The sequence below is a fragment of the Archocentrus centrarchus genome, chromosome 14 (assembly GCF_007364275.1).
Source record: "Archocentrus centrarchus isolate MPI-CPG fArcCen1 chromosome 14, fArcCen1, whole genome shotgun sequence".
Lineage (NCBI taxonomy): Eukaryota > Metazoa > Chordata > Actinopteri > Cichliformes > Cichlidae > Archocentrus > Archocentrus centrarchus.
This window is the reverse complement of record NC_044359.1, coordinates 25,401,684-25,507,766: the sequence shown is the minus strand read 5'-3', so window position 1 is coordinate 25,507,766 and position 106,083 is coordinate 25,401,684. Positions and strand designations below refer to the sequence as shown.

Below are 106,083 nucleotides of genomic sequence, written 5' to 3'. Positions count from 1 at the left end.
AACTCCACACAGCAAGAGACCCGGGCCAAGGTGGAATCAAACCCAGATTATAGTTAATCTAGCTGTGAGGCAGCAATGCTAACCACCACGCCACCGTGCTGCCTGTAGCAAAAATATTTTTTACAATGTTCAACTGTGTCTGTTTAAATTTGGTAAATAAATAAACAAACATGATAAAAGTCAGCCCTGCTGAACACTGGTACATTATCATTTACAAACAACATTTGTCCATGGAACAATGAAAAACTGAACAAGTAGAGAACCAGAGGGTCAACAAAAAATAAACACAAAGACCAAATATGTACTCTTTCACACTCCACACAGGAAGAGGCCTGAGCCAAGGTGGAATCAAACCCAGACCTTTTAGGTGTCATTCTAGCTGTGAGGCAGCACTGCGAACCACAAACACCACCACGCTGCTGCTCGTCAACCCAGTCTGTTAAAATCAGTAAACTGGATTTTTAGCAGGTGCAAAACCTGATGATATTGTTTGAATTCCAACATATAATTACAATAAAATAGACCATTAAAAAGTACAGTCTACTCAGAATTAATAAGTAATGTTGCGAAATGACAGATGTTATAAGTAATATAAACTCGGTTTATTTCAGTGGGACCTGTTGATTGGACTTAAAAACACGATGAAAAAGGACATGAAACAGTTCAGCTTACTCAGAATCAACAAGTAATGTTCACATTCCAGGCAATTTTAAGTAATATGAACTCAATATTTTTAAGTCGAATCAAAATCTGGGTTTACAGTGTACTTGTGTGTTAAATCTACTGTATGCCATAGGTACATCATAACTGCAAACCCTTATGAAACCTTATAACCTGGCATGTTCCTCCCTAGAGGGGAGGAAATGTACTTACACATGCCCATAAACACAGCCCCAAAGGTATAAATGCCGGCAACGGTGTTAGCCTCTTGTATAAGCTGGGTCATAGGCTCTGCAGAGGTAAAAGGTTAGTGTTATTTGGCATCGTGATGATTTTTAAGGTCATCAGATGTCTCGTTTTTCCCAAATGTGACACCAGCACTTTGACTCTGTGTGAAACTGTCAACATTTAGGATGAGGATAAATCTCACAACTGGTTGCTCACAAAATTCTTTCACATGTTAATTTGTAAACTGTTTGTATGTCTCTACTCTGACACCACCCCTTGGCCGATTTATACATTTACCCAATTTAAAATGATTTTTTTTTTCCCTCACAATAAACAGTGCAGCCTCACAGAGCTGTAATTGGGACTCTCCTATGCCTGTAACTATTATTGCCTGTCCGCTGCTGCTGCTGCTGCACTTTTTCTGTTTTTGTTATTTTGTCTCAACCCTCCTCACTCCAGTAGTCAGGCAGTGCTGACATATGTACACAGAAACACACACACACAACTTTATTTCTATGCCCCTGTGTTAGTGTAACCTTAAATGTCATATCTGAGTGCCCAACTCTGACCTTTAACCTAAAGCCAAATCTTTGTCAACATGTTGGCACGAGTCTCCATGGGTCATGATGCAGTCTGACTAAAGTCCCACTGGGATCATGAAACACCACAATAACTTTTCACCAAGCTGTGGCCGCACAGCTTTTAGAGGTTTTAGAGCCTCCACCTCCCACTCTTTAGGTTTCCATTTTTCACCCTGACAGTGACTAAAGTAGAAAGGGCAGTTGCTGTTAGCAGCGGCACCTGAATGGCTTTATGATTACTATGTGACCAAATTATTGTGGAACAAATTAGCACTGATCAGATGAGATGTGGCTCTCCACAGAGAACAAAAACAGCTGCAAGACAGTCTTTGGTCACATAACAGAAAAGTAGATTATGTCACACACACACACACAAAAAAAAAAGGATCATGTCATCTGCTTCATTCAGTCTTCATCCAACAAACACATGTAGCAAGCAAATAATAGGATTACGTGTTATTTTTACTGAGCTCAGTCTGCAAGTAGCCACTGTTTTTCAGGTGTTCACTTGTTTATTTGGCCTGTGAGTCAGCTGGTGGGAGCACTGTGCTGATGCCGGGTTTATTTTTTGACAGAGAGAGGATAACAGATTAATCAACGCGGAGTGTTTGCAGAGCTTAAAAGAAAAAAACAAACAGACAAAGACAGCCTGACTCACCAAGAACATAATCTGATGGGTTGTATGGGGATACGGAGTGAGCACAGCAGCTCTGCAAACTTCTGGCTCCATTCAGTTTTTCACACACTGAAAAACTGCAGACAACAAAGATATTTAAAGATATTTATCTCAGTTTTCCCTGCAGTGTGTCTATATATACCAAGAAAAAGCAGTATCATAAAAATACAGCTAAAGACATAAATGCAACACTTGGCTGTGTTAAATCCCATTTTCTCCATGGAGAGGGGCTGCTTTCTGCTTTGGTTTCCATCAGCTTAAATTCAATGACATAAAGTCTTAGAGGCACACAACAAAACACAAAGTTGATTAGGCAGCAGTGTCTAAAAATAAGTGAGTTATTTAGCAGTTTATTAATCGAGAACCATATTCGGTTTTATATTATCATTTCCTCGTGATAAAAACAAATGAGAAGAAAGCGGCTGTTAATTAGTTGAGGGAACAGCCTGGAATATAACTCTAATCCAAGCAAAGAAAAGTCGACATCTCTTTGTGTTAACATTTGGATATAGTGTGATGGACAAATTTCATTATTCAGCCATGTAGTGAATCTACATCATTGCTTTGTCCTCAATGTGAGTGCGCTGTAATTATCTTGGATTTCATTAACATCCAATCAAGTTTTTAAAATGTAATCAGTGTGATGATTTAAGCCGATAACCATTCTGTTAATGAATGTGCTAAATCTACATCCTAATCCTACAGAGGAGACATTCATTTAAGAGATTCTGGCACTGTAACCCACTGTCACACATTTACCCGTAAGAACCATTTCAAAGTGCACGCTTTGGTTTTCCGAGAGTGCCCCAGTCCTCGGTCTTGCTCCCAGGTCATTAAGTTTTCAACAAGAGAGGGCAGTGAGATGCCTTCTAGACACAGTGTCACATTAGAAGCAGAACCATAACTGGTTTTAATGTCATCACCTCAGGCTTGATACGTACCCAGTGGTAAAAAAAAAAAGGGGGGGGGGGGGCTTTAATTGCTGTTTAAGGTCTGAGCAAAATGCTCCAGAGTAGTTTACAGTACAACAAGACAGCAGTGTTTAATGTTTAACTGTCTAATGTTATTGTGGAAACAACACCTGCACATAATTAAGGGGCAAATGCAGCACCTTGACCTGTGATGCAGGTGCTACAAGTGATACAGGTTCAACTTCTCCAGGCTGCCAGGTGTGTGTGTGTGTGTGTGTGTGTGTGTGTGTGTGTTCCTTCCATCAATAAACACAGAGGGAGGACAGTTAGTGAATCAGGAAGTGCAGATGAATAGTAAGGGGGAAGTAAGGACAGAAGGACAGCTATGAAGAGAATGAAGAGTGGAAAAGCCAGATGACGTTCCTGTGGAGATATGGAACGTCTAAGACAAAGGGCAACTGACTTTTTAACCAGACTGTTTAACACAGTCTTGGGGAGTGAGAGGATGCCTGAGGAATGGAGTAGGAATGTGCTGGTCTGGATTTTCAGGAACAAGGGTGATGTGCGGAGCCATAGTAACTACAGCAGGATAAAGTTGATGAGCCATACCAGGAATTTTTGGGATTGTTTTTCCCCTTTAAAGCAGAAAAATCGCCTTTTTAAAAAAAAAAAATACCTGCGTACATGCAAATGTAGCCTTATTTTTCTTTCATGTTTTGCATTAGTGTTGCTTCCTCCTTCATGACTGTCTATGTCTGTCCTAATTTTCTCAAATGTGCCTCATTCCCCTCCTGTTGGTCACTCCCCAGTCAGCCCTGAGTGTATAAATAGTCCCACTTTCTCCTTGTCAAAGCATCAGCGCATGTTCTTAAATGTGGTGCCCTGTAATATTTATGCTCTGTGTCCCCCAGTTTCCTCTGGTTCCCATTGTCATTAGACTCTTCTTTAACTTTTCAACAGTTAGTGAAGCTCACTTATTGTCTCCTGTGCCTGGATTCTCTGACAGATGACAAGCCATCTAAAAATTGTTGAGATATTTCACTGAAAACCACAAATTTGAATCTATAAGTAACGCTTCAGGTGGTCACGCAAATCACAAGTTCATCATCTGTCCCATGATGACTGCGGCATGTGGTATTACGGTATGGCCTTCAGTTTTCAGATCTCTACATGACGCAATGCTTTTTTTGTTTTCTTTTTCTCCGCTACACCGGCTACAAGGAAAACACAGTTTGTGCGCATTGTTCACATAATCACAGAGAAATACATTTCTTCACTTGTGTTCTCACGGCCAAAATGCCAATATTGTTTCATACAAAAGGCTCAGGCACACACAGGGAGAAAAGATGATTCACTCGACACAACCACGAGTGCGGGATGACAAATTCAGTTTCACAAGAACTCAACATTTGTGTCACCGCCTACTCCATCGTTGGCAACACTTTCTCCGCTTAAAAACAAAGGGACATGCCAGCACACATGCTGCTGTCTTTCACAAACGAAGACAAGTGTATACACACACGAAGGTGTTTGTTTTGTGTTTACTTTGAGGATAAGAGCAGTACCGACAGACTTGTCTCCCACCAAGAAAATGCTTCACATACTCAGTTCTTTTCTGAGGAAAGCCACACGTTTTAAACAGCCTTATCTTGAGCTCAACTATAGAAATAAACAAACTGAAACATTTGTTTGCAAAATTAATGGCTGCGCTTTTCTTTTTCTGGAAGCCCTTGTGCAAAACAATTAAAGAAAGTATGATAAAAGTTTTTAATGGCATTCTAAATTTAAAATATTTGTAACAAAGAGTTGGCTGCACTGTTAAAATGTTGCGTGGCTTTAATGATGGCTGGGACCTCACACTGTGTATCCACATTTATTCACTGGATCATTTTAGATAAAAGTCTGGGGCGCAGAGGTGTCTGGGAGGTGCTTTGGTTTTCTCATTTTGTGGAGGCAATGCAGGGATGTGAAGTAGGGGGTTTTGTGGGATAGATGTGAAACTAACAGTGTGTACCCTACAGTGGCAAAGGATTCAGAGGGGAAAGAAGACAGAAACAGAAATAAAAAAAATATTTTATTCTTCTGATGTGCCATTTACAGAAATAAAGGAGGATTGAGTCCATGGGAAACTTTAATTTGCAAACCTTTGCAATAGCACCACCAAGTGGAGATAGAGTTTATAACATGATCGAGTTTGAGTGACAAGATTATGTCAGAATTGAGGTTAAACCTCAATTATGTCACAAACTAATAGTTCCTATAGAGCAGTCCAGTATAAATATACTGGAATGTACAGTGCTGTGCAAAAGTCTTGAGCCACCTCTCTTTTCTTTCTTTAATTTTTTTAAATGGTCTTGAGCAATAGTTCTCCAGGCTTTTTGAAGGTCTTCCAAAAGTTGTTCTTTGGACATTGGCTGCTTTTTCACTCATTTTCAGTCCAGTCCTTGCACCATTTTTAGAGGAATGGGGGTTTTTTTGTTTGTTTGTTTGTTAAACCACTTAACACTGACCTATGAATCATTCAAGCAAAAAAAAAAAGACACCTAACTCAAGAGATGAACCAGTGTTGTGTCAATACATAACAGACAACTTAGCAAAGAACCAATTTGGAATTTTATAATTAGGCACTTTGTTACTAGCAGCCTGTCACAAAAACACATCATTTGTTTGCATTTCTTTAGCTGAATCTTTGAAAAATGGCAAAGTGAACACAATTTTAATTGGCATAAAGTTGTATTTTTGCACCAACAAGGTGATTCCTAAAGAGATATTTACTGAAGACTTGGCATTTATTGGCATCATGCACTTGTGTCCTTAAAAATTTGAGGAAACTAGACAAGTAGAAGATAAAAGAAGTGGCATCTGGCCCTTCAGTTGATCCATCTGCTGTTCACTGAAGCCTCATCAGCAGTGGTCTCAGTGGAAGGGTGGCTGTCAAGAAGCCGTTCTTAAGGAAGGGAAACAGGGAGAAAAGGCTGAGGTACGACACATTACACAAGAACTGGACTGAAAATCAGTGTCAACAGGTGTGATGTGATGATCGAGATGCCCTGCTGAAGTTCAAACTGAGCATCAGAATGGGGAAGAAAGGTGATTTATGTGGCTTTGAATGCGATATGCTCGTTGGTGCCTGACAGGCTGGTCTGAGTATTTCACTAACTGCTGATCTTCCGGGATTTTACCACACAACCATCTCTGGGTTTACAGAGAATTGTCTGGAAAAGAAAAAAATATTAAGTGAGATGTTTTTCTCTGGGTGAAAATTACTTACTGATGATGGAGGTCAAAGGAGAATTGTCTTCCTATTGAGCTAATAGGAAAGGCAACAGTAACTCAAAAATTAATAGTTACAACCAAAGTATGCAGATACTACACAGGTATATCTAATAAAGCAGCTGGTGGGTGTATATAAACGGTTATTTGTGCTCACTGTTGTGCTCCTGGCCTCAGAAAATAAACTCTTATATGTACACAGAAACTAAAGCTAATATATGCAAAACTGGTTTCTAAGGAAACATCAATGAATGCATGAATGCTGCCTTGGCAGTGTACACCTATAAAATTTCCACTCAGTCACATTCTGAACTTTACTCAGTGATAATAACAATAATTCTAATAACACAGACGTTCGCCTTTTAATTTACACTCATAACATAACCTAATCTAACATCCACAGCATTTTATGATACTAAAAAGTACACATTGTTACAAGAACATCCCAACCATAGAAAAGAAAAATAATTACATTCCTTTTTTAAGGCAGCAAGAAAAACAAACTTAATTGCAGTATTTGGGATGTGTCCTCTCTTACCCAAAGGAAAAAGCAATTATTCAACCTGCCGTGCCAATCTTCTGCAGAGTCCTGTATGCAAACTTCAGTGAACACAGATTCAATAGCTGCTCAGTTATGATGCGCTGCAGGTTTGAGGCCATGCAAGTGCCTTTAGAGAACATTTTTCCTGTTGAAAAGAAATTATAATCAGGACCGGATCATCGGGGGGATGACTGAGCGTCATAACCCGGTCTGTGTTCAGACTCTCTGTTAGAAGTGATGCCTTAGTGCTTTTTGGTGCCACATTCCTCAGCTTTGGAAGCCTGAGTGATATTTAATGCACATCCATTAGACAGATGAAAGAGAGCCTTGTATTGCAACACACTGTCAAAGCAGCACTTCAGTGATGGAGCTGTCAGGCATGAAAGAACCACAGGCTCTGCGAGAGGTGAACGAATCGAAGTCGCAACGACCTGAGAAAACTACATTTGCAATTGATTTTGTAATCTCTTTGCAGCTGCCCGTGTTATTCCCCCAAGTTCCTTTATGTTAATACTCGCCTTTTTCCACACTTACCAACAGGATTTTTCATTTGTGGGTTTAAACAAGATTTGAATGCACTGGAGTTAAAATGAGACAAGCAAAATGTTTTAAACACACAAAAAAGGATTTTTTTTTTTTAATGAAGTAATGCAAATAATTCATAATTCATTATGCCGTCTTTTTTTTTTTAACTTCAGCTCTGTAGTCTGATGTAATAGCTACATTTGACCCTATAACTGGATCCATTAACCTGAAATGAAATGTTTTACTAGATTGTTGCATTGTAGGTCATAATAATAGAATATATATCTGGTATTTAGGACATCCCTACTGTGTCAATTTCAATCCCAAATGGTTTCCCTCCAAATTGTTCCCTTATACCTGCAAGTACTCGTATGCACCGTGCACAGCCATTACAAAGACATTTATTATAAATTTGGATTTAAAATAATTTTAATTACACTGGATATTACAGACCACTTCATTAGGTGCACCTGTTCAACTGCTTGTTAGCACAAATATATAATCAGCCAGTCCCATGGCAGCAAACCAGTGCTTTAGGGCACGTAGACACAGTCAAGACGAGCTGATGAAGTGCAAACCGAGCATCAGAATGAGGAAGAAAGGTGATTTATGTGCCTTTGAATGTGGCATGGTTGTTGGTGCCAGACAGGCTGGTGTGAGTATTTCAGAAACTGCTGATCTGCTGGGATTTTCCCACAAAAGCATCTTGAGGGTTTACAGAGAATGGTTCGAAAAAGAGAAAATATCCAGTGAGTGGGCCACACTGCTTTAAGCTCACAGGAAGGCAACAGTAACTCAAATAACCACTCACATGCACAATGTGGCATAAACAACATGAAAGTATGGATCCATCCTGCTTTGAATCCAGGACTCAGGCTGCTGCTGGAGGAGGTGGTTTAATAGTGTGAGGGATATTTTTCTGGCACACTTTGGGCCCTTTAGTACTAACTGAGCACTGTTCAAACACCACAGCATACCTGAGTATTGTTGCTGACCATGTCCATCCCTTTATGACCACAGTGTACTTACCTGGCATGACCAAAATCTCGCAGGAGTGTCTCCAGCACCTTGTTGAATCTGGGGAGTTCTGAAGGTAAAAGGGGGTGCAACCCAGTACTAGCAAGCTGCACCTAATACAGTACCCAGCAACTGTATAATTTACAGATTGCTAAAATAGAGTTTTGCTCAAGACGTGGCCCTGTGATACCAATAAAATGTGACAGGCAGACAGAATAAGAGGTGTACTGGTTTTAATGTTGGTGGCTAATGTAGAGTAGATCCTGCCAGTCAGCAACATGCTGATAATCAGTCAGTCCCATAACCAGTGATTACTTAATGATTAAATTAGTGCCTGAGGGCAGAGCTCTGGGACTGAAATTTAAATGTAAACTCACTGTAGATAAAAATGATGACTGTGAAAAATCCTTTAGGAAATAAAAGCAGCCTTAAGGCAAAATGATCTTTTTAAAACAAACCAGCCATAGTGCTACTAATTTATGGATATAAAAAATAATGAGAGTTATCCACTTGTCTATAAAACCAAACTATTCCCCTCCCAAAGCTGCGATAAGCAACATTTGTGGCGTCACTGAGCATAATGACCTTTCTGCATTTAGTCTGACATGAACTTCCTAGACTCCTGCACCCCTCTGAGCTGTGATTTCAAGCTTCAGAAAATGTTGCCCCTGATGGGAAAGCAGCCTCTTCTGGGTTTTTTTCCACATGACAGTACATAGATACTGTACTGTGCAAAAGTCTTTAGCCACCCCTCATCTCTTTATTTCTTACTAGGAAAATGGAAAGGGGTGCAGTGATTTATTGAAACATGTGTGAGCATACATGGAAATACATCATTCATGGCAAAAACAGGAATTCTAACAAGGCTGAGAGTCAATATTTGGTATGATCACCTTTACTGTTCAACACAGTCTGAACTCTTTTAGGCACTCTCTGGCTCTGGGGGAGGCCAATCCATGAGTGGACTAAAAATGAGTTAAAAAAGTTTAAGACCTTCAGAAAGCCTGGAGAATTACTGCTCAAGACCTTCTTCTTCTTTTTCTTTCAACTGCTCCCTTCAGGGGTCACCACAGCGGATAATCTCCCTCCATCTCACCCTATCTCACCCTAGCATCCTCCTCTGTCACACCTGCATCTGCATGTCCTCCAGCACTACATTCATGACCCTACTCTGTGGTCTTCCTCTTTTGCTCCTGCCTGGCAAGACCATATTCAACACTCTTTGTCCAATAATATCCACTATGCCTCCTCTGCACATGTCCAAATCATCTCAGCTTTGCCTCTCTAACTTTGTCTCCAAACTGCTCAACCTTAGCTCAGCTCGAGCTGTCCCTCTGATGTACTCGTTCCTAATCTTTTCCATCCTGGTCACCCCCAACAAAGATGTCAGCATCATCACCTCTTCCACCTCCAGCTCCACCTCCTGTCTTTTTGTCAGTATCACTCTCTCCAAACCATACATCACAGCAGGTCTCTCTAACATCTTGGAAAACTTCCCTATCATTCGTGCTGCTTTCCTTCTGTCCCAAATCACCCCTGGCACTCGTCTCCACCCACTCCACCTCGCCTGTACTCTCCTCTTCACCTCTCTCGCGCACTGTCCATTGCTTTGGATGGTTGACCCCAGGCATCTGCCTCCACTGCTTTTGCTCCTTGCATCTTCACTGTTGCACCTAATTACTGCTCAAGACCATTAAAAAATAGGAGACGGGGGTGCAGATGAATTAATATGAATTCTGAAGTGTCTGTCAGGTAAGTATGATGAGAACCACTTGAAAGCTGTACCAGGGATGCCAACCCAGTTGCGTAAACTGTCATGATCAACACCATTAGAGAACCTAAGGAAGACATGAGCTTTTCTAGATTTTTCTTCTACACGAGTTTATATACTTATACTATTAAAATGCACATTAACCTTGAACGAACAGATTTCTACCTTAAATCAATATTTAAACGGAAGACTTTTAATTTTAATGATTTAAACTGCAATCATGGACGTCATCACTAGTCTGGATGCAAGCGCACAATCTGTCCACTAGGTGTCGCCCGGAGACCGCAGATGGAGCGCGGTGTGCCCAGAGAAGACCAGGTGGCTGAGATTAGCGGGGCTTTTAGATCCAGCAGTGGCGCTGTGTGGCTAAAGCCTGCTATACTGTATGCGCACTCCTGGCCTGAAGAAAAAAAAAAAAAAAAGAAAGAAAGAAAAGGCCCACACAGAAACTGATCAACAGCTGAGCGCAGCCACGAGGCAACTGCAACTGTTTCTGCATAGTTTCCCTCTTCCTGCCACTCACCAACACAATCCAACTCCAGCTGGCCCGTACAGTGGATGTGAGTGTAAACATTCACCATTTTAACCGCTTCCACAGTCTGCTGTAAACTGCGAGCAGACCATATTGGCACAGTGAGCACAGAAACAGCAGGGAAATACCCAGCGCTGAGAGGAGCGCGCAGCTGTCAAATATTTGGTAAGCGAGGTCTGCCTCAAGTTCGCATTGTGCGCAGCTTTTGTAATTTTGAGGAACAATGGGAGATATCGACCCCCACCCACCCCACCCCACCCCACCCCACCCCACCCCACCCAACACACACACACACACACCCAGGGCCAGCAGGAAGCCGTTACCTTTAGGGGCTGGCTGGGCTTTTATCAAAGCAGTGCAGAGGTCAGCTGCTGTCCTGTGTCTGTCTGTCCTCTGGCCCACTTGATACCAAAAGCTCACACAGTAGGCCAAAGCTGACTTTACTGCAGAGACTGAAGACTGATATAGCACAGTGGAAGGTGCATCCTAGTAATTTACACCCCAGCCCAGCTCCTGATCTGTGCAGACTTGCATATGCTCAGGCTGGGAGTTGGTAAGCCCCTTCCTCAATGAGCCCTCTCCCAGGGGGGAGTGGACTGTGCCGCTGAGGCCATGATGTACAGTACAAGTGTGGCTTTTAGGTTTGACTGCACCAGCCATATTCTTATGTCACAGCGTTTTCAAATCACATAATCCTTCTTACATAAATGTCCCTTTTTTTTATACCCTAGACGGGACCAAGAGAACACGGGAGATGAAGCAGCTGTATCTAAATAAAACAGGAAGAGTCACTGATGCATGTTGGCATGCGGAGCAGGCAGGAAAGCTACAACTTTCAATGTACCTCCACTGTGGCACGGAGCCTAACACAGCTTGTTTGCACAGTAGACTGAAAAACACACAGGATACAAACAGTTGTGATGAGTCATACTTCATAAAAACAACTCATGGAGGGCAGAGTCGTCTCTGGGCATCATAATGTCCAGTCAGTTTCACTTAACAGCGATGCAAGTTAATATACATCTCACCTCCAGAAAGACAGAAACTAGTGATCCTCAGGCTCTCGAAACAGAATGGTCTGTTAGATCAGTATATTTCCAAGTGGCGCTAGTTTAAATTACATTTATCTGCTGCTCACATTGATTTTGGTAGAGCTGATAAGCAGAAAACAAGATTGTTCACAGACAGCTGCCATGTATCCAACCTCTAATCTTACCTTTACTTTACCAGTTTAACCACACACACACACAAATAAAGCAACCCTTTTTTTTTGTTTTAAAGATTTACCCTATACACAGTACAAAACCAATTTATTAAAAAAAAAGTTTATTGACATCAGAAGCAATTTAATTTCCAACAATAAACAAGGCGTTTTTTTTTTTGTTTTTGTTTTTTTTTGTTTTTGCTATTACAGTGGTACATAAAGATCAGTAAAACTGTGATACGTCATGTAATTTAAAAGAAAAACACACAGGTAAAGGGAAAAAAAAAAGAAGCACTCAGATCTAACTCCGAACATTTTTATGTGCTGTGCACCTCTAGCTAGGGTAAATACTGTAAGCCCACCCCTTTACACTGTACCAGGCAGGATAGTGGTCTAGGAACTACCACTGGAAAAATAAGACTGGCAGAAAGATACAGACACGATACTTGTGTAGTGTTAACTATACAAAAAGGAGAAAAAAAAAAAACTGTACAGCATAAAAACAACTGATATACACAGCCTTTTTTGTTGATTTTTTTTACCCCTTGGATACTAATGTATTTTCTTTCAATAAGTGAAGTGTGTACAAGGGGGTTAAATGCTTTATAAACAAGAAAATGACCACTTTATTTCACCTGCCATCTACTCATCATCATCCTCATCATCATCTTCATCCTCCTCCTCCTCGTCTTCGTCCTCATCCTCGTCGTCCTCGTCTTTTTTCTCCGCCTTGGCGGGAGCTTTCGCCGGCGCTCCGCTGCCTGGTTTGCCCTTTGCGCGATACGCCGCGATGTCCTGCAAAGGAGGAGCGAAAACACGGTGAACCAATGTTGGGACACAAGCGGCGAGCCACTCGTCACACAGAGCTCCGTGTGCGTTCAGCTTCCTCCGGCTGGCTGCTTTCTTTTTACCTTCTCGTACTTCTCCTTCAGTTTGGCTGCCTTCTTCTCATAGGGCTGCTTGTCCTCTGATGAGGTGCTGTTCCACAGCTCGCCCAGTTTCTTGGCGACATCTCCGATTGACAGACCGGGGCTCTCGCTTTTCACCTTAGGGCGGAACTCTGAGCAAAAGATGAAGAAGGCAGATCTGGGGGAAAAGACAGGAAGAAAGAAATGTTTATTTACATGCCTCACACTTTTGTTCTTTAAAAAGAGGTTTTCTCTCACCAGTCTTAAAAAAAAAAATCCTAAAATGTGGTTTTGCAATACTTACGGAGGTCTCTTGGGGGCATTAGGGTCCTTGTACTTCTTCTTCTTCTTCCCTCCCCTCGCTGGGACGTAGTTCATCATCTCCCTCTCGTAGCGCACCTTGTCCTGCCTGGCCATGTCCTCAAATTTGCCCTTCTCCTTGGCAGACATTGTCTGAAAACAAAGAGGCATCTCGCTAATTGCACCTTCTGAGGAACCACCCTCTTTTCGCAAGTTTACTTATTTGTTTATTTTTGGTTTCAGATAGTGTTACTCATTACACAACGCCTGCACCTGTTCAACTGTAGCCAAGAGGTGCAACCAACAACATCCTGCATCTGATATATCCTTGACCTGTCCTGTCAGCAGGAATACAACTTTCAGTTAAGAAAAAAAAAAAAAAAAAAAAAACCTCAACTACCTTCCATCGCTCGGAGCACTTCTTGGAAAACTCGGCAAAGTTAACCGAAGCCTCGGGGTGTTTCTTCTTGTGCTCCTCCCGACAGGTCTGGACAAAATATGCATAGGAGGACATTTTCCCCCTCGGCTTGGTTGGATCCTTCCCCATCCTGGTGGCAGAATCTAAAAATAAATAAAATAATTTTTTTTTAATTTATTTATTTTTAATGTAGATAGGCTGTTTAACTGCACAGGTATTTAAAATTGTGTTACTATTAGCCAGAATATAACATTAAAGACTGCGTATTTCTTAATGGGTATAATTTAAATAATTCAATATAATAATTTATAAGTATCCTGTAAGATAAGTAATGGGCTTGTCATTCCTAGTTACCTACAATACTCCACCAACCCGCACAATGAGGACATGTTTCATGTCTCTCTATTGACCACACGCACTACTAAGTCACCCCCCACCCCCCTCCTCCTGCTGTCAAACTGTACTAAGTTAGGATCAGTTAAAGCTGTCCTCTAAAATAAAACCGCCCAGCACGGACGGAGCTGACGCGGTGAACATTATTTTATTTATCGGTGCCATTTCACCGTGCCCTTAACATAAAAGTCGCTGATCCGCGGTCAGCTCCCATTATGGTGCTTTACAAAATGCCTATAAACACCGCTGCGCATTAAAAGAAGGAAATCCCATCACAGCAGCGCCCATTAATGTGCGTTTTGTTTGCAGCGATAAACGTCCCGGTATCACTCCGAAACGCCACACTGCAAAAGTTCAGCTGCACGGCATAAACCTTAACCACCCGTGGGACTGCAAGAGTGGATTTGGTGTTAAACAACAACAAAAAAAATGTTTTTCCGATTTTTGCAACAAACCTAATCTGCAGCAATAACAGATAGTCCGAAACCCCTTCGTTTTTATATGTACTCGTGTTTTTAATCAAAGAAATAACTTTGACACAAAAAGACACAAATTTGAGAAAAACACGTATTTATTGGAAATACAACACTCAAAACTGCATTTGGATGTGATAAACACTCATTTCCCATTAGTCTCCTTTGTCTCTCATTCGGCAAATTGTCTGACAGGCTTTCGAAAAATGTTTAAAAACTGATATTTTCCCCCTTTACATTTCCCTATTAAATGCTACTGTAAGTCCAAGTAAGCTGCGTCGAGCGAAGTAGTAATGGCGCAAAGGCTCTCGTTGAGGAAAAGGAGGTCAACAACGACGGCAATATTTCTTCTTCCATTTTGTGAGAATGCCTTCTTCATGAAAGAAAGTCCCCCTCAAATGTCTCCTCCCGCCTCCCAGTTCGTTTTGCTACACGACAAATATGTCTAGAAAGCCGGCGATCTTGACAAAATATTTCCCCGATTGATTCCTATTGCACTAGCCGCCTTGTATAGTAATACATTGGGTCTGTACTGTGTCTATGAGCGGGCTGTGCTACTGACTTGGTTTCTATGAGCTCCTAATGGCCGCTCGTCTTCATCCACTAACATGGAGAATATGGCTCCTTCTCTTTGTGTCAACGCTCAGCCATTGCACTGCACGCAATAGAGGGCAGAGCGACCGCGGCGACCACTTCATTTCAAGCCCCGATTTAAACGTTTTCCGAGCATCGGAAAAATCTCTCCTTGGTGTCGTTCGAATCACGAAAGATTGAATTTTCTTTTGCCGTCGTCGCATCTTATAGTTACGAGTTTGTTTCTCGAGAAAACACGGTTAGAAAAAGTTGAACCGAACTGCGCCTCTGTCACTGGCTTCCCATTTGCCTCGCTGCCTTGTTTCCTATGCGAATACAGTCAGCCATTACAGTAAAGCGCAGATCGTGAGGTAATTTTTTTCACCGTCTTCTCGGGTGAAGTGTGGCAAACAAACATGTGTCCGGGTGTATTTCGAGATGTTCTCTCTTTTTCTTATGTTTTTATAAATTTTGATGCTCGTCTCCGGACTCCGCACGCTCCCCCAGTCTTCGCATGACAGGCGGTTCAGCTTTGCAATGCACTGCAATGCCAATGGCTAGCTAACGGTGAGTCTTCTACCATTGTCGCTAACCGTGTTGTCCGCTAGACATTCCTGATTTTTTTCGCGATAACTACCACTTGATTCGACTCCATTTTGCGAAAACGACACCATTGTATTATACAAAATTATTCGTATTTAATGAAATCGACGTTTTGCGTCGAATTTCGTCAAGGTTAATTTTCATTTCTTCCTTTTTCCAGAGCGTCTGGTCCTCACTCCCAGGCAGAGTAATGTAACGTTACCTGCTTAGCGCCGGCAATTTTGTTGTTTTTAAAGGTTTCCCACAACAAAATTATCTGCAAGCAGTAAAAGGCTTCGCATTCAACCGCGGCAGACGTATAAGTAAGATATTTTTGAATGTTACCGTCATTTTCATCCTTACGGACACTTAAAATGTTCGTGTGTGCAATACTTACCCAGTGACTATCGCTGGATCTCAATGGTCTGCAATGGCTGTGTATGAGGGAGCACAGGCGATACGCAGTGTCTTCAGTCTTCAGCTCTCTAACATTACTCTCGGCGGGGCTCGCACGCCATTGGACAGCGCCCAGTCTGGCGCTCCTGCGATTGGTTGAAGGCTTTTCATTGTCCTAATAGAAGACGAGGTCCCATTGGTTGCCTTTTGTGAAACGTCACTGAAGTTTTGTGAGGCGCGTGGATACAAAAATATTTCTGTCCGAGCATGCTGGAGCTGGTAGTAGTGTAGTGTGTTTGCCATAGTATTGAATTCACTACGTTGAGCTCAGTGTACAGTAGCCAAGCTAAATGAATGAGACATCGAGGAGCGCTTGTAGCCAGCGAACGAGGCGGCCGTAAAATGTTGTCGGATTGTGTTGGATGGGTTGTAGCTCTCCTCATCAACAGGCTCCATTGTGCATTCCCCACAATACACGTGAGCTTATTTGCAAATTATATCTTTAAAAATGCATAGGAAGAACATCGCGTATTCACGTGTAAAAGACATAAGAAACCATAACTCGTCCCGTACGTAATAGTTAAGGTAAGATATGAGATTTTTAAAAAGGATTTAGGTCTTCGTGTGAATGAAAGTCATAGGAATTCAATTAATTGACTCTCTTGTGATCAGTGTATTAACTATGATTTTCATTTAAACCCATTATCGACAGAAAGTCACTGCACTGACTATACCAGCAGTGTTTTCTTATTCTAGTATCTATGATAATTCAGTTTAGTAAGCACTCAGTGCTTTTTGACTATGTTTGCTTATGACCCTGCATTAATATTAAGATAAAAACGGAGCTGAAGATATCAAATTATAATATATATATACATTTAATGGGGAAATAGTATGCAGATTTCTCTATTACTGTTTTTCTGCACAGTATGATATCTACAGGCCTCATATACATTACCTTTTTTGGAATATGGTCAAGAGCTTATTCCTAATTAAGACTTAAGAAGATCAAAGGGCAGCTGTTCAGTTTGAAGCAAAGGCAGCAAATAAGATTTTTGATAGGCAGCAACTGACGTTCTTCATTTATTTATTTGTTAATTTTGCACTGAGACATAGTGAGCTATTAGATTAGATTAGATTAGATTAAACTTTATTGTTGGTTTGTATGATAACATCATAGCAGAGGGCTTCTTACTTTCAACACCAGGCACATTGTTATAAAATATGTATTACAATCATTATATACTCAAAGTCCAATATACCCAAAAAAAGAGAGTAAAACAGCAGCCAGGAGTCTATTCATTTTGTCCATTCATGAATCCTTTCCGGTGCAGCTCACTATATATAAGCAGATATAGCACATATGCAGGTACAGTATATATTTTTATATTAATTTTACAAGCTGTGTTGTTCCCGATTAACCAATATTGTTTATAACAGTACCTTCTCCGTTGATCATTTATTATAATGTTTTAAACGTTTTTGCCACTTTTCCCTTTATAACATGCATTTGTTCCACGTTTCATTGTGTTACTGTTATTCAGTTTAGTAATCTGGCTCGAGTTCAGCCAAGAGGTGACAAACTTGTATGTCTTATTAACAGATCGGGAAAACTTATGTTCTAGACGTGGCATTTGCTGTGCACATTTGTGCAACTGAGAACAACCTAATGGGTTTTAGTGCCAAGTGGCCTTATTCTAGCACTACCATCAGGCAAGGAGAATTCATTTATTGTGTCTCTGTGGTGTGCCTTACCTTGTATCATATGAAGACATTAAGAAAAATGCTATTACACCAGTATAATTGATTATAACTCAAGGTTATAAATAATTATTTATTACTACATAGAATAACTGTGCAGATAAATGTGCTGTATAGAATCAGACTTTCACCATATAAAATGCACATTTTCAGCTTCAGCGCCACCAATAGGCAAAAAAAGTTAGATGGAAATAGAGGCAAAATGAGCCTCCACAGCACAGAAAAGGAAATTTTAGACTGTGACGGAGGCCCTTCCTAAAATGACTTATTCTGCACAAAGTGGATTTAAGCCAATAATTTAATTTGACTTGAAAGGGTTGTCTACGTGTTTAAATGTGACTGGTGGGGGTGGAGTGTGGTGCTTAAATAAAGAACGTGCCCACAGTCTATTATGATTTCAAATATAATCATTTTTCCTATAGTAAATATTCTTTTTAATTGTGCCTGTTTACAAAGAATGAATTGTTTCTTTATATGTTGTCTTTATATGAGTATAAATAAAGACCCTTCTTCTTAGCAGCTAATGTAGAAACAAAGAAAAATGGCTGACAGAGTTTATTCTTATCCTTGAATTAAGAACGGGAACGGTGAAGTGATTCCAAATGCCAATCACAACCCAGACTCAGGCCACATGTCTGCCAGTGATGCTGCCTGTCTGTGTCTCATTTTGCATCAGGAGATGCCACAGCGGAAAGCTATAGCCTGCTTGTGAGGCTAGGAGGCGGCCGGTTTATGCATTCTAATGAACGCTCCCTGGGAAAAATATGCAAATTCATTTTGTCATCAAGAGGAAAATAGAGGACAGGAGAGCAGCAGATACAGGAGGGGCTTAAGGGGTGGGGGGTGGGGGTGGGGGGACATGCCATGCAAGAGGCGGGATTGGGTTGAGGGAGGTGTGTGTGCATGTGTGTGTATGGGAGGAGTACACGAGCAGGAGGTGCTGAAGCTGCAAGGGTTTGTATTATGGACTGAAATTGGGGACATATGTAAAACCCATCCCACCACCACCCAGTCGGCCAAAATTCAGCATACAGTGGGCTGACAAGTACAGATCAATAGGTAAGATATAGTTGTCCTTATCATCCTTTGAAATAAGATAAGATAAAACTCTAGTGATCCCATGACGGGGAAATTTGCGCATTACAGCAGCTCAAGTACAGAGAAGAAGGATAAAATAAAATAAAAAACACTATATACATAAAATACAATAGCAGATATCAAAACACTACAATAAAGAGGGGGAGAATACAGGCCATTGCATTTGTCAAATCAAGTTTTTTTTTTTTTTTTTTTTTTATGTTTTAGCTACTTTCCCTTTCTTTTATATCTGTTTAAAATACATCAGTTATGTCAGTTGTGGTTAACTCAGGTGAAAAAAAACCCACTCTGCAGACAGAGGGAAGAGGAAGCACAGAAATATGACAAACAATTCATTAATAAATACATTAAAAAAAATAAAAACAGAAAAAGTGCTGTTTTTTAGCAACTCATGCGTGGACCAGGAGGCCCAACTGGTGGATGGGATATGGTACACACACTCCCCCTCCTTGCTCTCAGTGATATCTCTTGCTGTGGGAGGTCGCTGGCCTGTCACAGGTAGAAACCAGTGACGTGCAGTCAGGGGAGGCAGGTGAGGCACGGCCTCACCTGTCATCGTGGAAATATAAAATTAAAAAATAAATTAAATGGTTATATTCATTCAGTGATTTGTATTTTAAAGTTCTTTTCCATTTAACTACACCATTTTTAGATTAGTTTTTTCAAAATCGCTGAATTTTCGCATTTGCCGGTCAAATACTAAGAGACGAACGGTGAGGCACCAGCCCGGCGAGCCGCACCACGGATTGCGCAATCCGTGGTGCGGCTCAGTATAGTCATTGCCAATGACTACTAACTGTGCTGGCATGCTATGCAGTGAGACCGGATTACTTTCCCTTTGCATGTGGCTATTAAAATGTTCTAACACTTTTACTATATGAACTAAATTTCCATATTTTAGCTGATGTATATAATGCACAGTTTTTTTTTTTGTTTTTTTCATTAACAACTGTATGTGTGTGTGTAATGCATTCTTGTGTTGAGCGATCATGAAACTGCTGCGAAGAGACACTAGGTGAGGCACGCAGTTCTCGTGCCTCATGGTAGGGGGCGCTGGTGATCCCAGGGACTCTACGACTCCTCGGTGGCAAGCTACCATAAACAGTTTAGCAAGGCCAGTTAGTTTTTCCTGTTGCTTGGCCTTATGTTCAACATGGAAGATTACATAACTCAACTGAAAGAATTTTCTAAACTGGACTTTCAATCGAAGCAGAAGATAATAATTAAAGGAAGACCAGCACCGGAGCTAAAAGGTTTGCTTCAGACTATGTTAATGTTAAACAAAACAACTGTTGCCAATCAAATGGTGAATAAGCTATATGTTTGTAAATCTGATGTGATGACGTCAGTGCCTCACCAGTCACGACCCTCACCGCACGTCACTGGTAGAAACCCTCTAGAACCCCTCCCCTACAAATGGCAACTTTCTGTTTGGAGGTGGGCAAGTGGGGATGAGGCCCTCTGACATCAGTCTGTCCAGATCATATCCTGGATATTCCCGGCTGCTGGGGGTCTGGTCCGAGGTGGGTCTGTCCTTCCAACTTATTCAATTCAATTTTATTTATATAGTGCCAAATCACAACAGTTGCCTCAAGGTGCTTTATATTGTAAGGTAAAGACCCTACAATAATTACAGAGAAAACCCAACAGTCAAAACGACCCTCTATGAGCAAGCACTTGGTGACAGTGGGAATAAAAAAAACCCTTTTAACAGAAAGAAACCTCCAGCAGAACCAGGCTCAGGGAGGGGCAGTCATCTGCTGCGACCAGTTGGGGCTGAGGGGAGGGAGACAGGACAAAAGACATGTTGTGGAAGAGCAGTAAATCAGAAGGATTTTGTTGGGTAGAAAATAAAAAGAAATGTGTACAGATTTGCATAAATAATAGTAACAAACAAGTTACAATAACAGAAAAGAAGGCAAAAAAGAGGAAATCACTGTCATCCAATTACTTAGATAAGAGATAAGATAAGATAAGATAAAACTTTAATGATCCCACGACGGGGAAATTTGCGCATTACAGCAGCTCAGTACAGAAAACTAAAAATAGAATATTATTATAATAATAACTGTAAAAGTATTATTAGTTAAAAAAAAAAAGTGCAATATAATTATCATTACTATGTTAGACATCCTCAATATTATCCTACCAGTAATAATCTTAATCTTACAATAATATTAGTATCCTACTATTACTGGTGATAATATTGTGTCAGTATGAACAATAACTTCAGCCCAGATTACTGCAGTTCACATGAACTGCCGAGTGGGGGCCAGCGGAACCTTCAGTGATAGAGTGGGGGAAGGAAAAGGCCGCTGCACAAACCGGCGGTAGGGAAAACGTTTGTGATACGAAGCCATAGAAAGATGCACATGGACTCATTCCACCGGCGGGACTCAGAAAATACGGCTCTCTGTGCACGGATTTCACCTTCCAGCGGTGTAATAGCAAATACTATTTAACGTCGGTTTGGGTACGTATTTTTCTTTCTTTCTTTCTTTCTTTCTTTCTTTTTTCTTTTCTTTTTTCCGTAGAATCAAATGTAGCAGTGAGTTAAGCGGTCGCCCGGCCTTAGGCTAAGGGTTTAGCATGCTAGCTTCCAGGGTCAGGGTCTGATAGTTCAGTCAGAGCATGCAGGCTGGTTAACAGATGTGATCCACCCCCCCAAAAAAAATAAAATTAGTATGCCCACTACATTAGCAAGCTAATGAGAAATAAGCGTTTTATTACATAAGTGTGCTCCTGATTGATGAGTTATTTGGGGTGTTTACCTTCGTCTGTGTCCATTCACTCACTATATGGTTATATTATCCAGGAAAACGTGTGTTTTGCATGTTCAGTTGATTAAAATACTTAATTGTGAATCACGGATAGATATTTGCCATTGTTACTGTTAAATAGCTTTTACTTGGTCAGGTTTACTGGGAAACTTTACTAGTTCCTGTTTTCTGTCCTGGGGCATTCCTGATGGATTTAAATGAAATATGGAGAAATCCTGCAAATCTGGACAAGATGTGGGCAACTTCGTTTGGAGGAATGTTCTAGAAACTTGCATATATATATATATATATATATATATATATATATATATATATATATATATATATATATATATATATATATACACACCCAGCCCCTCTGTAAGAAACAATAGGGAAAAGGCAGCTGGGTGATCTGTTTAAAAGACATGTTCTACATTAGGATAAATTGCACTCAGATAGTGATCATCATCTGTGCTTAGGAGTCCATTATTCTGCCTTCAGGCTCGCTGTAGATTAAGAGTAAACAGGCCAGTGAAAGGATTAAGCAGCCACTTGGGAACATTTTGATTGCTTGGGGTTTTGATGCATTTATTGTATGTATTTATTCCTTTAGTAGGGACCCACTGATATCATGGCTGAACATCGTTATCTGCTAATATCATCCTTGTTGGCTGTCACCCTCCTTTCGGTAAACACAGATGACATTTACAGATGGCAGTAGTTGATGTATAAAGACGACTGAAAGGATTTAAAATAATTGAGGTATTTTTTTCTGATAGAGACTTGTTTATGTCCCTTGCATAAAAGGAGAAATAAATAAAGCATACTGATGTTGAGCAAATGTTTTAAACATTGTTATGAACCTAGAATTTCACAACTGATGTATCCTCAATAATGTGGGTTATCACTGTTTCAAGCCTATGAGTTATAAAGTGATTTTGCAACATTGTTTGCGACACAACCAAATATGTTAAAGGGAATGTTAGCACTTTCAAAGTAACAGAAAATATATTTACACAGTACTGAAGCGTTTTTCCATGTAACTTCAAAACTTTATAACGTACCTCTTCTTCTTCCTTAGCTCCCTCGGAGGTGAGACAGTTTGCAGTGACATGGTTATATATTGTGGATGGCACCGGACAGCCATGGACCCGAATAGCAGCAGCCGCTGTTTGCCAGTTTCTGGTGAAGACACTGGTTTGGAGGCTTTGTCCTCACCAATGGTGGGGTATTTGGGAAAAGTCAGTAGACCTCTTGTTTTCCTCTTTGTTGTCACTTGCGCAAAGCTGAATTGTATTTGAAAACGACTGTGACTGGACAGTACCAAAGCAAATTCAAAACAAAACAAAAACGGAAATCTTTGGTTGTAAAAGGCGAAAGTTGGTACATTACTTATTTGGACAGGCTTGAGATTGGTAGATCTGTCATATTGTAACATGAGAAACTGTGTACTACATATGATTTTATTACAAGTATGCATCTGCTTTCAAGTACTTCACTCCGCCTGTCCTGCCTCACTTGAACTGCTCCTCACTACGAGCATTAAAACATAAATCTTGTTTGGTGTTGCAAGGTAAATCAAGTAAACTCTTTCAAGGTTTGATTCATGTGCACATGTTATTTAAATATGTTTTTAAAGATATAAAAAGATGACAGATAATAGAAATGATGGTTAAAAAAAAGTCATTCATCTGCAGTCTAAAATTCTAAAATGATCATGAATATCAACAATCGGATCTTTTTATAGCTTCCTGTTTTCTTTTAAGCTGTTTACTGTCTTAGGTTTACAACTTTTGAAATAGCGAAACAACACCTTGTAGAAGTTTGGGCCTTTAACATGTACTGTGTTTTGTTCGTAGGTTCAGGGAAGAGCAGCTTCACTGGACTATTGTCCTTGGTGTACTTCAAAGGGGCTGACCTATGCTTTGCGCTTGTACCGCATCAGCCTCCAGGATTCGATCACACTCTGCACAAACCCACAGGTAAGTCCGAGCACTGCTGTCACAGTTTCATGTATTTGTTTTGTCAGCATGTTCGGTAACCTCTTTATATCCATTCCCTCGTAGTGTCTTTTCCCTTTGGTCAGCCGCTCCTTGGAGGATGTTTTGGCTAGCTTGGATCCCATGGAGCCGGCTGTTGGGCACAAAAGAAAAAATGTTACCACGGAGGGAAAGGAAGAGCTGATTAAACCTTCATTCAAGCGTCTTCGATCAAGTGAAATTGATGGTCCCGAGCCACAGGGTGTAACTGGCACACCCGTTAGCCCAGCAGAGCATGGTGCTGTAAACGCCATCAGAAATGGCCAGCATGCAGAACTCAAGATGGATGTTGAAAAGCTGAATGGATACCACAAGGATTGTCGAGTTGCAAAGGCAACAAATTGGGAATTGGTACAAGAAAAGGATGCGGACAGTGCTGTTTATGCCGATGGTCTTGCCTCCTCTATGTGCTCAGCCTCAGCTGGACATTCATTGGAAGTTTTGTTGACCACTGATGGTGATGAACCTGCGCTGTCTTCTCATTGTGGTGCTCGTGGTATATCAAAGACTGAGTTAAACCATGAAATGAGTCTTCCTGGGGTGCAAAACATATGCAACAGTCTGGACTTCAAACAGAACATTAATTCAAATAAAATCTATGTTTCATCGAGTCGTCAAAGTGAGCAGACAGTGAGTACAGAAATATCATGGACTGAAGACTGTAAGGACCCAGGGGGCGTTAAGTCGGGAAGTGAGGATTTGTCTGGTTCTTCATTAAGAGGGTCCGAAGAACTTGTACCCGTTCCAAACCAGCTTCTCTGGAGAAACAGTGACAACCTGTGTTGGCTGGACTCGCTGCTTGCTGCTCTGTTCAACTGCAAGAGTTTGCAAAAGTGTAAACCTAAAGATGATCCTCAGCGGCCATCTCTGTGGCAGCTACTAAAAGGATATGAAGACATTTGTGGGGCCATCCAAGTCCACCAAAAGACCGGGAGTGGTAAGTTAAAGTGATTTTCAGTATATGCATGAGTGTGGTGTAGAACTATTCTTTAATCCCTGTTTGCACCTGTTGAGTGTTACCTGCTAATAAGATACATTAGTAGTTATAGTTGTTGTCTAAGAAAAATAAAGACCTTAGGACACTGGCTTTCACTTTAGGCCCACAGACCTCCATAAATAGACTGGCGTAAACCCAGCATCGTATTTGATTTGCTTATCTGAAATTGTTTCTGACTAGATGGCATTGTGCGGGTTCCAAGTCACATGCTGCAAAAGGTCACTGCAGATCTTCAGAGTCTCCGGATGTCAGTCTTCAAGCTACTGCAACCCAAGCTGCGCTGCAAACTGGGTAAGTGAAGAGTATTACAATTATCAACCTAATTAATTATCATGAATTTACAGTGACTTGGAATGTTTTCAGGCTTCTTACTAGCCAGTCTTGAGAAGGCAAAATAAAGTTATGTTTTCAATGAGTACTATTTTAAAAATGTAAGCAGTATATTATTGTCCTGTTTAAGTGTGTGTCAGCATCTGTGTGAATTAAATAGTTCAATAAGAACATTCACAATGAAGGTGCAGCTGTGCTGAGAGCCCCATGAGGCATTTCTGTCTCTAAGGAATGTTGTACTGTCTCTGTGTGTCACTGCTACTGGTTTAATCCAGGCACAGTGTCTGCCCAGTCACACTAAAACCAGTCAGCCAATGCCGTATTTAAAAGGCGACTAGTGCTGGAGGGGTCGCGTTTGCATGCAGTACAGGAAGTAGGGTGGGGCAGCTAACCAGATTTTATTTTAACTTGTGAGTTTGACATTCAGTGATCATGGAAACAAGATATTAGAGGTAAAATGATTATTTTACTTCTTTCCAGTTCACAGCTTGTTTTGTCTGCTGTTATAAAATCCAGCTTTTGTTAACAGTGGTGGCTTTCCCCTTTCTTTAGTAGCCCATCTTCTGCCATGCTGTGACACATGTGGTTCAGTTCATGTTTATTTTTATTTCTTCTGGTGAACTATATTTGAAGGTCAATTTAATCCATTTAATAAAAAAAAAAACATTGATGATAAAAGACACTGATGTAAATACATCACGTCTCTGAGATCAAAGTTGCAGAACTTTTTAATATTGACTAAAATAGTCATTGTAATAATTTGTGCTGTAATCAAGCGGCCTGACATGAGGGTCATTCCATGAAAAATCAGTGAGTGCCTCCCACCTGACCTGACCTCCCCGGGCCTTCTATTTTTTCAAACAATAACTTCAGTACATTTAATGAATACATACAAAAATGCACTTCAATAATATGAAAACTGTCCCAGTTACAGTCCTTCAAAGTTTTAATTTGCATTGTTTTCACCATAATCTTTTATCCCGCATAACTTCATAAGTACAGAAGATACCCGCATTAAACTTCCCGGGCTGATGAAAAACATTAAAGCTTTGTAAAAATAAATTGCAACTAAATCTTTTGCACCAACTCAAATGCTGCAATCTAAAGCCAAAATCTGTGATCAGCTTTGAGCACCAATGTGTGTCATTGCTTCAGTAGCAGCACTGTCCAAACTTACTGCCTGTCATGTAGAGTAAGAGAAAAAAGCACTGGATGTTTTATCATTCAAACATTCAAAAAATGCGTTTTGGGTAAACTTACAAAGGTCGTCTCACCAAGTGGGGGAAAAGGCCTCCAAGATCCACAATGTAGGAAGACAGTTAAATTAAAATTTTGTGCAACTTTCATAAGTAATTTCTTGCCATTGCATAACAAAAGCATGCTATCTGAAGGTAAATGCATGCGTATTTGATTGGTAATGTTGCTTCCTTTAATGCAGTAACGAGTTTGCAGTGGAGTCAGATGATCAGCTGACTCTACTGCACTGAGGTATGGGAGTGTATTTTTTTACCCTGTGACCCTGTGCAATTTGATAACTTCAAAGTAAACATCTGAAAACTGAATCCTGCCAACACATCAGAATTAAGTTATTGAACCTACAGCTCACTAGTGGCTGTTCAAAACAAGTTGTAGCATCTGAAAGGTCTACTTTTTACCTGCTTATTGACGACTTCTTCGGAAGTTCACATTTCCCATTGCTTTCTTAATTCATTACAAAATTAGTGGTACCAAAATAGCTTTGTTTGTTTTGGTTGAAATTGCAGTTTTTGTATTTTTTTTTTTTCCTTTTTAATGGCGTGAGCCACGAGATGGACATGTTCTTTATTTTTAGGTGACTGTCTACATCTAATATTGTTGTTAATTAATGAAAGTATTTCACAGAGCCAGCTCTTCCTCATTTTGCAGTATTGCAACAACCTTATTCTTTTTGGGATTTTTTAAAATATTATTTATTTATGGTGATGGTAGGAATAAATGCACAGAAAGTGACCCAAACACACATTTTCAATGTCAAATGAAGATTTTATAGAAAGTAACATCAGACTGTGATTTCAGGTATTTGTCAAAAACAACATAATTACAATAAATCCGTGTGTGTGTTTGTGTGTGTTTGTGTGTGTGTGTGTGTGTGTGTGTGTGTGTGTGTGTGTGTGTGTGTGTGTGTGTGTGTGTGTGTGTGTGTGTGTGTGTGTATGTGTGTGTGTGTCCCTAAACTCCTCGTAGACCATCAGGCGTTGAACAGCCAAACCTGGCCACATCTTGGGCCCCTGAAGGTTCTTATCTGTATCAGATATTATGATGTCATTATTTTTGCCTTGCAGCCACCTAGCAACAGGCTAAAATGACAACTATTTTTTTAGCATATAAACATCATAAACCAACCCTCTCTTTGTATTTTTAATGTCTCTGTGTGGTTAAGTGTGTGAGTTTGCCATCAGAATCAACAGGCCAAACAGCACTGGAGCACGGCAGTGTTCTGGTTATTTTAGTTGACAAATGATGATCTTTTGATAATGATGATGATCTGTTTTTAATAGACTTAAAGTTTAAAGAGAGAGTTATCCATACCCAATTAGTCATTCTGTATTTGCTCAGCCTTCACCAGGTTTCATATCATTTGGCTTGAACCTTTGCATGATCTTGCTGACAGACAAACTCATGGCACTGAACATACTTGGGCCTGAACACTGGCGGAGGAAAAACATGCAATATAGATGTGCGACTTTCCAGCTGCATGTTTGTTTCTAAATAGATTGGATGACCATGGGTGTTTTCTTTAAGTGTAGTTTTAAATTGAAATTCAACTCAAAGTGTGAATTAAGGTAATGGAGATGTGCTGTATTTTAACCCTGTATCTGACTGCCAGCCTGTCCAGAATACCTTCCCTTTACCATTATTATCTGAGAAAATTACATTCATTAGTCTCTTCAGTGCTGCAGGTAAAGTCCTCAGCATGACTCAGACTTGAGTCTTTAATAGGTTTCATGCCAGACAGGTTTTGCTACCCAGTCTTCAGGTCTGGTTCTTGCTTGTTTAGAATTTAGTTTAGCAACTAGACTTGGCACAAAAAGTAAGGAAATTTGTTTTTGGTTGATTATTTGTTTGTAACAAAAAATGTGGTGTGACAGTCTAAATGTTTGCATTAGGTAACGACAGAATCGCTCAGATTTACATTTTAAAAACAAACCAGAAACTCTGTTATACTCCAAAGGCAAGCTTTAAAAACAACAACAGTTGATAAGCACTAGTTCCTCAGTCCTCTGCTGACCATCTTTGCCTTTAGCTCGATCTGGACATTTTGCCGAGTGTCGGGGACATCATTCCTCTCCACATTCGTATACTTTAGCTGAACAACATGCAGGGAAATAAAGATGCATCCAGTGGTGTTCTGACATAATTTTAACATATTTATTGAAAAACATTAATAAAAAAACAAAACTCAAGTGTTTTCTGTGCTGCCTTTTTGAATCCACCAGCACTGATAGAAAACCAGTGTTAGATCAGGAACAATATGCAAATCGTGCCACGCTACTGTGAGCAAGGGAGAGATGTCTAAGCGAATGCAAACTCAACAGCACAAGGCTCCTGGGGCCCCCCAAGCCTTCTGTTCTTGAATATTAATTTTCATATAGTCTACTGCTACAATTTTTCCAACAATTCAGTGACAACAGAAGTATTTATAAAAGCAGTCTTGTTCTAACAGGCTCCTTCTGTAAAATGTAAACACATACAGTACTTTATACACTATGTGAAACGCCCCATCAGAGATCTTCAAAAAAATAAAACGCTTGCTTACTTTAAATATTTTCATTTTTGCGTACTGTTGTGTGTACCATCCTTTATATACTTGGCACCTCACTAAAAAAAATACCACAAAACTGCACTGAGTCATCAGTCTGTCTTTTGTATAGACGAGACTTAATCTTGATCCTTGAAAACAGCCATTATCACCTGATACTATCACAAAGACGCGGGTCCGGGCAGGCAAACCTTGGATTTTGCTCGACTTGTTGCAGCCAAATTTATTACATTTATATACAACCTGGAAAATGTGATCTAAACACACGTGGATGGAGGTGAATGATGCAAACATAAACCAAGAAGACACTATTGATCCTCATGTGATATCTCAACACACCTTGTGCACAGGTTATGTTTTTAAAAAAATGACCTGGAACTGGAGCATGCAGCTGAAGCTGTAACCGTGCTCTAACTCTGGCATGTTTTTACTTCTCAGGTCAGAGGGAAGCTCCGGTATTTGCTATGCCACTTCTGCTCCGGATGGACTCGTGGATAGAACGTCTCTTCAAGGCAACATTTTCCTGGGAGTTCAAGTGCAGTGAGTGTAAAACCGCTATGAAAGAAAGGTAGGGTAACTTATTTTTAACCAATTAAAGTTTAGAAAATACTGTGCTTTACTTTATTCCATAAAACATGAGTTTAGTGTAAGCACTGCATAGAGTAACTATGTTGAAAGTAATCGTGCTGGGAGCAAATGCATTGAATATTATAAGAATTGGAAGAGGCCCCACTCTGCTTTGAGCATCCCTCAAGAGGACAAAGGAGAAATATAAATAAATAATTTCCGTAGCTGCTGCATCTGATAACTTTTCTGGCAGAAATGCAGACAAGTTTTTAAAGCGCATATTAAAGAGCATCTCAAATGAATGATGCCAGCAATACATGACTAAAAATCTTGGTTGGGGCATTTTCACCCCTTTGTTGCATTTATCTTCATTACTGTGTTGGTAAATGGATGTCTTTTGGCAGCAGTCTGAATCCTAAATGCATTTTATTTTGTGCTTTTTCAGGGTTATGGAAACTCTCCCCACCTTCACAAATATTGTGCCTGATTGGCACCCACTCAAAGCAACACACTTGGGCCCCTGTAATGCGTGCTGCAAGGAGAATCAGATGAGGACTATGGTGCTGGAAAAGTAAGTACTAAACTGCTTTTATTTGGGGGGGGTTGTACGTATCATGTTGAATCATTGTGTTCATGTGAACATTTCCAAAACTGTACATTTGGAAATTAAGACCACTTTTTTTACAGTGTGGTTTTAGTCCAGTGTCTTCAAACCACAAAGGCCATAGGAAATGATTGTACCCAGTTGTTTAAGGGATTAATATCTACTTGATAAACACATCATAGAGGGGCAGTGTGTCTGTATCACACTCTCCTGATTGTCCGCAGTAAAGTTGGAAGAAAATAAAATAGACGATCACAGTTAAAGTGGAAATCCACAGGTTAGTAGAAAAAGCTAAAGCTGGAGAAACTGTGACTGCACAGCTAATTCTAAACTTAATTCTTTATGTGGTCAATAAAATTTAATTATTACCACTTACAATCACTGGACACTTTATTAGGTACATCTTATCAGTGCCAGGTTGGACCCCGTTTTGCTTTCAGAACTGCCTTAATTCTTAAATCACCACAGCATTACACCATCAGCAGCCTGAACTGATGCAGGATGGAGCCATGCGTTTGTGGTGGTCTCGTGTTGTTACTATCTGAATGTCACAGCAGAATCGAGCCTTATCAGGGCAGCCAGTATTTATCTCATCTTCTGTTGTACGGTTTTGGTGAGCATGTGTAGATTGTAGCCTAATTTTCCTGGTCTTAGCTGACAGGAGTGGTGTCTGGTGTGGTCTCGTGCTGCTGTAGCCCATCTGCATCAAGGTTCAACCTCTTGTGCTTTAAGAGATTCTCTTCTGCATACTTTGCAACAATTGGGTTACTGTTGCCTTCCTATCAGGTTGAAGCTGTCTGGCCATTCTCTTCTGAATACTGAAATACTCAGACTAACCTATCTGACACCAACAGCCATGCCACGTCCAAAGTCACTTAAATCACCTTTCTTCCACATTCTGATGCTCAGTTTGAAGTTTAGCAGATCCTCAGTTGGAAAAAACAACAACAATTTTTAAAAGTCGTGTCTAGTTTTTCACTTTTTCATACCTTTAACCAGTTTTGCTTTATTTTTTGTTTGTTTGTTTTGAATAGTGTGCCTCCAGTGTTCGCACTGCACTTTGTGGAGGGGCTGCCAAACAATGATGTCAGTATGTATACCTTCAACTTCAAGGGGAAAAACTACTCCATCACCACCATCATACAGTACAACAGTCAACTGAAGCACTTTGTCACCTGGACTTGCAATACTGATGGTAAGTATTTGTGTGTAAATGTAAATGGAACACAGAATTATTTAACACAGTCCAAAGACTGTCAGATGTTGAAAATGAAAAAAATATCATTTAATTATTCATTTATTTATTTTAAAATGTGTCAATTTTAAAATTAATGCATGAATCATTTCAAAAAAGTTACCACTGTGTTGCATCAGCTCTTCTTTTAACGACACTGCGTTTGGAAGCTGACGATCCCGGCTCCTGTAGATCAAAAAGCAAGTTGCTTTTTGCTTGATAATAGGATTTTTAGATGTTCAGCAGTTGCTGTGTACAGAAATGTGTTCTTGAACATCATCTCTCTTTATGTCTGAAATACTTACAGTCTTTGGGATGGTCTTGTTACAACTAAATTGTTTTTAGTATTACACAACCTTTTCAGCCTGTTTTGAAATGTATAGTTTGCATAAAACGTCTAAGTTTCTGTCATTTAGTCCAGTATCTTTACACAGATACTGAGGTCAAATGAGGTCGTTTTTCTTTTCTATTTATCTCCAAGTTACATTTGAAGACTTCTCTGCATGGCTGAATCTCTTTATGGTTGGTGTCTAATTTGACTGCATTGAAGTTTGCCAACAGCACATTCTGCTGGACAGAGGTGGGAAGTAACAAAGTACAAATACTTCGTTACTGTACTTAAGTAGAATATTCAAGTATATGTACTTTACTTGAGCATTTATTTTTCTGACAGCTTGTTACTTTCACTCCCTACATTTTTACACAAATATCGGTACATTCTACTCCTTACATTTTCAAACCAGATTTGTTACTTTAGGTTTAACATCTGCGCCTTCAAACCTCAAACCGATCTGAGCCTCAACGGCGGAATAATTGCACATAAGAGTCAATCCTGCTGGCTTATCCTCCATCACCAGGGCTTATCGCATACAAAGAAATTAAAGAGGCAAAACCATATAAATTATGTATAATTTGTAGCGCTGTAATCAGGGCTTAAAGTGGGCTGGACTGAGTCTGTAAGTTGTGCTTGCGATACTTCCAGCATCTTAGCTAGTGCTAGTGTTGTAGTACTCGAGATTGGTCTTGGTCTCGAGACCGCTTTTTGATGGTCTCAGTCTTGTCATGGACTCGACCGCATTTGGTCTCGGTCTTGTCATGGACTCGGACATTGCGGACTCGGGATTTTATTTCAAGACCAGTCAAGACCACAGCTGTGGAAATATCACTAAATTGCCAGAATACTGTCCAATTTATTTGTTAACATCTTTGCTTTTATTGGATGCAAAACGTACTGATTCAAATCCAACAAAGATTGCGCTCCTCTGCCTCTCAAAGGAGCGCAGCCTCACAGACTCCGCCCCGGCTAGGTCGCTGCTATTATCGCTGCTTACGCCTGTATCATTTCACCGCAGTTTGCAATCTACCACAGAGCACGGACAGTTTCATTCACAGTGTGTACGTTTGATCTCACTATGGTCACGCGTGTGCTGCATAAATCGAAATAACCGCATGAACACGAAGAGAAGTAAGAGGGAAAATGAAGATCAAAGGAAAATTTCAGGCTTCCGATTCAACAAAAAAATCCCAGCATGAAAGGTAAATACAAACCTTCATGTATTTTGATACACAAACTAAAAATTTAATGCAAGTTTTAGGGCTGCAACGATTCTTGGAATAACGCAATTTGATTATTAAAAATCCTCGACACAAATTTGTTGCTTTGATGTTTCGTTTCGGCTCTGCAGCTCAGGTGTCTCCGTGTAAGCGGAGCATTTCCAAAAAAAACAAAAACGACCCTTTAACACGAGTGGATCGCTGAGATGTTTTTTCACGCCCCTACTTCTCTGTGCTGTGAGTGCGCATGTTTGAATGTGCGCGTGTTGTGCAGAGGATGTCAGCTGTTATTTTTTTCTTTACGTCAGCTGTAGCCACCAGAACAGATCTATAACCACAGTGTACTGGGGAAAGGGGGGCTGCCATTAGCACTAGCAATCGTTCGGTGCCCCCCCACCCCCTTCAGTACAGAGGGGCTCCGTCAAATTGTTTTTTATCAACCACCTGATCAGCAACATGAAGAACAGAGAACTTTGTAGCTGCTCCATCCACCCTGTTTGTTTCACACACAGAAACATCTGCAGTACGGAAGTTAAAATATGCTGATGAATTGTTAAAATGAAAAATTATTTCTTATCCAATTACTTGATTAATTGACGGAGTAATCAATTGAATACTTGATTACTAAAATAATTGATAGTTGCAGCCCTACTTGTATTCAGAAAGCCATAGTCAAACATTAGTTTTCAGCACTAGTAGAGCTATGAGAGGCCTTCAAGAATAAAATACTACAGTTCCCAGCAAGATGATGTCACTTCCTATTGTTGCATTAAAAACGTGATAGTTTATGCTCACAATATGGTGGCTGATATTCAAATGTAGGAAATACTTTTAGCAGCTGAGGAATCTGGATTATGTTTTTGTTGTGTATTTTTTTATGTGATTTCTGCAAACACAGTGGAAGGAAACGGCACTCTGGGACACATTAAATGCTTGATGTATAAATGTAACTTTTCTGGATTATATGCAAAAATGATCATTCTATCGATCTGATAAGGCCTGATTTAGAGTTCTGCATTGATCCTTTGTGTATAACTGAAAATCCTCTCTGAAGAAAACCTGACATGCACCTCGAGAAATGTAACTACACGTCCAAAAAAACTGATTACTGCTTTCTGGTTATGTCTTAGGCCCCATCATTCAATTAACAAGTGGGAGCAGCATTTAGTGGTTAGTATTAGCTTACTAATTAGCATTAGTGCTGGAGTGAGAAATATTTCTTGCTAGAACCCGGAAGTTACCATGGCCACCACCAATGGTAACAGCAGAGAAGTAAGTAAGTTGTTTCTCCGCCATTAGTACACTGAGCTAGTGGTGGGCAGATTGATCCTAATATCGATAATATGGATGCCAACGTTGTATTGGTATTGATCAATATCAGTGTACTGAGATCGATACTTTGGCTTCAGTTTCTCTCCTGTATGCAGTGCTGCGGTTTCATCAAAGATGCGAGCTGACTGTCTAAGTGTCGCTCCTGTCACAGCACAGAGCACTTTGCTCCTCCCCTCCCCACAGTGTTTTGTTATACTGTCATGTGATGCATAACATATTTTATTTGGGAAAAAAAAGGATTTTGCTATGAAACATTTAAATCAAATTTAAATTTAAATTTGTAGAAAATTAGTGAATGAAGGAACATTTTTTATTAAATTTATGAAATTTATGAAAAAAAAATCCAGACATCAATGTATGGGGAAAATTGTTTTGTTCTATTGTTTCAGAACAATAACTTTTATTTTGATAAAGTATTTTCTACTTGCATATAAACTTTGCCCAATTCTATCCTGGGTTTTAACTAATTAATGATCCAAAGGAAAAAAATCTCAAACCAGTTAAACGTCATGGAAATTCTTCATAATTATTAAAAAGTATTGGTATCAGTATCGGTGATAATGGCCCTGTGGCATAGGATCGATACCAAATTATGAAGTGTTGCACACAACTACATTGAGCAGCATACACGAGGAGTGATTGACAGTGCTAAGACCCTCCTCCTGGCTCTGACTGGTTGTTTTTGACTGGGAGCGGTTCAGGGAGGAGGTGGAGGAGCTCCATTTTTTTCGCAGATTATCGGTCTCATACTGTCTGACATGGTGACAGTTTTAACAAATATGTAAAAACCAGATTTTTTATAAAAGTTACATCCTGCAGCTTTAATCTGTATAAGATTAAAGGCTTTAGTTCTTACTGTTGATGAGTGTTTGCCATTTTTTCAGTTTTACACATTTAGCTATGTGGTTTTGAAAAAGCACCCATTTTTACAAAGGTTGTTGGTTTAAAAACAACACAACTTTATGCATAGTTTATGAAAGGCAGAGAAAAGTTAAGACTATTGTGATGAACTATGAATAATTGTTTTACATTCTGTGATAAATGATGGAAGTCACCCAGGAGTATTAAATAAAGATGGTTATATTTATTTGAGCTGTGAGTGTTTAATATCAAGATGATTTTATGGGAATGCGGATCTTTCAGATCAGTTTGAGAAGTGATTTTGATCATGTTTCACATTTTATTGTGTCATGTAGTGTCAGGCACTGGTATTGGTCTTGTCTCGGTCTCGACTGGTCTCGGACCCTAAAAGTCTTGGTCTTGTCTCGGTCTCGATACCCTCTGGTCTTGGTCTTGTCTCGGTCTCGGGTTAGGTGGTCTTGACTACAACACTAGCTAGTGCTGCTGAAGAGGAGTGAAAATAAAGAGTTTGTTGCAGGTAATTTTAATGCAAAGTTTCTAAATGCTCAATTAATATCAGCAAACACACAAACTGTGTGCAGTTTGTCACACGGTGTGTCTGCTAGCTAAAGGTCCAGCTGCTGTATTTCCAGGGAGAGAAAAGAAAGAGAGAGAAGTTCACTCAGGGAACGAGAAAGATGTAAGAAAGAGGAAGGAGAGAAGTTAAATTTAAAGGTAAGGACCGCAAAACTGAGGTATACTAACTGTTATTTAAAGATTGTATGAAAATACTGCAGTTTAGTGCAGGATAAATAGGTCAGCTTGCTGTACTGTGCTTACAGTAAAGCTCTGTGTTGGTGCACAGAGGCTGTGTTCATGGTCAGAGTTACAGGTTACATCAGTGTAGTAGAGATGAGTTTGAATCAAAGTAGGGGTGGGACTTTAACGGGTTAATTTCGATTAATTAATTACGGGGAAAATAACGAATTAAAATTTTTAACGCATTTTAATCGCATTTTGCACTGTGGATCGTTTCTCACTGCATGAATTCCAGGCATACAGATTTTATCGATGCACAATTAGCTGTGTCCAAATTCAGGGGCCGCATCCGTCGAAGGGCCCGTCTTACGTAGACCGGGTCCTTCGCAGCTCACGAAGACCGCAAAGGCGGGAAGTGAACGGCTGTGAAATTGGACGGTCTAGACTTCATATCAGTGTAAGCACAGCTTTAATCCTCCTGTATTAGACTTTATCAGATTACAAAACGCATTGCCCCGAGAATTTGTGTCTCTTATGAAAAATTTAATGACCTATCAAAAATTACAACCACAATTGCCCTCGCTGTCAATCCAGGGAACTCCAATTCTGGACAGGAAGTGCAAAAACCTTTTTATGAGAAAATGTTTTACAGAAAAGTTATTCCCTGGTCACCAAAATAAAAATGGTATTTTAAATAAATTTGATATGTTATCAATTGCCAAAATAAGAACTGTGTCTTTCTTTCCCCATACCCCCAAAAGCAAAAGAGACACACTTTAAAATTATGAATAACATCTACCCATCTAAAGAATTACTCAGGTTACGCTTTAATATTGAAGATAATATTTGCACATTTTGCGAGAAAGATATCGAAACCACTGACCATATATTCTTCTCATGTGATAAAGTTAATTGTTTTTGGATGGAAGTTCAAGCATTGCTAAAAGGAAAATTTCCATCATCACCAGCCTCTCTGTCAAGAGATGATAAAACATTTGGTTTAAGCTTAGGAAACAAAAAAGAAGAAATTTGTGTCAATGTAACTTTATGTTTGGCCAAGTTCTTCATACACAAACAGAATGCAAGAGTGTCTTCCATTTTTTCATTTTTTTAAGAACGAATTTGATTTATATAAGAAGTCATTAAAACTTACAAAATTCCCCAAAAGCCAACAATTGTATTCTTTTATGAATGATACTTACAGTGATTCATTGAGTTAACTGCATATTGTACACCCCTTGCTATGAATCCAAGACTCAGAGCAGAAATTCCATCTTGAACGGCAATTTAAAATAATAATGGATTAAAGAACAGGACGAACACGGTTACACCTACGTTATGCTAACGTAGCACATTCAGCTACATGACGCACAACGAACACGTGTTCGGTATTGTAACGTTGTAAACACACTTCCAAAGTCGGCGATATTCACAACAAAGGTCGTCTTTATTAACAGAAAAACGGCTGCTGTAGGCCACAGCCACGCCAACCACAACTACAACAGCGGAACAGCAACACACACACAGGCAAGCTCTCGGTCTTTTCTCTCTCTCCATGCTGCCTTCACGAACCTCCCGAACAGTCCGAAATCCCACAACATCAACACGCTCTCTAAGAGAATCGCTACAGTATGTTAACGTAACATTAAGTTATTCAGATAACCATAGCATAAAGAACATACTAACAAGTTAACCAAACCATCAATCCATTGAATTCTTCATCCTCGGTGTCACTTCTAAACAATTCCGTACACTCCGTAGACGAAGCGCCGCTTCCTCTTCTGTGTCGCGTTAGTCAGACTCGTCGTCAGCTGCAGTTCCAATTATTCCAGCCTTTCTGAATCCCAACAGGATGGTTTGTCACTGAAGCCCATGTTTTCTTGATCCATCCAATGACTTCCAGGAAAGTTGGGTGGCACATTCTCCCAGTTGCCGTTAAGCTGTGCTCTCCATCCATCATCCACTGCGCCCACAGGTTACGCAAGACTGCCTTAAAGCTGCAGTTCACGGAGATGTCAAGTGGCTGGAGTATTTTGGTTCATGTGTTATAAATGTCACATATACGTCGCTCCGGAGTATAGGTCGCACCCCCAGCCAAACTATGAAAAAAAGTGCGACTTATACTCCGGAAAATACGGTAATATTTCTCATGTTAAATATTGAAGTGTGATTAAAATGGATTAATTAATTACAAAGCTTCTGATTAATTAGATTAATTTTTTTAACAAAGTCCCACCCCTAAATCAAAGCTGTTGATGCTGAGATTCATTGACTGAATCCAACATTTCTACAGCCTGTATGCTGTCAGTGTAGGAGATGGAGATCAGCTCAGATAGCTGTGAAATACTGGGTTACAGATTTTTGAATTCAGTTCATCCACACAGAGCAGCAGCAGCAGGTCAGCTGATCACAGCCTGCACACCAAGATAACTTACTGGAGGTCACAATAGAAAGTTGTGATTCTTCTCCCCATGCAGAGCCACTACAGCTGATCTTAGTGTTCCTCTTGAATCCCACTGTAACCCCAGAGTATGTTTGTGTTTAGGTGGAGGCACAGTCACCCTCTACTATGGAGGACACAGAGAATAGAGCTGTGTTTAAATTCCCTTTCACAGTTTGTGTCCTACAGAACAGATTCAAGCTGAGTGCATTCATTAGGATTAAAATTTAGATTGGAATAACATTTTTATTCTCATGTATTATTTTATATTATTACATTAATATAACAGGTTCAGTTAGCTTTAGACAAAAATAGCAGGTAGAAACGTCCTCCAAAGAGCTACTTTTACTTTATTACTTTGAGTACAATTCAGAGCCTGTACTTTTTCACTTTTACCTTGAGTAAAGAAGTTGAACCAGTACTTCAACTTTTACCAACGTATTTTTTTAACACAAGTATTTGTACTTCTACTTAAGTACAGAATGTCTACTTTTGCCACCTCTGCTCCTGGACACTTGATGTAGTGTTAAATCAGAGAAGATCCCATTTACTGTCTGTTTCACTGTCATTTAACAATTATATTAACTAATTTGTGAGTCAGCAGTATGGTTTGAATTGAGTAGACTAGTACAGTACATTGCAGACTGTGTTTTTACAAGAGCAACTTTGCTCTTGTAAAAAAGATTATTAGTTTTGAAGACTTCCTTTTTTTTATTTATTTATTTTTTTTAAGTTTTCTTCTTAATATGAATTTTTCATGTAAAATGAACCCTCACTGTAGACACCAATGTTGAACCTGCTGTGTTTTGTTGTAACTGTTTGTTGTGCTTGCTTTCCTGCAGGCTCATGGCTGGAATATGACGATTTAAAATACCCAGACTGCAAGACCCATCAGAAGCTGCTGGTCCCTGCTAATGAGATGCATATTGTCTTCTGGGAGGAGGAAGTCTGTTCTCCCTCCACCACATGTGTCATATCTCCCCTATCTGAAAATGAGAGGAACCCCAGTTTAAATGAAGATTCAGTAGCTGATGAAGTGTCGATTTGCACTCCAGATCAGTCTCTTCTTGTTCTTCTTGACACTGACATCATCTGTGCTCTTACTGAAGACACCAGCAGCATCATGGACACAACAGTTACAGCAGGAGTGGATACATCCATAGGTACCACCACTTTGCTCGATACCTTTGAGGGCCTTACCCATAGTGACATCATTACACTCACTCTGGTTGAAGTAAAACCTGATACGGAAATGCAGTCTTTAACTAATGCTCAGAAAACTGAGGACCTTAGCGCCGCCAGTAGGAATGAAACGCTCGACTCCACACCAGACAGCGCTTCTGCTGCTCAAGCTAGTAAACTCTATCACGGGCACGATGTTGAACTTCCGTCCACTTCAAGTGACCCTGAATCAGAGAATGGGTCGTCCAGTGATCCGACATTTGTGCCTGGTCCCAGGAGAGGACGAAGGAAAGGAATTGGCAAAGGAAAAACCGTCAGGAGAGGAAAAGGTAAAAAGACTGTTAAGTCAAAAGGAAGTCCACATATGTCACCACATCCATCTTCAGAGCCCGGTGACGTAAACTGTGACCAGCCTGTGGTCCCGGTTACTCAGGATAAGAGTCCAGCTGTTGAAATTACACAACAGGCATCCCCCATGTCTTCTACTGATAACCCACCACTTTTCATGAATCAGAAAGATCCCACAACGCCATCACCACTAGATCAGAGTGCTCGCTGGTCCTTCCTGCTTAGCAAACACCCACTAAACCAAGTTCAGACATCCATTGCTAATTTTGCCCCTACCTCGCTCACACAAGTAAAGTCCCCTCCTCCTATTCACTCTACCCCCAATCCTGTGAAAAGACAGCAGCTTCCTGTGGTGCTCTACCCCAAACCACAACTCAGGACGGAGGAGAGTGAGGAGCTTCCAATGAAAGCTGCAGACATGTACAGGGCATTTGGCACAAAGAGTTTAAACACCCAGAAACCCTTCCTGTGCCCTGCAGTGCAGTCACAGCCAGTCACATCTAACCACCTATCAAACACTACAGTGATATCTGGTACGTCACTTACTATGCCTGGAGCAAAGGGAATCCCTAAAATCACCCCTCTAAAGACACTTGGCAGCCGTTCCTCAGAGGTTCCCCTAGGCCTCAGCACCACCGAAGCTCTGAGATACAAGCTGATAAAGAAACTCAAAGCAAAGAAGAAGAAGCTCGCTAGGCTGAATAAGGTGTTGGGTAATCGAGGGGAAATGCACCGCCCACCGGACAGCACTGACTTGGACTCTCCCAGCACTGTTACCTCCAGCACATACGACGGCTCCACCTGTGATGACTTCCTGTCAGACCTGCTCTCGCCGGCAACAACAGCGAGCAACCTTTCGCCAGACAGCACCGGCTTCCTCGAGATGCTTGCCAACGGGCAAGATGGAACCGAGCAGCCCGAGTGTGCGGTCAGAGCTGCAGGGACAGCATCGGAGACAAACGGCTCGAACGGGCAGAACAACAAAGACTTCTTCGATGAGTTTCTCTCACAGGCCGTACCTCACACACCAACTGACATGGAGGCCGAGACACTCAGGGAGCTTGAACTTTTCATTTAAGTTGTGGTGTTTGACCTTTGGCTGCAGGCCACCACCATGTAATACGTTTACCATTATGCTGAGTTAACAAACTACACCTCATCTGTTTTAGTTAAAAAGTGAAAGTGAAAATCTCTTTAGTGTATTTATGTTTCTGTTATTGATGAAAGTTTCACGAACTTTGTAGGTGTGGCAACAATGTTGGAAACATGTTAAACGTGAAATCTGTAAACCGCATCAGGGTTTGTTTGTTTTTTCTGCAATTTCGGCACTTTGAAGTTTTTATATGTTGTACACGTGTATAACTGGCTGTTTTGAAGCCACTGAAGCTGTGTGTTTTTGTTGTTTGATATATTACTTGAAATTATGACTGTCTTTTAGTGGTAATAATAAATTCTTTATATGGTTCTTTTACTAGTCAGAATGTCAGCATCATGATGTAAAAAGAAAGGGAGAGGGAGTCTATTAACCTCCAACCAGCTTACTGTTTGAGAAGTAAAATGTTTATACTCCCAGGTTTTTCAACATTAAAATCACAGTTTTAATATTAAATATAAAAACGGTCTTGTTTCAAGTCATTCAGGTATTTATTTGTGGATCAGTGTTGCACATTTCTTTTGTTTGCAATGCTAAATAATTTACTGATACGCCACATTTACAAGAGAATCTCAGGAAATGTCAGGTGGAAGCAGGCGAGCTTGTCAGCTCATATTAAACCACAAATTATGAATTTACATTTTGGTTGTGGCAACACTGCTTCACTACTTTTTGTTGAGTCCACGTTTTTTCCACAGCCAAGTGATTAAACTGGAAAAAAAATAAATAAATACCTAATCCAGCATCCACAGCCAACCTAGTGGTTTATGTGTGAAAGTGTACCTCATTACATTTTGTCCTTTATTTCTGAGGGTGAGACTCAAACCTGTCCTGCGACCCTGAGTTGGATAAGTGGAAAAAGGTGGATGGAAATTTACATATGTTGTAAATTTTGACCTCAGCAATATAACCAACCATGATCTAAATATTGTGAACAGTCGGTATTTAATCCATCCACTTCCGCTTATCAGGGTCGCGATCCCAGCTGACATAGTGCGAGAGGGAGGATACACCCTGTACAGGTCGCCAGCCTGTCGCAGGGCGAACACAGAGGCAGACAACTGTGGACTGTGGGAGGAAACCCACGCAGACACGGGGAGAACATGCAAACTCCATCAACAGAGAGGCCTGAGCCAAGGTGGACTCGAACCCGGACCTGTGACGCAGCAGTGCTAACCACCACGCCACACCAAAAAAAAAAAAAAAAAGCGTCGTTCCCATACCGGGAGTCGAACCCGGGCCGCCTGGGTGAAAACCAGGAATCCTAACCGCTAGACCATATGGGAGTTACGGCTTCACCTTATCATAGCAGTGTTTAAATACAAGTGTGTGCCGCACGAAAACGTAAGAGTGTAGCGCCACTAAAATAACACTAGCCATTCGTTCCCCGAAAGCTTAAATACAACATGTTTTAAGCTAGCTCCTCAGTCTCAGCTCCTCTGCATTTGCATGTGTGGCAAACAAAGGTGTTAGAGCCATGTTCGCAGCTACAGAGCTATACTGTAGGTCTTAGGAAAGAGGCTCTAAAATAACCTAAAAAAGCATTTACAGCTGCATTTTTCCTATAATGCCATTCATTTCAAGAGATTTTATTCGTTCAGCCCTTTATAAAGTGGAGGACGTGTTCATTTAGATTCAATCGATACGAGAGGGTATCAGGTTCATTCAATATAAGACTTGAAAAAATGAAAAAAACAAGGAAGTTGCATTTCCTTTGAAAAGCGCATGCAGGTGCTGTTTGACTGTAAGTGGGCTAAGTCAGCATAAACCAGCCAATGAGGCATCTTAACAGCACCTATAGCTTATTATACTTAACCCCTATTCACAGCAGACTGGTGAAGAGTACATAGCTACAAGTAGGCTAACGATAACTATGCACATGAAAATGGTCAACACACTTAGAGCAACTATTTTTGTACTTGTATTCTTGTGTATATTGAACAATTATTGGGGTTTTTCTACATACAAGTTAAAATGTCTGTAGGAAAAAATATATATTATGGGTCTGTTATGGCATACATGTTTTGCTAGAAAAATGAAAAATAGGTGCAATGATTTATTGAATCAGTTGCAAACATACATGGAAAAAACTGAGTTTGTATAATTCTAACGCTGCTGAAAGACAATATTTGGCATGTCCACCTTTATTCTTCAGCACAGCCTGAACTCTCTGAGGCAGCTTCCTTGTAATTTCTGTAAGTAGTCTTCAGGAATAGTTGTCCAGGCTTCTTGAAGGCTGGCTGCTTTTTGCTCCACTCTTTGTCCAGATGATCCCCACTGCTTAAATAATGTTAAGGCTCTGGGGAGGCCAATCCATGACATGATAGTGTTCTACTGTGTGTTTTTCTATCCAGGTATGCTTTTACTGCGTTTTAAGTGTGTTTGGGATCATTGTCATGCTGAAAAATGAAGCTGTTGCCACTTTCCAGACACTTTTCAGATGGTATTGCATGGTGGATTGAGATCTGATGGTACTTTTTTGCCAACAGTTTTGACAAGTTCCCCGACACCACTGGCTGAAATCCAGCCTCAAACATGACAGATCCTCCACTGTATTTGTGAAGTTCTGTTTTGTTTTATTTCTGGTTGTGTTTAGGATTTTAGTTTGCCTTTGTTTTCTGTTTAGTTTTCCATATTAGTTCTGGTCTTCCCTGTGTTCCTGTGTGCGTTGTCTGTGTCTTGGCCCTTCTGTGTTTAGTTTCCCTTCCCGTTGTTTCCTTGTGTGGTGTTTGGGTTTCCCTGTGTGTTACATTTAGCTTTCTGTTTTGGTCAGTTTTCCTCTGTGTGTCAGTCTCCCTGTGTTGAGTCTCCATGTATTTGGTTAGGTTACCTCCTGTTTTATTTTGACAGTCCTTTGTCCTGTGTGCTTGTATTTAGGTTGCTTTCCCGTGTCCTTTGCAAAATTATGTTCAGCCATGCTCACCACCTGTGGCCCATTCCCTCATCATCCCTTTGTGTATTTAGTGCCATGTGCTTCGTGTTTATGCTCCACGTTGCTGGTTCAAGTTTATGCTCCAAGTTATGTTTAAGTCAAGACTCTTTATTAAAGTTTACTCTAAGCTCCTCATCTTGTGAAGTCCTGCACTGGGGTCCTCCACTATGTCAGCCACAGCAGCAAACGTGACAGTCTTTTGCACCGTGTTGCATATGGTCACACATTTTTTCATGCATGGTCTTGATTATTTACCAGAAGTACGTCAAGTGTCTGGCTTTTTCATAATTTTACTCAACGCTACTCGTGTTAAGTAAAATTACTGACATTAATGTTAATGTTTTTAATTTTGCAAAGCATGTGTTTACATGCAATCTCATCTTACATAAGCGCACAGAGGAAGTAGCAGAAAAGTTATTTGCAGTCCTCTGTATTGAGCCAGAGCATCATTTACATAAAGGGGAAGCTACAAACGGGTGCGTTGTGGGATGGAGGTGGTACGAGGACAACATGATAACATGGAGGGAAAGATCAGGATTATGATCTGCTACACAGTAAAAATGCCAGTGTTAAAATCTTAGGTGTAGTGTTAAATAAAAAGTGTTGGTGTTGTATTAACAACACACAGCTGTAAAATAACACTGCCGGTGTAAGTTCTTACATATTTAAGTTGTTAAATTCAAGCGTTAATTAGTTGGTGTTGCTTAAGCCACGCCTTCGCTTTACGGCTGCAAAGTGCCGTCTGCTTTCTGTCGGTTTCCAGCAGTCGCTCGGTCGGACATTACCGTTTCTTTTAACCCGCAGAAGACAAAATTACTTCCTAAAGGTAAGCTAAATGTCCAGACTTGATGTTTTGATAGAAATGTGCTTTTTAGTTTGTGACATCAAAAAATATACTATATTTAACCTATTTTGAATGGAAAGTTCACCAAATTCAAGGTCCCGCCATTTTACCAAATCTAGGGAGCGGTAAATTTGAATTCTAATATTATATTTGGTCAGTTCTAGTAGTCATTTTACAGCGTAAATATGACACGTCTGGCGGTATGGCCTTAAATATTGTCGATGTGTGCATTTACAAAGCTAGCAATACAAACTGCTAATGAGCCTTCAAGAGGACGTGGGGGACGTTCCCTCCAAAAACCATGCTAGCTAGCCATTGATCGCCAGGCTCTGAACCTTGCTGAGGCGCCCTCGCGCACGGCTGAGGATTTCATAGTTTTACTTTTGGACCTCTGCTGTCATTGCATTTAACAAACAGGAGCTGACTCCGCCTGGGATAGCTCGCTATCATCGCCGTTTGCGCTTATATCATTTAAACAAAATTTGCCATCTACCACAGAGCAGGGGCAGTTTCATTCACAACGGGTGTGCGCACACTTGATTTCGTGGGCTACAGAAATCAAAATGACAACCGGCATAAACGGGAGAAGTTAGAGGAAAAGGGAAGAGCAAAGGAAAATTTCAGGCTTTCTATTTAAAAAAAAAAAAAATCAAAGCATGAAAGGTAAATACCAACCTTCATGTATTTTGATACACAAATTGAACATTTAATGCAAAATTTAGGGCTGCAACAATTCCTCGAGTAACTCAAATAATCCTAAAAATCTTCGATACAAATTTGTTGCTTCGATGTTTCCTTTTAATGCTGCAGCTTAGGTGTCTCCGTGTAAGCGGAGCATTTCATTCACATTAGGGACCCTTTAACTGGAGTGGATATTCGCTGACAGGTTTTTCCACGCCCCCACTGCGCTGTGCTGTGGGTGTGCGCATGTGCGTTGTACTTGCTGTGCAGAGAATGTTAGTTTCTTTTTTTTTCTTTTTTTTTTTTTTCTTTTCAGCAGCTGTTTTAAGTGATGTCTGCACTTGCGCAGCCATTACTGAGATGGTGAGCTCAGGTGGCCTGAAAGGAAACGTTTTTCTAGTCCAAAACAGCAGGGCTTGTTCCTGTAAACACAGTTACAGACTTACAGAGACAGAGAAAAATGAGCAGTATGGAAGTTAAAATATGCAGATGAACTGTTAATATGAAAAATAATTTCTTATCCGATTACTTGATTAATGGATGAAGTAATCAATAAAATACTTGATTACAAAAATAATCCATAGTTGCAGCGCTACTTGTGTTCAGAAAGCTATAGTCAAACATTAGTTTTCAGCACCAGTGCTTCTTTAAAATATCTGTAATGTGTTGTCAAAGCTTGGAATGTGTCCATTTTTGTTCTGGAGAAATGCTGGTGCAGGTGGAGCATCAGGCAGTCCAGAAATGGGTTCGGGTTCCAGTGACAGATGACTGCTATGATTACTTGAAATTCATTCAAGAGGGTAAGTTCAGTGCTAATTATGTTGATATGGAAGCTGCCATTAAATAAAGCAAGCTTAGTTTTTCTAACTCAAATGTCTTTCCCCATCATAAAGATAGTTTTTGGCCTTTAGGAATCTGCATTTTAATCAGCACCAGTGCCGTGCCTTTGCCAACAGTCTGGGACATAAACTCTGGGAAGTCATGTAATGGAGTTGAAAAATGAACAACTCTTAACCAATTTCAAAATATGTTGGTGGGTTCTGCTAAGTGTAATTGCATGTTGGACCTAAAGGATAAAATGTGGTCACTGCATAAATAATTATTGGTTTGGAGGATGGCATGTCAAAACTTGGACAGGGGTAATTTATGTTGCCCAAAAAAGAAGATGTGGATTTGTCTAACAATTCTTAGTAGAAAGATTTAGGCCCATCTATGTGTTCCTCATGTCCAGCCTGTTTATTAATTCCCCTCTCTTTATTGAAGTAATGAGCTTTGTTGGAGTAATAATTCATTCATTATTGTTCATAAAAATGGTTATGTAAAATTTTGGTGAACTGTGTTCAACAATAGAGGCAACACTTCATGATAAAATTTACTATTTTAACCAGCAGCTCATTGTCTGAAAATGTTATTTGAAATATATTTTAATTATAAATGTGATTGTCCCTTTACAGTTCTAACCATGTTTTAAATTAGCAGGTTAAGATGAGTATTTTTGTTCCCTTCCAGTTCATGCTAAATTCAACTTGGCAAGTGGAGTCTCTGTAGACCTGAAGGACTCATCTGGAGTCGATGTGGATGCTGATATTTTTGATGAACTCCTGAGGTCTGCTACAGTATCTTTCAAAGTAGTCACTGAGCGCTTTGGTAAGACATAAAAGCATTAAAACAAGTGTTACTTCTAATGCATTTAAAAATATATATAAAGCGAAAGTTATTTTAATTTGTTTACTAATGAAGTTTCTAAATTTTATACAGTGGCCCCTGTTGATCAGAGTGAGGTCACAGATGCTTCCTTCAGTTCTGAAGATGGCTCATTCTCGTCAGTCGAGTCTCCAAGCTCAGCAAGCTCATCTTCTACAGTGATTACAGAGAACACCAAAGCACAGAGAAGACGACTGGTTGAAGGACCACCTGACAGTGAGATGGCAAAAAATGTGAGTTGGTTCAAGGTTGGAAATAGAACGTTGATCCATTTTTAAAATTCATAGCAGGATGACATGTGAAATCTGTTGCAGATTGTCTATGTAGCTCTGCACCAAAAACCAGGAGGAGAAGATGTAATAAAAGAGTACAACAAGACCAGAAGTCTCTCTGATCCAACAAGAAAGAAACTTGTCAACATTTTAGTGGCGGATATGATTGAAAGTCATGGGTATGTAATCAATAAGTCTCAGCCATCTGTATGGGGGCGGAATTTAACCTTTATTTTTTCAACTGGTTGCACTGTAATTTCATCTTAGTTAAACACATACATGTATGAAATCCACAGAAATGTCAGAATTATTTGAAAAACAATTAACATAATGATTATTCAAATAGTTTGTAATTGCTGAGAAGGGGCTTAAGAGGTTTTAAGTTTACTTATTGAATACATTAAATATATAATTTCTATTCATAACCCTTTGCACAGTTGGTGTGTTTGTTTAATCCCTATGTGAAATGGCAATATTTTTATTGAATTGTTTTTTAGGAGAGTCCCTCCTGTCAACATTCGCATTACCTACGCCCTGGGAATTGTCACCCTCTTCCCCAGTTTGAAAGATAATGGCTCACCGACTGGCTATGTGAGTATTAATTTGCAGGAACCCTGAATGTTCTCTTCTTGGGTCAAAATCTGTTTGGACTTTTATTAATTTTGGGGGGGGGGGGGTGTCGATTAACCGTTGCAGCCCAGCTGTAATTGTCCTTTTGAATGGAATGTAATAGACAGTTTGTCTTGTCTGTTCTGTTCTGTGATAGGAGCATTACTATGATCCTCTCAGTGGACAGGGCTATCTGGCCTATCGATTGAAAACAGTTCAGCGTAACACTGCAAGTGACTTCAAGAGGAGCTCCAAGTCTGCTCATCAAGGCGGTCCGAGAACTCTGAGGGAGACCTTAACATCTGAACAGCTGTTTGGTGATGGATGCAAAGAAGCAATGTCCATGATGAAACATTCATCAGACCAGGAAGTTGTCAGGGAGAAAATGAAGGCAACATTTAAGCATAGACAGAATATGCTTCATGATCTGGACCAGTCATCACTCATCTTGGATCACTTCCCAAGATTCTTGGATACACCAGGCTTAGTAAGAAACTCAGACAGATTTAATTAACTGATTGATTTGTTGAATTGGATTGTGATGGCATTTTTTTTCTCTGTGCTAGATTGAGCAGGACTTCATCATGCTCTTTGGAGAAGACATCTCGGGGAAGTTCATCGCAAGATGGCCAACATTCTATAAACCGAGGGTCACCACTGTCAGCAAAAGCCTTCGACAGAGTGCTCATCTGGATGACCTTCTGTCCACTCAGGAGGAATCAAGTGATTATGGTAGGTATTAATAGATCTCTCTACATATGCATTTGCATGCTGTGATTCTTAAGATGGTGTGTGTTATTTCATTAGAATGGGATAGTGACCTGGCAGCTATTCTCCTGCTGGTTCATCTCTTGCCTCCAACCGCGAAGGGGAAAAGACAGGGAAAAATTAGTGCACCTCAGGCTGCTGACCGTGTTATCAAGTTCATGAAGGTATGTTTTTGGCATGAATTACTTTGCTTCACTTACAGTAAATAGGTCTCACTTTTCTAAAACTAAATTTAAAAAGTGAAATATCCACCCATCCATTCACTTCTGCTTATCCTATTCAGGGTTGCGGGGGGGGGAGGGGCTGGAGTCTATCCCAGCTGACATAGGGCGAGCGGCAGGGTACACCCTGTACAGGTCGCCAGCCTGTTGCAGGGCCAAAACAGGGAGACAGACAACATCCACACTCACATTCACACCTATGGGTAATTTAGAGTTTCCAATTAACCTAACCCCAGTAAGTGCATGTGTTTGGACTGTGGGAGGAAACCGGAGTACCCGGAGGAAACCCACGCAGACACGGGGAGAACATGCAAACTCCACACAGGGAGAGAGGGAGGGGCCTGGGCCAAGGTGGAATCAAACCCAGGCCTTCCAGATGGTATTCTAACTGAGGCAGCAGTGCTAACCACTGTGCCCCCCCCCCCCCCCCCAAAAAAAAAAAAACAAATAATAAAATGTCCTTAATTTGTTGCTTGTGAGGGAATAAGAGCAATCATTTCTAACATGCTGTCTCTCAATCTTAGGTGGGGACAAGCATGGCGACCTTCCTTGCCAAAGTTGGATCTGCACAGCCCTTCCTCCTCTGCGTTGGAGAAAAGAAGAGCAGGATACAGAAATTCTACATCATCCTGGATCAGAAGCCCATTCCCTGTGTGGCACAGACTGCAGTGGCTGCCTTCGATGAACTGTTTAAGGCACACTTTGTGTTTGCTGTGTCCTATGATGCAACCCTCCTCAACTTCTACACATTCATCCAAACAACGGTTTATGGCATTGATGTTGCAACAACAAAAGAGAGCCCCAGAGTCAAGAAAATTAGAGTGAGGATTAACAACACTTGAATATGCTAACATGTTACATTTGTAAGGTTCAGCACAGAAATTGTTCAACTCTTTTCCAGCATTTGAAATTTAGTCATGCTTTGTATCCAGGGCACAAATTGCGTTTGAAATGTGGGGAACATGGCTGTTCATCTGTTTTTTACACGTATTCTGGGTTCAAGAAGCACTTGCTGAAAGCACATGGAGACACATTTGCCACAGATTCTGTTTATAAGGGCAATGTTGGTACAGATAGTGTTGAGACAGATGATGTTTCTGCTCATGACCCATTGAGTAGCTCTTCTGATGGTCAACAAAGTCATGCTAAAAAGAAGCAGTTAATGGATATGTGTAGCTCTGTTATTGCCCAAGTTCAAGCAGCTGGAGTTTCTGAAAATATTGTGCAGTCTTTAACTTGTTCAATGGAGGAGGTTGTTAATGATGTTCATATTCAAGCACAAGATGCCGTTCTTAAGTGTCTTTCATCTGAGGTGAATGAACAAACCTTAAACAAAGTCAGAGAATGTTTTGAGAACATAGAAAATCCATTCACACACCTTAACACTGAAAGAAAGAGGCAAAAGTATTTTGAAAAAAAATGGAAAATTGTTGAACCAGTAGAGCATGTTCTTGGAGTACGTTATGATACACGTTTGGATAAAACCACAGGTGTATACAGTCAAATTCCTGTTAATGACAAATTTATGTATGTACCTATTTTAGGAACTCTTGATTCATTGTTCACCAACCAAGAACTCAGTACCTGCTTTCAACAGGTAAAGTGTCATGAAGATGGGATATATAGAGACATCAATGATGGTTCCTATCTCAGAAATCACTCATTATTTTCAGAGCAAGAACATGCACTCCAAATACAGCTGTATTACGATGATTTTGAAACGGCAAATCCACTGGGACCCAAAAGGGGTTCACATAAACTTGGCTGTATTTATTTTATTTTAAGAAATTTGCCAGCTAAACTCAATTCAGTTTTGATGAACATTCATCTAGTTTCTCTTTTCCATGCCGAGGACTTAAAGAAGTACGGTTTTGGTCCAGTCTTGCAGCCTCTTGTTAATGACTTGAAATGTCTCGAGACAGAAGGTATTAAGGTCCCATTTTCTGATACACCATTAAGGGGTTCAATTGTTCAGGTTACTGGTGATAATTTGGCATTGCATAGCCTTTTTGGCTTGGTTGAATCGTTCAGTGCAACTTACTGTTGTCGATTTTGTTTAACTGATAAAACAAAGCTTCAGTCAGTATTCAGTGAGGATGACCAAGACCTAATTTTTCGCACAAAAGAGCTCTATTCAGAACATTTCAATGCTGTGGCACAAAATCCCATTCTTGTCCATTCTTTTGGTGTAAAAAGAGAATGTCCTCTTAATGCACTGCAGTATTTTCATTGTTCAAACAATTACGCAGTTGATATTATGCATGACCTTTTGGAAGGTGTTGTGCAGTATGAACTTCAGCTTCTTTTTCAGTACATGGTTAGGACTTCCATAGATTTAAACACCCTTTCAGAAAGGATACAGAGCTTTAACTATGGATACCTTGAGAGAAACAACAGACCTAGTGCAGTCAAAATTGATGGTAGCAATGACCTTGGCCTCAATGCTATTCAGTCATGGTGCCTCTTACGCAATACACCCTTGATTTTTGGAGATATAATTAATAGGAATAACAGCTACTGGAGGGTAATTCTTCTCTTGATTCAAATTGTCAATATTGTGTTCTCACCAAAAATCACAGATGGTATGACTTATTTCTTAAAGCATTTGATTTCTGACCATCATAAACTCTTTAAGTCTGTATTTACAGACAAGAAGCTGATTCCAAAACATCATCTGATGATTCATTACCCCAGATGCATCAGAAAAATAGGACCACTCATCCATGTGTGGTGTATGAGATTTGAAGGTAAACACAATTTCTTCAAGAAATCTGTGAAGAACTTTAAGAACATAACCAAAACACTGGTAAAGAAGCACCAGAGGCAGCTGGCTTTTCATTGGGAGAATTTTTACTTTCAAAGGTTTCAGTTTGGTCCTCTTAAAGATTACCCAATAAGTGAACTAGATTTCAGTGAGGTCTTAAGGTCTTGCCCCAGGTTGAATGTGCCTTGTGTATCCACAGCTTCATGGGTGAAAAACTTTGGAACAGAATACCATATTGGAATGATTGTCTGTACAAGTACTGAAAATGAAATGCCTGTTTTTCAAAAAATTGTTAACATCATAGTCAAGGATGATGAAGCATTTCTTTTGACTGCTAAAGTCATTACAGAGTATTTTGATGATCATCTGAATGCTTTCAGAATAGAGATTGTGGATGATGTGTTTGCTGTTATCTGTATCTCTGATCTGATATATTATCAGCCTTACGACAGGCAGTTTTCAGCTGACAGTGATGAAATAACATATATTGTGCCCCGCTGCTGTTTTATATGAGCTGTGCATTGAAGGTCTTTAATATTTAAATGGGTTTAATAAAAGTTAAACTTTCCATTTCTGTGTAATGTTTTGAATATTTATTATATATTTTTCCACTGGATTTGGTTTGTATTGACACCTTGTGGTGTGCATAATTTACCTTTTTAACACCACATTTTGTTTTGTGAGTAACACTATACTGGTGTTACTTTTAACATTACGTTTTAACACCAACACCACTGTAATGTTAATGTGACACCTGGTATTGTTGAATAGTAAACAATGTCTGGTGTTAATTTAACAAAAAAATGGGTGTCAATCTTTTAACACTTTCACAAATGTTATTTTAACACCAGGTAGTGTGGACACATATAGACACTTTGTCGGTGTTGAAATTAACACTGTGGGTGTGAAATTAACACTGGAATTTTTACTGTGTAGTGACTTTAAATACGCCCATTTTAATGTGAAAGAGAAGCTCTGTCTCCCTCAGCCCCAGCAGCCACCTGTTCCTACAGCTCACGCGATAATCATGGACTCCAGCAAAGTGGTGGAAAACATCTACCTCCTGGTCATCGTCACCCTCATCAGCGTGCTTCAGAATGGTGAGAAACTCAAAGAGAAACTTAAATATTGTAGATGTGGTAGATGTTGAACCTCGGCTCTCTGGTTTTAAGTTTCTTTTGCACAGAAGGTAGAGAGGGAATGCAAGAACCAAAATATCCGCACATCGGCTTTTGAGAGAGTGTCTTGTGCCAAGTAAGTGCCCTTTCTTCAACACTTTGTTCACTATTGTAACATCAACACCAGTGCAATGAAACAATATTATATTTGTTTCCTAATAAGCTTTCCATTCGCCCTTATGAGCCACTGAATATTAATTCTATTCAGAGGTGGTCCTCATTTGCCTGATCCTCATTTCCCAGGCAGGGGAAAAAGCTGTCTGGCACTGACCTTATTTGAATAGCTGCCGGTGAAACAAATGTTCAGTGTATTTATTTGTCTGCTGTATCTGTTGCTGTAAACTGGCACTTTATAAGTGAATTGAAAATGCATTCGCATTTAATATATAAATCAGAATCAGATGATATGAAAATGGCACCTTGATAGCATCAGATGTGGTTGGTGAAAAGCTTTTTTTTATATATATATATCTATAAACTGTATGTTGTGATACTCTGATTCTGATATAAATATTCTCGGACCAAAATTTGAAGCCTGTAAGAGAGCAGGAATAAATCTTTAATTAACATACTCGTCAGTTGGAGCCAGTTAATGATGCTTGATGTTCCACTCAGTTCATCACTTAAATGAGTTTTGACAAGTACGCTCCAGCCAGAAATACCAACTCTAATATCTGTAACTGAAAAAATGCCTCAGTCTGAAGCAACAGCTCATTTCCCGCGTTTAAAAGGAAATATCTGAGCCACTTCTGTCTTTAAGGTGATCTGAACCTCTAAAATAGAATTGCTGTTGTTGCTATTCATGAATGTTCAAATTTAATGTTTTACAAAAAAGCAGAAATAAATACTAAAGTGCTTTTTTTTTTTTTCTTCAAAATTAAGACACCAGATTACAATTATTTACTTGCATTCCTGAATGTTATGCTTGATTAATTTCTGAATTCTGGGAGAAGTCTCATGTGCCAGCTCGATTTTCAGTTTATTATCCTAATAAATAACATCATTTTCAGTTTTAAACACATCTTTTGACAGATTTCTAAAAAGTCTGTGGTCCTTGTTTTTATGACAGGTGATCTAATTGATTTGTTAAGCACTCTACATAGTCAAACCCCCCCACCACCACCACCACCACCACCACCCTTTTTTTTTTGTAAAGTAGTGTTAAACTACATTTTCTAAGCAGCTTTAGTTTAGCAAACTGAACTTCCCAGTAAGGTCGTTTTGATGTGTTTCAGCCTCTCTTCCATTGTGAAGTACTTGGGAACTATAATTTCAGTGTGTTTTCCCCAACACTGCCCATAACGGCATTTTTTTTTCCAACTTTGCACCTCAAACACTCAAGAAAAGAAAAGAACCAATCTGCCGTTGCTTCATAGTTCCTCGTTGCAGGCGGTTTCCTTGAAATGTGCTAATAACAGCCTTTGTTTACACTTCTTCTAGTCGCAACTGCATGGATGCTTACCCCACTTTCTTGGCAGTGATGTGGTGTGCTGGTCTGTGTCTCAGTCAAGGTAATCATTCATGAATGCAAAAGCAGGCTGTACACAGTACACTCCCCCCACAGAGCAAACGTAACCGAGGAAGCAAAGGCAAACATTTAGAAGAGTGTTTCCTCTCTCTTTATTGAATACAATATGCTTGAAACACAGGTATTTTCAGATCTGCGCCTTACGTGACTTTACGGACATTAGCGTTCTGTGGCCAAAGGGTTGTGGATTCTCCAGTGTTGCATTTCTATGTAATTGTTACACATTTCATGATGTTGCTGCAATTAAGTGGCAACCTGCAGGCCTAAAAATAAAAGCCAAAGCCTGAGTGAAGAAAACACTGCAGTTCCTCTAGTGGCCACTTGAGGCTGGATACAAAAGCAAGTCTCTGCAACAACATGCAAAATCTGGTTGCAATCAGTTTGGATCCAGATGTCGAAAGAGGCACGCTATTGACTGAACTACCGCTGTTTCTGCTGCAGAGCAAAGATGGAAAAAAAAATAGACCGAAACCATTTAAGACCCACGGCTGACATGGCTGTCCGTATAGACCAGGGCTCTTCAACTCCAGGCCTCGAGACCCCCTGTCCTGCAGGTTTTAGATGTGTCTCTGCTTCAACACATCTGAGTCAAATACAGAAGTCATTAGCAGGTCTCTGGAGAACTTGACTGCATACTGAGGAGGTAATTCAGCCATTTGATTCAGGTGTGTTGGATCAGGGACACATCTAAAAACCTGCAGGACAGGGGCTCTCGAGGCCTGGAGTTGAAGAGCCCTGGTATAAACTGTATAATGTATTATGAATCCACATACAGGATCTTTTTTTTTCTTTTCTGTCCTGTTTGAAGCTCCTGCTGCTTTTGCTGGGATCATCTATCTTGTCATCAGGCAGAAGTACTTTGTTGGATACTTGGGACAAACCTCTCAAAGGTAAATTCCTACAAACATGATGGTATGCTCTCCATGTGTTTAGAATCAGTATCTTACTAATTCTTAATATTTGTGCAGCACCCCGGGGTACTTGTTTGGAAAACGGGTCATCACCTTCCTCTTTCTGATGTGCATTGTGGGCATCGCCAACTACCTGCTGGTGCGATTCTACGGCAGCGACTACAAGGAGCACGTGGAAACCATCACTAATGCTGCATCTGCTCTTCTACTTATCCCTTAGATCAGTTTGTGTAATTTAACCTTTCCTCAATCCACATTCACCATTCAGCTCCTGAATTTTTGTTGCATTAAAACACTGTATTCTTTGTTTTTAAAGCATTTATTGCATTTGATTGAAAAAAAAATAAAGTAATTCTCATGAAGAAATAATTACCAAGTACAAAAGTTTACAAACATTTCATTTTGCAGCAGCACAGATTTGACCCCTTTAAAACCTTCATACAGTACAACAGCTGAAAATCATGTTAGGAAAATAAATATTTACACACACAAAATGTGTTTATACACTTATTTTGTCAAAACAATCTTTGTGCCATTCAGAATTTCCTTTTCAGTCCCTGTCAGTGGTTTCCACCCACTCAACAGAAGAAAAATCTGGGCCCAGCAGCAAATAGAGACCAGATCCTGCAATCTCCAGAGGTAGGAGAGTCCTTCACCTGGCAGCCTGGTATTTTAACCATTCATCTACTTTACCGAAGAACCAGAGAGGCTCCAGTTTAACTCAACTTTGCCTTGTTTGTGATCCTCAGCTGGCTCATGTCATTCTCAGCTGTAGTTGGAAAAGATGCAAGAACAGAGCCAGTTAGACAAATGTTTTCACCTAAAGAGACTCAAATGTAGGAAGAATAAGAAACCTACCTTAAATTTTCTTCTGCTGAAGCCAAGCCAGTGTGGGAAGTCAAACAGGGCGTCAGAATAATATTTGAGGGTGAAGGAGGCGTCTCTCCACACAGGCCTGACTTTCATGAGGTTGTCTGATGGCAGGTTTGTTGCTGCCCAGCTCTCCATTTCTTCAGTCAAGTCAATCTGTATGAAGGGAAAGGTAGCATTTAATCTATAAGCCTTGAGTGAGTCTAAACAAAGGGGGCTCATGCAACAGAAGTGCCACAAAGCCCTGCTTACATCCACCCTGTAGCTTTCTCCGGCAACAGAGGAGATCGTCCCATCCATGCCTCTCTCCAACTGCCACTTGATGAACGGGTCGCTGCCATCAATGCACACCACAAACTGCTTGAGCACTGAAAAATTCACGAGGAAAACAGTAAGAAAGACATGAGAGGAGAAAATCATGGTGTAATGTGACTTAAGAAGCATGCTGCCACTGTAATGTGTACTCCACCCAAGTCTGGAGGCCTGCATGAGTCAGCTGTCCCAATAAGGCTGCATGCAGAGAGCAGCCCACGTACTGCAACATACTGACTGCTATATGTGCACTAACAATACAAGCCGTGTTTGCACCACCACACCTCTTTTTACTGCGGGATTGTTTCAGTGTGATCACTGTGAATGACAGCTGATGTGCAGGGAGACCGTTACCTCTGATTTCTCTGGCAGCCTTTTTGTTGCTCTCAGAGATTTTGTTTTCGCAGGCAGAAGTCAGCAGGTAGAATTTCTTGGACAGCAGACTCGTCCTCATGCTGCTATAATCCCACAAGTTGTGCATTTTAACTTTTCTGTGGTGAAAAATAAAACAAAGACTTTCTTATCCATTGCATACGCATCTCAGTGAAATATATGTGTGTTTCCTCACCTTCCCAGTGAGTTCTGGAAAACTATCTTCTTCCCACGGTACTCGAAGTCGTCGATGAGCACCAGGCTCTTCTCCTCGTTGCTGCGGACTCGGTAACCCGATCCGAGAGTCTCCACGGAGAAACCTGGCGGCGGCTTTCTCAGAAACTCCTCCACTTCTGTCACTCTCATCCTGCTGTCCGACTGCCTGTTTATCGGCATACTGTCACCAGCGGCTCCTGGTGTTTATAATCTAGTCCACGGACTTGTGAGTCTTTGGTTACGCCTGCCTAATGTCAAGTTTGACTTGTGCAATTTCCGCTCTCTTCGAGACACAATAAAAGCCTTTAGCAACCGCACTGAGGCAGTGATTCATAGCTGCCTGATCTATGATTCAGCTTTTTAAACTCATCCTTCATGTGTTCAAAGACTGAAAGAAAACACCAGCGGCTGTTTCCAGCTGCTCTAAAGGAAAGATTTGTTTGCGCTTTCCTGATTGGTGACATCACAGCCGAAATATAAGACAAATATGACTAGTTTGTCTATCTGTAAATTGTTATAGAGGGAATAACTTTGGATTTTGAACTGTTGGCTGAATACTTAGACATCCTGAAGACGTCATCTTTAATTTTTTTTTTTTTAATTTAGTTTAATAGGTCATGCGCAGTCCTCAAGCCATCTGAGAAAATCATGTGATCATGCTTTTATTTTGAAGGCACATATATTTACTTTCTATCACTTTGTGCCTGACATGACCTATCAGGATGGATTCAACGTCTCGCTAAAGGTCTTAACAGATGACTTACATATACATGCACACGTATAGGCCTACATAGCAAAGAGAGACTCGAGGATACGGCAGAGCTAAATTTGCCGTGATCGTGGAAAGCAGCATTCAGTCTTGTGTTTGGAAATAGGAAAAATCTAACAGTGCGTTCAGTGAGTCACCTGCAAGACTCTGTAGTACACAACACGATTAACGTGTTTGCGTTTCATTCCAACGGCCTGACCCGCGTAGGGAAATTTTTGATCACGTGACAGTGTTTTCCCCCTAAGCAGGCCTGATGTGTGCTCGAGCTCCGTGTGCCTCTGTGAATACACGGGTTTGTTGATGCTTTAGTTAACCCACAAGTTACATATTACACACGTTTTGGAGTTCTGTAATGTAACGGGGTGCACCGTGGACAGGCTCTATATTCATATGAAAACTGTGGAAGTTTAGAAGGTAATCTAACACGCGCCCACCGTGCATGACCCGCACCGGGGACAGCGGCGGGCGGGCGGGCGGGCAGTTTGTTGCGGTACACCTGACCAACTGTAACGCAGGTGTCCTAAGGCGAGCCCAGGCGGGACAGAAACTTTCCATGGAGTAGAAAGGCAAACGCTCGCTTGATCTCGATGGATTCGTGTATGACCACAAGAAAAACAACACAAATATATGATTTCAGAAAAACAAAAGTAAAAACACTGCAGTGCTGAAAGAAAAGATACTAAGTACGTTCCATCATCATGAAGAAAATCTGAAGTCTGTAAGACAGCAGGTATACTAATCAAATCAACCTGTAATGAATACAGTGAATAGTTGCAGTATGAAAAAAAATAATATCTGATACTCTACACATCATCCCTTAGAGGAGTGTGGACAGGTACGCTGCAGCCAGAAAGTCAGAGCTAATATTTGTAACTTAGATAATGACTGAGTCTGAAGTCCTGTTAATGAAAAGACGAAAAGCAGGGAAAAGACCGTCTGTCATCATCACTGTCTCATTTGTCAGAGCAACTACTCAACATTTTCTATCATATATGACAGAAAAACAAACTGATCTCATGTTTGACAAGCAAGAAATGTATCATTGCTTCCTGAAACTGATTGCAACTATCGACTGATTCACAATAATGGTTGATAATTTCCCTAAATGCTGCAACACCATTTGTGGACCCTTTCAAAGATTATGGATCAGGATTACTTGGTTAAAAAAAATGCTTAGGGTGCATTATCACAGGCTACAGTGTGCCTATATTGTTGGGGAGCAGTGAACTGCATTTGCAATTATTTGCTTGTACTTCAACTAAATTCATATTTTCAGGCACTTCCATTAGTTGTCATTTTCCCAACACTGCCAATAGCAGCTCCTCCCTGGCCGTCCCTTTGCTGCGTGTCATTTCCTGCTCTGTCCCCACGTTTCCTGTCGGTCTCTGGTGAGCTAAGGCAAATGTGAAATAAAGGTTTTTGACATTCTTTGAAGTACAGAATCAGCCATAGAGTAATGGGTTATTCTCTGATTGTATATCCTTTTATTTTTTATTAAAAGAAAACTGGAGGAAACTTTAAGTAACACATCGAAAATATAAACAGCTCATCTGTGAAGTATGTTGTGTTTTTTAATATCTGTCCTGTCATGCGAGACTGGCTTTGTCAAATGTACCGTACAGCCACTTCAGCTCTGCTGTCTGTAACTGCTCTGTGATTGCTTCATAGCTTCTCATTGCAGGTGACTTTGAAATGTGCTAATAACAGCTTTTGTTTACACTTGTTCTGGCTGCAACTGCATGGATGTTTATCTCACTTTCTTGGCAGTGATATGGTGTCTCACTCAAGCTAATGAATGTAAAAGAGACGGTAAACATCACACACCCACACAGAGCATTTCACAGACGCAAAGGTAAACATTCAAGAGAAGTGTTTGTGCTCTCCTTATAGAATACAATATGTTTCTGAGAGGCACAAACTCAGATCTGCTTCTGAACTTAGTGACATTTGTGGACACTTGAATATTACAGCTCTGTGTAAAAAGGTTACACATTTCATTCCAAAATGATAGGTAAGAATAATATAGTCCTACAACTAAGCTGCAGGATCTGTGGCTGAAATATAAAGCCAACAAAGAAGTGCCAAAAACAGCAGTTCAGCAGAGTGGCCACTTAGGGTTGGATCCAAAATTGAGTCAATCCCCCCAGGCTCCTATGTTGAAATGTTACTTTTTATAGTGGATATTTTTCCTGACACAGCCTGAAAGGGATTTTGGTCTCCTGATGTATGTGTAAACCACTACACTACAGATGTTAAAATCCCCAACTAAAAAGCCTTTAAGCACAATTTACACATGATACAAAAAGTGGTTCTGCTCTCTAAGGATAGTTTCCCGCTTTTGATATGATGGTGGGTCATCCATCCATCCATCCATCCATCCATCCATCCATCCATCCATCTTCTTCTACTTCTGCATGTTTGCGCTGTATGATAAGCAGCTGTAGCCTCACCTCCACAAACTAGAGGCAGTAAGGTGGTCCTCTCACCCACTCTGTTGTTGCCCTTTGGAGCATTTCTTTTTTTTTTTTTTTTTTTTTTTTTTTTTAGCCTGTCATGTCTGGTAGATCTTGCAAGCAGAACTGTGATCTGAATGCGTTGTTGTGCCAAACATATTTGCTATTTCAAGATGAGCTCTATAGGTTCTCAATAGGCTCTTCTTGTTGATGTTTTAACCCTTTATTTTATTTATCTGAGTTATTTTTCCACATACTATGTAACAGCCAGAGCTGACAGGCTGAAGAAGAGGAAAATAAAGAGAAGAAAAAGGGAGAGAGAAAGGGAGCAAAAAAAAAAAAAAAAAAAGGGGAAAGAGCACAAGTCTATTAATCAGATACTTCATCACTTTAACATATAAAAAAATACTATCAGTACTTGCAAAAATAAATTTGTGTGTGAAAAACAAAACTAACAAAGCATGTTACGCACACCAACAATTTTGTTGAGTTGTGATTGAGTGGGCGTTTGTGTCTGTGTCATGTTTGTGTCTGTGTCATGGAACGTACTTACCAATGAGGGCAAAACGCTGCAGCTCCACCCATCAGAAGCCAGAGGCAGGTACGGAAAGCCCCCGGAACCCCAGGCCACCAGCAGCCCACCAAGAGCCAGGAAGACCCCCGGCCACTCAGTCCAAAGACAACCGCACACCTGCCCCAGCAGACGGGAGAGGGTGGTCTCAGACGGAGCCCCCCCAGTCGAGGAGCGAGGGCTCCAGGGAACCCAAGGCGATGAGAAGCCAGCCCCCCCCCAGCGGCCAGCCCCCTGCACTGGCCGGCGGCAGGGCTCCCGGGCCCACGGCACCCAAGGACCGCCCGACCCTCCACAGAGCCCCCCCCCACGCCGAAGAAGCCAACGCAGCCCCGCACCGCACCCCCAAGGGGGGCAGGCCAGTACCCACGCCAGAACACCCAGCCCCACCCAGGAACCCCGAGGCACCCCCATCCCAGGGGGGTAGGGGGGAGGAGGCAACCAGCAAGGAGCGGCCAGGAGGCAAGGCACAAGGCCCAGACCCAGGTCCAGCCATACATACAAACACACCCAGACACCCGTGTACACATTTATACACAGATACTCATACATGCCCATACATACTTACCCACACACAGATATGCCATACATACACATTCACTCACCCACCCATACTCACGGAGACGGTGACAAATACACAAAGACACACATTCATCCATAGCTACCCTTTGGAGCATTTCTGATTAAATTAATTGACTACTATGTCCCATTTTGTGGTACAGAAGGCCCAAGAAGTTTGTGCATTAGTTTAAGTGAGTTAAACTATAGTTTTGTTTTTTGTCAGTTGTAATATTTAATTAGTCTGTGTGCTCACCATACAATTTATAGATGTAGCTGACAAACCATCTTTGTGAGCATGAATTCTTAAAAGAGCGCACCACCTTCTTGTGCAAATAGGGCCACTCTGGGTGTAAAAAAAGAAACCTAGCATGCCACTTAGTGTTGAGGCTGCAAAATATGGAGTCCAGAAAACAAACGGATGCTGTACATCTTTTATATACAGTCTGTGGCTAAATCTTGAGCCTCTCTCAAAATGTTGCAGTTGCAGGTCCGAAGTGGCAGAGCAGGGTTCAGGTCAATGTCAGCAGAATTTACTGACATAAAACATTCATTTTCAGATTCACTGGCATGTCCTTCAGCTGCAACATGACATCTCTTAACTAAAACATATCAACTCAGAGTCCTTTGATTTTACATTGTACTAGTATTGCACAAGACACACTTACCAGTTCCAGTGGCATCTAAATGTTGGTACACATGCTGTACTGATATTAGAGGGGGTGATTATAAACTGTTCTCCCACTTCACTTTAATCTATAAGCCTTGAGTGAGTCTAAACAAAGGGGGCTCATGCAACAGAAGTGCCACAAAGCCCTGCTTACATCCACCCTGTAGCTTTCTCCGGCAACAGAGGAGATCGTCCCATCCATGCCTCTCTACAACTGCCACTTGATGAACGGGTCGCTGCCATCAATGCACACCACAAACTGCTTGAGCACTGAAAAATTCACGAGGAAAACAGTAAGAAAGACATGAGAGGAGAAAATCATGGTGTAATGTGACTTAAGAAGCATGCTGCCACTGTAATGTGTACTCCACCCAAGTCTGGAGGCCTGCATGAGTCAGCTGTCCCAATAAGGCTGCATGCAGAGAGCAGCCCACATACTGTAACATACTGACTGCTATATGTGCACTAACAATACAAGCCGTGTTTGCACCACCACACCTCTTTTTACTGCGGGATTGTTTCAGTGTGATCACTGTGAATGACAGCTGATGTGCAGGGAGACCGTTACCTCTGATTTCTCTGGCAGCCTTTTTGTTGCTCTCAGAGATTTTGTTTTCGCAGGCAGAAGTCAGCAGGTAGAATTTCTTGGACAGCAGACTCGTCCTCATGCTGCTATAATCCCACAAGTTGTGCATTTTAACTTTTCTGTGGTGAAAAATAAAACAAAGACTTTCTTATCCATTACGTACGCATCTCGGTGAAATATATGTGTGTTTCCATGTTTTCTTACCTTCCCTGACACCTCTGCTGTTCAGCAGTCCACCCCACTCCTCCTTCCTCCTCCTGTGATAGCCCACCTCAGACCTCCACCCCTCCCCCACCTGTCACCTGACAGTTAGTCTCACTGCTGACCAGGTGAGAAGACAACTGAGACTCCTCACAAGACCCCCTACAGTTCACAGTTTGCCTATCAGCCCCACCTGGACGCCATCATCTACCTGCTAAACTGAGTCTATGCTCGCCTGGACAAGCCAGCCAACACTGTGAGGTTCATGTTTATTGACTTCTTGAGTGCATTCAGCAGCGTTTGGTCTGCTCTTCTGGGCGACAAGTTGACAGTGATGCAAGTAGACGCCCCCCTTGTGTCCTGGATTGTTGACTACCTGACTGGCAGACCACAGTATTCAGCCTGCAGCAATGTGTGTCTGGCAGAGTAGTTAGCAACATCGGAGCCCCACAGGGAACAGTCCTCTCTCCCTTCCTCTTCACCCTCTACACCACAGACTTCAGTTACTGCACAGAGACCTGCCATCTTCAGAAGTTTTCTGATGACTGCAATAGTTGGATGTATCAGCAGGGGTGATGAGGATGAGTACAGGGCAACGGTGAAGGACTTTGTCACTTGCTGCGAGCGGAACCGTCTAGGGCTCAACATGACAAAGACAAAGGAACTGGTGGTGGACCTGAGGAGGGACAAGGCACCAGTGACTGGGCTAAGAACACTGATGTCCTATACAGGAAGGGCCAAAGTTGTCTCTATTTTATGAGGCACCTGAGGTCCTTCACCATCTTATGGACTATGCTCAGGATCTTCTATGAGTCTGTAGAGGTGAGTGCTATCCTCTATGCTGTTGCATGCTGGGGCAGCAGGTTGAGGGCGGCAGATGCCAACAGACTCAATAAACCGAACCACAAGCCCAGTAATGTTGCGGGAGTGGAGCTGGACTCGCTGATGGCAGTGTCGGAGAGGAGGATGCTGCGTAAGCTGCAGGCCATTACAGCCAATGGCTCCCACCCACTCTACGACACAGCGATGAGACACAGGAGCACATTCAGTGCAAGGCTCATCCCTTCAAAATGCACTACAGGAAGTCATTCCTCCCTGTCGCCATCAAACTCTATAACTCCTCCTTTAGTAGGTGACACTGTGGTTCATCAGTGCAACTTATTATGTGTGCAATAACTCAGAGGTGCAATAATCTGAACTGCTTACACAGTATGTTCCAGATTTATTATCACAGCCACTGCCTTTATTGTATTCATAAGAATGCTCATGTACACATTACAAATGTAACTTTTTGTTTTTTAAATTATTAGCGTGTTTTATTATTTTTAATATGTGAAATGGTTGCAGCTGTACCAACTGAAATTTCCCTCTGAGATCAATAAAGTATTCCTGATTCTGACTTCTGGAAAACGATCTTTTGACTCAAAGTCATCGTTGATGAGCACCAGGCTCTTCTCCAAGTTGCCGAGTACTCGGTAACCCGATCTGAGTCTCCACGGAGAAACCTGGCGGTGGTTTTCTCCTCCACTTCTGTCGCTCTCATCCTGCTGTCCGGCTGCTTGTTGTTACTGCACTACAAACTTCTAAAGTACATTTGAAAAGAACAAAGAAAACAAAATGAATACACACCAGAAAAATATCCCAGAAGTTTAACTGACGTGATGCTTTAATTGGATTACAAAGTGTTCCTTTCATTTTTTTCATATAAAGAAATGAGGGATGGCCCAAGACGTTTTCACAGTCCTGTTCTTGGGTCAATTGCACAGCATTTTGAGTTTTTTTTAAATTAGAAGTTTTTTTTATTTAATTATTCTTGGTTTGCATTGTGCTTATATTGTTTTCTTGTATGTTTTCCATTTAAATATACTTAATTATGTTCTCAGTTCCTGGTGCTTTAGTTTTTGTTTAGTTCCCTCCTCATGTGTCAAGTTCATTCATGTGTCCATGTTTTCCCTGTTTTGTTATCACTTCCTGTTTTATTTTGTGACTTCTTGTTCCTTGCACTGTGTCACATCTTGCCCAGCTATGTCATGTATTTATTGTCTGTGCCTTCCTTTGTTTAGTCACCCCTCCAGATAGTGTGCTTCCTTGTTTCGCGTGTCCCTGAGTTTTCTAGTTCTCTTGATAATTCGCCCTGTAAAGCCTCGCCCTCACTCTGCTTTTGTACTTTGTGAGTGAGCCCAGGAATAAAGCTGCCTTTCTGAGTTTATGCCAGAGTCTACATTTGGGTCCACATCTTGCCTGCCACACTGCCATACCGTGACAGCTGTACATAATAAATACAAGTGAAAAAAAAAGGCAATCATAGAGCTGTTAATAATGGTGGAATCTGTAACTGTAAGCAAAGCAGCATTTGTTCTGTTTGAAAATAACAGCAGGTAGACTACTGAAGTGAGAAGGAAGCTACAAACACTTGAAATTAGTCACCTACAAGCTTTTGTTGTCCACTAACACCATTAATGTGACCCACTTTTGTTCCTCTTGCAGGAATTTCTGATCACATTGCTGTTTTCTTATCATTAGGCTTAATGTGTACTCAAACTTTGGCTGACCTTGCAAATAAAAGTGTTTCGTATTGCTTTATCTGACTTCAAAACACACCCATAAATCACACATTTTATTTCTGCCTGTAAGTGATAAAGTGACACACTGTGTATTTATCTCAGAACAACAGCCTGTCCCCATGAATAACAATATTTAGGCCTACAATTCCTAGATTTTTAAAGCTTTTTTTCCTGCTTTGGATTTCTTTTTACAGTTCACTATGCACAAAAAAAGTGAACACCTAAAAGAAACAGCCTATTTTAATGTTTGTGGCTCAGCAGTTCACTTTTAGCCTCTGCGGTCAGGAGTCTGTTGACTCATTTGTTCTTGATGTCTCCACCAGTCTGCATGGGCTGCAACAGAAAAAAACTGTCAGCCTGTTTTCTCTACATGTCCTCAGATGAGGCTTTAAACAATCCCGTCAAGTTCTGGAAAATAAAAAGTGAAAGTGGTTTGACCTACATTCCAGTTGTGATGCTCACAGTACTTGATTTTTATTTGTTCATTACCTCTGTGGAGGGCAGGAAGAGACATCTCTCATTCCACGTGTGAAAGCTTCAGTTTCAAGTCTTATAAGACTTATATTTGCTGGAGGTGAGCTCTTCCTCAGTTTTCTCAAACAACATACTGTTTATTTAACTCCTACTTAATTCTTCCAATAATGTTGAATGAGGGGGGAAAAAGTCTCACATGATTTAATCATATGTAAGTAAATCATATAAGATGAGATATAATATACACACACACAGGCCAATTCATTAGATACACCTGTTCAGTTGCTCATTAAAACACTGTATTGCCAAAAGTACTTGCTTGTCTGCCTTCACACGCAGATGAATTTAAGTGACATCCATCGCAGCAGAAATGCTGTCGTTCTCAGTCGCTTCCACTTTGTTATAATACCACAACAGTTCACTGTGGAATATTTAGTAGCAAGGAAATTCATGACTGTACCGCACTGGAATTCACTGAGCTACTGAGAGCGACCCATTCTTTCACAAATGTTTGCAGTCTGCATGCCTAGGTGCTTGGTTTATATACCTGTGGCCATGAAAGTGATTGGACCACCTGGATTCAATTATTTGGAAGGGTGAGTGAATATTTTTGTGTCAATCACAACTTATGCAGACATGATAAAGACAACCTACTTAAATTCAGTCTGAGCATCAGAATGGGGAAGAATGGTGACTGAACGTGGTTGTTGATGCCGTGCCATGACTGGCTGGTTTGAGTATTCCAGAAACTGCTACTGGGATTTTCCCAAACAGCCATCTCTAGAGTTTACAGAGAATGATCTGAAAAAGAGAAAATATCCAGTGAGCTGCAGTTCTCTGGGAGATAATGTCTTGTTGATGACAGAGGTCAGAGGAGAATGGTCAGACTGCTTTGACCTGATAGGAAGGCAACAGTAACTCGAGCAACCGAGGTGTGCAGAAGAGCCTTTCTGAATACAAAACATATCAGACCTTGATGCAGATGGGCTACAGCAGCAGGTGCTACTCCTGTCAGCTAAGAACATGAAACTGAGGCTACAGTTCACACAGGCTCACCAAAAATTGTACAATAGAAGACTGGAAATATGTTGCCTGGTCTGATGAGTCTCAATTTGTGCTTTGGATGGTACGGTCAGAGTTTGGCATGAACAACATGAAAGCATGGGTCCATCTTGTCTTGTATTAACAGTTCAGGCTGCTGCCGATGTATCTAACAAAATGATCAGCGAGTGTACACCGATCAAGCATCACATTGTGACCACGAACCTAATATTGTGTTGGTCCTTAAATCCTTCAAGTCCTGTAAGTTTCACGGTGGGGCCTCCATGGATCGGACTCGTTTGTCCAGCACATGCCACAGATGTTCCTTCTTTCTGATAGATACTGACCATTGCAGACCGGGAACACCCCACGAGAGCTGCAGTTTTGGAGATGCTCTGTCCCAGTCGTCTAGCCATCACAATTCGTCTCTCGGCAAACTTGCTCAAATCCTTGCACATGCCCATTTTTCCTGCTTCTAACACATCAACTTTGAGGGCAAATGTTCACTTACTCCTTGCATTCAAGTAAAACTCCACTGGCATTATCAAATGGGACGGACTTATATTCCCAGTGCAGAAACTATTCAAAATTGCCCAACCAATCAACGCCCTGAAGCTTATCACTTCTTCCTATCAATGCTGGTATGTTTTTCTGACAGTTGGTTGCAAAAATAATGTCAATAAACTCAATGCCATGGCCATTTTGCACACCTTGACCTTGTTTTCTACTCCATTCCTCTGACTCAGAGTAATAAAACAGCTGCTCTAATGCAAAAAACAATGTTGATCTACTCAGTCACGAGATAATCAATAATGGCACTGGTATCAGTTTAATTTGATTGAATTTCCTTGCTCTTATAGTGTGCTTAAACTGATCATGAATTATTGTGGAATATTGCAAAATGCTAAATACCATTTAAGGTTGTAACTGTTAAAGAGAGATTAACTTTATGCTGTATCAATCAATCAGAGGATATTTCTGTGGAAACCATTAATTTCTGATATTTACAGTCCTGTTCACACTCTTTCATTTCTACAGTTTTATGTATTATGAGACACAGGGGAAAAATATAAGACATCTGGTACCTTCCAGGTTCTAAAATTAGGTAAATACAACTGAAACGCAGCATGATATATTACATCATATTATTACTTATGTAGCAAAAATTATGCAGAAACAGTGTGTGAAGAACAAAGTACACTGATTCAATATCTTAGAATCACATTTAACAGCAATAATGTTAAATAATAGAACAGAACAGAATGTCTTTACTTGTCATTGTACAGAATGTACATTGAGATTGAGGGATTGAATTGATTTCTGTGTGACTTCATCAGTCTCTTTGGCCTACTCTTCTTTACAACATTGTTTCAGATCATTGAGGATTGTGGGCATTTGTTCATATACAGCTCTCTTAAGGCCCTGTACTTCAGTCAGGTTGAGGTCTAGACTTTGACACTTTTCTTTTTAAGCCATTTTGTTGTAGATTTGCTGCTGTGTTTGGGATCATTGTTCTTTGCATGACCCCATTTTGGCTAAGCTTAGCTGTCAGGTTTGATTCTAGAATACTTTGGTGTACCGAGGAGTTCGTGGTTGATTCAGTGGCTGCAAAACAAGCCCAATTCATCACCCCTCCACCACCGTGCTTGATATCATTGTGCTGATATGCTGTGTTTGGTTTTCTCCAAACATGGTGCTATGTATTATGGCCAAACATCTTTGGTCTCATCTGTCCAAAGGACTTTGTTTCAGAAAACTTGTGGTTTGTTCAGATGCAGCTTTGTAAACCTAAGCTGTGCTGCCGCGTTCCTTTGAGAGAGAAGAGACTTTTTTCTTCAGGTAAAACAAGCCATACTTGTTCAGTCTTTGCTCCAATCGTGCTGCCATGGACTTTGACACTTTAACATGCTGAGGCCTGTAGAGTCTGACATGTAACTTTTTTTTTTTTAATTAAATTTTTTTTTGCAATTTCTTGAGCATTTCATAACCTCACCTTGGGGTGAATTTGTTGAGACATCCACTCCTAAAAAGACTGGCCAATGTCTTGAATGTTTTCCTCTTGTGAATAATCTGTCACAACCTCTGGTGCAGACTTAAGGACTCCAAGGGCAGGAAACAGAGGAAGGCTCACCACTAAAATACAAGGTGGGGGTTATATCACACACAGGCACACATACACACAGACACACACACACACACACAGAGGAGAGAGAGAGAAAAGAGAGGAGAGGAGAGGGAGATAAAGGGTGAGCCAGCACAGGAGGATCATGACACTTTCTCACTGTAGAATGATGGACTTCAGAGTGTTTGGAAATGACCTTATCACCCTTCCCACATTGATGGCGAGCAACAATTGCATATCTAAAATCGATGTTGACCTCTTTCCTTCTCTGCATTGTGTTAACACACACCTGAATGCACCAGACCCGCAACCTGCCAAAAGGTGGTCACACTTGTTTAATAAACAGCAATTGATTAGCAGCATCTGGCTGCTACTTTCTCTCGATTCCTATGGAAGCAGAGGACCGGATTAGATCCTGACAGGTAAAACCTTAGATTGAAAGAGGGCATACTTTCTTTTTTCCCCACGACTGTAGTATAGCTGTCAAATAACTGTAGTTGAGTAAAAAGTACAATTATTTGGGCAAAATTAATATTTATTATGGCCAAATATAAAATCATTTACATCTTGTTTCTACAAATTACTCATTCATTGTCCGCTAGAGGTCGCTATAGCACCGCACTAACTCGCACTCCTTGAACGCTCACACATTCAGTACAGGGATGTAGCAAACCTGATTTCTCCAGTTCGCCATGAAAACACGGTGATTAAAGCAGCAGCACTGGGAGACATGTCACACCATGATGTGGTTTACGCATGCAAACTGGTCGCTGTGCTTCTTATTTGTCTCGGTAAGTGAAGGGAACCGAGGAAGACGTAGTGTTAGCTTACCCGCTACACAAAGCTGGATACACTGCGACTGCGGCCGGAAGTGAGTTTAATTTGTCTTTTCGAATTGTAGTTAGTGAAATATAACGTTACGAAGCAGTGCGTTAAATTTTTGGAAAAGCAATTTTTTCAGCTTGTCACCTGTTAAGTTAGCAAAATCATAATGGCTTTTTAAGAATAAAAAATGGGAAATAGTTTGCACAGCTTTATTTTGAAATTCAGAAGCGGAAAGGACAGGACTTCAAATGAAACAGAAGCTAGCGTTTATATTTTCAAAGATACCAGGCTGCTAAATGCTGATTATTATTTTTCCCTCCACTTCATAAATGTTTGTTTTGTTGTCGATAAATAAATAAATACATCAACAGTTTTAGTTTATTTCTATAAAACAAATAAATGTAACAAAACCTTGGTATTATTATTTAGTAATACCCCTGCATTCATGTGGCACGAAAGTTTTAATTTTTGAACATTTTATACTTAATATTTGGTAACACCTTTATTTTTGGACTCAGATATGCAGATTTATTCAAAATGTGTCTTTTGATAGCAAATATATATATATATATATATATATATATATATATATATATATATATATATATATATATATATATATATATATATATATAAAATAATTTTAATGTAAAGTATAAATATACACAATACACACACACACAGGAATTACATATCCCTTGTACAGTGCTTAGTGATATTGCACAGGATGCTCTGAGTGGAAGCAGTGCACAATGTTATGAGAAAGAGTTCCCACTTGGACATCATTTAGATCGACGGTTTTCTGTAGTCTGGAAGTACAGGCCCTTGTTCCTTTGTAGCACCTTCCAGAGGGCAGTAGTGTGAAAAGGTTGTGGCCAGGATAAAATGGCTCCTTCACTGTGATCAACCTGCCTGCACATGTGTTTGGCAGGTATAATATGTTTACTACAAAGGATTCAGTGATTGAGCTGAGTCATTTTGTTTCTTGCTTCCTCTTTTGATCAAGGGGACAAATGCATGGCCTCTAACTATTAGGAGGGGGTGCATCCTTTACATCCAAGGCACAATGGATCTGTGTTTCATGTCCATCCATCCATCCATCCATTTTTCCAGTGTTCTGTGGCTCAATTTTGGTGAGTCCGTGTGCTTTTCTGCGTACATAGATTCTAACAGGTGGTTATTTGAGTTGCCTTCCTATCAGCTCGTAGCAGTCTGGCCATTCTTTTCTGACACCAGCAAGGCATTTTCTCTCAAAGAACTGCTGCTCACTGGATATTTTCTCCTTATCACATCATTCAAAGTAAAAACCTTGGAGATGTTTTATGTGGGAAAATCCCAGTGGATCAGCAGTTTCTGAAATGCTCAGAAAAGCCCACCCATGCCACCTTCCTCATTCTGATACTCAGTTTAAACTTAAACAGGTCATCTTGACCATGTTTACGTGTTTAAATAAATAAATTGAATTGCTGCCATGTGATTGGCTGATTAGATATTTATATGGATGAACAGCATAACAGGTGCGCCAAATAAACTGGCTCTTGAGTGTAGATACTGGTTTAATTTAAACTCAAAAAGTATTATTTGTCTACTCTCAAATAATTGCTGGGTCTTCTTGATAGTGTGTCTTTTTTCTTTCCACACTAAGGTGCCTTTGCTGGAGAAAAACACGCAGGACCTGCTAATGTGAGTGCTACCCTTTCGATTCTTGCTGTAATTAATGCTTTGTCATGTGCCACAGCAGTGTGTTTATGTGAATCTCTCTGACAATGTTCACAGGCAGCAGAGCACAGGAAACACTCGGCTCAGAGCTCTGTTGGTGAGTGAGGGGTGATCATTTTTGTACTATACGATTAAGGAAAGTAAATCAGTTTTATAGTGCATATTAGAAGGATGCATCTGTCATATTCTTTTTTTCTTATGTCTAACATGAAATCTCAATTACTGTTACTGCTGTGTACTTGTAGAGTAAGAATGAAAATCTCAACTGAATTCATTACAACAATTAAATCTAATGTGAGGAGGGCTTAGAGCATACTTACGCCGATCAAGCATAACATTATGACCACTGACTGGTGAAGTGGATAACAAAGATCATCTCTTCATCATGACACCTGTTAGTGGGTGGGATATATTAGGGAGCAAGGGAACGTTTTGTCCTCAAAGTTGATGTGTTAGAAGAAGAAGAAAAACAGGCAGGTGTAAGGATTTGAGCGAGTTTGCCAAGGGCCAAACTGTGATGGCTACATGACTGGGTCAGAGCATTTCCAAAACTGCAGCTCTTGTGGGTCATTCCTGCTCAGCAGGGGTCAGTATCTACCAAAAGTGGTCCAAGGAAGGAACAGGGGTGAACCAGTAACAGGGTCATGGGTGGCCAAGGTTCATCAGTGCACATGGGGAACGAAGGCTGGCCCATGTGGTCCAATCCAACAGACGAGCTACTGTAGCTCAGATCGCTGAAAATGTTAATGCTGGTTCTGATACAAAGGTTTCAAACTACACAATGCAAAGCCACAGACGAGTCAGGGTGCCCATGCTGACCCCTGTCCACCACGAAAGCACCAACAATGGGCACGTAAGCATCAGAACTCGACCACGGAGCAATGGAGGAAGATGGCTCACATTTTCTTTATATCACGTGGATGGGCGGGTACATGTGCAGCATCAGGTTGCATTATGGGAAGGACGCAGGTTGGCAGAGGCAGTGTGACGCTTTGGGCAATGTTCTGCTGGAAAAACTTGGGTCCTGCCATCCATGTGGAAGTTACTTTGACACGTCCAACACAATATTAGACAGGTGGTCATAATGTTTTGCTTGATTGGCGTACATAAATATTGTTGACAGTTTGATTATATGAAATTTGAAGAAAAACACTAGCGCAGTTCTTAGCCTAACACTTTCTCTTTGCCTTCCTGTCTGGCCGTCAGTATACATATTCTATGCATGACTTTTCACAGGGTTGGAGGAGATAGTGATAGTGATCCAGAGTCAGAGGAACTCCTACCATGCTCATCGCAGTGGTCAAAGGAAGTTGGAGATCCTGCAGCAGGCAGCTCAACTTGGGCAGGTAACATCTAGCGGGATTTGTCTTGATCTTCCTAGTGTTCCGTACATTTTCAGACATGTGTCTTACAGAAGGTACTCGGATACATCCTTCATAAGAAAATATCAACATTCTCCTTATAATCTTCCTTTATTCACACTGACAGTGAATAAAGGAAGTTAATCATGTGAAATCATTTGTAATCATAAGGTGAAACATTGATTCACCCGTTTATCAAATTGCAGAGCAGCCAGTGTCAGGTCGGCAGCCTGCCGGCCTGTAGCACAGCTGAGTGATTGCAGGTGGACAAACAAAGTAAACCTAAATGCAGTCAGAGCTCAGACCTTAATCAAATGCAGATGCTGATATATTGACCCCATTATGGCTGAGCCAAAGCAGTACTGCAGGACGCAGTGGTCCTCCTGAGCACCACGCAGGTCTAATCCGCAGATAATTGAAACACAGTTTGGTGGTTATTGCTGCCATACGCGGTCATTAAATCCAGTGGTTCACTTCCTTTTAACACAATCATTATGAATGATTAAATGGTCATTTTTTTTTTCTGATTAGAATAATGATTCATTTCTCAGTTTGTGTTTGGTATTAGTAAGCATCGCTGATGTTATTGGGCAAAGAATGAAGCCATCTCCATGGTTCCTTAGTTTAAAGTGCATAAATGAGTTACTCTGGTTTCTCTGGCAGATTTTTATGGTTGTTCTTATGCCTGCATTTTAATGTGTCAGCAAGAGCAAGACAGTAATGCTGTAAGTAGTTTAGTTTTTATTGGATGTCAGTAAATTTTAAAACAGATTTTTACTTTGTTGTGGTATTAAGCTGGCACCAATAGGTGTCCTCCTTTCCATGGAGCCTCTGATGGAAGCCAGGCATGCTGTTTTCATGCAGTAGGTGTTTAATAGTATGTGCCTGCAGGGTGGCTCTGAAAAGCAAATTGTTACCAGTGGAATGAGATGACAAGTTTGTGGACATGATGGGGTGCTGTAGCCACAGTTGTTTATTTTCCTTTGAAGGGAAGTGGAACTGTGAAATCGACAGTCATGCATGAGTCTTTGATTCTTTCCCCAACTGCATTTTCAATCAAGGAAAGACTCCCTGAAGCAATAAATGGCAAAAGCAGGCAGTAGGGGCTCTGTGAACAGATTTCTAAAGTTACATCTTAAAAACCTGAAATGTTTTTTGGTATGTTGGTGATTAATTAACACCACAGTGTGTGTGTGTGTGTGTGTGTTTTTGGCAGCATAGTGGAGCAGTGGTTGGCATTCTGAGTTTGAACCTTGTTGGTTGGTTGGAGCCTTCTCTTTCTCCTGGTACTGTGGCTTCCTCCCAGGTTGATTGGTGATTCTGAAGTGGCTGTAGGTGTAGGTGAGAGTGTGTTAGCCTTTCCTTTGTCATTCTGTTGAAATTGTTTTCAATGTTTTTCTTTTTTTTTGTGATCACATAAATTTAGGAGGTTGAATAGATTTTTGCAGGTGTTTTGCTGTTGTTCTTAGTTCTTTTCACCTCAGCTGTACTTTTACTCTCTCTCTTTTTTTTACGCCAAACCTTCTGTATATCCTCCTTCACAACATTCATGAGTCTTCCTCTTTTCCTCCTGCCTGGCAGCTCCATCTTCAACATCCTTTATTCAGTATATCCACTCTCCCTCCTCTGCACATGTCCAAACCATCTCAACCTTGCCCCTCTAACTTTGTCACCAGGTGTGGGTATGATCTTGAAACTCTTAGTGAGTGTGATTTTTTTTTTTTTTCACCTTTTGTAACCAGTTGATCTTTTTGTGGCTCAGTGAACACACAGGTCTGCGGAAAGGCTTTTAAAGCTTTGTGCATCTCGATAACGTTTCTTCTAAGGTTCTGTGAAAGTGGTTGGAAATGAGGCCTGTGTCTTAGAGAGGTAGATGAGTGCATAAAGCAGAAGCTTCTTTCTAGATGTGATGTTTATTGCAGGGAGATAGAAGTTGAATTAAAGAGGATGTTTGAGGGCAGATTGTGTGTAGTGCGTGTTTAGAGTGACTTTTACTCCAATGCTGATTTTCTCTGTTTAAAGGGGTTAAATGCTGATTCTGACCAGGGTTATTATAGTTAACGAAAACGAACGAAATAACGAAAACTGAAATTGAAAAAACATTGTCGTTAACTGAAATAAATAAAAACTAAAATTAAAAGGAAGAAACGACAACTAACTAAAACTGAATTGTGAGTTTACAAAACTAACTAAAACTAACTGAAATTATAGATATTGTTATTTTTTCAAAAGTCTTGTGGATTGATATGAAATCATTTTTTTCCTCTCTCCGAGTTTAAGCTCGGAACGCCGTCGGGCAAATGGGGGCGCATGTGCGTGCGTGCGCACACCGCGCTGCTCCTCAGAGAGTCCCATGTGGTGTTTTTTTTTTTTTTTTTTACTATGATAGCACAGATAGCAGCGAGTGTCTTGTTGTGGATGATGTTGTGGATGATGTACGGAACACTTCTTAGTCAGGAAAAAAAACACCAACATCAAAGTAGACCTGAGAAGCGCACACAAGGCAGCTACGGAAACCGCTCTCATCCTACAAGACAACCCGGCCTGCACCTCCAGAGAAACGTGACTACTCGTCGGGTCAACGCAGCCCACAACGTTGTGTTTAGTCTTTGTGCGTTTCCGGCTACTTTATCAGTCAGATAATAACAATCAGGACTAATAATCAAAGCATCAATATAAGGACTCACAAATGTCAGCAAATTCCTGGAGGGAGCTGCTGAAACTATGGGAATGGACGTGAAGAAATGAAGAAAGTGAAAAAACAGGGACAAATATGTTTGCACCCTAAAAACTGAGCACAAAGAGCGAGGACCAAAAAACCCCCAGCACACAACCACAAGGTAATTAACACACGCAATCCCGCTATACATGCATAAATGCGGACATGAGGTCGGACACTTCCGTAGGCTACATAGGCCGCAAAGACCCTGCAAGTCTAATCAGCGAGCATCTAACCAAGCTAGCTCCAAAACAGAAGCAGCATCAGGTGGAGAGAACATCAGGATGCAGCTGGATTTGAGCTTTGACTCCTTCAAGGAGTTTGTTTTTGTCAAACACCACATGTAGCTGTTGTTAATCTGCTGCACTGAGGCTGAACTTTATTGGGAGTTTATTGTAGAATTTATCGAGTTTTGGAGTTCATATTGTTAGCAGTTTCTCCCTGTTGATATTCATGTGTGTCCTTAATATTACACACATTTAGCATGTAGTTCTGCTGTCTGTGAACAGTTGGTTGCTGAATTTATTTCTTTAAAGGGTATCTTTAAAGCGTACCTGATTAAGTATGAAAATACTAAAACTAATACTGAAACTAACTAAAACTAAGCATAAAACCAAAAATAAAAACTAATAAAACGAGCAAAACCACTCTGAAAACTAATTAAAACTAACTGAATTAGAGAAAAAAAAGTAAAAACTAACTAAAACTAAACTATAATGTAAAATCCAAAACTATTATAACCCTGATTCTGACATTTTGCCAGCTTTTCTCACAAAATGTCTGTTTTTACACTTAGTTTTTATCTTCATGCAGTAATTCATATTTACACAGCTGTGGTCACAATGGCACTAAATTATCATCATCAGCATCTTAGTTTTGATTTATTTCAGCACATTTTTCATGTCATGACTTAACATTTATGAAGAGAGATAAAAGTTTAGTAATGGCTGGCACACTTTTATTCCATTATGTCATTGGCATGGCTTTGTCCTTTTAATCTTATCAACCATTCAACCATCATTTGACCTGTTCTCTCCTTTTCATCCACATCTCACAACAGCAAGACTATAGCCCCCCCCCCCCCAAAAAAAAAAAAAAAACAAGATTTGTGTTTGTTATCATGACTCTGGGTCTCTGTATAAATATTTCCTGTTTTATGTTGTCATTCCTGGTCTCTAAATCCCTGCCTCTGCTAAAAAATATATCCCCCTCTCTGATTTTCAGTGCTGCAGAAACTGTCGCTTTCAGGAGTCACGACCCTGTGACTGTAGAGATTACACTGCATTGGGGGGATGTTCCTGCATCCCACCAAGGCCTCGAGCATGTATGAGTAACAGATATAACAGGCCTTACCTTTACCCCAATTACCTTGAAGAATACAGTGTTCATTAATGCAGTGTGTGTGCGACTAATATACTTTAATATGTGATAAAAATAATAACAGTAAATACCGATATCAAAGTGATAAAAATTCCCAACACAGCACTGAATTGTACAAAATAAAGGAGAAGGAGAGGCAACAGATCAGATAATGGCTTTATTTAATACACTAGCAAAGAACATTATGTGATTGAACACTGAATTATATCAAAATGAAGCCTTTTGGTCATAGATCATGTTCTGCAGCAGTACTTGCATTAGTTCGTTTACACATGCTGATGTAACTGTGATTTTCAGGCTTGCAGGCAGGCCTGAAATACTTTCCTTGCTGGCAGGCATTGAAAGGCCTTTTAGTCTTGGTTCTGTAATAATATTTGTAACTTGATGGACTTAATCTTCTCACTGACTTTGACTTCAGTTGTTTTTGTCCATGCCCCATTTATTCCTCCCAGTTGCATTTTTGCAATTACATGAAAGAGTCTCATGACTTCTTTTGCATGAGTCACTTGGTGAAGAGGAACCCCTATAAGAGGGAAGCCTCTCAATCAACTCTTTTCCTCTTTTTAGTCTCATTTTGAGGTTGTAATCATCTACACCAGGGCTCTTCAACTCCAGGCCTCGAGAGCCGGTGTCCTGCAGCTTTTAGATGTGTCTCTGCTTCAACACACCTGAGTCAAATATAGAAGTCATTAGCAGGACTCTAGAGAACTTGACTGCGTACTGAGGAGGTAATTCAGCCATTTGATTCAGGTGTGTTGGATCAGGGAGACATCTAAAAGCTGCAGGACACCGGCTCTCGAGGCCTGGAGTTGAAGAGCCCTGATCTACACTATAGGCACTGTTCATATTCTATATCCTGCTATTTATCAGAGGGTGTTTGCAAGGTGGTCCTTAGTGAAGAGGAGCGCATGGAAGTAAATTGCTGAAATAATGATTTACAACTGCCCCCCCCCCCCCCCCCCAAAAAAGAAAAAAAAACAGCAAAACAGGAACAAAATGCTGTTTATATGTCCAAATTAAAATGAAATTGTACTAATTTCCTTTTTTAAATTAAATCTTTTTTTTTCCTATAAAACCCTGTAAACCCAATGTAATCTGATTAGGATTTACTACAGAACATACTGCCTTGATGGCAGCAAACCAAAACTAGAACAGATTGAGTTAAGAGCAGTAAAATCTAAACCAGAACTTGGTTATGGATGTGTATAAGAAGCAGCTTGTTCTGGTTGTATAAAGCGACTGATATCAGATAGTAGCTCCCCAGCTCTGCTGCTGCTGATCTTTTGAAGTGTGAAATAAAAATGGCAAATGCCATAAAGTGACTGTGATTTCCCCAATACTTACAGAAGGGTATTTTACTACACTCAAAACCCCATAAAAACCTAACAATTGAACTACATGTCGCTTCTCTTCAGGTGAAGTTGGGCCTCTTGTCATGTTTCAGATGTCTTTGTGTTTTCAGATAATAGAATTTGCCTTTTAAGGTCCAAACAAATAAAATTCATGTCTAAAAAAAAAAACAAAATAAAAGAAAAACGTCCAAAAACACGTAATTTTGTTATTGTGGGCTGCATCCCCCTGGTGGGGTCCAAAGGTACTGCAGGGTAGGCCACAAGGTGTGTCTTACAATAAATAAATCAAAAGTTTAATTATACATTTTGTAATTAAGTTTAAAGTTGACATGTATGTTTTAAAGAATAAATAGAACTAATAAATCAGAGCCATTGGGTTTAAACCTCACTTGTTCATTTATTTTAATCCGCATTTGATAAAATGTTGTTGTTTTACAATAGATGTTAAAATTTGCATTTAATAACACCTTTGAAGTGTTTGGACTTTTTAAGAATTAGGTTGTCATATGTATGTGAAACATGTTATATTATCTATGGGATCGTGTACTGTCCATACTAGGAAACCACTGATAGATTGGAGTAACAAATACTCAGGTACACACATACACAGATGCACATGCAGAGAAATTGAAATCATATTAAATGAATAACTAAGAGGTTTTAGTGCTGTATTTTTCATGTGACTGGGAAATGGAGGATCAAATTCAGCTGTTATGTTTCATGCAGGGCGTTCCGGTGGTTGTTCTTCTCCACGAGCTGTCACAGTATGAAGGGGATTGGAGTATCCTCCCTGCACTTCCTCGGCAAGTGTTGAGCACACATATGAAGATTAAGACCAAGAAAATTAAGTAGTTCATTTAACCTTAATGATTTCATGTTGGTAAAACCTAAAACCCAACGGCTCCCTGTCGATATTCCCAGGCTCTTTGCCAGCTATGGCCATTCTGCTTCCTGGTTATTCTTCATAGAGGAGGAAACAAAGGTCACACTGTCTGCTCTGCTGAAGGTCCTCAACAGGTATTCAGTTCAAGAGGTGAGATACACACACACACACACACACACACACACACGCACACACGAAAGCACGTCCCTAACAGTGCTGACTGTTTACACTTGGTGTATGCATATAATGATGATAATTGATGTTGTAAACAGCAGTGGCAACAAAATTACCTTTTTGTAATTCACAGGAATGGTTTTTGGGTAAGCGTCTCCATGACAATGAGGCCTCCATCATTCACCACTATGCCTTCTCTGAGGACCCCGGTTCCTTCGGTTACCCTGAAACCGCAGCAGGCTGGGCTCTCAGTGCACCGCTGCACAGGAGGTGAGTGTGAGAAGGAAAATATGTCACCGTGGTGCTCGCCTCTCTTCTTTGACACATGTAGCAGACCATAGTGTAAAAGCGAACCTAGTTTCAGCCAATAAAAATAAGGACCAATGGGAATGAAGGTCAGAGTTGACAGTTAAAAAAAAAAAAAAAAGGATGACATGCTGTCATTTTTTATACAGCTCTAGAACTGTCCAGGTGCTGCTCTTGCTCACCTGGTTGAGTTGGCGACCCATATGACCACATGCGTGTCATCCCCCCTAAAAATGCCAAAAAAGAAAGAAATGCCCCTGTCATGTTAATTTCATACTCCATATTTATTTCTTGGACTCTTGGACTAGTGTGGTGTTGCTTCAGTCACAGTTTTAATTAAGTCTTATATATCTTGTATTAGGCTTTGGACTCACTGAAATTACTGGCATATCTGATAACCTCACAAGCAGAAACTTTGGTTATGTTTAATTGATAGATGTCTGGAGCTTTAGTTAATTTTCAATTCCTGTGTAATCTGATCACACAAAATAACTGAAAACATACGCTCTAAGAGGATAACTTTGACTCCCTATTGTGCATTTCAGTATATAGTAAAGGACCTATTTCATCTCTGCTTCTTCCCCTTCTTTCTTGAACTTGTATGTGTTTCAGACTCACTGAGCGGATACAGTATGAGAAACTGAAGTCAGATTTTACCATCGATCTGAAGCACGAGGTACTTTGAGACTTTCTTGGAGTTTTGTGAATCAATTATAAGATAACCACTGTTCTGACCTGCTCTAGATCCGTTCTACTTTGTGCCTTTACAACTTCTGTGAAAAACGACGTCAGTGTGTTTCAGGCTGCCTGCTGAGCTGAAGTCCTTAGACATTATAACAGTAATAGCATTTCCTCACCACCTGGCTCAGAAGCTCCAGTAATTCCCCTTAGCTTTCTATTCTGCAGCTTTGGTTCTGCAGCTCTTTTTATTATTTTTCAATGCCTCAGCTCTGCTCCTGTATTTGTATCAGGGAGGTGAATATATACAATGGAGCAATCAGCATTTACAGTCATGTGAAAAAAGCACAGGACTCAGTGCAGTCCTGTGAAAAACTACGTACACCCTTACTGCTTCGATAAGAAGTACGAGAAACTGCAAAAAACAAAAAACAAAAGCTCCATCTCATGTGAATGTGGCAGCGCAGCTTAGCTTTGCAATGTTGCGTCCAAAGAAACCATATGAGTTCTGGGAGAATGTCAAGACCAAAGTGAAGAGAGCTGTGCATATATGCGAATAACCACAAATTCAATGAACTGAAGCAATGCTGTAAAGAAGAGTGGGCCAAAATATCTCCAGAATAATGCGAGACACTGATAGTCATACAGAAATCGATTACTTCAGGTTATTGCTGCTAACGCTGGTTCTACAGGCTGGTGAATCATTGGTTGTACTTCATTTTTTCACAGGATTGCACAGAGTCCTGTGAAAAGGTTCATTTCCACACGATTAAATTATACTTTTTTGCAATAAAAGTAAAAAAAAACAAAAGGAAGAAATGTCAGTTTCCATCTTTACAAAACTGTAGTTACACAGTGCTTTAAAGTCTGTGTAGATTCTCAGTTATCCAGGTCATAGTAGTCTCTGGAGCTTGAAAAAGGCGACTGGACTTCTTTTTGTTTCTTGAAGACGTTTCACCTCTCATCCGAAAGGCTTCTTCAGTTCTCAACCAAATGGTGGCGAGACCCAGGTATTTAAACCCCTGTGGGCGTAGTCCCCTGGAGGTGGTTATGACCCTCTATTGATCATGTGCTTGAACACATGTGCCCAGGTGTGAAGGGGGCGTGGGTCATATTTAATCAGTGGTTTCAGTTGAAACCAACTTAGGACTCCGCTCCATTGTTTCCTGTGGCCTATTGAGGTCACTGGAACAAAGGTGTGAATGGGGGTTGAGACGTCTGGGAAGGGAGCTCAGGACAGCACTGTAAGCGGGGGAAAGTTGGTGACGTAATCCACCTCCTCTGTTCAATGATGGTTGTTCACAGTGGACATAGATGGCTTCTTTCACTCCTTTCACTCCTCTTCTTTCACTGCTCGGACCTCTACATTGGTGAAACCAAACAGCCTCTTCACAAACGAATGGCACAACATAGAAGAGCCACTTCGACAGGACAAGATTCAGCAGTACATCTGCATCTGAAGGAAAAAGGGCACTCTTTTGAGGATGCCAATGTCCACATTTGGACAGGGAAAACAGATGGTTTGAAAGAGGAGTGAAAGAAGCCATCTATGTCCACTGTGAACAACCATCATTGAACAGAGGAGGTGGATTACGTCACCAACTTTCCCCCGCTTACAGTGCTGTCCTGAGCTCCCTTCCCAGACGTCTCAACCCCCCTTCACACCTTTGTTCCAGTGACCTCAATAGGCCACAGGAAACAATGGAGCGGAGTCCTAAGTTGGTTTCAACTGAAACCACTGATTAAATATGACCCACGCCCCCTTCACACCTGGGCACATGTGTTCAAGCACATGATCAATAGAGGGTCATAACCACCTCCAGGGGACTACGCCCACAGGGGTTTAAATACCTGGGTCTCTCCACCATTTGGTTGAGAACTGAAGAAGCCTTTCGGATGAGAGGTGAAACGTCTTCAAGAAACAAAAAGAAGTCCAGTCGCCTTTTTCAAGCTCCAGAGACAGTGCTTTAAAGTTAATTAGAAACAGCAAGTAAATAATATTCTTTAACAAGATGGAAAACAAGAATAATAAAAATAAAAAATAATAAAACTAAAAGCTATTACAGAGAGTCAATCATAAAACATGCCCGTCTTTAAATGTGAGTTTTTGGTACCGACTCAGCTGCCATAATAACAAGAGTAGAAGCTGAAACAGCAAAAGCACGGCTGCCTGGTACAATAAGTGGATCTGCGTGGTGCCATGCAGTAGAATGATTTGAATGTTACCAGAAGGATCTTGAATTAAATTCTGAAGCATATCAGAAAGCGGTGGCAGGCAGCCTGGTGTGTTCTCTGTGTTTAGTTTAGGTCAGAGGCCTGCCTGCTGCATTCTGAAACATTTGAAGGTGAGCACGTGCAGCTGCGCTTAGGAAACTTTGAAATGTGTGTCCCTTTTCACATCATTCAAGGACAATGAAGAATGCATCATTTTCCATTTAAGTGTTTGTTATTTAAAGTTTATGTGCATGTCTGTGAGAGATGAAATTATTAAAGGATCCAGAACATTCCAGAAGATATTAACAACAGCTCATCCAGGTCCTCAAACTTTAAATATGTTTGACTTCCAAACACATTTAAAGTTGAACAGGTTTTATAGTAATTACTGTCTTCCTAACACGGAATTTTTCCACCTTTTTACTTTTTAAGTGACAAGTACTGTTACTAATAAAATGTAGTTAAAAGAAGGTTTTAACTGTGGATTCTTCATGTGTGTCGGCTTTTTCCAGATTGCTTTGTTTATTTGGGAGGAAGGAAATGGCCCAAAGCTGACAGCAGTTCCAGAGTTTTGCACAGAGCTGAGAGACAACTGTGCTACCACGTTTACAACCTACCTGCCCCACTGCGTATGTACAACTTTACTTTGTGCAATTATACTGCGTTAAAACTTGCATTTCAGTTCTTCTAATTTTGTATGAGGTCTGTGCAAAGAAATATATGATATGGCAGCTGAGTGTACCCACTTTAAGATTTTTTCTAAATCAGTGATAATTTTTACATCAGTCAAGAACAACTGTGTGACAAGACTGTATTTTGTTGTTGCTAACATCTTGGAATTAATATAAACTCACTAAACTCAATGAGATCTTGAAATATTCCTTTTTATTTAGTTTAAATTGTCACATATGAGCACAGGAGAAACTGTATAAATACGGTACCAGGTACCATCACAACAAATTACAGCTCACTGTCTGTATTATATAAACTTCAGTCAGCCCTTTATGCCACTGCCAAAGTCTGCCAACCAAAACTACTTTGCGAGCTTCCTTGTTTCTTTTTTAATTTAATTTAATTCCACTTAATTTAACTCAGTTTCCTCTGAATGAAGTTTTTAAAACTGCAGTAACGTAAATCTACAACACATGACAATCACCGAATGCTTCTACTCATTGATGGCTATAGTGCAATTTTTTAAATGAATTTCTCTTTCCCTTTTATCTTAGGGGGATCCAGTGTCAAAGAATGATGTATTTGTTGCTGTGAAAACTTGCCAAAAATTCCACTCAGATCGAGGTATGTGGACAATTCATTAAAAATCCTTCTTCAGAGTTTTCTTCCGCTTCCATAGGAGTTACGAAGATAAGTAGCAGCCAGGTGTTGCTAATAAAATGCACTTGATTAACTGATCGTCAGTGAGTGTGAGCACCTCTATAAAAGAAGAATGAAAACATACCAAAAACAAAACCCTGTTCCTCCCTCAGTGGGTCCTTTGCATTTAGCTTAATGACAAATTATTAAGGAGCACAGCTATGTACTTTGTGCTGTAGATTTCTTCTTACCTGTGAGCAGGGGTGAAAGTAGTTTTAAATTCTTGCCAGTACACTCTCACTCTCTCTCTCTCTCTCTCTCTCTATCTCTCTCTCTCTCTCTCTCTCTCTCTCTCTCTCTATATATATATATATATATATATATATATATAGATATATATATATATATATATATATATATATATATATAATTAGCAAGCATCATTAGCAAGCTAATGGTAATAGCTAAATGCTACTCCTGCTTGTTAATTGAGTGACGGGGCCTGCGTATGTAACCAGAAAGCCCGTCTGGAGCCTAGGCAGTAATCACAGTCTTTGTGGAGGTGTAGTTACATTTTTTGAGGTGCATGTCAGTTATGTATGTAGGACTGATGCAGAACTCTAAATCAGACCTTATTAGATTGATAGTGATAATTTTTGCATATAATCCATTAGAGTTATACTTATATCATGCATTTAATGTATCCCAGAGTGCCGTTTCCTTCCACTAATGGGTTTGCAGAAATCACGTAAAAAGTATACACACAACCCCCCCCCCCCCCCCCCCCCCCCCCCCCCCCCCCATAGTCCAGACGTTTTATTAAACAACTGCTAAAAGCACTTCCTACATTCGAATCAGCCACCTGTATTTTTTTCTTGAAGAGCTTTCATAGCTCCACTGGTGCTGAAAACTGTTTGACTATGGCTTTCTGGATAGAAATAGGGCTGCAACTATTGATTATTTTAGTAATCGAGTATTCTATCGATTATTCCATCAATTAATCAAGTAATTGGATAAGAAATAATTTTTTGTATTAAAAAATTCATCTGCATATTTTAACTTCCATATTGCAGATGGTTCTCTGTGTGAAAAAAAGATGGCTGGAGCAGCTACAAAGTTCTCTTCATTTCGCTGATCAGGTGGTTGATGAAGGCATGTAGCTATTAGCATTAGCTTGCTAATTAGCATTAGCATCACACACACACACATATGCACACACGCACACACACCTTCTGAAAAAAAAATTCTGCCTAGAACCCTTTTTTTCTGTTTGCATGTGTTACTTAATGTTGCCTTGGCAACATGGAATCATCAGTTTGCTTACACAAAGAATTCTGTCAGATCAAAGGAGTGAGCAGAGCCTGTAAATAGACCACAGAATCTGTGCATCTGCATTTAGGATTCAGCAAGTCAGTCAGCAGACACCGACAGTGAACCTAAACTGAACTGAGAGCACAAATCTTTATTGAGAGAAGTGGAAGAACCTTCAAGACAGTCAGTAACAGAGAAAGAGGACCTGTTACCCTGGACAAGGATCATTCTTAAAAGAAAGACCTGATGATGGAAGGTATGAAAGATATGACCCCTGGACCAGAGATAACCACAAAATCCAAAGACAAGTCAGTCTGTCACTTCGACTTTGGGATACCTGTGAAGTACATCCAGGAGGCTGTGAGTAGCAGCTCCCAGTCTGGAGTGACCCCTGGGAAGCCTGTCACTGTGCCCAGACGGCCAGTTGTGATGCCAAAGCTGAAAAAGGAGAGTCAGAAACAAGACATGACCCCGGCACCACAAACACAGGTATACATAACACCCAAAGACAAGCCAGTCCATCACTTTGACTTTGGGATACCTGTGATGTACATCCAGGAGGCTGTGAGTAATGGCTCCCAGCCTGGAGTGACCCCTGGGAAGCCTGTCACTGTGCCCAGACGGCCAGTTGTGATGCCCAAGCTGAAAATGCCTCCCAGACCCCAGCCTGTCACGGCTACAGAACCACAGCTGTGTACATCATCTGTTCCTGGGACCTCCAACTTAGGGAAAGGAAAAATGGGCAAAAAGGGAGGAGAGAGCGCACAGCTAGAAGCAAAAAAGGCTGTCTTGCTCAAAGAAAAAGAGAAGTTAAAAGCAGTCCTTGAAACTGTGAACAACCAGGTAGAGGAGGCAAAGGCGCTGCTTTATAAAGTTGTTCATGAAAAAGAAAAGATCAACACAGCTGGTTCACTGAAAATTGAGCAATTGGAAGCAGCTGTGACTGATGAAAAACAACAGAGAATTCAAACCGAGAAGCTCTTAGCAGAACAGCTTGCTGAAACTAAGAGACTTACGGAAGAGCTGGCCCAGGCACAAAAAAAATTTGAAGAAGAAAAACTTCAGAGGGAGGAGGACGTGTCACGTCTTCAGGCTGAGCACAGCAAAACAACATCGCTGATGAACGCAGCAGCAGTGAAGGCCCAGGAAGACCTGGAAAACGAACGGTCACAGTGGCTCCAGGAAAGGTCCTCCATCCAGGCTGCTCTAAAATCACTGAAGGAGTCTATTGATGAGACTATGGTAGAAAAAGATCAGTTCATTACTGACGTAATGAACCAAGTCCATCATTTAGAGCAGATGCAAGAGGAGGCTCAGAAAAAGCCAAAGAAGAGATCTTTGAGGAAGAGATTTATGCAGCTGTTTAAAAGATCCTGAAGGACCACTGTTGCAATCTCGGACCTCAATCCCATAAATTTCTCTACCATCAAAGAACAACAAACTAACAACTAGCCCCAAACGGTCGCGGCAGATGACCGCCCCTCCCTGAGCCTGGTTCTGCCGGAGGTTTCTTCCTGTAAAAAGGGAGTTTTTCCTTCCCACCGTCGCCAAGTGCTTGCTCATAGGGGGTTGTTTTCACTGTTGGGTTTTCTGTGTAATTGTTGTGGGGTCTCACAATATAAAGCACCTTGAGGCGAGTAGCCTCAAGGTGTGGCTTTATTTTATAAGGTAAAGAACCTACAGCAATTACACAGAAAACCAACCAACCAGCAGCAAAAACAATAATATTCACATCAGTAATGCATAATTCTTGATGTGATTTGGGGCTAAATAAATAAAATTGAACAAAGAAACAGCAATCAAAAAACAAAGACTATCAAATTAAGTGTATAAGATTTTATATTCAAACATTAATAAATCAGTTGGGCAAAAAAAAAAAAAAAATTGTCTTGTCCTGTCTTGTTTTTTCTGTCCTGTGATTAGCGTTGCATTTCCTGTTTGGGTGCAACGGCTGAATTATTTGCAGCAGCTGCTTCTTTGAGGGGCAGTGCTGTTTACTCACTGTCAGAGGCCACGAGAAGATCATCTGTAACCTTCACTAATGATGTTTCTGTACTGTGATCACTTCTGAAACCTGACTGAAACTCTTCAACAAACCATTCTTCTGCTGTTGATCAGTTTCAAGGATTTGTGAGAGAAAAGGAAGGTTGAAGATTGGCCTGTAATTAGCTAAGACACCTTGGTCAAGTGATGACTTTTTATGTAATGCTTTAATTATTGCCACCTTAAAAGCCTGTGGTTCATAGCCAATAGGCATGGTGATGGTTTGGAGGAAGTAACTGTTGAAGTTAACTCAGAAAGATCAGTTGGAGAGAGTTTAAATAAATACCAGCAGTGCTGAAAGCAGCCAAACAAGAAGACGTGTGGTTGAGATGGTTATGAATATTTTTTTTCTAATGGTTAAAGTTTTGTTTGTCAAGAAATTCACAAAGTCACTAGAAAAAATCATTTCCTGCAGAAAATGCAATGTGAATGCTGAAAAAAAGAAAAGAAAACCAAAGCAATGCTATGTGGTTGCATAATATTGTTATCTAACTGTGCATAAAGTGGTTGCAGTTTATCCACTTCAACCACTTTATGCACAGTTAGATAGTTTAGTTTAGTTAAGTGGTTCCCAACAGTCTGAAATATTCAATCATTTTTATCTCTGGGCTTTTAATGAAATCATGTAAAATGTTTAGAGGTGAAATCTCTCTGTGGTAGAAGTGCAGGAAAAGGGTCATCCAATCTTTAAATGAACCTACACTATATTTCCAAAAGTATTCACTCATCCATCTTAATCACTGAATTCAGGTGTTCCAGTCACTTCCATGGCCACAGGTGTATAAACCAAGCACCTAGGCATGCAGACTGCTCCTACAAACATTTGAGAAAGAATGGGTCGCTCTCAGGAGCTCAGTGAATTCCAGCGTGGTACCGAGCAACAAGTCCAGTCGTTGAATTTCCTCACTACTAAATATTCCACAGTGATTGGGAATGACAGTGTCTCACAGTGGTTGACTACATGAAATGACAGAGTGGGGTCAGTGGATACTGAGGGGCAGGGGCGCAGCTATATAATTTCTGAGGTGTATGCAGACACTTTTTAGGCCCCCCCCACCCAACTATGCGTGCGCGCACAAACACACACATACAGCGCACACTCTCAAGTTTTACCGTGTTCATGTGTGCAAATCTCACTTGTTCATGAACTTATAAAATACAAGAATTCTATGACATAACTAACCGACTGTCTTTGAACCACTTTGAAATGCTTTTTTTCATCCCAACATTTTTATCCATCTCCCTCCTCCCTTTTCTGTTTTTGTTTTTGTTTTTGTGCCCGGGAGAACTTTGTTTTTTGCCTCCCCATCTTTAGCTACTTGTCGTCAGATGATAGCATGATGCAAATGAAAACAGTTGTGATTGAGGGCCTTTTGTGAGTGTGTGTGTGTGTGTGTGCGTGTGCGTGTGTGTGTATGAAGGGTGGGGCGACAGGAGGAGGGGAGGTGAAGGAGCACAGTGGCGCCTAATCAGATTGCCTCTGTTATTGGTCGTATTATATGCGCAGCTGTTAAATGCAGAAAATGCTGACTAGAGAAATAATTTCCACGCATCACTTTGGCGCCCCCCTTGTGCGGCGGCCCTATGCATTGCATATAGTGCATACCCACTTTTTGCACCACTGCTGAGGGGCATAGTGTGCAGAGGTCACCAAATTTCTGCAGTCACTCATTACAGACCTCCAAACTTCATGTGGCCTTTAGATTATCTCAAGAACAGCACATAGAGAGCTTCATGGAATGGGTGTCCATAGTCGAGCAGCTGCATCCAAGCCTTATATCACCAAGCACAATGTAAAGTGTTGAATGCCGTGGTGTAAAGCATGCTGCCACTGGACTCTAGAGCAGTATTGCCAGATCTCACGACAGAAACAAGCAACCAGCTCTATGAAAACAAGCCCAAAAGAAGCCCAACTGGCAACCCACAACATTGTGTAAAACTGAGGCCGCTTTTAAACAGCTCACTTCTTTGTTTTGTCTCATTGTGTTTTGGAGCAGTGAAACCCATGGTTCTTAGCCTCATAGAAGAGAAGGGTGCACAGTTTATTTTGTGTGTGTGCTTCTCTGTATTAGCATGTTGGACTAAATCAGCAAACAAACACTCATAACAGCCCAGAGTGAGGAGGCAGCGCAAGAATGAGCTCCAGTAAGTGGGAAAATATAGAAAAAATATATAATAAAGAGTGAGAGAAAGAGAGCGCACTTACAAAATGGATCCCAGCTCATCACTTTGGCACCCCCCCCCCCTTGTGCGGCACCCCTATATATATGTATGTATATATATATATATATATATATATATATATATATGTATATGTATATGTGTGTGTGTATATATGTGTCATGTCCTGGGCCGTTTGCCCAGCGTTTTGTGTTTGGTTCATGTTTCCCGAGTCTGTCTTCCCAGTATGTTTTGATCCTTGTTCCCCTTGTCCCTGTCTTCCCCTGTATTTTAAAGTCTGCATCTCTGTCCTGAGTCTGTGTGCCAGTTCCCCGTGTTAAGTCATCATGTACCCTGGTTTGTTACTTCCTGTGTTATTTTGGCAGTCTGGTTTCCCTGTGCTTTGTGTTTAGCTTTGCTTCCCCTGTGTAATTAGTTTCATTTGCCTCACCTGTTGTTCCCTGCTGTTTTCTCTTCCCTTGATTACCCAGTGTGTATTTAAGCCCTCAGTTTCCATCTGTTCTTTGTCGCGTCGTTGACGTTTTGTGCCCGTGTGTTCCTGTGCTCCCTGTGTCTGCCCTTCGTCTCCCTTCCAGGGTTTTTTGTATTTGTTTTCCTCCCCTACCTAAATAAATACCCTTTTAAGTTATGTCGTTCTCTGGAGTCCTTCATGTTTGCCCTTCCTCGCCTGTTTCCTCCCCGGCCATGACAATATGTGTGTGTGTGTGTGTGTGTGTGTGTGTGTTTGGTTCCATAACATTCTGTTTAGTAAATTCTATTGTTTTCCACAACCTGTGTGCATCTTCCTCTGTTGTTGCTCATACCTGGGCTCCCCCACGAATCCAGAGTCTTCTGATCAGGCCCAAATTCCCTCACCAGTGTGGCACATTGGTGTTGGTCATTGAAGTAACCTACCTGGTGGGTTACATCAAAGCCGTTACACTTACTTTTACTCACTTACTCTTACTCTTTCCTTTCCTTTTTTTCCCTTTCCTTTCCTTTCCTGTCCTCTTCCTCTTCTTTTCCTGTTTCTGCATCTTTCTGTCTCTTTGTTTCTCTTGTCTTCTCTCTTCTTCCCTCTGTATCTGTGTGTGTGTATCTTAGTCTTAATTATGTTACTGTCTGTGTTTTGTGTAATAAACAGCCTGCACTGGAACCTGCTCATCCCAGTGATTCTTTTTGGAAACTTTGGTTTTAATTGAGTTTGAGTTCCCTTTTATTAAGGGAAGAACATGCAGACCCCTAAAAATACAACCCACAAGGTCTGTGTGTCCCTCCATGGATATGCCTCCCCAGACCGTCACTAAACCACCATCAAACCAGTCATGCTGCACGATGTTACAGGCAGCATAAGGTTCTCCACGGCTTCTCCAAACTGTTTCACGTCTGTCACATCTTCTCAGGGTGAATCTGCTCTCATCTGTGAAAAGTACAGGGTACCAGTAGTGGACCTGCCAATTCTGGTATTCTATGGCAAATGCCAATCGGGCTCCATGGTGCCAATCTGAAGACCTTCAGGCCACCCTCATGAATTCTGTTTCTGATTATTTGGTCAGAAATATTCACAATAGTGGCTGTAGGGCTATGGCGGTGATCATTCTGTTCCTCCTTACACAAAGCAGCACCTTCTACAGCCCGGTCCAGCTCTTCTAGAGTAACTGTCTGTCTTCTGGGATCTCCTCCAGGCTCTTGAGACTCTGCTGGGAGACACAGCAAACCTTCTGGCAATTGCACATATTGATTTGCCATCCTGGAAAATCATTCCTGTTTTGGGGGTTGTCTCATTGTTGCCCCTCTAGTGCACCTGTTGTTAATTTCATTAACACCAAAGCAGCTAAAACTGATGACAACCCCCTCTGCTACTGAACTGACCAGATCAAAATCCCAAAAGTTTAAGTGACTTGATGCTGTACTCTGATTAAAAAGTGTTCCTTTAATTTTTTTTTTAAGCAATGCATTTCTAAACTAACCAAATGTGAAGTCGGGTAACTCGTGCTTACATTTTAGTGTTCTATTTATCAGCGTAAGAGAGGTTTATGAAAACAAAGTTACAATAAGGGTTTTTCACTTGTCTGGTTTGGTTGTCATTCATGATTAATGTGCCAGCTGCTAACTGAAATTCACAGCATCATCTGCCCTGTCTGCTGAAATTGTAATAGTTTGTGTAATTATCCAAAAATCCACTAATGTCTGTTTTTTAAGGTCAAAATGAGCCAGGATTCATGGTGATTAGCATAATTAAGTGTGGGACGAACACTATGTGATTAACTTTTCTGTGATTTGGTTGTTGCTTCAGGTTATTAGACTTGCAGAGCAAACTGTCAGAATGTGTTCAGTACAAGTGAAAAATCTGTGAATGTGTTTAAGAATAAATTAAGGTAAAATTACCTTAATTTACCACTTACCACGGATCACTTTTAATTTTATGCTCTAATTTATAGTTATTATTTTGTAGCTTTTATGTGTCTTGTCTTACGACTAAAGACACAAATTATAGATAAAAGCCTTTCAATTATTGACTTCATTTAATTAGGAGCTTTGCTACCATCAGCTGCTGCATTACTAATCATATATAAGGTTCAGAGGCGAAGGCTTCTTTCCTTTTGCTATTTCCTTTTCTCCTTTCTCCCTTTTCTCTCCACAGTACCAGTGGTGAAGGCGACCTGGGAGAAAGATGCTGGGCTTTTAGAGTATTACAGTGACATCACTGATGCCTCCATACCGACTGTCAGTTTGGGAGTGCCTAATACCGAGAGAGGTGAGCTAGTCAGCAGGAGTGTTTACTGGTAAGTGCAGAATACATGTAGGTCTGAGACAATAAGCTGTTCTGGGTAAAGATCCTAGAAAAAGCTGGAGCTAAATGATGTTGGACTCCCTCGAGCCATTACAGCCCTGACCAGAATATGTAGCTTAAAATTGGTGGGGAGAGTTGAGAGTTGGTAGACTGTGCAGATTTTAGTGTCTATATATTCAAGTCATCAGCAAACTAGTGACATGATTGTAAGGAAGGCAGAGCTGGCCATCAGCCCAAAATGCTGTTTGTGTTTAGGACTGTGTAGCAAATGCTGACACGGTGAGAAACATCGTTAACACTGTACCTGCTTTGTATCAGCACTCGTGCATGTAACTGTTGACAGGCATCAGCCTTACTCAGCCAAAATGTACTTTGCACAACCCGTTTTTTGAGCGCGCTCAGTGAATTCAGTGACACTCATTAATTTGTATGTGGAAATAATGGAACAGTATTTATAGTGTTGCACTGAGTTGCTGACATAAAAAGTGACCGTGTTAATGAAGGAGCGCTAGATGGAGAAGTTCAAACCCTTGGTTTATGGCTCACCCCTGCACAGCTGGCCAATCGCAGCATGCATTAAGTATCACTTACTTTTTCCTGTGTTTGGGCCCTGATTTGAGTTCATTTTTAAAAGGAGACAAAGTCCTTTAGCCTCCTCAGGACTGAGATGTAAAGTTCCTTATTTTCTGTCCTCACATACTTGAAGTGCACCACAGCTGGTGTATGAACAGACAAATCAAAAGACAGAGTCTGATTTAATCAATGAAACAATCTCTGCCACTTACCAGTGAACCAGAGTGTGTATGTCACTTCATCTTTGTCATAATAGGTGCTAGAGCCAGAAGTAATAAAACACTAAACAGCAGCTCCTGTGAGAACGAGACAGACACCGGTTTTATCTCTGTACTGGTATTGTTCTTGACTGAGATGCAGCTGTGTGTCCTGCTTTTTGGAGTTCATTCACGTGTCAGGGAGTAGGTACAGTGGCAGCTACAAATCCATCTCTCCCTCCCATCTGTGCTTTCTACTCTTACACTTTGTACGTTTCCTTTTCTTGAGTCTTTCTTGTGATTCACCCATACGTGTGGGAGGCTTTTGTTCAGCTTTCTCATTTGTTTTCCTTTCAGTAAAGAGTCGTTCTCCCTGTGGTTTATCATTTTGTGAACATTTTTGTCATGGCCGGGGAGGAAACAGGCGAGGAATGGCTGACACGAAGGACTCCAGAAGTCAGCGTAACTTAAAAGGGATTTATTTAAGCAGGGGAAAAACAAATACAAAAATCTTGGAAGGGAGACGACGGGCAAACACAGGGAACACACGGGCACACCACATCACCGACGCGACAAGGAACACATGGAAACTGAGGGCTTAAATACACACTGGGTAATCAGGGCAAGAGGAAACAGCAGGGAACAACAGGTGAGGCAAATGAAACTAATTACACAGGGGAAGCAAAGCTGAACACAAAGCACAGGAAAACCAGACTGTCAAAATAAACAGGAAGTGACAAACCAAGGAACATACTGACTAAACAACAGGCACAGACTCAGGACAGAGACGCAGACATATCACAACACATCAACCTACTGGGAGGACACACTCAGGAAATAAACTAACACAAAACGCTGGGCCAACGGCCCAGGACATGACAGTACCCCCCCCCTCAAAGGCCGGCTCCCGACGGCCAAAACAAGAAACAAAACCAGACCAGGGCGGGAGGCGGGGGACCAGGAAGGAGGGCCCGAAACAAAAACAGACAGGGAGCAAACAAAGTCAGGAACAAACCCAAAAACACAAGGAAGCACTGGAGCAAGGGTAGAGCACAAGGGCAAAAAACAATAAGCACAAGGAACCGAACAAAGAAAAGCAATGGCACAAGCTGAATACAGTCCAAAAACCAGAGCAAAAACACGGGGATGAGAAAACAAAAAAAAACAACCGGATGAAACAAAAAGCGACGGCACAAGGCCGGAGAGCTCCAATGTCCAAAACAGGGGGTCGAAACAAGGAACAGTCCAGGAGCTATGACAAAACAGAAACAGCAGGGGAAAAAACAGTCCACAGTTCAGGGGAGTCAGTGGGAAATCCAAAACAAAAAACACACAGTTCAGGAGGCCGCAGAGGCCAAGGGGCCACAAAGCAAAGTCCCAACGAGGGAGGCCGACCGCGCTCCCAGCGGCGGCGGCGACGACGAGGGGGAGTCGAGGGAGGCCGACCGCGCTCCCAGCGGCGGCGGCGACGACGAGGGGGAGTCACTGGAGGCCGACCGCGCTCCCAGCGGCGGCGGCGACGACGAGGGGGAGTCACTGGAGGCCGACCGCGCTCCCAGCGGCGACGACGAGGGGGAGTCACTGGAGGCCGACCGCGCTCCCAGCGGCGACGACGAGGAGGAGTCACTGGAGGCCGACCGCGCTCCCAGCGGCGACGACGAGGAGGAGTCACTGGAGGCCGACCGCGCTCCCAGCGGCGACGACGAGGAGGAGTCACTGGAGGCCGACCGCGCTCCCAGCGGCGGCGGCGACGACGAGGAGGAGTCACTGGAGGCCGACCGCGCTCCCAGCGGCGGCGGCGACGACGAGGAGGAGTCACTGGAGGCCGACCGCGCTCCCAGCGGCGGCGGCGACGACGAGGAGGAGTCACCGGAGGCCGACCGCGCTCCCAGCGGCGGCGGCGACGGGGAGCAGGCACCGGAGGCTGCCCGTGCTTCCAGCGGCGGCGGCGGAGACGAGGAGAAGACACTGGAGGCCGACCGCGCGGCATGCGGCGGCGACGAGGAGGGGTCACTGGAGGCCGACCGTGCTCCCAGCGGCGGCGACGAGGAGGGGTCACTGGAGGCCGACCGTGCTCCCAGCGGCGGCGGCGACGAGGAGGGGTCACTGGAGGCCGACCGCGCTCCCAGCGGCGGCGGCGACGAGGCGGGGTCACTGGAGGCCGACCGCGGGGCATGCGGCGACGGGGAGCAGACACTGGAGGCCGACCGCGGGGCATGCGGCGGCGGAGAAGGGCGACCCCGGGCTCTGGTGGGGAACCCTCGGGTGACGTGGAGCGCTCGGACTGAGCAGAGACCCCCACCGGCTCGGACGGAGCGGGACCCCCTGGCTCGGAGCGCTCGGACTGAGCGGAGACCCCCATCGGCTCGGACTGCGCGGGACCCTCGTGCGCGGAGCGCTCGGACTGAGCGGGACCCTCTGGCGCGGAGCGCTCGGACTGAGCGGAGACCCCCATCGGCTCGGACTGAGCGGGACCCTCTGGCGCGGAGTGCTCGGACTGAGCGGGACCCCCTGGCTCGGACTGAGCGGAGACCCCCATCGGCTCGGACTGAGCGGGACCCTCTGGCGCGGAGCGCTCGGACTGAGCGGGACCCTCTGGCGCGGAGCGCTCGGACTGAGCGGGACCCCCTGGCTCGGACTGAGCGGAGACCCCCATCGGCTCGGACTGAGCGGGACCCTCTGGCGCGGAGCGCTCGGACTGAGCGGGACCCCCTGGCTCGGACTGAGCGGAGACCCCCATCGGCTCGGACTGAGCGGGGCCCTCTGGCGCGGAGCGCTCGGACTGAGCGGAGACCCCCATCGGCTCGGAGTGAGCGGAGACCCCCATCGGCTCGGAGTGAGCGGAGACCCCCATCGGCTCGGAGTGAGCTGAGCCCATGGGCTGAACGGGGCCTACATAGTGAGGCACCGGATGCGTAGGCTGGGACCGCGGAACAGGGCACACTGCTGCTTTATTGAGCAGCAGGGGCTGCTCGGGGAATAGCCGAGGTGCAGGGGACTGCGTGGAAGCAGGCCGGGAGACGACTGGCTGCGTGGAAGCAGGCCGGGAGACGACTGGCTGCGTGGAAGCAGGCCGGGAGACGACTGGCTGCGTGGAAGCAGGCCGGGAGCCAGAGAGAGCGGGCTGTGAGCTAGGGAGATCTGGCTGCGTGGAAACAGACTGCGAGCGAGAGAGAGCAGACTGCGTGGAAGCAGACCGCGAGCGAGAGAGAGCAGACTGCGTGGAAGCAGACCGCGAGCGAGAGAGAGCAGACTGCGTGGAAGCAGACCGAGAGCTAGGGAGATCTGGCTGCGTGGAAACAGACCGAGCGCTAGGGAGATCTGGCTGCGTGGAAACAGCCCGAGCGCTAGGGAGATCTGGCTGCGTGGAAACAGACCGAGCGCTAGGGAGATCTGGCTGCGTGGAAACAGACCGAGAGCTAGGGAGATCTGGCTGCGTGGAAACAGACCGAGAGCTAGGGAGATCTGGCTGCGTGGAAACAGACCGAGAGCTAGGGAGATCTGGCTGCGTGGAAACAGACCGAGAGCTAGGGAGATCTGGCTGCGTGGAAACAGACCGAGAGCTAGGTGACACTGGGGCCTGAGAGGGAGCTGACACTACAGAAGGAGCAGGAGCTGAGGGAACTGGGACCAAAACCGAAGGAACTAAGACAGGGGCTGAGGGAACTGACTGAGAGGGCACTGAAACAGCTGACACTGGGGACCGAGGAAGAGTTACTGGAGCTGACTGAAGGCGAGGGAGAGCGACTGGAGCTAGAGCTGACTGAGACCCTGCTGCTGCAGCTAACACAGAAAACCGATACGAAGGCTTGGACCTGGCTGCCCCCACCCGCGGAACAGGTGCGAGTGCCGAGGTAAGCCCGTCCGTGGCTGCCCCCACCCGCGGAACAGGTGCGAGTGCCGAGGTCAGCCCGTCCGTGGCCGCCCCCACCCGCGGAACAGGTACAGGTGCAGGGGAAGCTGGAGCTAAGGGAGCTGGAGCAGGGTGAACAGAGGGAGCTGGAGCTAACTGAGGGGTCTGGGACTGCGACTGAGGAGGAGCTGGAGCTACAGCTGACATGGAACACTGTGACTGAGGGGGAGCTGGAGCTACAGCTGACTTGGAACACTGCGACTGAGGGGGAGCTGGAGCTACAGCTGACTTGGAACACTGCGACTGAGGGGGAGCTGGAGCTACAGCTGACTTGGAACACTGCGACTGAGGGGGAGCTGGAGCTACAGCTGACTTGGAACACTGCAACTGAGGGGGAGCTGGAGCTACAGCTGACTTGGAACACTGCGACTGAGGGGGAGCTGGAGCTACAGCTGACTTGGAACACTGCGACTGAGGGGGAGCTGGAGCTACAGCTGACTTGGAACACTGCGACTGAGGGGGAGCTGGAGCTACAGCTGACTGGGAAGACTGCGACTGAGGGGGAGCTGGAGCTACAGCTGACTGGGAAGACTGCGACTGAGCAGGCGCTACAGCTGACTGAGGCGAGAGTGGCTGGGGAGGAGCACGGCGACGCCGGGAGCGCTGCTTCCTTCGCGTTCTGTTGGAGTGGGAAGCACGATTCTCAGCATCCAGGATGTCCACCAGCAGAGGTGAATCAATAATCTCCACATCATCTGGCAGCCAAGAGAGGTCTGGGGAGGCGGTGGGCTGTGGGTGAAAGGATGAAAATGACGAGGTGGGAGAGGTGAGTTGAAGGGATGACGGCGGATCCGGAAAGCGAGGCAGCGCCTGTGGTGCTGAGCTGCAGTGGTGCGGAGGAGACGACGGAGGTGAGATGACCGGCTGCAGGAGAGGTGAATTAGTGATGGCTTGGAGGAAAAAGGTTGTGTCTTTGCCCTGGACAGGGCGACCAATATTATACAGTTTAGCTTGTAAGTTTTTCCGGAGCATGATTATGGAATGGGCAAGGGAGGCAGTGTCAGGATGGGTGAGGAGCCAAGTGGAGGAAGAAAAAAGTCTGCAGCAGAAAATTGCCTGAATAATCTGACGGGGTTCATCAGTGGCATGAATGATGTTCCTGGAGAGATCTATGAGCTCCAAAATCACTTCCTCTTGCTCGGAGGGGCTCCTGGTATCCGCGGGGTCCATAGTCTGGTCGCGTCGTTCTGTCATGGCCGGGGAGGAAACAGGCGAGGAATGGCTGACACGAAGGACTCCAGAAGTCAGCGTAACTTAAAAGGGATTTATTTAAGCAGGGGAAAAACAAATACAAAAATCTGGGACGGGAGACGACGGGCAAACACAGGGAACACACGGGCACACAACATCACCGACGCGACAAGGAACACATGGAAACTGAGGGCTTAAATACACACTGGGTAATCAGGGCAAGAGGAAACAGCAGGGAACAACAGGTGAGGCAAATGAAACTAATTACACAGGGGAAGCAAAGCTGAACACAAAGCACAGGAAAACCAGACTGTCAAAATAAACAGGAAGTGACAAACCAAGGAACATACTGACTAAACAACAGGCACAGACTCAGGACAGAGACGCAGACATATCACAACACATCAACCTACTGGGAGGACACACTCAGGAAATAAACTAACACAAAACGCTGGGCCAACGGCCCAGGACATGACAATTTTCTTCCATTTTGTTGAAGCACCACATTGAATATGGGGATATTTAAGGGGATGCTCCTTGGACGTTTCATTTTTCTGCCACACCCTTTTCTCATTTATCTCATCAGTATTTCTATCTGCCTCTATACTTCTGCTGCTTTAGACTGTGCTCTTATCTATTTATGATGATATTGATGGTGATGATGGAGGAGATTATAATGAATCACAAACTTTTGTGACAAGAAGCTGGACCCCGTGTTTCATCTTCACAGCTTTTCGCTATATTTTGTTTCCCTAAAGGACACTGTGGGAAGACGTTTGCCATCTTGAGGCGTTTTCTAAGTAAAGCTGTGCCGAAAGCTGATTGGCTGCTGATTGTTGACGATGATACTCTCATCAGGTAAGTCAGAAAATAACAGCACTGCATGTCATTTTACTGAAGATAATGGAGCCCAGTCAGTAACTACAATCATGAAAGTTGTTTATAGGAAGGGATTATAATGAAGTTTTTTATTCAAACCTGCACACGTTGAGACATTAAATATGAAATGTAAAAAAAAAAAAAAAAAGATTATTTTGCTTCTACTATTAAGAAAGTATTATAGTGAAGTTGAGCAAAAGACAGTACCCGAGACTAATCTAAGCTAATTTTGCTCTTTTAGTCTGTCCTTCTGTCCTGAACACAAGTTTTAGACTGTTAAAGTCCATTATTTTATTATTTGTTGAAAGGAAAAACAAATCAGGATGTAATAAAGAATTTGGTCTGCAGGCTCATGTTACACTGTATGTACAGAAGAATTGGGCCACAGCTCTTAATCTTTGAATTCAGGTGTTTTTGGTCCCATTAATACACGTGTATAAAATCAAGCACCTAGCCTTGCAGTCTGCCTTTACAAACATTTGTGAAAGAATGTATCGTTTTAAAGAGCTCACTTAATTCGAGTGTGGTACCGTAAAATAGGATCCCACCATTGGAATAAATTTCTTCTGTCCTAGATATTCCACAATCAACTGCAAGTGATGTTTTTGCAAAATGGAAGTGTTTAAAAACCACAGCAACTCAGCCATGAAGGAGCAGACCCCATAAAGTTACAGAGCAGTGTCGCTGAGCACTGAGGTCTCAAAGACTCTGCTGTCTCAGTAACTGCAGAGCTCCAGACCTCCTCCGGCATTAACGTCAGCACAAAAACTGTGTGCCGGGAGCTTCATGGCATAGGTTTCCATGGCTGAGCAGCTCTTGTAGGTGTAATAGGTAAGTGGAGAAGAAAACACAGTCCGCACACCTAAGGAACTCCTGAGAAAAACAATTTATTTACCACGAACGGGTGAGTTACATTTCGGGCTGATTGCCCTTCCTCAGACTTCACTTCATTCAAGGGCAATTAGCCTGAAACGTAAGTCACCTGTTCGAGGTAAATAAATAGTTTTTCTCAGGAGCTCTTTAGGTGTGCAGACTGTATTTTCTGCTCTAGTACTTTTTTTTTGTCCCAGCACCCCTTTTTTTACTCTTCTGGATGTGCGTACTTTTTTTTGGTAATATGTAAGTGACCCAGCACTTTTGTCCATATAGTGTATGTGTAGACTGTACCATAGAAGACATTTCTATTTGTCTTGTGTTGTTTCAAACTATCCTTATGTGAAGTTTATCTATGCAAAGATTCAACTTGCATGATTACCAGTCCTGTAAATCCTATAAATGACTTTCATATTTACAGTTCGGCTCATATGCAACAATGCAATATTAGACGCTATGAAACTTTTTAATAGTATATATGTATATATTTTCATAATATTAATTCTGTAATACTCCAGGTTCTAATGTCTTATGTAGAGCACCAGGTCTGTTTTCAATGTTTCTGCCTCAATGCGCAGATCACAGTTTAACTAATGTGCCCAAAGATGACTTAATGGTTTTAAAAGTCACACTTTGAGCTATCAGACGTGCCTCAGCCAAAATTAAAAAGTACAGTTTTGAGATGCTACATTTGTTTAATATTATTTATTAAAAGGTTCTGCACTCATCTACACTGGTATTTTTATTTACTTTACTGGTCTATTACATTTTTCTTTGGTAGTGTGCATGCATTTCTGTCTCTTGGTCCACCAATAGTTTACCCAGGTTGAGACAGCTGCTGCGTTGCTATGACCCAAAGGAAGCAGTGAGCCTGGGGGAGAGATATGGCTACAGTTTGATCCAGAAGGGATACAGCTACACCACCGGAGGAGGAGGGTGAGGCTGTGGGGTTGAGCAGATGTTGTTGGGTTGTAGGTGCTAATGCTTGCTGAGGCAAAACACACACGTGCAAGTTTGACCGTCAAATGATTTATCTTTTTTTACCTTACAGACATTAATTGTACCTTAGCTAGCAACAGACACACAAGGAAGGTATGGCATTACAGACATCAATGCTTTCCATAATGCTTTAAATCATATTTTTATTATCAGCTATGAATTCCGAAATGTCAGCAACTGAAAGCACAATAACATACTAAAAAAATCATTTATTTAATGTTTGAGGAGAGAAGCTGACTATATTAGCTGGAACCAGGGATGTTTCTCTGTTACACTGTACTTTTCCAACTATACTTCTGCAGTAGTTGCTGCTTGGTTTGAACACAATAATGTAATAAAAGGGAAGTTGTTGGCCTGTGTGAGGATTTACCAGTGTTGAAATAAATTTAAAAAATATAGGAATTACAAACTTTATGCTACTTACAGGGAGTTTGTTCCAAAACTTTAGGCTTTCATTGCAGGTTTCCTGCCAGTGTTGAATGAAATACTGTTAATAATGCAACCGTGTTCTTCAGCACACCATGTGACCAAGTCAAAGGTCATAAATTTCCCATACATCATACAGACATTTGTACATTTCTTTCTGTTGAAATCTTTAGCTAATGACTAATTTTGTGTGTGTGTGTGCGCAGGATGGTGCTCAGCAGGACGGCAGTGTCCAGGCTGCTTTCCAGTAGTTGTGGTTGCTACAGTGATGATGCTCCTGATGACATGGTGCTGGGCAGATGCTTCACTTCCCTCGGTGTTCCCATTACACACAATCCACTATTTCACCAGGTAGAGAACAGCGCACACACATACGTGTTCTTATTATGGAAAAGAGCTCCCTGGATGACTTTGACTATGTTCTGTGGGTTGTAAAGTCATTAAATACATCCTGGGAAAAACAAAGCAGGAATTAATTTGGTCCTTTTACAGCGCATGTAAAGCATGAAGTTTCCAGTATTAGTTAAACACTAAACACTAAATATTGTATTAAAGTGAAATAGTTCTTTCATCAGCTGCTGATAAACTTAAACTCTGTTAAAGTTTTAATTTACTGTAGCACATAAACCAAAGGATCAAGAAGAGACTGTTTGGTAGAAACAAATCCAAAGTGGTAAAGTTTAGGGGGTGAGTGGGTAGAAAAAAGAGGAGAAAAGCTATTGAAATTGTTTGTCTTTTGCAAAACCATCTCTCACCTTGATTAAATGCAAAGAGAAGCCACTTTAATGAGCCAAAACTGCCCCAAGTGTTAATGGAGACATTAACCTTTACTTAGGACCAGATGATGCTCTGCGTGCTACTCTCTTTCTGTTTGCTTTGTTTAAATGACAGTCATTTAGAGATGCCCCGTGGTTCTGCTTTCCTAACAGTGTGCTCATCTGTGCTGCCCAAGAGGAAAAAAAATGTTACCACAATGAGAAATAATTGAAGCATTAATAATTTCTTCCAAGGCTTTTTAATTAACCCTGTGTGGCCATTTAATTTTATTTTTGTATTTGTGTCTATTAATTATAGGTTATTTTATGATTATGCGTTTTACAGCCGGCTCTTCGGTGTAATAGAGACAGCCTTGTTCTTTGACATGTGCATAGGCGCATACACACACAGACAAACAAACCACTTGTCCTTGACATTTTAGGCACGACCAGATGACTACTCTGGGACACTGATCTCCATGCAGCAGGCCGTCTCCTTCCACAAACACTGGAATGTAGATCCCGTGGCTGTCTACAGATACTGGCTGAAGGACACAAACCTACGAGATGAACTGTAGAAACTGTGTTGATACAATGAGCATGTTGTAGACAAGTTATGAATTCAAATTTGCACAGAAAAGAAACAATAACCACTGTTGAAATTGCTGTAACAGCCAGATCATCTGGTAAATTTTCCCTCTAGGATTGGTGTTTAAGTATTATGTGTATTGATAACTATTTTGATAATAAACACTTAACCATGCACATTTCACCCAAGTCTGTTTTGTAATAAAGTTTTAATAGTCACAAATGTGGTATAACTGATGACAATGAAGTGAAATCCTGCAGCTGGGCACAACAAATCTACCAACAGAATGGTAACACAATGACAGTCCCAACAAGCTTATTTTGAGCACTGGTTTTGTTATATTTCTTGTAACATTGTTTCTTTGCAATAAATTTTAGACCTTTAGAAAATCTGTTTAACCTTAAAAGGTGCCACTTGTGTAAGGAAATGCATTTGTGGGTTGAGCAGCAGAGTTGCCTAACAGCTTATTTTGCTGTTGACTCTTGTTTGATGTTTATTGAATTGGATGATTGAAGTCTGAAGAAACAAGACATATTGGCAATTTAACAATTTCATATAATAAACAGGGGCCTGAGCAGCATGTGGAAGAACCATAAACAGCCACAACAGCGTGGCATCTCCTCATGCTGGCCACCAGCTCAGTCAGACACTGCTGTGGGATGGAATCCCACTCTTCAACCAGCATTTGTCACAAGTAAGCCAGTGTGGTTGTGTTGGTCACTCTGGCACAAAGAGCATGCCCAACCTGATCCTACAAGTGTTCAATGGAGTTGAGGTCATGACTGCAGGCAGGCCATTCCATCTTCTCCACTCCCAAATTCTAGAGGTAGTCTCTAATAACCCTGTTCTGTGGGGGCGAGCACCGTCATCTTGGAGGATCAAGTTTGGTGCCAGACTGTGGAGATATAGGATTGCCACTGGTTGCAGAATCTCATCTTGATATTGAGACATTGAGACTCCAATGATGACAGCCCTGATTGCCAGCACCTGGAGTACCAGAGGCTCAAAAGAAGAGTATTAAGCAGAATAAGCTGTTTGCCACTGGCAGAGAAGATTTGACACATTTTTCATGGGTGTATCCCACATACTCAACTGTGCTGCTCAACCTATGAATGCATTTTCCTTATAAATGTGGCACCATTTAAGGGGAAATAAACAGGCTTTCCAACAGCATAATATTTATTGCCAAGAAGCATTGTTACAACAAAGAAATAAGCAACCAAACACAAATTTCCTCACTTTTTGTGTTAAGGTTATATAAAATAAATCAGCCTTTCTGGAAGTGGAAAAGTGAGAGTTACCAGTCTCAGAGTTAATCATCATAGAGTTTTTTTTCTTTTTTTTAGCCTGTCATGTCTGGCAGATCTTGCAAACAAAACTGTGATCTGAATGCATTGTTGTGCCAAACATATTTGCTATTTCAAGATAAGCTCTATAGGTTCTCTATAGGCTCCTCTTGTTACTGTGTGCCCCTTTATTTTATTTGAATTATTTTTAACATGTTATTTAACAAATTGTGCCAGAAATGACAGGCTTAAGAAATAGAAAAGAGAAAAGAAAGAAAAGAGAAAGGGGAGAAAAAAAAAAGGGGGGGGGGGGGGGGGGGATAGAAAAAAGAAACAGGAAAGAGTGCAAGTACATAAACCAAATAGTTCGTCACTTGTTAAACATAAGATATTGACAATATTTGCAAAATTAAAGATTGTGTGGGGAAAACAAAATAAAAGACAACGCATAGTTACACAAACCAACCAGTTGTGTTTTTATGTGGGTGTATGTGTTTGTGTCATGAAATGTGCTTACCAATGAAGGCAGAAAGCCGCAGCCCCGCCCACCAGAAGCTAGAGGCAGGCAAAGAGAACCCCAGGTAGCCCAGGCCACCAGCAGCCCATCAAGACCTACGAAGACCCACTCATTCTAAAGACAACCGTACACCCCTCCCAGCAGACGGGGGAGGGAGGTCTCAGACGGAGTCCCCACAGTCAAGGAGCAAGGGCACCAGAGCATTCGAGGCAACGAGAAGCCAGCCCCCCCCCAGCGGCCAGCCCCCCTGCACGGCCGGCAGCAGGGCCCCAGGGCCCCCGGCACCCAAGGGCCGCCCAAGCCCCCACAGAGCCCCCCCCCCCACGCCAATGCAGCCCCGCGCTGCAGCCCCCAGGGAAGCAGGTCACCACCCACATCAGAACATCCAGCCCCACCCAGGAACCCGGAGGTACCCACACCCCAGTGGGGCAGGGGGGGGGGGCAACCAGCAAGGAGAGGCCAGGAGGCAAGGCACAGGCCCAGACCCAGGTCCAGCCAAACATACAAACACACGCACACCCGCAAGCACACACGTGTACACATTTATGCACAAACACACTCACCCACACACATATAAACATAGATACACCATACGTACACATCCACTCGCCCACCCATACTCACGAAGACTGTGACAAATACAAAGACACACATTCATTCATAGCTACCCACCCTCTGAAGATGGGGCGAGTGGAAACCACCCCAGGGCCAACAGTGACCCCAAGACGCCGCCAGCCCGGCCCCAAGGAACCACTCGACCCCCACCCCAGGCAAGGTGTAAGAAATCGGGGTGTGAGATGACCCACCCCCCCTCCCCCCGCCCAACTTGTAAGTGTATGTGTTTATGTTGTGAATGAATGAGGTGTATAGGGTGCAGTTAAAATTGAGGGGGCAGTTGTGCCACAAGCACTAACTGTTGGACGTCAGTGCTTGCCCACACTGCCCCCCCAAAACCCTCCATGTCTAAAGTGCAAATAAAATTTGGGGACAGACAGTAAAGAGGAGCTGAATGGGGCCAGCGGCCCCATCTCATCAACCTCTGTGTAACATGCCTGCCCCAAAGGTCCTAAGTATATTGTGTAGTATGTGTGTATGTGTTGTGAATTATAATGACTATAGTGCAATTAAAAAGAGAGGCAAGTGGCCGCGTGGCTCTGCACGTAGCCTCTACACCCTACACCCTACGTGTGTGTATGTGTAAGAGATTGATTAATTTGCCAAAAAATTTTATGTTTTGCAGACTTAGGGCCCAAACAAACTAAACAAAAAGCTACCATTAGGTAGGAAGCAAAAGTCCAAAACAAACTCAGCATCCAGAAACTCAAAGTGATAAACAGAACCTCCTATCACAAAAATTTAACAAAGGCAGGCATTCTTTGCCTTAGCTGGCACGATAAAACCTAAAACCCCAATCAGAGATTACAGGAATCTGATTCAGCATTTATCAGCTTTCTATTTACTTTTTTCTGCTTCAGGAAAGCCCAGCTTATTTCCTTCACCAAGAACTAAGACTAATGAGATTAATATATACTAATATAGACTAATATACTTGGAATAATAAAGGAAACAGGAAGCAAACACTGAACAATAAAAACCTAAGAGCAAACTAGTGAAAATGACCAAAAACCTCTAAACTTCAACACCACAAAGCCCACAGACCTCAACACAAAATTGGCCAGTGATATTTTTTATACATTTTCTGC

At 41.7% G+C, this 106,083-nt stretch overlaps 6 protein-coding genes and 1 non-coding gene across 16 annotated transcripts; 4 read left to right on the top strand and 3 right to left on the bottom strand.

Annotated features, from left to right (window-relative positions):
• Positions 1 to 12,086: 12,086 nt before the first annotated feature.
• hmgb1a (high mobility group box 1a) lies at positions 12,087 to 16,096 on the bottom strand. The gene is made up of 5 exons (XM_030746002.1): positions 15,964 to 16,096; positions 13,528 to 13,688; positions 13,132 to 13,280; positions 12,831 to 13,005; positions 12,087 to 12,714 (listed from the first exon to the last, which is right to left on the bottom strand). The coding sequence occupies exons 2-5, from the start codon at positions 13,672 to 13,674 to the stop codon at positions 12,562 to 12,564; spliced, it is 624 nt and encodes a 207-aa protein (XP_030601862.1). The 5' UTR covers positions 13,675 to 13,688; positions 15,964 to 16,096; the 3' UTR covers positions 12,087 to 12,561.
• A 5,055-nt stretch (positions 16,097 to 21,151) lies between these two features.
• Positions 21,152 to 41,500, top strand: uspl1 (ubiquitin specific peptidase like 1). 7 transcript variants are annotated; one of them, XM_030745860.1, is made up of 10 exons: positions 21,152 to 21,294; positions 22,197 to 22,271; positions 22,665 to 22,824; positions 23,443 to 23,565; positions 23,650 to 24,559; positions 24,800 to 24,910; positions 29,187 to 29,316; positions 29,761 to 29,886; positions 30,954 to 31,114; positions 38,921 to 41,500. In XM_030745860.1, exons 3-10 carry the CDS (start codon positions 22,696 to 22,698, stop codon positions 40,684 to 40,686), a joined length of 3,456 nt encoding a protein of 1,151 aa, XP_030601720.1. In that variant the 5' UTR covers positions 21,152 to 21,294; positions 22,197 to 22,271; positions 22,665 to 22,695; the 3' UTR covers positions 40,687 to 41,500. The 7 variants fall into 7 exon arrangements, with proteins under 7 accessions (XP_030601720.1, XP_030601719.1, XP_030601718.1 ...); XM_030745859.1 differs by having other exon boundaries at positions 22,197 to 22,345; XM_030745862.1 differs by having other exon boundaries at positions 21,184 to 21,294; positions 22,200 to 22,271.
• Positions 41,501 to 41,975: 475 nt separating this feature from the next.
• Positions 41,976 to 42,047, bottom strand: trnae-uuc (transfer RNA glutamic acid (anticodon UUC)). Its single transcript has one exon. It is a non-coding gene; the product is annotated as a tRNA-Glu (tRNA).
• A 2,066-nt stretch (positions 42,048 to 44,113) lies between these two features.
• On the top strand, positions 44,114 to 55,567 carry alox5ap (arachidonate 5-lipoxygenase-activating protein). The gene is made up of 6 exons (XM_030746877.1): positions 44,114 to 44,241; positions 52,490 to 52,656; positions 52,729 to 52,810; positions 54,175 to 54,245; positions 55,071 to 55,152; positions 55,231 to 55,567. The coding sequence occupies exons 2-6, from the start codon at positions 52,584 to 52,586 to the stop codon at positions 55,391 to 55,393; spliced, it is 471 nt and encodes a 156-aa protein (XP_030602737.1). The 5' UTR covers positions 44,114 to 44,241; positions 52,490 to 52,583; the 3' UTR covers positions 55,394 to 55,567.
• On the top strand, positions 44,277 to 49,634 carry LOC115791460 (uncharacterized). The gene is made up of 10 exons (XM_030745547.1): positions 44,277 to 44,519; positions 45,923 to 46,018; positions 46,728 to 46,865; positions 46,977 to 47,155; positions 47,237 to 47,373; positions 47,692 to 47,785; positions 47,961 to 48,290; positions 48,370 to 48,535; positions 48,611 to 48,735; positions 49,317 to 49,634. Exons 2-10 carry the CDS (start codon positions 45,925 to 45,927, stop codon positions 49,632 to 49,634), a joined length of 1,581 nt encoding a protein of 526 aa, XP_030601407.1. The 5' UTR covers positions 44,277 to 44,519; positions 45,923 to 45,924.
• Positions 55,487 to 57,217, bottom strand: medag (mesenteric estrogen dependent adipogenesis). Of its 2 annotated transcripts, none has more exons than XM_030746876.1 (5): positions 56,924 to 57,217; positions 56,710 to 56,813; positions 56,296 to 56,411; positions 56,032 to 56,199; positions 55,487 to 55,942 (listed from the first exon to the last, which is right to left on the bottom strand). In XM_030746876.1, exons 1-5 carry the CDS (start codon positions 57,121 to 57,123, stop codon positions 55,928 to 55,930), a joined length of 603 nt encoding a protein of 200 aa, XP_030602736.1. In that variant the 5' UTR covers positions 57,124 to 57,217; the 3' UTR covers positions 55,487 to 55,927. The 2 variants fall into 2 exon arrangements, with proteins under 2 accessions (XP_030602736.1, XP_030602735.1); XM_030746875.1 differs by having other exon boundaries at positions 55,493 to 55,942; positions 56,710 to 56,846.
• Positions 57,218 to 69,589: 12,372 nt separating this feature from the next.
• b3glctb (beta 3-glucosyltransferase b) lies at positions 69,590 to 102,693 on the top strand. 3 transcript variants are annotated; one of them, XM_030745652.1, is made up of 16 exons: positions 69,590 to 69,743; positions 70,784 to 70,910; positions 71,423 to 71,460; positions 71,554 to 71,593; positions 72,733 to 72,842; positions 79,035 to 79,111; positions 79,230 to 79,341; positions 79,499 to 79,635; positions 80,284 to 80,347; positions 83,076 to 83,192; positions 83,790 to 83,859; positions 92,033 to 92,146; positions 98,815 to 98,914; positions 100,625 to 100,744; positions 101,440 to 101,584; positions 102,432 to 102,693. In XM_030745652.1, exons 1-16 carry the CDS (start codon positions 69,693 to 69,695, stop codon positions 102,564 to 102,566), a joined length of 1,557 nt encoding a protein of 518 aa, XP_030601512.1. In that variant the 5' UTR covers positions 69,590 to 69,692; the 3' UTR covers positions 102,567 to 102,693. The 3 variants fall into 3 exon arrangements, with proteins under 3 accessions (XP_030601512.1, XP_030601514.1, XP_030601513.1); XM_030745653.1 differs by having other exon boundaries at positions 69,616 to 69,823; XM_030745654.1 differs by lacking the exon at positions 70,784 to 70,910.
• Positions 102,694 to 106,083: the final 3,390 nt, after the last annotated feature.

Coding starts and splice junctions, on each gene's coding strand:
- hmgb1a (XM_030746002.1), bottom strand. CDS start 13,674: ATGGGGAAGGATCCAACCAAGCCGAGGGGGAAAATGTCCTCCTATGCA. Junction 13,006..13,131: donor AATGCCCCCAAGAGACCTCC/GTAAGTATTGCA, acceptor CTTTTCCCCCAG/ATCTGCCTTCTTCATCTTTT. Junction 12,715..12,830: donor TGAAGGAGAAGTACGAGAAG/GTAAAAAGAAAG, acceptor CCTCCTTTGCAG/GACATCGCGGCGTATCGCGC.
- uspl1 (XM_030745858.1), top strand. CDS start 22,696: ATGGTTATATATTGTGGATGGCACCGGACAGCCATGGACCCGAATAGC. Junction 29,317..29,760: donor AAAACCGCTATGAAAGAAAG/GTAGGGTAACTT, acceptor GTGCTTTTTCAG/GGTTATGGAAACTCTCCCCA. Junction 31,115..38,920: donor CTGGACTTGCAATACTGATG/GTAAGTATTTGT, acceptor GCTTTCCTGCAG/GCTCATGGCTGGAATATGAC.
- LOC115791460 (XM_030745547.1), top strand. CDS start 45,925: ATGCTGGTGCAGGTGGAGCATCAGGCAGTCCAGAAATGGGTTCGGGTT. Junction 46,866..46,976: donor AGTAGTCACTGAGCGCTTTG/GTAAGACATAAA, acceptor AATTTTATACAG/TGGCCCCTGTTGATCAGAGT. Junction 47,786..47,960: donor ATGGCTCACCGACTGGCTAT/GTGAGTATTAAT, acceptor GTTCTGTGATAG/GAGCATTACTATGATCCTCT.
- alox5ap (XM_030746877.1), top strand. CDS start 52,584: ATGGACTCCAGCAAAGTGGTGGAAAACATCTACCTCCTGGTCATCGTC. Junction 52,657..52,728: donor CATCAGCGTGCTTCAGAATG/GTGAGAAACTCA, acceptor TCTGGTTTTAAG/TTTCTTTTGCACAGAAGGTA. Junction 54,246..55,070: donor TGGTCTGTGTCTCAGTCAAG/GTAATCATTCAT, acceptor TCCTGTTTGAAG/CTCCTGCTGCTTTTGCTGGG.
- medag (XM_030746875.1), bottom strand. CDS start 57,123: ATGCCGATAAACAGGCAGTCGGACAGCAGGATGAGAGTGACAGAAGTG. Junction 56,847..56,923: donor TTCCAGAACTCACTGGGAAG/GTGAGGAAACAC, acceptor TTTTCACCACAG/AAAAGTTAAAATGCACAACT. Junction 56,200..56,295: donor GAGAAAGCTACAGGGTGGAT/GTAAGCAGGGCT, acceptor CCCTTCATACAG/ATTGACTTGACTGAAGAAAT.
- b3glctb (XM_030745652.1), top strand. CDS start 69,693: ATGATGTGGTTTACGCATGCAAACTGGTCGCTGTGCTTCTTATTTGTC. Junction 69,744..70,783: donor TGTGCTTCTTATTTGTCTCG/GTAAGTGAAGGG, acceptor CTTTTGATCAAG/GGGACAAATGCATGGCCTCT. Junction 71,461..71,553: donor AACACGCAGGACCTGCTAAT/GTGAGTGCTACC, acceptor CAATGTTCACAG/GCAGCAGAGCACAGGAAACA.